Source organism: Moschus berezovskii, chromosome 24, assembly GCF_049115385.1.
Source record: "Moschus berezovskii isolate FMDL1 chromosome 24, NW_MosBer_1.0, whole genome shotgun sequence".
In the NCBI taxonomy this organism is placed as follows: Eukaryota; Metazoa; Chordata; class Mammalia; order Artiodactyla; family Moschidae; genus Moschus; species Moschus berezovskii.
Window position 1 is genome coordinate 9436331 of NC_142483.1, and position 116696 is coordinate 9553026.

General features: G+C 42.4%; 2 protein-coding genes, 2 long non-coding RNA genes and 2 pseudogenes across 4 annotated transcripts; 3 read left to right on the forward strand and 3 right to left on the reverse strand.

Moving 5' to 3' along the window:
* Positions 1–4314: 4314 nt before the first annotated feature.
* PRKAR2A (protein kinase cAMP-dependent type II regulatory subunit alpha) lies at positions 4315–71251 on the reverse strand. The gene is made up of 11 exons (XM_055413777.2): positions 70706–71251; positions 46519–46554; positions 34160–34212; positions 30761–30844; positions 25294–25400; positions 22176–22329; positions 16643–16744; positions 16390–16464; positions 9934–9999; positions 8639–8780; positions 4315–8163 (listed from the first exon to the last, which is right to left on the reverse strand). The coding sequence occupies exons 1-11, from the start codon at positions 70956–70958 to the stop codon at positions 8030–8032; spliced, it is 1206 nt and encodes a 401-aa protein (XP_055269752.1). The 5' UTR covers positions 70959–71251; the 3' UTR covers positions 4315–8029.
* Positions 68208–68363, forward strand: LOC148773984 (large ribosomal subunit protein eL39-like; annotated as a pseudogene).
* A 64-nt stretch (positions 71252–71315) lies between the features above and the next one.
* LOC129547819 (uncharacterized) lies at positions 71316–75096 on the forward strand. The gene is made up of 3 exons (XR_008684146.2): positions 71316–71511; positions 72347–72432; positions 73976–75096. It is a non-coding gene; the product is annotated as an uncharacterized LOC129547819 (long non-coding RNA).
* A 1553-nt stretch (positions 75097–76649) lies between these two features.
* SLC25A20 (solute carrier family 25 member 20) lies at positions 76650–112548 on the reverse strand. The gene is made up of 9 exons (XM_055413778.2): positions 112342–112548; positions 102368–102460; positions 99033–99160; positions 96117–96207; positions 79947–80064; positions 79110–79182; positions 78634–78743; positions 77931–78055; positions 76650–77511 (listed from the first exon to the last, which is right to left on the reverse strand). The coding sequence occupies exons 1-9, from the start codon at positions 112444–112446 to the stop codon at positions 77449–77451; spliced, it is 906 nt and encodes a 301-aa protein (XP_055269753.1). The 5' UTR covers positions 112447–112548; the 3' UTR covers positions 76650–77448.
* On the reverse strand, positions 102474–108195 carry LOC148773985 (adenosine 5'-monophosphoramidase HINT1 pseudogene; annotated as a pseudogene).
* Positions 112549–113004: 456 nt separating the features above from the next.
* LOC148773986 (uncharacterized) lies at positions 113005–115499 on the forward strand. The gene is made up of 3 exons (XR_016036233.1): positions 113005–113092; positions 114309–114491; positions 114998–115499. It is a non-coding gene; the product is annotated as an uncharacterized LOC148773986 (long non-coding RNA).
* The last annotated feature ends 1197 nt before the right edge of the window (positions 115500–116696 follow it).

Genomic DNA, 116696 nt, shown 5'->3' on the forward strand with positions numbered 1-116696 from the left:
ATGGACTGGTTGGATCTCCTTGCAGTATAAGGGACTCTCAAGAGTCTTCTCCAACACCACAGTTCAAAAGCATCGATTCTTCGGCGATCAGCTTTCTTCACAGTCCAACTCTCACATCCATACATGACCACGGGAAAAACCATTGCCTTGACTAGACGGACCTTGGTCGGCAAAGTAATGTCTCTGCTTTTTAATATACTATCAAGGTTGGTCATAACTTTCCTGCCAAGGAGCAAGAAAGCAAAATTCATATTTAACATGAATGATGTGAAACAACTCTAATCTCCTTTATCACATTATAAGTAATATTGTTTCAATTCTGTTGTTAAAAAGTTGATGCACTAAAATCACTAAAGATATATTCAGTTCATTTGATGGCACAACTTTCTAGCTTCCTATTAGAACATATATAGAAAGCAAAGTCCTCATATAATGTTCACTCTTCAAGGCGAAGGCTGTGGAAATGACATTGATCCTGTCATTTTCCTGGCACTTCTTAACTGTTCGTAGTAATACCACCACCAAAACCACAAAGGCCAAACCATATTTAATTTTTAAAGCCTTGAAACAAGGCCAGTTTGGCTTTGCGTAGTTCAACAACCAGTTTCTCAGGCCCCTGTCACATGGGTATTTTATATATTCACCTATTACTTAGCCCTTTTGTAATGTCATCTTTCAGGATTTGAAATAGCTCAATTGGAATTCCATCACCTCCATTAGCTTTGTTCGTAGTGATGCTCTCTAAGGCCCACTTGACTTCACATTCCAAGATGTCTGGCTCCAGGTGAGTAATCATGCCATTGTGATTATCTTGGTCGTGAAGATCTTTTTTGTACAGTTCTTCTGTGTATTCTTGCCACCTCTTCTTAATATCTTCTGCTTCTGTTAGGTCCATACCATTTCTGCCCTTTATCGAGCCCATCTTTGCATGAAATGTTCCCTTGATATCTCTAATTTTCTTGAAGAGATCTCGTTTTTCCTATTCTGTTGTTTTCCTCTATTTCTTTGCATTGATCGCTGAGGAAGGCTTTCTTACCTCTTCTTGCTATTCTTTGAAACTCTGCATTCAGATGCTTATATCTTTCCTTTCCTCCTTTGCTTTTCGCTTCTCTTCTTTTCACGGCTATTTGTAAGGCCTCCTCAGACAGCCATTTTGCTTTTTTGCATTTCTTTTCCATGGGGATGGTCTTGGTCCCTGTCTCCTGTACAGTGTCATGAACCTCCGTCCATAGTTCATCAGGCACTCTATCAGATCTAGTCCCTTAAATCTATTTCTTACTTCCACTGTACTGGAAAAGGTCAGTCTTCATTCCAATCCCAAAGAAAGGCAATGCCAAAGAATGCTCAAACTACCGCACAATTGCACTCATTTCACATGCTAGTAAAGTCATGCTCAAAATTCTCCAAGCCAGGCTTCAGCAGTATGTGAACTGTGAACTTCCAGATGTTCAAGCAGGTTTTAGAAAAGGCAGAGGCACCAGAGATCAAATTGCAAACATCCATTGGATCATGGAGAAAGCAAGAGACTTCCAGAAAAACATCTATTTCTGCTTCATTGACTATGCCAAAGCCTTTGACTGTGTGGATCACAATAAACTGTGGAAAATTCTGAAAGAGATGGGAATACCAGACCACCTGACCTGCCTCTTGAGAAACCTGTATGCAGGTCAGGAAGCAACAGTTAGAACTGGACATGGAATAACAGACTGGTTCCAAATAGGAAAAGGAGTACGTCAAGGTTGTATATTGTCACCCTGCTTATTTAACTTATATGCAGAGTACATCATGAGGAATGCTGGGCTGGAAGAAGCACAAGCTGGAATCAAGATTGCCGGGAGAAATATCAATAACCTCAGATATGCAGATGACACCACCCTTATGGCAGAAAGTGAAGAGGAACTAAAAAGTCTCTTGATGAAAGTGAAAGAGGAGAGTGAAAATGTTGGTTTGAAGCTCAACATTCAGAAAACAAAGATCATGGCATCTGGTCCCATCACTTCATGGGAAATAGATAGGGAAACAGTGGAAACAGTGTCAGACTTTATTTTTTTGGGCTCCAAAATCACTGCAGATGCTGATTGCAGCCATGAAATTAAAAGACGCTTACTCCTTGGAAGGAAAATCATGACCAACCTGGATAGCATATTAAAAAGCAGAGACATGACTTTGCCAACAAAGGTCCGTCTAGTCAAGGCCATGGTTTTTCCTGTGGTCACATATGGATGTGAGAGTTGGCCTGTGAAGAAAGCTGATCGCCAAAGAATTGATGCTTTTGAACTGTGGTGCTGGAGAAGACTCTTGAGAGTCCCTTGGACTGCAAGTAGATCCAACCAGTCCATTCCAAAGGAGATCAATCCTGGGTGTTCACTGGAAGGACTGATGCTAAAGCTGAAACTGCAATACTTTGGCCACCTCATGCGACGAGTTGACTCACTGGAAAAGACTCTGATGCTGGGAGGGATTGGGGGCGGGAGGAGAAGGGGACGACAGAGAATGAGATGGCTGGATGGCATCACCGACTCGATGGACATGAGTTTGAGTAAACTCCGGGAGTTGGTGATGGACAGGGAGGCCTGGCATGCTGTGATTCATGGGGTTGCAAAGAGTCGGACACGACTGAGAGACTGAACTGAACTGAACTTTGTAATGTCAGGTGAAGACAAGATCAAAGTGGAAGATGATTTTGTTATAGAATGAGCTTCCTTTGGTCACTGGGAAAGAAACTAAATACAGTGGGCTATCACAGAGGCACTGCTAGTTCTTTTATAACAATGTTGTTGTTTAGTTGCTGTGTCCAACTCTGTGTGACCCTATTGACTGTAACCTGCCAGGCTCCTCTGTCTATGGGATTTCCCCAGCAAGAATACTGGATTGGGTGCCATTTCCTTCTCTGCGGTATCTTCCTGACCCAGGGATAGAAACTGTGCCTCCTGCATTGGCAGGCAGATTCTGTATCGCTGAGCCACTAGGGAAGCCAATAACCATGCTACAGAGAAGGAAGTAACTAATATTGTCAGACAGGAAATGTTCTCTACTGGGCTAGTGAGTATATCATTCCCCAGCAAGAGACATACTGGATGCTCTTGTATACCATCCCCAAACAATTCAAATAGCATACTATGGTGGTTTATGTGCCAACTTATGGGCCATGGGATGCCCAGGTATTTGGTCCAACACTGTTCTGAAAGTTTCTGTAAAGGTGGTTTTGGATGACATTAACATTGAAATCAGGCTTCCCAGGTGGCTGCTGCTGCTAAGTCACTTCAGTCGTGTCCGACTCTGTGTGACCCCATAGACGTAAGCCCACCAGGCTCCCCCGTCCCTGGGATTCTCCAGGCAAGAACACTGGAGTGGGTTGCCATTTCCTTCTCCAATGTGTGAAAGTGAAAGTGAAGTCGCTCAGTTGTGTCCGACCCTTAGTGACCCCATGGACTACAGCCTACCAGGCTCCTCCATTCATGGGATTTTCTAGGCAATAGTACTGGAGTGGCTTGCCATTGCCTTCTCCGTCCCAGGTGGCACTAGAGGTAAAGAACCTGCCTGCCAAGGCAGAAGACAGAAGAGACTGAGATTCAATCCCTGGGTTGGGAAGATCCCCTGGAGAAGGGCACGGCAACCCACTCCAGTATTCTTGTCTGGAATATCCCACGGACAGAGGAGCCTGGTGGTCTATAATCCATAGGGCTGCAAAGAATTGGATACGACTGAAGCAACTTAACATGCATGCACACAACATTTAAATCAATGAACTCAGTATAGCAGATTGCCCTCCCTAATGTGGGCAGGCCTCATCCAATCAGTTGAAAGCCTGAATGTCACAAAAAGCCCGACTCTCCCAAGAAAGAGAGAATTATCCTGCCTGACTGCCTTCATACTAGGATGTCGTTTGTTCCTGAGTCTTTAATCTGCCAGTCTTTGGATGAGAACAATGCTATTGACTCTCAGTTCTCAGGTCTTCAGACTCAGCCTGGAATTGAACTATCAGCATTTCTAGGTCTACAGCTTGCCAAACTCGCCCTGCGTATCTAGGGACTTGCCTGTTTCCATAGCTGTGTGAGCCAATTCTCTATAATCTCTCTCTCTACCCGCCTCACTTTTAGGCTGCATGATCTTAGTTCCCTGACCAGGGATTGAACCTGTGCCCCCTGCAGTGGAAGTGCTGAGTCCTAACCACTGAACCACAAGGGAAGGCCCCACCTTTCTAATTTTCAAGAGCTCACACCCCAATCTCAATAATGTATCTGCCAGATGAATGTTATGATGGCCTAGAGTCCTGAAATGAGAGGACAAAAACAAAACAGGCTGCACCAAAGATTCAGACATGATTTGTCAGCCTTTATTAACCAAGAGCAAAGCCGAGCCCTAGAGTTTCCTTTTAAAAAACCCAACCTTCTTTATGGCAAACAATGATTTTAAGTATATGTGCAATACTACAGAGCAAGAATTGATTACTTTCTAATCACTTATTCTTCAGAGATTAAAATACAAGTGTAAAACAGGTTAAAACAAGATTCTCCCCCATGATTTAAAAATAATTCCAATTGAAAGACACTTCAAACACTATGTGTAGAACGCAGGACCAAAAAGACCTTACAACATTTTTACCTTTGAGGTAGCACAATAATGCTGAATTAGATTTCTTTTACTACAATGAGCTCAGGAAAACAACGAGGAATCTACCTTTCATTAAAGGTGGCCTAAATGGTTTTCTGCAAATCCCCCATGAGTTTGGTGACAGTTTTCTTTTTTTTTTTTCTTGAAGTATAAAGATAGCCCTGCAGTGTGTAAAAGGAAACCCACGGGAAGGCTGCTTCCCGTAAAATAGACATTAGAATCATTGAACAACGTCAGCAGTCAAGACAGGAGGAACAAGAGGTAATTGTAGTGAAAAGCCAAAACAACTTGTATCTTGGCGAGATTGGTTTACAAGTGCATGTCAAGAACAAAAATTCCAACATTGGCCAACTGAAAACAAAATATAAAAGATGACATTCATGGGTCTTTTTTCTTTTGCTCTGTGCAAAAATGCTCTTTTAATTTCCATAAATGAGAGGATTGTTTGTACACTATGACAGGACATGGAGATGCTGTGTGTCCAGGGGCTGCTGGGTGCCAGTGGCACCTCACTGACCATTGTGACTAGAGAATCTTGGCAGTAAGAGGATGAACGGTACCTCTCCTGACTGGAGAATCATCTCTTGACACTTCCCTGCTGAATTCACTCATTAAGCCGTTCAAAGAAAAGCTCCACCCTGATTTCTGAGAAGCTACTGCAATCATTCATGACACATTTATATATAAGGATGACGGATTAAGAGGACACGGAAGATGAAACCCTCCTTCAGAGAATACAACCAAAAGAAGAGGGTGGGGGTGTGAAAAAGTGGGGCCAGTGGGAAAAATAATACTGCAGGTTAGACCTCAAGGCTCTCAGGAACAACCTCCACCATGCAAAACCAACAGCAAAGCCAGAACGGAGGGCATGAAGCTCTAACCCATTCTAGAAGAGAACGATAGAAAACAACAATCAGAAAGATCTCTTCCCAATAGATGCTCCTCCCTGTGACGCTTGGCTCGCAGCACAGGGCTTGCACAGCACGGTGTGGACAGCAGAGTCCAGAGTCGAACTTGGTCTGCTGCCTTCGACTCCCTGCACCGTAAGGAGAAACTGAAACACTGTCGGGCTCCTGGTGCCTTGGTAACAGCGTGTCCTCTTCACTCACACTGGTCCCTTGACTCCCTTCCTCAAGCCAGACTCTCAAGGGGCCCTATAGGCAGTGAGGGTCTGGACTGATGATCCATATGTCAATCCGCAGTTAGAGCAGGAAGACTTAAACCTGATGAACTCTACTTTGTAAAACAGAAACCGTCAGTACGCTGGGGGTGTCACAGAGCTTCTATGAAGGGGAAGACTGAACTGGGATGTGAAAGAGGGCAGGATGAGAAGACCTACCCCTAGCAGCCTGCAGGAGTGACTGGCTCGGAATTCACAGCTGGCCCTAACGAATGCCAGCATGGGGATAGGGTGGGGGTGTAAGGGGTCGCGTGTTCACACAGAGTCCTTACACAGTCTGGGGGCGAGATCTCTGCGTCACTCCTGAAGCCCAATGTACCTGTTACCTGCGTGAGAGACAGGTATGGCTCTTGTCTGCTAAAGTGCAATGTCTGCTTTCTTAATTTATGTGATAATAAAGCAATGCCATACAAAAGAAGAACCTTGGAAAATCATGGGGAAAAACCACACAGGCTTTCCCGGTACTAGCTGCCGGTTTTGGAGTATTAGTTACAACCTTTCCCAATTCTGAGAGCTGCAACGCAGGCTACCGACTGAGAGTCCTTCTGCTTTCACTTCATGGAGAACAAGGAAAAGGGAGAACTGAGCAAGGCGATGATGAATCACCACTCTCACAATCTCTCAACTATACTGTCTGTGGCAACAGCAGACAGCCTGGTTTAAGAGGGCAACGGTGACTGTATGGGCTCCATCGCTGTCTACAACAGGGATGACTTGAGCCCCAGCATGTTAAATCTCCCAGGGATTCACTGAGATATACAAGTTTAAGAAATTCGTATCAGAAAGGGCCTCTTGATTTAATATAAACGTGGCTATGACATCCAAATTTATCTTTAGGCAAATGTCACACTGTGCTTAGGATCTCTTGTAACATCTGATTCTAGGTCATTCTGAAGAAAAAAATTTCATTCTGAAATATATCTAGTTAATTACGATAATTCATCAGAACTCTACCTGATATAATCAAAAGGTTAAAAAAAGCTAAGTTACTTTCCTGTGGGATTAACAACTGGAACCCCAAATATCCAAACATCTTAATTAGAAAGGTCTTTGCAGTAATTCTACGAAATTGTATACCAATTTTTTAAAAACTAACAAAAAGAGTTGATCTTTAGGATGAATGCTTGAGTCAGCTGACAAACTGATATAAAGGAGTATGTGCAAGGGGAATTCTCTAAATAGAGGGGAAAAAAATTGTTTTTTCCACAAAGATAGCTGCTTTTTAAAAATTGATGGTTCAACAGCAAAGCTACGTAACCACTCTGGAGTAGAAGGGAAGAGCTCTGCCAGCACACTGCCATCAGCTGGTAGAAGTGACTGGAAATGAGACAGGCAGGAGTGGCCCAGGAACATATTTAGGTCAGATAGAGCAATGGCACTCCCAGACCCTGGCTCCTTATAGATGGACAGCAATCCACTCATGCACACTGCACAGAGATTAAACAAAACGAAAAGAAAAGTACTAAAACAAAAGAAACACCCCCAACCCAGAAAACCTTCCCTGGCTCTCTGCTACCTGAAGGATGTGCCAAACCCCAGTTTTCTGCTCTAACGTGGATTCTGATGACTGATCAGTGAGCTCTGGGGTGCTGACCTACTGGGCCCTGGGCAGGACCTCTCCCTAAGCATCACTGAGAATTGGGGGACAGCTGTCATGTGCCACTGTCAGCAGACAGTACAGTGCCACAGGCCCACAGACCTCCATCACATCTGCCACCATTTTCAACAGTAAAACCAAAAAGGCTACAATTGTGAACAAATGTGGACTTTCTCCAAAGACAGACGAGGAGACGGAAGGCTACAACATGTCCCTCCTTGAGAGAGGCTGGGGGAGGGTGTCTACAGTTACACCACAGGTTTGTGCCAACCTGTGGTAACTTTCAAAAGCCAGAGTAGCAGCAAGAGAGAAAAGGAAGATGTTTACACTTTGGACTTTGTATCAGGCACTTAAATTGTTGGAGAGACATGCCATTTGGAACCAAAGATGTGAAGACTGGGTTGGAGTGATCATGATGAGTGGTCTAACAATGGGCTTTCAGAAGCAAAGTGGAGGTGTGGGTTGAACCTCTCCCATCCTTTAGTGCTGACTTTCAAGTTTTCTAAGTGCCCACGGCCATGGCGATGGCAGCAGCGGTGGCAACAGCAGGAATGGGTCTGTCATGTCTTCTGTTCGTGTTCTGTGGCTGACCGGAAGTTTCTGGTGTCACACTGAGAAGGCTCTGGGGTGTGGCACACCTACTGCCCGGGATCGATCAGATCCATGCTGGAGCCAAACATCTTCACCAGCTGTTCCTCGTAGTGCGAGATGTTCCTCTTCATGATGTCCATGCAGGGCCCCAGCAGCCTCTCGAACGCTTGCACATCCATAACTGTATTGTTAGAAAGAGATGAGGGAGAGAATGAGTTCTCTACACCAGCAAGTCAAAGTCGCTTCCCTCACGTAAACCTTTTCTTAAACATGTCCTTTCCTGTCGGAGGAATCAGACTACTGGATACTGGACACTTGAAAATGACGGGGTGTTATGTGGACATAGCAGGGCTATGTCATCTAAGTTTGAGACTTTGCAGAGCATAGCAGCACCCATTCTCTCTGTCCCCACACAGCTCTGGATACCAGTCTCCATCTCTGCTCTTTCCATACAGGCTAAGCCCGTCTTATTCACAGGCTATTGTCAGTGCTCAGGAATGTTTGCTAAAAGAACACATTCACCCATTTCTGGTTGGCCACACAAACTGTGCAAGCCTAGATGTGAGAGCTGGTGGAGTAAGTCAAGGCGTGTTGATGGGGAAAAAATACTGCATATTAGGGAAAAAAAAAATTAACGCACAAAGCATCTTCCTTACCTAAGCATTTCACATCCCCCACTGCATAAGCCGAAGCAGCTCTGGGTTTGTTGGTGACCAGTGCAAGCTCCCCAAAGTACTGCCCCTTGTGGCAGCGCGCAATCTCGACCTCCTGGTTCTCACCATCTTTGTTGACTTTAGTCTAGAACAGGTAGAGAACAAGACTGATTCCAGAATCCCAAGTAGGCACGTTCAGTTGCACACCCTTGCAGTCCCTTCTTAGTATACTTGCCACAATTACCTGCAGATTCGTGTTGCAGAGACTGACTGCACTGTGTAAACTGCATGGGCTACTCCCAGGGGCCTGGTTTAACCAAAGGAGTTGAGTTTTACCAAGAAGTGAGGTGTGTGTGTGTGTGTGTATATATATATATTATTGTAGTATATATTATATACTAATATTACATATAAGAAAATTTTGCTTAGGAATCAAGCCATCTTATAGGCAGTAATCATAGTTTCCTTTCTCCAGTGCTGCTGTTTAGTTGCCCAGTCGTATCCGACTCTTTGCCACCCCATGGACTGTAGCCTGCCAAGCTCCTCTGTCTACAGGATTTCCCAGGCAAGAATACTGGACTGGGTTGCCATTTCCTTCTCCAGGAGATCTTCCTGATCCAGGGATCCAACCCGCATCTCTTGCAGTGGCCAGCAGATTCTTTACCACTGAGTCACTGGGGAAGTCCTCTTTCTCCACACTTAACTTTTACAAAAAATATTCTGTAAAAGGTTTCATACTAAGTTGATTTAGTATTATATAGTAAGTCAGTATTTTTAAAAATTCTTTATTCTTAAAAAAAAAACTGAAACAATATCTAATGATGATGAATTTATGGTAAGAATCACTCTTTCCACATATGGGTCATTGTGTTTTCTAGGTCTCCCTATCCATCAAATGGCCACAATAATAACTGCCCTAGAGACCCCCTTTCTAGCATGCTAAAAAGGAAGCTTTTTCATAACCAACACTCACAATGTATTCTTTGTTATATATTCAATAATCTTCCCATTTTCTATTAGGGTACTTCCCCTTTTTCTTACTGATTTATAGGCCACTACTTGTCATATCCTTAATTACATAACAGAGGTAAAAGCAACAAAAAAGATAAATATAATAAATCTTTATCAATGAATGGGCTTAAACCCTGGTCTCTGTCAGTCACATATCTCACGTAACAGTGATAATTCTGGCACATGAAACACACTTCACACTATTAAAGCAAACAGTTATGTTCTGTGCATACACCTGGCATCTGGATCTCCCCTGGAACAACTCACATCATCACACATAAACTCACCTTGCTTTTGATCAAGATGCTCACTTCACCAGACTCTATAATGTAAAAGCTATCAGCCTTTTCACCCTGAAAAGGGACAGGAGGTGAGGTCAGAGCCATACATATGTACTGAGGGACACAGAAATAGACAATCTTCACATTGCCTGAGCTCCAATTTTATTTTCCAAACCTACAAACCAATCGATGGCTAACAAATTCAGAACAAAAACGGGAGGATCCTGATCACCAGGGATGTCAGTCCAACTATGACTGACAAACATCTCTCCTTCCTAACATGGAATATTCCCATCTGTCTCCGTGAATATACCCAGGCCGGCAACTGCACAGATCGTATTCTTACAGCTCATGTTGGTCAGCTAACGAGACCTATGATAAGGGGTAAGTAGACAAGTCGGCTGCAGGCAGTATCAAGGTGACTCCTGGCTAACCCTGGGTCATGAAGCCCAGCGATGATCTCCACCATCAAATACAGCCCTTCAGAGGACAGCGTGGAGCTGGAGAAAGCACCGCTTTGGTGAGGCAGGTGTCTTCATGGGGGCTGATGTCACTCTTATAAGCCTCAGGCTTTGCTTTGCTTGTTTTGATATTAAACCACTCAGCTGAACCAGTTATTCAGGTAATTCAACAAATAATTATTATGTGCCAGGCATGAGAGATAAATCAGTGGATAAACAATACCCCTACCCTTGTGGAAATTACAGTCTGGTAGAGTAAACAAACTGTAAATGACCAACATAATGAATCAGTAAATTACGCTGCTGTACTGGAAGGCAATAAGGGCCACAGGAAAGAAGCAGAGCAGGGAATGTGGGATCTGGAGTGGTGAGGGGGGAGATGTTACACAGCACACAGGAGCACCACAGTGAGAAAGTGAGACGTGAGCAAAGCCTGGAAGGAGGCGAGAGGCAGGCAAGCAGATACAGAAGAGGAGGCTCTCAGGCACACATCAGTCTCCGGCTTCTCACTTAACTTCTGAAGCAAAGACCATCTACATTGAATAATTCAACACTAATCATGTGCTCTCATTCCATGTGAGGGGTTGTACGTCTTCATAAGACTTCATGTCCTTCACGCATCACACAGGGACCACACACAGCTGAGGCTGACATTCCTGAGTTAATCTAGTCACAGGTTACCACATAATAATCACTTCTCCATAGCCTTATAGGAGGCTGTCTGTGGATTTCTGTGTTGCTATGTTGGGTAGGTATCCTGCATCCTTTGGTACATAGATCAAACAAGTCAATCCTAAAGGATATCAGTCCTGAATATTCATTGGGAGGACTGATGCTGAAGCTGAAGCTCCAATATTTTGGCCACATGATGGGAAGAACTGACTCCTTGGAAAAGACCCTAATGCTGGGAAAGATTGAAGGCAGGGGGAGAAGGGGACGACTGAGGACAAGATGGTTGGACGGCATCACTGATTCGATGGACATGAGTTTGCGCAAGCTCCAGAAGCTGGTGATGGACAGAGAAGCCTCGCATGCTGCAGGCCATAGGGTCGCAAAGTGTCAGACACGACTGAGTGACTGAATTGACCCTACATCCAGCCGAACCAAATCACCAATAAGTTCTATTCATGTAATACAAATAGCTTTAGGATATAAGTTGATGAGGGATGGAAAGCCATGAAGGAAACTAAAGAGGACCCAGACACAGGGCCACCAAGAGGGAAAATCATTTCTAGGTCCAAGAAGGGAGTTTAATAAAGGAAGAAGTGATTACCAGTGTTCAGCTCTGCCGGGAGGTCAAGAGTAATAGTCAAATGTACAGAAACACTCTGGTGACCAAGAAGAGAGTAGTGAGCGGTAGACAAGAATTGTAGAAGTGGTCAAGGGCAGTGTCTAAGCCCTTTGTTTAGAAAGATACATAACAACCATAATTTAAAGTACTCATTTCAATGCTACAGCTTGATGAATTTTTACACTTGTATACACCTGGGTAACCACCCCTAGATCAAATGAAAACTGCCTGAGTAACCCCACTTTTATATTCTTGTGCCCGAATTCCTACTCTTTTGTTTGTGTGTATGTGTTAATCGCTCAGTTGTGTCTGATTCTTTGTGACCCCATGGACTGTAGCCCGCCAGGCTCTTCTGTCCATGGGATTTTCCAGGCAAGAATACTGGAGTGGGATGTCGTTTCCTTCTCCAGAGGATGTTCCCAACCCAGGGATCAAACCCGGGTCTCCCTCATTGCAGACTCTGCAGTCTGAGCCATCAGGGAAGATACTCTTATGTTTGAGATATACCAATAAGGAGTAAACCTGCAAAACCCTGGGCACCGCAAGCACCGCCATCCCCAGTAAAGGCAATTCCAGGTCAGTACATGCGCATGCATGGACTTTCCCCTGTGAACTCACTGTGTGGCTCTCGGCCTGCCCCTCAGGACCTGTGAGTAATAAACCTTGTTTTTTCAAAGTTCCCAGATGGTTGTTGCTCAAGGTGCATCTTGCAATCATAATAAGAACCAGGAGGGCTGGTCCAGCTATGGCGTTGGCTCTGCCAGGGTAAATGTTTGTCAAGGCTCACCACAAGTATTAACAGTATGGGCACAGATGAGTGCCCGGGCATTCCTAGCCAACAGCATCACTGTCAATAGGCTGAGACTGTCACAAAAGACTCACTATTAAGATGTCAACTACTCCCCAAACTTATCTATAGATTCAACTTATGTAATCCCAATAAAAAAGCTCAGCAGGTTTTTTTGGTAGAAGTTGATAAGGTGGTTGTAAAATGTATACAGAAATGCAAAGAGCATAGCACAGACAAAACAATTAAGACAAAGAACAAAAAATTTGGAGGACTTTAAACTATCTGATTGAAAGATTTACTATAGAAAGTTACTGTAATCAAGACAACACAGCATTAACTGAGAGACAGGCATAGATCAGTGGAACAAAAGAGACCAGACACAGACCCAAACACATATGGGCGACTGATTCTCACTGTGACCCCATGGACTGTAGCCCGCCAGGGCAATGTCCAGGCCATGGAATAGGAAAATGGTGCTGAAGTAACTGGACATCCATACGAAAAGGTCTAACCGTCTCTATCTTGTAACTAATTCAAAATGGATCACAGATCTAAATGTAAGATCTAAAACTATAAGACTAGAATTGCATGGTTCAGTACAGGAGCCACTAGTCACATGTCACTACTGGGCACCTGAACTGTGGCTTGTATAAATCCATAGGTGCTGTAAGTGTAAAATATACATTCAATTTTAAAGACTGAATAGCCTCCAAATGTAAAATATATCATTATTAAATTGTTATACCACTTAGATGTTGAAATGTAATATTTTAGATATAGTAGGTTAAAATACCCTATTCAAATTAAAGTTCACCTGTTTTTTTTTAATTTGGCTACTAAAATACTTTAAATTGTACGTGGCTCACATAATATTTCTACTGAACAGTACTTGCCTATAAGTTAAATAAGAGAAAATCTTATTGATTATGCAAACTTTTTTTTTTAAGTAGGACACAAACAGGGTGAATTATAGGAGGGAAAAAATGACAAACTGGACTTGTCAAAATTTAAAACTTTTGCTTTTTAAGGTATTACTAATAAAATGAAGAGACAAGCCTCACAGCCACAATCTGGGAGAAATCTTTACAAATCATTTGCCTGGTAAAGTATTTGTTCTCAGAGTTCATAAAGAATTCTTACAACTCAGGGGATTCCCTGGTGGCTCAGTGGTAAAAAATTCACTTGCCAATGCAGGGGACACAGGTTCAATCCCTGGTCAGGGAAATCCCACAAGCTGTGACTAAGCCCATGGGCCACAACTACCGAGCCAGTGCTCTGCAACGAGAGAAACCACTGCAATGAGAAGCCAGGGCACCACAACTAGAAAGTAGCCTTCGCAACTGTAGAAGGCCTGCATGCAGCAATGAAGACCCAGCACAGCCATAAATAAATCTTTTTTTTTTTAAGAATTCTTACAACCTAATATATTTAAGAAGCCGAATGACCTAATTTAAAATAGGGCAAAAGGTGTCCTTCAACAAAGAAAACATATGGATGAAAAAGCAATCACAGGAAAAGATGCTCACCATCATTAGACATTAGGTAGATGTAAAATAAAACCAAAATGAGATATTCACACTAGGATGGCTAACATTAAAGACCTGATACTAAGTGCTGATGTGGATGCACAGCAACTGGAACTCTTGAACACTGTTGGGGGAATGCACAATGGTACAGACATCTTAAAAAACATTTTGGCAACCTGTGAAACGAATGTTTACCACGTGACTCAGCAATTCCATAAAAACATACACCCATGCAAAGACTTGTATGTGAATGCTTAATGAAGCTTTATTCATAACTGCCAAAATTTGGAAAGACCCCAAATGGCTCTCAACTGATGAGTGGAAAGACAAGTTATGGTATATCTGTATAATGGAATACTATTCTCCAACAAAACAGAATGATCCTCTGAAACATACAACATAGATAAACCTCAAAAACATTATGCTAAGAGAAATAAGTCAGACACAAAAATACTATACATTATATGGTTCCATTTGTGTGAACTTCTAGAAAAGGAATTTCTAAAGTGATAGAAAGCAGATCAGTGGTTTTCAGGAATAAGAGGGTGGGTGAGGGGATTTACTTAAAATACAAACAAGCAGCTTTTTGAGGTGATTAGAAAAGCTCCACACTATGATTACAGGGGTGGTTGTAAAACTCTCAAATTGTATACTTAAACTTGGTAATTTTACTGTAAGTCAAATACAGGGTAACAAAGCTGACCAAACAGACAAGCAGACAAACAAAACAACATAAAATATGGTTTTTGCAGTTGGTCTGGCGTGGGGCCCAGGAACCAGAATACCTAACAATATCTAACATTCTGATATGATGCTAATACTGCTAGTCCTTAGAGAAGTCTTGGTCCAGTGACACAGACAAAAGGGGTCTATAATAAGGTGGGTATCATCTTAATTTGTGTCCATTCTGCACTACCACCTAGCACTCCTAACTTCAAGAACACACATATCCCAGAAAACACTGTGGGTTTTTATACCTCTTGATATACCTCCTGAAGGCCTGGGGCTTTCAGGACAAAGTAGAGGTCCTCTGGGGGTAAATTAAAGCACTGCAGGTTCAGAAACAAATGTGGCCAGTCAACACATTCCATCTCAGCAACTCAGCTGCACGTTCTTCCCATACCAGGACACCTGGCCTGGAACACAGCTCACACCCACGGCCTTTGCTTATACTGTTCTCTTGCTCTGGAAGATCTTTCCCTGACCTCAACTGCTGAAAATGCACTTGTTCTTTCAGCTTAGTTCAAAGGTTGGTTCCTCTATGAAACCATATGGAATACTTCCTTTTCTACATTCTCATTGTCATTCTTTCCCCTCTCATTATAGCACTTAAATTTGGTCCCATTTGTCTGTCTTAACCTTTACTTACTGAATCAAACCAACTTCTAATTAAAGGAATTATTAACAGTGGGGCTATCTGGAAAACAAAGGCATTTGGAGATGCCACTTAGACACCATTTATTCGTTAGTCCTTTTCCTCAGGGGGCATCTCTCTCTCCTTCTGTGAGCAGTCTGACTAATTTCTGTGGCACTGGTTGGGTCAACTCCACCTCCAGACCCCAAGGGTGGTCTGGGGATTTAGGCTGGTCCACTCTAAGTCTTCCTTCCAGTCCCAAGCTGAGGTTCAAGGAGGGCACATTCCTCAACCAGACCAACCAGACATCTCCCCAGTGCTCCTTTTGTTTTTTTAATGAAAAAAACTTTTTTGGCTTCAGTGTGCAGCTCGTGAGATCTTAGCTCCCAGCCTGACCAGGGATTTAACTTGTGCCTCTTGCAGTCGAAGCATGGAGTCCTAACCACTGGACTGCCAGGGAAGTCCCATTCCCAGTGATCTTGCCAGAACCACTCACAGAGAAGTTTATAACATGGGAATGGAAATATAAAATGGAAAAATCTATAATACCTTTTACACATAATTTAAAAAGCAAACAGTAGATAAGGAAAATCATTACACAGCACTTATCATAATGTTCAAGTTCACTGTGGCGATCCTTACAGTACCTGAAGTAACATGACAGAAGGGTACAAAGGAAACACTAAAGCCACCTTACAAATCCGGTCAATCACTGAAGACTGCCGTGTATTGGGTTAGCTAAGAGACACTTTGGGCCAAACAGAGAGAGAAAATACACAACCCTCTGACCTCCAGCTTTTAACAGTGAGGAAGGAGGCTTACTCAGGGTTAAAAGAAAGCGATATCCAAAAGAACAAAACCAGAAGCCAAGGAAAGGTGAACAGAGGCCAGAGATGAACATCAATGGGCTTCAGAAGATTCTGCAGGAAGTGTGCCTGAGTACCTCGCAACATGAGTTCCCCAGGATGAGTGGACAAATGACACACTAGTCCTTCAGGAGGTGACTTCCGAAAAAGGAGCTGCCTGAGGTCCCCACTCACCTGAGTGATTATGCGCTCTCCATCTTTATAGACCTTTTCTCCTATTACATCCACGATCTTCATTCGTTCTGACACCTGAAACAATGAACACACAAATTCTAAGGAAAAGACCTTAAATAAAAGTCACAAATACTGACAGTATCTATACAATATTGAAATGGGCTAGAATAGTTATGAATTAAGAAACCTAACAAGAGAATTGTTTTAACAGCCTAAGTCCCCATATACAGACTCTTATTAAAATAGGCTTTACCTCTAATGATTTAAGAAGTGGCACAGATTCAATAAATGATTCAAACATCTTCCTCTTTTTTGCATTGTTTTTCACTATGATTCTTCTAAATGTCACACGGTCCTGTAAGAAAGAAAATGAAAATTCTGGTGAATGCCTGTATAACAGAGCATCTGTGATTTAGTTAAAACTATGCCACAGCAAAGATTAGAGGTCTTTGGAAGGTACTGGATCAGCTGAGTGTTTAATGGTATTTCAATTTGAGTCATCACTAGAAGAAAAAGATCTGCAGCCTGGGCAAGACAGATGTCTCCTGTTGTCACTTGCTGTCAAGTACTCAATGAGTGCCACCTATAGGTCATAAATAAAATAAAAAATTAAAAAAGACCCAAACATTTGTGAGCTCACAGTCACTGTTCAAGGTGAAAAGATACACCTTCCAAAAAAAAAAAAAAAAAAGGAGATAAAACAGTAAGATGGTTCTTGCCCTCAAGGACTTTATAATCTCAATGGGGAAGTAATACAAAATTTATAGGGCTAAAAAACCACAGTTCACGACTGCATATGAAATTTGCCAGATGAACTATAGAGACAAAGCAAGTCCTATAAGAATTCTGAGGACAGCATTCACAATAGCCTGGAGTGATCAAGGAAAATTTTGTTGCAAAAATATAAATTTGTCTGGTATCTGAAGGGGAGGTAGGTTTTATAAATAAATGGAGAGAGAAAGTAGGAAAGTCAAGATGGAAGACAGGCATGTGAAACATATCTTGACCCTAGCAAGTCAGGGATTCACACTCGAGACAGTTAACCAGAGTTATGGTCAGGTACTTCTCAAATACATGTATGCGTGTGTGGGTAGGGATATGCAGCCAGGAGAATGTTAATTGCCTAGGCTCCTACAAGGTTAGGCAGTTTTTTATACCTAAGTTAATTGCACCTTTCTGTTACCTTGGGCTCTCAGGAATAGAAATATTTTTTTTTTGAAAGTATACTAATGACATCCTAAAGGCTGCAAGAATGAAAAACAGTCAGGGGGTAAGGGCAAATGTAAGTGTAGGTTTGCTATTTTAGTGTTCTTGATGATGGGGTGGGAGCTGGGCGGAGGAATCACAGAGAAGACAACTGAGTCGAGATGTCTAAATAGATTCACTGGCTCGTGCGCCATCAGAATTCCCTGGTCCAATCCATGCCAAGTTCCATCTGCAGGAGAGGTCACCTCCTGTACCCTGTGCTCCTAGTGTAAAATGTGGCAGACTCCTACCCCCCCTTCCTAAACTGAGGTACAAATAATGTCTTCTGTCTGGCATTAAGCCAGACTCTGCCCCCATTTTCTTTCCATCTGTCTGCTTGCAAAGAGCCATGCAATCCCTGATTGCTCTAATGGGCTGCACCACTTGCCACTACTTTTTTGAAGTCCAAGGCTGGAGATGTATTAATATCATTTAAAATGTTACTGTTGTACTTTGGAATATCACTCCATTATCTTTAGACTTCAGTTTCCATGTGTTTTCTGGGCCAATCGAGGCCAAGGTTGCTGTGGAAAGAGAACACTCAAGATTGAGACAATGGGAGTTATGAAACTCCCTTCCTTATGTTTGAGTATACATTGTCAAAAAACTAGTTAATTCTAAATCCATTTATAATGTTACAAAGTGAAAGTGTTAGTCGCTCAGTGGTGTCTGACTCTTTGAGACCCCCATGGACTATAGCCTGCCAGGCTCCCCTGTTTATGGAATTTTCCAGGCAAGAATAGTGGAGTGGGTAGCCATTCCTTTCTCCAGGGGATCTTCCTGACTCAGGGATCAAACCTGGGTCTCCTGCACTGCAGGCAGATTCTTAGCCATCTGAGCCACCGATAACATAACAAAGATTACCACAGTTGCAGCAATGAATTGTATTTCCAGCTAAAGAGAAAACAACTGATATCTCTTAGAGTAACTTATCTGTGTTCCAACCTATCTATGCAAGCTTTCACATTTCCCAGAGCTCCCATGCGGAAAAGGCCAGTTCCTGTGACTGCGGAGGGTATAAAAAAGCACCACCCCAGCTTTCAGGGAGCTTCCAATGGAGCTGTGAAGAGGAAACTCCTATTTTGAAATGGTAGCTCCCTCAGCAAACAGCCCTGAAGTTCAAAAGAGAAAAAGAATGCAACCCTTTCCTTTGACTGCAGAAGTTCCCTGAGAAACATTCTACTGACTTTCATGCAAGCAAGACAAAGAGGGAGCAGAGACTAAGTGTAGCAGTTGCCCCTAGTAAAAGAAGGAATACGGAATCCAATCTGAGAAACTCAGTGGCAACATCAGGTCCTCCCTGCTTTAGCTTCAGAAGGCATTTCCAAGACCTTGGGAGGCACAAGTGAGAGTCACACTGTGGAGGACACTCTGGGGGTCACTCTCCTGAAGGAAGTACTGGAGTGCTAGAAGGGCTTGGACTGTAAAGCAAGAGAAAAAGACACCTAAAAAGATCACTTAAGGCAGCAGGGAGATGAATCTCACTTAAGATAGCAGGAACAGGAAAAAGACTGCACAGGATAAGCCAAGGAACTAGAAAGGCAGAGCAGGGATCTTAGGAGAGGGAGCTTCAGGAAGAGAAGGGTGGTGAGCAGTCCTACAAGCAAAGGAAGCGGGTGTCCCAACTCTGTAGCGCCCAACATACACCAGGCACTAAGAAAACAGCTTCTCTTGTGTCCTTCTGTTTAACTCTCATATCCCAACCAGAAGGCAAGCAGTTTTACAGTTCAGTTTTAATAAATTTCTATTGAGACTTTCAGATTACTTAGGAATGGGTTAATTTCCAAGTCTTTGGAGATTTTCCCGTTATCTTTCTGTTACTGATTTCTGGTTTCATTCCATTGTGGTTAGAGAACACACTGTCTGATTTCAATTCTTTTGAATTTGCTAACTTTTTATATCCCAGTATGTAGTTTATCTCAGTAAACATTCATGGGCTTGAAAAGAATGTGCATTCTCTGCTGTTATGTGACGTGTCCTATACATTTCAATTAGACCCTTTTGGTTGATGGTGGTGCTAAATCCTCTAACCTTCCTGATTTTCTTTCTAGTTGTTTTATCGATTGTTGAGAAAGGGGTGTTGAAGTCTGCAAATATACTTGTGGATTTATCTATTTGTTCTTTCAGTCTATCAGTTTTAGCTTTACATATTCTGAAGCTCTGTTGTTTGGCATATACAGATTTAGGGCTTCTATGTCTTCTTGGTAGATTAACTCTTTCATTATGAAAATAATAGGGTTAGAGTTTCTGTTGCTTCTGGTAATTTTCTCTGCCATGAAATCTACTTATCTGATACTAACTTAATTTCTCCTGACTTCTTCTGGTTAATGTTAGCATAGTATATCTATTACTGTCCTTTTACTTTCAACCTACCTATATTATTATATTTGAGTTTCTTATAAATAGCATATTGTTGGGTCATTTAAGATAATCCATTCTACCAGTCTCTGTCATTTAATTGGCATATTTAGATCATCTATAGTAACAAATCATTTGTTAGGGCCTACATTTACATTTTATTCAATGTTTTCTGTTCTCCACTCTCTCTTTTCTGTTCTATTTCACTTTTCTTGCCTTTCCGTAGGTTACCTGAATTACTTTTTGGAATTCCTTTTGATTTGTACAGCTTTTGGGTTTGCTCTAGGTATTATATTTACATATGTAACTTACCATGCTCTACTGGTGTCAACATTTTAGAAGTGTGAGTAAAGTGTAGAAGCTTAACTTTCATTTAGGCCCCTTTGAAATATTTCCTCTACACACAGTGAGAATCACATAAGACAATGCTATAATTTTGCTTCAAGCATCTAACCTACTTTAGAAAACTAAAGAGGAGGATAGACTTTTATGCCGATCCATATGTTTACTCTTTTGGTTGTTCTTTCTTCATTCTTGATAATTCCAAATCTCCTTTTATCACTTCCTGTTTACAGAACTTCGTTTAGTCATTCTTTCAAGGTAGGCCTGCTGGTGACAAAGTTTCTGTTTTCTTTTATCTGAGAATATCTTAATTTCTGAAAGATATTCTCACAAGGTATAGAATTCTCAGTTGACAGTTTTTTCTTTCAGTTCTTGAAAAATGCTGGGATACACGGCAATTAGTAAGAAAATCTGGGGAACTCACTGTTACATCCTTCCTTAAGTCCTGAAATCCCTAACCAGTCCACCTTCTCGTTTCCCTCTCTCAGGGTCGCCTATGTTCGTCTGTGGTATGATATCCAGAGTTTTCTAGCTTTAAGAGGGAAGACTAGGGAGGAATGAGGTTATTCTGTCTTGGCCTGGATTAGAAGTTGTCATCAACGTATTTTAAAACTGAGTTTATTTTCCCCCATTATTTCTTGATCTATGATCTATGTTGAATATTTTAAGCACTGGGTTCTCAAGTATGTGATGTATTTTTCTTAAGCCAGTGTATTACTCATCTCTCAGGACCAATCTTTTTTTTGTGTGTGTGGCTGTACCACACCACAATCAGGATCCTAGGTCACTGTGGGAACTAGGAATCAAACCTGAGTCCCCTGCTGTGGAAGCAAGGATTCTAACCGCTGGATTTCCAGGGAAGTTCTGCTCAGGAGCATTCTTAACTCTGCACTAGAAGTGAAGTCGCTCAGTCGTGTCCAACTCTTTGCAACCCCATGGACACCAGGCTCCTCTGTCCATGGGATTTTCTAGGCAAGAGTACTGGAGTAGGTTGCCATTTCCTTCTCCAGGGAATCTTCCCGACCCAGGGATCGGACCCAGGTCTCCCACATCGTAGACAGACGCTTTACCATCTGACCCACCAGGGAAGTCTAGTATAGCACAATAAAGTGCTTTAGTGTGTCTTTAAAATGTGATTTCATTTGAGGAAATATGTTGATAATTTCAAGGTATACATTTAATTCTGCTTGTAGGGTAAATGGAAACAAATTACCATAGAGGTGAACATTTTAGAAATGAAATCTGGAATTTGTACAAGAGGATGATTCTTTTAAGAAGGAAGACAGTTATACATTTTGAAGGCTTGATACTGAAGGATGCAAGGTGGGTCATATATAACAGAGGATAAGACCTTAGCAGTCTATGCCTAAGATATTCTGGGAAAGTTCTGGCCTTTCTGGTCATCTAAATCTACTGACTATTGGCATGGACCAATGAATAAACAGATGGTCAAACACCATCTGTTAGTGAAAAGTTAGTCCTAGGATAGTTAGGGATGGAAAACACTTTTGGCAGAGCTTTCCATGACACTTATTTTTCTAGACTGTTCTCTTCTGTAGTTATCCTTCCTCTCTCTGCTTGTCTGATAAAAACATAAAGAGAAAATGCAGTAAGAGCTGACACAACTGCTCGGTCACAAGACCCAGTCTTTTCCATGTAATTTGGAATAGTCTGTTGACAAATCACTTCAGGGAAATGGAAAAACACATTGGTCAAGACCTTCCACAGTGTCTTTCAGATAATCAGCTATAAAATATACCGTGAACCAACAGCCAAGGACAGAGACCCAGAAGTAAGGGGGATTAATCATGCTATGCAAGGGAACCATTTCTCTAACTCACCAGTCCCCAAAGGGAGCCTTCTGAAGTGGCGACAATGGTAGCAGCTCTCGGGGTATTGTACATCAGAGCTAGTTCTCCAAAACTTCCATGGTTGTCATACTGACCAACAGAGCGGGTTTGATTATCTTTTGTTACTAAAATATCATAGGTTCCCCTGGAAATACAATAAGAAACAATTTCATTTATAATGGGCAAGTATATATGAATAGAAGGTACGAATGATATACAATGTTGTTATTGGGGGAATTCCAACAAATTTTTTGCTAGTATATACAAATATAATAAATTTTTGCATTTTACTTAGTATTATGTGACCCTGCTAAACTCATTTATTAGTTCTAATGAGTGAACTTGGCATTTCTAGAGGATCATGTCATCCACAAACAAAGACAGTTTTATTTTTCTTCCTTTCCAACCTGTATGCCTTCCTCCCTCCCGTCAGTTCTTCTTTCCTCACTCCCTCTTTTTCTTGGCTTTATTGCATCGGCTAGGACCTACAGTGTAACACTGCATGAAGAGGTGAAGGTGGACATGCTTTTCTAGTTCTCCATCTTAAAGGGAAAACATTCAGTTTTTCACCACTAAGTATGAGGTTAGCTATAGATTTTTTAAAATAAAAGTCTTTAATCAGGTTGGATAAAAGTCAATTCTATTCCTATTTTGCTGAGTTTTTACCATGAAAAGATGCTAAACTTTGTCAAATGCTTTTCCTGCGAGTATTGAAATGACTGGTTGGGTTTTCTTTCGTAGTCTGTTAAAAATTAGGATGTAGAACGGATTGAAATTTTTTTTAAAATACAATTTTCTCTCTATTGATTGTTCATTAACAGTGGCTAAAGAAAAATATTCACAATGGATGGCATTTGGAGAAATAGGCACTCTCAATATACCACTGAATCAGCAAATGTAAACATTTCCAAATTTTTCCAAGATAATTAACAAAAGAACAAATTAGTTGAAGAGACCCTTTTACACAGTAATTCCATTTCTAGGTATTCTAAAGGAGATAATAGAAGATACTGGAAAATATTTAACTGCAAGGATGCTCACCAGGTAATATTTATAACAGCAAAAATCACAATTTAATCTGCTAACAGTAAGATAGGTCAAATATATGTCTATATTCATATTATGTAGTCAATATAAATGATGACATAGAATAATATTGTATCCTATTGCACACCACTTCAAACAGATTTTTAAAATGAAGTCAATGTATATGAAAGCAATATATATAAATTTAATAAAGAGTCAACTACATTTTACATGTTTGATTGTTATCAGCTTTGAAGCCCTACCACTCCCATATTTCTTCCTCTTCTGTCTCACATCTGGGAAAGTTGATGAGAAAACCTAGATGCTCCCTCATTTGGTGTTGATGGGAAATCCAAATCACACAAGAGCCTGCCCATATACAAGAGTACTGTACCTCAGCTCTACCTTCTAAACACCACGAAATACCAAGCCAGTCACCTCTCTGTGCTGTCTTAAGTCATTTTTGAACCTCTTGGGAACCTACCCTGTTTGCCTTTAAAACACTCATTATGAGAATGATCAATCTTTTCACATCCTCTTAGTCTCTGTGTGTGGTATGATCAGTCTTGATATCTGAACCAAATCTGGGGTAATGGATCTGACCTAACAGTAAGGCTGCTGCTACTGCTGCTAAGTCACTTCAGTCGTGTCCGACTCTGTGTGACCCCATAGACGGAAGCCCACCAGGATCCCCCATCCCTGGGATTCTCCAGGCAAGAACACTGGAGTGGGTTGCCATTTCCTTCTCCAAACAGTAAGGCAAAGGGATAAAAAAAGAAAGAATATACTCTGGTGATAAAATTAGGGCAAGATTACTTTCTTCCCTGTTTTGCTTGTTTTTTTTTTCTTAAATTTCCTACAAAGAGCCTCCACTTGTCTGATAAAAATCACTGGGTATCACATGTTACACAAGAAGCAAAGAAGTGGTGATATAACTTAAAAAATTTTTTCTGCCACTACTTATAGAATTCTATGAAGGAAGCCTAAGTATGACAGATAAAAGACTCTTTAAGACGATACTATTTGTATCATCTTTCCTCTTTAAATAAAACGTTTCCTTCCTAACTCTAATTGGACTCATTTGTCATGGTATCAAGGGCCCAAAGATTATCCAAGAAATACATTATTGAACATTTTTCTGAATGAGCAAAAGGCTTCGATAAGAAAAGGGACTAGTTGAATCTAGTACAGCTACTTGATACAAAGACCCTTAAAAAATCAGGAAAACAACTGGAAAAAATTGAATAAGGTCTGCACAGTAGATGAGAGTACTGTAAAAAATGTTAATATCTGATTTTTATAATTGGTCTCTGCTTATGTAAGAAAATGTCCTATTTTAGGAAATATATACATATATTTGGAGATAAAAGGGCTTATACCTGCAACTTACTTTCAAACACAAAGCTAACCTGGTAAAACATTAACCTGGGGAACCTAGGCTTCTAAGAATTTTTTGTATTATTTGTGTAACTTTTCTGTAACTGTGAAATTACTTGAAAGGAAAAAATGAAAAATAACTAATGGAAGATACTGGTGAAGCAACACCTTATTGATCCTAAACTCTGGTGAGTGTTCTTTTCAGGACTGTGGGAGTCAGAGGGAGTCCCCCAGATGATACCAATAGCTCAAGAGGGAAGCACACACCAGGGTGAGCAGGTTAAACCCTCATGTTTCATGTCTCCCAACAGACCTAAACCTGGAACAGAGCCAAAAGGGGCCAGAGGTATGGAGGTTGAGGAAATATACTCAAGTGTAAAATCAGGCTAGGATTGAATGATCCAGAAATAAAGTGTCATGGAAATTACTTCTCTTGGACACTTGCAGATAACACGTTTATAAAGCGCATCTTGCACAGCTCACCTAATTGTAGAGAGTGGCAACCCAAGTATGCGCTGTACTCAGGACTCAGGACAGCAGAAGATAGAGAAGGGCAGGCTGTGGACAGAGAGCGGCAAACTTTGAGGAGCTTGTTAACCTGGCCCTAAGTCCTGTCTGGGCTGAACAAGGCACAGGGTAAAGTACTTGCCCTGAACCACGAATCTTACTAAGTGCAGGTGTACAACTGCAAAACACCATCTCCTACCGTTCAATGACATAAAAGTTGTCTCCATCATCTCCTTGGTCAATGACATGCTCATCAACTTTGACCGTCCTTTCAAACATGGCATCAAGGACTTGAGATAGCTGTTCCTGCAGGGAACACACAAGGAGAAAAGATGGCCTTTATGTTTACGAGAAAAAAAATTAACTGCATTTATCTCAGGTGGTGACTACATGGGAGAAGGCCTCACATCAGACTATCCCCCACATCCAAGCAGTAAACTAAGGGTCTGAAACAAATGCCTTCCTGTGGCCATTCAGCTTTGCATGTCCACATACACAGCCCAGTTGCCAAGCTCTCTGAGGCAGTATTGTTTGTGAAAAAAAAAAAAAAAAAAACCCACAACATTCTACAATTTACGTGAAAACAGGCATCTAAACCATGGTGCCTATTCACCCAGACACACCACAAGACTGTCACCTGCCTTGATGACATGTGTACAGCCATGATGGCTCTACTGTATCATGTGTTGTTGTGGCGCCACCTTCCTACAGGTGTTGATCTTAACAGGATCATCAAATCTAACAGGCTGAGATGTTTCAGAGGGTATCTCAGGGAGCAGCACAGCTGCCCTTCCTAGTCAAGCACATCACTTAGTCTGTTTCTTCATTACAAAAAAGCGTTTAATAAATAGCTTCCAGCTCATCAACTTTCATGACTAAAGGAGAAAAATCTACGGAAAATATTTATCACATAATAGGTACTTAATAAATAAGCTCTATTATCAGACACTTAATATTGCTATAGTTATTTACATACAACACATACAATTACTTACCAATATCACCTGCAATAACCAGAAGGTAACTGTACCAACAAGTATTACAATAATCAAAACAAAACAGTGCTATTAAATTCTAACAATACAGTGGTTTCAGTCGAGGGCCAGCATCCCTCTGTCAGTGACTATTGAGTGTATGTGCGTGCTAAGTCGCTTCAGTCGTGTCCAACTCTGTGTGACCCTATGAACTGCAGCCCACCAGGCTCCTCTGTCCGTGGCACTGTCCAGGCAAGACTACTAGAGTGGGTTGCTGTGCCCTTCTCCAGGGGATCTTGCCAACCCAGGGATCAAATCTTCATCTCTTATGTCTCCTGCATTGGCCAGCAGGTTCTTTAACACTAGCACCATCTGGGAAGCCCCAGTGACTGTTCAGTTCAGTTCAGTTCAGTCGCTCAGTCGTGTCCGACTCTCCGCGACCCCATGAATCACTGCACGCCAGGCCTCCCTGTCCATCACCAACTCCCGGAGTACACTCAAACTCGGGAGCACTAAAGACCAGTTTCAACTCACAGAAAGACTTTCTCTTTGGAGGAATGTGGATTGAAGCCCTGGCAAGGAAATAATTTTATTGCTGCATAATTCCATATGATTTAGCATTCTGCTACTTAAAATAATGTATCACCAACAAGCAGCTCCTTAGTTCCATAGTTCCATGGGTGGTGAATACTGTACAAGCTGACAGATACTATAAAAGAAGGCTTGCTACTCATGTGTCCACATTCATGTGGAGTATGAGTCCAGTGTTGCCTGAAATCTCACATTTAAATACAGGTAAATAATTCAAATTTTCACATACAATACAGGCCAAACACACACATATACACCTGGTGTGTCTGGCCTGTGGGCTGTCCATTGGCAGTCTCATGTTCTGAGTAACAAATCTTCTGGCCTAGACTCTTCAAAAACATCAGTGTCATGAGATATAGAATAAGGTACGGGGGAAGCATTCTGGGTTAGAGGGGACTAAAGTCATGCCATGACAACCAAAAGCAACATGGGATTCAGGACTGAAAAAAACAAAACAAAAAAGCTATAGAAAACTTTCCTGGGAAAAGCTTAATATGGACTGTATTTAGGTAATATTATTACAGCAGTGTTAAATTTCTTGGGCTTAATAATGATAGTGTGTTAATGGAGGAGAATATCCTTGTTCTTGGAAAATATAACTTAAGGCATTTAGTGGATAAGAGTCATGATATCCTCAATATATTCATAAATGGCTCAGGACCTAAAAAAGCAGTTTATATGTACCTATACATGTGCATACATATACACATAAGAGACAGAGTAAATGTGGCAAAATGTTAACAACTAGTTAATCTAGGTCAAGAATATATGCAAGTTTTGATTTTTCCGCAAATTTGAAAATTTAAACACAAAAGTTTGAGAAGCAAATTGTTTTTAAAGTGGAAACAAATACACTCACCGGAACGACTAAAATTTTAAAAGACAGATAATATCAAAAGTTGGTAAGGATATAGAACAACTGGGAATATCATATATTGTTGGAAGGAATACAAAATAGTAAAATCACTCTGAAAAAGATCCAGCAGTTTTTATAAAATAAAAAATACATCTACCCTATGACTCAGCAGTTTTTGCCCTCAGGTGTTTTACTGAAGAGCACAAAATATCCACAGCATTATTATCAAGAGTTAAAAAACAAGAAATAGACCAGGTATCCATTGTCAGAAAAATGAATAAGCAAACTGGCGTCTTCATATACTGGAACATGACTCAGAAATAAAAGGGAATGAACTGACATCATGAATGACAACACACTGACAACATGGATCCCTCGATCTGATCCTCTGAGAAGGACACAATAATATCTCTATAGTTGTCTGGCCAAGATGTATAACCACATTTTAATCGTGAGGAAACATCAAACAAATTCAAATTGAGGTATACTCTATAATGGAACTAACCAGCACACTTCAGACTGTCAAGATCATGAAATACTAGAAAGGACTGAAAACTACCACAAACTGGAGGAGACTATGGAAAAATAACCACCAAGTGCAATATGGGATTCTGGACTGGATCATTAACTATGGAAGAAAACTGATGAAATCTGAACAAGGTTTCTAGTTTAATTAATGATATTGTAATAACGTCAATTCCCTGGTTTTGATAACTGTACTGTGGTTATGTAAGATGCGAACACTGGGGGAAGTTAGATGAGAGCCACATGGGAACTCTTTACTATGTTTACATCTTACTTGTGAGGCTAAAACTAGTTCAAAATAAAAAGTGAAAAAAGAAAATGGAATGTTGAACAACATGAAAGAATCTCAAAAATACTGTGCTGAGCAAAAGGAGTTTCTCACAACGGAAAGAAATCTTGTATGATTTATTATATGAAATCTTACATGATTTCATATCTTGTATGATTCCACTTACATGAAATTCTAGAAGGCAAAATGAATCTATGGTAGAATAAATCAAAATAGAAGTTGCTTCTGTGGGGAGGGGAATAAGAATTGATCATGAAGGGGCATGAGGGAAGTTTCTGAAGTGGTAGTAATATTCTGTATCTTTTTTCTGGCTGCATACATTGTGTGGCATGTGGAACTTTAGCCCCCTGATAAGTGCCTGCGTTGTGAGTGCAATCTTAGTCTTAGCCACTGGACCACCAGGGAAGTCCTAGGTTCTATAATCCTCTTTCTTTTTTTAAAATATTTATTTTTATGTATTTGGCTGTGCTGGGTCTTAACTGCGGCCATGAGGGATCTAATCCCCTGACCAGGGAATGAACCCAGGCCCTCTACATTGGGAGTGCAGAGTCTCAGCCACTGAACTACCAGGGAAGTCCCCAAAATTCTATATTCTTGACAGGGGCTTGGATTACTTAAGTGTATACATTTGTAAACCTAAGTGAATGTACATTTAAAACTCATGTATGCGCTTCATTACATGTAAACTTTACATTAAAAATCAACAAACAAATATTGAACTCCAGTTCATGATATGAACACCAAAATATTTAAGGGAACTATACTGAGACTATCCAAAAAAAATAAGATGGGTTAATGTAGGGCAGCAAACAGCTGACTATAAACGTTTTACTGGAACACAGCCATACACTTCCATTTATGCATTGCCTATGGCTGCTTTTCTGCTACAATAATGAAGTTGAGTAGTTGTGACAGAAATGTTTTATATTTCCTATGGGCTTCCCTGGTGGCTCAGATGGTAAAGAATTCGCTTGCAATGAGAGAGACCTGGGTTCGATTCCCAGGTTGGGAAGATACCCTGGAAGAGGGCATGGCAATCCACTCTGGTATTCTTGCCTGGAGAATCCCCATGGACAGAGAAGCCTGGTGGGCTACAGTCCATGGGGTCCCAAAGAGTCAGACATGACTGTGACTAAGCACAGCACACATCTGGTTCTTTAAGCAAAATTTTGCTAACCCCTTTGTTGAGGGTAGATAGTATATAACACAACAAGCATAGTAAAACGTTACTGTTAGAATCAAGGCAGAGGATAAATACATGTTCGGTAAAACCCTTCTCACTTCATTGTATTTGAATATTTTCATGATAAAATGTCAGAAAAATATAATTAAATCTGAAAATTTTATTTTTCAATACCAAAATGGTAAAATGATATTCTTCATCACTAAGAAAAATCTGAATACTAGATGGACATAGCAACTTCCTTTAGAACATCTGCTAGTATAACATTTACAAGGGGTTTTATTCACAGTAGATAAAGAAGTAAGTCCCTTTTCTATTGATACAGATGGGTCTTCCAGGGAAAACAACAGACGGACTAGTATTTCTTATAACCAGCCTTTTCTTGAACTCACTGTCCTTGTTTTATTCAACCTCAGACTAATAAATTTCTGATTAAAGTTCCAGCTATTCCTATAACCACAAAGCTACCAAACAGTCTGGTTTACAGACGCCAGGAATACATCATGGACTCATGTCTGACCAATCCAATTCCCAGAGGGCTGTGGGAATATCTTCATAAGACTTTATTTGCAGGAACTGGGTAGTAGGAAAATTCTATTTCCCATCCCTCCTGTCTCTGCACATTCTGGGATTCCCCAGACAGCCCAGCACTTCGGTCAGCCATGGGCCTGTAGCACATGGCCCTCAAAGTACTGAAGAAATAGGAAATTTGAAGCATCTCTGTGCTCAGGAGGCAGCCCTGTTCTCCATCTTCACCAAGAGAGGGAAGACAGTCACACACAGATCCTGTGCGGAGCCCTATAGACACATACCACTCTGTGTGTCCCAGGCCTGAGGTCTTCACTGAAAATAATCACAAGAGATGCGTCGCACCAAAGAGGTGAGAAGCAGTCACCCACTTCCAGTGTGTAACTGCTACCAGTAAGGAAGACACCACACTGGCATCTTTAGAGAAATTACTCTGCAGCATAAATAAAGACTCTCCGAACTAAGCCAGGGTCATGCAAACCCGAGCATTTCCTTTTGATATGACCCAAATGCATGGTCCGCAAATGGTACTGCCTTGGAGGAAGTACCAAAACAGTTCAGAGAAATATTAGAAGTCATCTGTGTTTAGTACAGTGCTAAACACAATGCAAAAGAAGCAGCTCAGGTTTTATTGCCTCATATGGCTGTGGCTAAGATGCTAAAAACTGTCCAAATAATGAAAAACTAAAAGACAAAAATATTTTAAAAAGTCAGTGTTACCGGATCAAGATTTTTGAAAAGAAGAATATCTTTGCAAGCTTCCTGAAGTCTGCACCGCTGTTGATCAGTTTTAGGATGAATCACCTGCCAATCCAAAGAAAACAAGGGAAATTTTAACATTCTATTTTAAAATATTACTTATCTTACAAATTAGAATATTTCTTTCTCCTCAAAATGGGAAAAATTAAGAGCACGTTTACCATAATTTTAATTTTATACAAATACCAAGCAGTACCCTGATCGCGGACAGGCAATGGGATGGGGGTATGGCTGGCAGCAAGTCAGCTATCCGCTGGGAGCCCCAGAATCCCCATCCATAAAGGAGAAGGTTCATTCATTCAACAAACATTTGCATCAACTAGGTGCCAGGCACCATCTCAGCTCTGGGGACAGAGCAGTGAACACGAGACACAAACACCTGCTCTCACCATCAATAAATACATAAAGGATGGTAGAGAGTGACAGGGCTAAGGAGAAAAATAAGGTAGGGAAGGGTGATTAAAAATGTGTGTCTACATGCAGGCATGTGTCCAGATGAGGCCTGAGAAGGTGACATTTGTGTCAAGGTCCTAAGGAACGGAGGACAACCTGAGGGAGTGAATCATGTGGACATCTCTGTGAAGATGACCTCAAAGAGAAGGAACAGCAGATGAAAACAACACGATGGGTGAACAGCATGTCTGAGAAAAACCAGGAGACAGGTGTGACTGACAAAGAGCGAGGGGAAAAGAACAGGAAGAGAGCTGGTTTGGGGGTTAGGGGGAGGGCAATGTAAATCATAGAACTGGAACTTTTCTCTAGTGACGTGGGGGCGATCTCAGGGTTCTGACTGAGGAAGGAAAGAGATCTGACTGATGATTTTAAAGGCTCAAGTTGGTTCCTAAGTGAAAAACAGCCTTGAGGGACACAGGAGCAGAAACCAGGAAGCATCTGTGATTATTCTAGTGTTAAACTGGTGATTAAGACCAAGGTGGTAGCCATGGAAGTGTCGAGAAGTACTGGAATTTTGGATATGATCTGAAGATCAAGCCCATTGGATCTGCTGAAAAATTAAATGTGGGTATAAAAAAATAAGAGGAGCTGAGGGCGACCTTAAAATTGTGGACCTGAGCAACAGGAAGGATGGAGCTGCCATTTAATGAGCTGGGGAAGACTATGGGTGAAAAAGAATGTCTCAGTGGAAATCATCAGGAGCTCACTGTAAGCTGTCTATTGAAATCTAAATGGAGGCGGCAAGTGAACAACCACCATATAAGCTGGAGTTCAAACATCAACAAACTTAGTAATACCAGTAATATTAGTGGTGCCTACAAAATCAGAGTTGCCATAGAATTAAATGAGCTGACACAGGCAGTGTTTAAAATAGAACCTGGCATTCAGTAGATGCTCAAAAATTATTTCTACTACCACTAATACTATAGTCAATACATGTTTTTTGAACTAAAAAGGCATTCTTGCCCAGCATTGTTGTTATAATTGAAAAACCTATTAAGCGCCATCCTAAGTGTTGTCTTCACCCTAAAAAATCTACATCACTTAATTTAGACCAGAAACAACAGATGTCAAAAGTGCTAAGTAATTTAAATTTATAATATTAAATAGTCAGTTGAAAAAGTTTTAACTTTTAAAAGTCTTTTCATATTTTTATAACATCAAGAATGAAAAATTTAAAAACCTACATGTCTATTATATTCACACAATGGTAGCGTTTTATTATTAGAATAGTTCAGAAATCTTTTCTTAAAGTCTGCTCATTTTAAGGCATATTTGAAAGATCATTAAAGTTTTTTTATAACATCAATCTTTTTAAAAAGATGGTTCAAATTTGCTTTTATAAAAGTAACTTGTTAACTATATAAAAGTTTAAAAATCTGAGTTTTTGAAAACTCAACCCCCAAATCAACTGTAGTCTTGCAACAACTACTATTAAAATCTGGGATGTGCAGAGTACATCATGAGGAACGCTGGGCTGGAAGAAGCACAAGCTGGAATCAAGATTGCTGGGAGAAATATCAATAACCTCAGATATGCAGATGACACTACCCTTATGGCAGAAAGTGAAGAGGAACTCAAAAGCCTCCTGATGAAAGTGAAAGAGGAGAGTGAAAAGGTTGGCTTGAAGCTCAACATTCAGAAAACAAAGATCATGGCATCTGGTCCCATCACTTCATGGGAAATAGATGGAAAAACAGTGGAAACAGTGTCAGACTTTATTTTTTTGGGCTCCAAAATCACTGTGGATGCTGACTGCAGCCATGAAATTAAAAGACGCTTGCTACTTGGAAGGAAAGTTATGACCAACCTAGACAGCATATTAAAAAGCAGAGACATTATTTTGCCAACCAAGGTCCGTCTAGTCAAGGCAATGGTTTTTCCCGTGGTCATGTATGGATGTGAGAGTTGGACTGTGAAGAAAGCTGATCGCCGAAGAATCGATGCTTTTGAACTGTGGTGTTGGAGAAGACTCTTGAGAGTCCCTTATACTGCAAGGAGAGCCAACCAGTCCATTCTAAAGGAGATCAATCCTGGATGTTCATTGGAGGGACTGATGCTAAAGCTGAAACTGCAATACTTTGGCCACCTCATGCGACGAGTTGACTCACTGGAAAAGACTCTGATGCTGGGAAAGGTTGGGGGCGGGAGGAGAAGGGGACGACGGAGAATGAGATGGCTGGATGGCATCACCGACTCTGTGGACATGAGTTTGAGTGTACTCCGGGAGTTGGTGATGGACAGGGAGGCCTGGCGTGCTGTGATTCATGGGGTCGCGGAGAGTCGGACACGACTGAGCGACTGAACTGAACTGAACTGAACTGATCCTTCCAGGCATAAATCTTTGTACAAATAACTAAACAAGGAAATAGGTATGAAGATGGACAGATATTTAAAATTTTTTTATATTATAAAATGCTGTATAAAATGTACCTCAAATTTACATCATTCCATGTCATTAAACCCAGTCCTGTACCATCATTTCCAATGGCTTCAGATTTTCTTGATTTGAATGTGCCATAATTTAGCCCCTGGAAACCCCTATTTTATTTTAGTTCATCTATGTTGCTTCCATCTTTCACTATTATAATACTTCAATAACCTCCTTAGAAAGGATCCAATTGGTGGGCATGAATTCTCCTGCAGGTAACTGCTGAGTCAGTTGGCTTGACTAAGTGTAAAGCTAACAGCTACAGCTAGGCACCCCTTCTTACCATATCCTCAACCAATCTTGCTTCCTATTCTTCTTAACAATTGTCAGTCTGTTAGATAAAAGATGGTATCTTGCTGAGATTTTAATCTGTATTTACTTTAAATATCAGCATTATTAGACTTGGTATATAGAGGAAAAGGGGAATGAGTGGGGACTGAAATTATTCCACCTAATACCTTTGCTGCAGTTCTTACCCTTGGATCAGTATCTTCCTCTTCCTCATCAGGGTTATAGGTCTCAGCACAGACTAAAGTTGGCGAGAAAAAAAGAGAAAAATGAATAAAACAGATGTGTATTTTACTGGAAAATAGGAAGTAAACATAATTTCCTTTTGTTCACTGTTTTCTAAAGCTATAATGAACTTTGCAACCCCTTCCTTCAATTAACAAACATACTAAGTACCGAGCAATGCCAGGCATTCTGTTAGTGATGAAAAGTTAGCTATCCAGGGATATGTAGACCAAATAGGAGAGAAACCATAAAAAACATCATCTACTAAATTCTATGGTAGTGGCAAGGATAAGCAAGGAAGTGCTATCTCTGCTGAGCTATGAAGCAGGAACAGAAAACCACCAAGTACAACACACGCAATATAGACATATGGATATGGAATTAGAGTACTCACAAAAAAAATCAAAATATCTCAACCTCATTATGTATTGCTGCTGCTGCTGCTGCTAAGTCACTTCAGTCGTGTCCGACTCTGTGTGACCCCATTGACGGAAGCCCACCAGGCTCCCCTGTCCCTGGGATTCTCCAGGCAAGAACACTGGAGTGGGTTGCCATTTCCTTCTCCAATGTGTGAAAGTGGAAAGTGAAAGTGAAGTCGCTCAGTCGTGTCCGACCCTTAGCGACCCCATGGACTGCAGCCTACCAGGCTCCTCCGTCCATGGGATTTTCTAGGCAAGAGTACTGGAGTGGCTTGCCATTGCCTTCTCCGCATTATGTATTAGAATGACTTAAAAGAATGAATTTTAACAAAACAAATATAATACTATTTGTCAGGCTCTGTTAATAAATACAGTATTATATAATTTAAAGCCAACTCAGTTTTCTTTGTAGGTAATCTGTGTTTGCACCACTGGGGTGCAGGACTTGTCTTTATCATAATTCAAAGATTTAAAAAATGTTAACCAAAAAAAAAAGCTAAACAAACAATTGTTTACAATACCAGAATATCATACATGATGTAAGTATGCATTTGAATAATTCAGCTATGAGAAAGATTGAGAAAGACCCCCATTGGCTAATAAACAGTCAGGTCTATGGGAAAAAAGGCAAAAAAAGGAGGTGAAGAATATACTATTAATATGTAGCAGACTGTCCTTCCATAAAGAAGGACTTCCATGAGAAAGAAGGAGAGCTAAAAATGGTGGGGAGAGGGAATAAATATGAATATATATATATACACACACAAGAGAGATATATACACACACACATACACAAAAGTGAAAGTCACTCAGTCATGTCCGACTCTTTGCAACCCCGTGGACTATACAGTCCATGGAATTCTCCAGGCCAGAATACTGGAGTAGGTAGCCTTTCCCTTCTCCAGGGGATCCTTTCCAACCCAGGGATCGAACCCAGGTCTCCCACACTGCATTCTTTACCAGCTTAGCCACCAGGAAAGCCCATACAAAAATTTTTAATGTATTTATTTTTCCAAAAGGAAACAAGAGAAGAATAAACCAAAAAGGAATAAAATTGTTTCCTAGAAGGTAGGCAGAAACAAAATGGGGACAGGGTAGAGAGAGAAATGAAACTTCTCTGAGAACAAAATTTTACATAGTTTTGACATTTAAGCCCTGTTAAAATGTTTCATGTAGTCTTAACAATAAATTTGATAAGGATGGAGGAACCGGAAAATGGAATACAAAGAAAAACAAATTAACCTAACCATGTATCAGGTTGATAACATAACCACAGAAACGAAAAGGGGAGTGATTTTAAGTAGCTTCTGAACATAATACTCTGCCCATTCACCCTCAGTGGGATGTATCCAACGACAAAAAAGAATTGATGTTGGCAGTGGTACAATAATTCCAAAACTCTTCTGTGTACCACAGTTGTGAGTAAGCAAATATATACTTAGTTTTTCACTGGAGAAAGGGGAATATTAATACAAATACAGAACACAAGATGAGTTAGAATTGCAGATGTCAATACAAGTCATGCTTTTAAAGTCTTACCCTTAGGGATGACAATAGTAGACACAATGACTTATGTAATGAATAAAAAAGCTAGTGTACTCATAAACTATTTGCCAGGAATGTCTAGATGTGATCACTGGTGTTACCCAGAAAGCAACAAACCTGTTCCTTCCTCACAACAGCTTTAGTATAGGTCATTATAGCTAAGGAAAAGTTTTTCTTCTAAAAAATCCTTAATTATTTGCAATTACTATGTGACCTGGCTTGGTTCACTTCAAGTCTCCACCTTCTCTTCTGCACACTGGAGCTAACAGTAGTGATTCCCCTCTGAGGACTGCTGTAAGGATTCAAGTAAACAAGTGCCTGGCACAGAGTAAGGAGGCAGTAAATGTCAACTCATTGAACTACTGCTATTATCACATTTCATTTGTTCTGTTTTTCTGAAACTTTAATTACCATTATCTTGGTTCTATTCTCTATCCAAGTTATTTCAACAACTGTCCTCTCTTCAAGGCCATCTTATATTACAGATTTTGCCCTTAAAAATTTTACTTCTCTTGCCCTCTTATGCAACTATGCCAAAGCCTCTGACTGTGTGGATCACAACAAACTGTGGAAAATTCTTAAAGAAATGGGAATACCAGACCACCTGACCTGCCTCCTGAGAAATCTATACGCAGGTCAAGAAGCAACAGTTAGAACCAGACATGGAACAACAGACTGGTTCCAAATTGGGAAAGGAGTATGTCAAGGCTGGATATTGCACCCTGGTTGTTTAACTTATATGCAGAGTACATCATGTGAAATGCCGGGGTGGATGAAGCAAAGCTGGAATCAAGATTGCTGGGAGAAGCAGTCCCACTTCTGGGCATATACACTGAGGAAACCAGAATTGAAAGAGACAAGTGTACCCCAATGTTCATCACAGCACTGTTTATAATAGCCAGGACTTGGAAGCAACCTAGATGCCCATCAGCAGACGAATGGATAAGAAAGCTTTGGTACATATACACAATGGGAGTATTACTCAGCCATTAAAGATAATACATTTAAATCAGTTCTAAAGAGGTGGATGAAACTGGAGCCTATTATACAGAGTGAAGCAAGCCAGAAAGAAAAACGCCAACACAGTATAATAATGCATATATATGTTATTTAGAAAGATGGTAACCTTAACCCTGTATACAAGACAGCAAAAGAGACACAGATGTATAGAACAGTCTTTTGGACTCTGTGGGAGAGGGCGAGGGTGGGATGATTTGGGAGAACGGCATTGAAACATGTATACTATCATATGTGAAACAAATTGCCAGTCCAGGTTTGATGCATGATATAGGATGTTCGGGGCTGGTGCACTGGGATGACCCACAGGAATGGTATGGGGAGGGAGGTGGAAGGGGGGTTCAGGATGGGGAACACATGTACACCCATGGCAGACTCATGTCAATGTATGGCAAAACCAATACAGTATTGTAAAGTAATTAGCCTCCAATTAAAATAAATAAATTTATATTAAAAAAAAGATTGCTGGGAGAAATACCAATAACCTCAGATATACAGATGATACCATCCTTATGGCAAGAAGTGAAGAGGAACTAAAGAGCCTCTTGATAAAAGTGAAGGAGGAGAGTGAAAAAGCTGGCTTAAAACTCAACATTCAAAAAACTAAGATTATGGCATCTGGACCCATCACTTCATGGCAAATAGATGGATAAATGATGGAAACAGTGACAGACTTTATTTTCTTGGGCTCCAAAATCACTGCAGATGGTGACTGGGGCCATGAAATTAAAAGATGCTTGCTCCTTGGAAGAAAAGCTATGACCAACCAAGACAGCATATTAAAAAGCAGAGACATTACTTTGCTGACAAACGTCCATCTAGTCAAAGCTATGGTTTTTCCAAAAGCTATGGTTTTTCCAGTAGTCATGTATGAATGTGAGAGTTGGACCATAAAGAAAGCTGAGCACCGAAGAATTGATGTTTTTGAACTGTGGTGTTGGAGAAGACTCTTGAGAGTCCCTTGGACTGCAAGATCAAACCAATCAATCCTAAAGAAAATCAACCCTGAATACTCATTGGAAGGACTGATGCTGAAGCTGAAGCTCCAATACTTTGGCCACCTGATGTGAAGAACTGACTCACTGGAGAAGATCCTGATGCTGGGAAAGACTGAAGGCAGAAGAAGGGGACAACAGAGGACAAGATGGTTGGTTAGTATCACCAACTCAATGGACATAAATCTGAACAAACTCCAGGAAACGGTGAAGGACAGGGAAGCCTGGCATGCTGCAGCCTATGGGGTTGCAAAGAGTCGGACATGACTGCTCAACTGAACAACAAATCAGCATTTGTAGTGGACCCTTCTAATCTTCATTCCTCTTATATCCTTAATCCATCAAGTTCGTTTACAAGCCTTATATTGTCTGTTAGAGCTTACGTCTTATTTGTGAGCAGGCAAGGAATACAACTGGTTCTTGACCCTACTACACTCCATTCTTCTGTATGATGGCTAAAAATCTCTATGTATCTACAGTGAAGGGATGAGATGATACATACCACTCTCAATTCCTGATTTCTCAGAGACGTTTACTCACTGCAGTGCTGCTCTAGCTGCCCTCCAGCTTCCTCTTTCTCACTGACTTTCTGAACTAATGGAATACCTGAGAAATGGTGACTTCCCACATGACCTGTAGACAGGACGCCCTTCTTTGTCCAGCCTACAGGTGTGGGCCATGCCTTCTGTGCTGTACTGCTGTCAATACTCTGCCTAACAGGAAACCAGGATCCCTAAACAGATGGAGAAAAACTCGGGAGAAGGGGGTAAGAGAACAGACATCACTCTAATCCCTAAAACAGCATCAGGTAATGTTCTGTATAGAGCGCTGCCCAACCCGTGGTAGCACAGGCTTTTGGAGCTGAGGCAGGGAAGGGATGGAATATAATGACTCCCTATCTTTCGCCAAGCCATTCCTGTTTCCACAAGGAAACAAGTTTATCTCAGGTCTGTCCTAAAGATTAAGGCAGACACTTTCCTGAGTTCTTAGATGTCACTGCTGTCACTTTTCACATTTTCATAGGTATCTGGGTAGGGGGCTGACAAAGCTGTGTTGAAGGCAGCTCATCCATCAGATACTATGTTAAACTGCAAACCTCTTAGTTCTCTGTGCTCTTGATTAACGCTGTCCCTGTCAGCCCAGTTTTCTAAACTAGAAATTTGGAACTCACCATTACTTCCTTCTTTCCACCTGTTGCCCAATGAATACTTCAAATTCTGCCTCAGAAATATTCTCATATTTGATCTTTATTCAATCTACCCTGTTACTCCTTGGTCCAGGATTTCAAAATGTCTTTTTTGAAAAACGCATTTTAAAAACCCTCATTTTGGAGATAGGTGGGTACACGGGGATTATTATACTTTTTCTACTTTTGCATATGTATGGAAATTTTTCATTTAGAAAGTTGAAAATAATAAGTCTTTTAATGATGAGACTGACAGGATTTTACTGATAATGACACTTAGTCTTGAGCTCGCTTATTTTGGCTTGCTCTTCCTCTGATTTTGGAGGAACGTACTGTAGCACCTTAGCTCATTTTTGTATTTTTAGATATTAATGTAACTGAGGCAACAAATGTTACATCTTGAAGTCTTAAGACATGGCACTATGATTTAAACAAAATCAATTATCTTCATTAAAATTATTAATATGTTTCCTATTTGTGAAAAACGGAGAAGGAAGTAGCAACCCACTCCAGTATTCTTGCCCGGGAAATCCCATGGACAGAGAAGCTGGTGGGCTGCAGTCCATGGGGTCACAAAGAGTTGGCCACGACTGAGCACACACAGACATTAGTGGAAAAACAGTGCATCTTTATTTTTTTTAACAGGTTTGGATGCTTTCTCTTTTCTTTTTGAACATCAGACTCAGCTCCTTTTTCTTCTTCCTCTGTTTATCGCAACCTCTCTGCTTCTTCCTGGTCCTGATCCCAAATTACTTTTCTCATTTTCTATATAAAAGTCTATTTTTAGGTCTCTGTGATTGCTGTCCCTTATGGTTCTAAATGTCAGGAAGCTTATCTCAGTGTACAAGTTACCTGGGGAGTCCCAGGAAAAGGATGATCCCCTCTGCAGCCTCAAGAACTACATTGAACGTCATGAGATGCTCAAGACCTACTGAAGACAAAGGCTAAAAGAGCAGCACAGCCCCTCACTTGAGGGAATTAATTTTGCCACCACTGTCCAGCAGATGTCACTAGTTAGTAATAAGGAACTGTACAAATTAACAATAGATTATCCAGCGTAACTTTTAACTGCTGCTTTCTTCATCCAGAAATGTGAATCACTAAAATGTATTTGTGAGAGAAAACCCCTTCATTTCTACCAGGCCTGGTCACTGGCTTCAGGTCCTATGCTGTCCTGCTGGTTCCCGTGAAGAGTTTGATATACTAGAGAGCTAGGGTTGCCATAACAAAACACCACAGACTGGGTGCCTTTTTAAACAGCAGAAATCTATAAAATGAAAGGTTTTTGGTTTTCCTTTTTTAAGTTTTTAAATTAATAGAATCACACTAACGTTTCAAACTCAAGGACAGTCAACGCTAATCTAGGACGAATTCAAGAAATCTGCCTTTAAAGAATTTATGGACTGTCTTCAATTGATGTATTTATCACGATGTAGAAGGGCTGTTCTGCTCGAACATAGAACGTGGAAGCTGCATCAATCCCAGTACTTTGCAGGGGAGAGGCAGCATCAAACAGGGGAAGGCCTCATCTCTGAAGCTACACACACTATAGTCTGAGAGTGGATCCATTATTCCACACTCACTATTCCTCTACGTCCCTAGTCCTTGGTCTCTTCAGTGGAATGAGGGTGTAACAATACTACAACCATGTTAAAGGGTTAATAACAGGAGGAGACATTTAAATACAAGGCCTGGCTCACAGGAGGCACTCAAGAACTGCGAGCTCTCCTCTGCTGCTCTACCTTCCAGGTTATTACTCAGTCAGACATCCTGAGTCACTGAATTCTCTTCTGCAGTGTCTGACAAAGCACATGTATTCACACAAATAGTTTAGCTGAGATCCTTGGATCATATCAGGAGCCCATTCCTTAACTCTCTTTCCAATTTATTTTATTAAAAAATTTTTTTTTCCTTTGGCTGCACCTCATGGCACATGCAGATCTTCCCTGACCAGGGATTGAACCCATGTCCTCTGCAGTGGAAGCAGAATCTTAACCACTGGGCCACCAGAGAAGTTCCTCCAATTTTATCTCCTCTCCTATGGCCAGAGCAGCTGAGTCCCGTTAATCTTCCTTCAACTCTTTTTTTTTTTTCCACCCGCCCCCATCCTTCTTCAACTTTTAAGACATTCTTCTCCCTAGAATGCATCCTTCTTGGTACTAGTCCAAGAGTAACCATATTTTTTGACTTCCAGTGCAACTTCTTCCTCCCTCCAAGAAGCACTTCTTGATGTTTTTTCTGCCTACAATAATTTCTCTTCCTGATTCCTGATCCAGCCATATTTACCGATACTGTTCCAAATGTTAACTATGCACCAGTGAACAAAACAGATGAAATTCCCTGCCTGATTGGTGTTTGCCGCTGCTGCTAAGTCGTTTCAGTCGTGACCGACTCTGTGTGACCCCATGGATGGCAGCCCACCAGGCTCCCCCGTCCCTGGGATTCTCCAGGCAAGAATACTGGAGTGGGTTGCCATTTCCTTCTCCAATGCATGAAAGTGAAAAGTGAAAGTGAAGTCACCCAGTCGTGTCCGACTCTTAGCGACCTTGCATAGTGAACTAGATGGTAAATGGGATAAGCAAGGTCAAAGAGGAAGGGCACTAAGGAGAAAATAAAGTAGGGAGATAGGTTGTGTTTGTGTGCTGGGGAGGGGTGAGGATTTTAGATAGGCCTTCTTAGAGGCCTGAGAAGGTATCCTTCAAATGAGGGTCTGAAGAATATGAGTGAGCAGTCCACAAAGGTAGCTTTGGTGAGATATGGGAACAAAAGTCTGACAAGAATGGGCTCAGAGAGAGCAGAAGAGAGACTGGAAGCATGCGTGGACCGCTCTTTCAAGACGTTCTGCTACAGAGACAGGCAGAGGGAAGAGTGGCAGCCGCAGAGGGAAGAGTGGATTGCAAAAGAGTGGTTTATTTTAAGATGGGAGCACCAATGATATGCTGCTGAGAAAGACCAGTTGAAGGATGAAGATTATGCAGGATAAAGAAGAGGTAACTGCTGGAAGGATGAAGGGTTGGGATCTAGTGTACAGGTGGACAGCTGCACTCACAGGCAGGTGGGGAAGGACAGATATGGGAGTCTATGGAAATTCTCTTCTATTATTTCTGCTTCTTTAGTTAAACTGAGAAGATTATCTGCTAGGAACAGGAGCGGGAGGAGGTGTTATAGGTCTGGAGAGAAGGAAGGTATGAAAGACTTACCTAGGAGAACGAGAGTGAAAGAAGTTCAGAAACAGTATGACTGTGGTCACCAAGAGTATTCCAGAGGTTAATGATCACGAACTGAGGGTGAGATCAGTCAGCAGGGCTGCGTGTTTTCCCTCCACCAAGTACAGATGCGGTGCAGACCCAGAATATGTGGAGAAAGGGTTTAACCAGAGTGTGGCTTAGCCAAGCAAATATAAAAGGAAAAGAGAACTGAGGGAAGTGGTTATAATCACTGATCAAGAAATTTAAGGTTAGTACCCTTATGGCAGAAAGGGAAGAGGAACTCAAAAGCCTCTTGATGAAAGTGAAAGAGGAGAGTGAAAAGGTTGGCTTGAAGCTCAACATTCAGAAAACAAAGATCATGGCATCTGGTCCCATCACTTCATGGGAAATAGATGGAAAAACAGTGGAAACAGTGTCAGACTTTATTTTTGGGGGCTCCAAAATCACTGCAGATGCTGATTGCAGCCAGGAAATTAAAAGACGCTTACTCCTTGGAAGGAAAGTTAAGACCAACCTTGATAGTATATTAAAAAGCAGAGACATTACTTTGCCAACAAAGGTCCATCTAGTCAAGGCTATGGTTTTTCCCGTGGTCATGTATGAATGTGAGAGTTGGACTGTGAAGAAAGCTGATCGCCGAAGAATTGATGCTTTTGAACTGTGGTGCTGGAGAAGACTCTTGAGAGTCCCTTGTACTGAAAGGAGATCCAACCAGTCCATTCTAGAGGAGATCGATCCTGGGTGTTCATTGGAAGGACTGATGCTAAAGCTGAAACTGTAATACTTTGGCCACCTCATGCGACGAGTTGACTCACTGGAAAAGACTCTGATGCTGGGAAAGGTTGGGGGCGGGAGGAGAAGGGGACAACCGAGAATGAGATGGCTGGATGGCATCACCGACTCTGTGGACATGAGTTTGAGTGAGCTCCGGGAGTTGGTGATGGACAGGGAGGCCTGGCGTGCTGTGATTCATGGGGTTGCGGAGAGTCAGACACGACTGAGCGACTGAACTGAACTGAACTGAAAGAGGAATTGAGAAAGAATGAAAAGGAGACAGAATCAGTGAGTTGTGGGAGCTGGAGGAGGACAGCAAAGGAGCTGTCAGAAGACAGTGGGCAGTGGTGGGAGACCTGGATCCCTGATTGAGAATATGAAGAGTTGTGATGCTGGTCCCACAGTACAACCACAGCAGTGAGTGGCTGAAGGAGGTGGAAGACCACAACCCTGGAGGAGAAGAGGTCAAGGAATGGAAGGACCAGACGCTGAAAAGATTATTTATGCGGAAATAAGAAGGAACCTGGTGGTTATTCGAGGACGAAAACAAGCAGGGGCGGTGGCTGGGAGAATATAATGTGAGGTTTGAGGCTGAGGGCTTTAGGGAGGAGAGAGAGAGAGGCCTAGAAGCAACAGTGAGGAACAAGAGAGACACGCACACATCTGCTCAGTGTTACAAGGACAGTGAAAGAGAAGTGAGGCTTCAGGGCAAGCCACGCTTTAGCGAGATCATGAAGATGAAGACCGAACTAAGAAATTTAGGGGATTTAGCTGAAGACTGAGCAAGAGATTTAGACGGTACAAGAATGGGAACTTCGGGATGGGAAGGTTACAGCACTTAGGCATTAAGCTATCTTTGGGCATTTTATCACCTTGACTGTTTCAAGTTATGTAACCTTTGCTTTGCCCCAGTTTCCCCAGCCGTATAATGGGGTAATCACTGCATGTAACTCATAGTGTTAGTGTGAGGATTATATTCAACAACACAATGCAGGCATTTAGGAAGACCTTAAAAATGTGTACTGAGTACGCAGCTGGCACCCAAAAAACCATTAGCTCTTGCTAACAAGCTATTTTCTCTGCTGCATAATCATTTTTGGTTCTGTTAAGAATTATTTTCATTTAACATTTGAGTTAACAAGTTTTAACTTTTCAATAAGACTGTAAGAGCTAAGGGTGAGGGATAATACCAAGCACTTGTCTGCGTTTTGCAGAGTTCAAGGACTGAACCACACTGACAAAGAGCCTACGCAGCAATTCATCTGTGACCCTCTGTGACCTCTGGAGGAGGTGTCACTGCACTCTCCATTTCCCAGGCCTGTCCCACAGATATCAACAGCTATTATACGAAACTTTGGGTAAAACGAGGTGCAGGAAAGAACAGAAATGGAAGATAGCAGCTCATAAGTCTCATACTAGCCTTAATTCCTACTTTATTTCCTCTCCATAACTGACTTTTTTCTTTTTCAGCTGCACCTCGAGGCATAAGGGATTTTAGCCCCTTTTCACCCCCAACCAGGGATCAAACCCGTGCCCCCAGCAGTGAAAACTCAGTCCTAACCACTGGACTACCAGGGAATTCCTATCTCTGTAAATGACTTGATATAAAAGAAACAACACATTCTGCCATCTCCTTTCAACAGACTTTGGTGTACAGCCTTAGCAAAAAATTTCTGAAAACATAAATGAGCAGATTCTCTCAAAGAAAAGGACTGAGGAGTGGAAAAGGGATTTGGAGCCTTACTAGATATTAGGTCACATGACAATTTAAAATCAAGAAACTTTCCCAAACAAGGGGATATGAAAGAATGACAGGACACATATAGCTCCCTTAGCAATTTTGAAACACATTAACATCCCAACTGTACGACCAAATAAAAAATAAACTAGATATATCCAGAAGCTTAGCATTTTAATTATAAGAAAAACTTTCAGAAAACATAATTTATCAGCTCTGTGAAAAAATGGGGACCTTCTCAGCTTAAGAACAATCATGAAATAGAGAGATGTATATAGTCAATACATATTTACTGAGTACTTGCTGTGTGTCAGGAAGTATTCAAGGTACCAGTCACAGATCAAAATTTTTGAGTCAATAAAAAAGAGCAAAATTAAATTATCTAGATCATAACAGTTAAGTGGGAAATGTATTATTAAACTGGTCACATATAAAAAAATAAAAATAGACTTCCTGTATTTGGAAAATATTCATTTTTTGTTAATAATCAAAGGAATTCCAAATAAAACAATCTGAGGCACTATTTTACTTCTAAATTAAAGGAGTGCATTTGTAAGTCAAGAATATAAAAATATATTTAAAAAATAAATGAAAGGAGTCAGCACCGCCTATATTATATTAGTGAGATGGAGGTGAAGAACAGGTTTTGGCAGGGCATCTTTCTCCCTGTAGCCTATTTTCTAGACTGTCTCTTGAAAGTAGTACAAAGAAGAAGCCAAGGCAGTGCTCAGTCTCTGACCAGAGACTGCTACTCCCAGCGCTGCAACTGAGGAAGTAATTTAAGGGGCTCAATAACATGAGCAAGAAGTGAATGGCTGATTTCCCTGGTGGTTCAGTGGTTAAGAATCCGCCTGCCAAGGCAGGAGACATGGATTCAGCCTCTGCTCTGGGAAGCTCGCACACGCCAAGCCCATGCTCCACAACAATTGAGCCCAGGCTCCAGAGCCTGCAAACTGCTACTACTGAAGGCCTCACACCCCGGAGCCTGTGCCTCACAAGAGAAACCACCACAGGGAGAGGCCCATGCACCACAACAGAGTAGCCCCCTCGCCTCAACTAGAGAAAGCCCATGAGCAGCAACGAAGACCCACCACAGCCAAAAAATAAAAATAAATAAACCTTAAAAAAAAAAAGTAATGGCAAGCATAATCTAGAATGCCAGAAATAGTAATATGAAAAGTTGTTTTTAGAAGCCATAATTATGAACATGGAAAAATATCAATGACGTAAATGAGACAAACTTACTATAGTAATCTAAAAATAAGTGCATATATATTTAAAACAAAATGAAACACAACAAAGGCATCACAGGTAATTCTGATAATGTTCTATAATGGTATCAACTTACCTTTTTATTAAAAAGATGAACTTATTTTTATTTAAGATAATCCCATCTTAAAATAGCATTTTAGTAGTATGTTATGAAAAAGAATACATACCTGACACTCGCCGATCAAATCTGCCAGGAACTGGAACTGCAAAACAGAAAAACAACATTTAGTCATCATTATGTCACATGACCCACCTTTATTGCCCCTTTTTGTAAAGGTCTTTCACAGCAGAACCAGGAAACTCAGTACCAAGTGGTTGGTCAATTCATAGTCTTCCATCATCAACCACAGACAATGGTTCAACATGATCACATAAAGACAACATAAAGAATATATATATGTCTTTGAAAACAAACTCTTTATAACTTTAACATGAGTGGCAATTTTATTTCTGCTCACATTCAAGTTCCATCTAATTTGTATCACACCAGATAAGTAAGAAGTATACTAAATTTACTGGTAATGTCACGATAGCAAACATTTAAATTTTCTTCTTTTAAAAATAATTACAGACCTGCTAACTAATAGTATTTACACTTCCTTTTAAAATAATTTAATGAGTATTACACTAAAATAAAAAAATGAACCATTAAATTATACTCTTCTTCAATATGGATGGGTTTTCTCTACCCATGGTCAGTGTATTAATTAGAAAAATGTATCACATGTCTTTAAGTTAAAATTTTTTTTTCTTTTTTTCTAATTTTTCCTGCTTCTCACCTATATCATTCCTTGTGTTTGATGGTTATCTGAATTCTTACTACTGAACTATATCATTTGAACAAGATGGGTTTTTCTATCTTTGAAAATTAATCTGATTAATTTTATTTTAAGAAACATACACAATATGAACTAAAAATCACTACTTCCATCTACCATGCAAAAAAGAGACAAAATTATTTTTTAAAATTCCTAAAGCATTCCCACTAACTGACAGTTCAAAAGTGTTAAAAAAAATTAAAAAGTTGACTTGCAGTGTAAAATGTAATTAAAAACAAGACACTTTAGGCATTTAGCTTGAATGGATGACTGTGTGGATGAAAAGGTAAACAAAATGGGCACAGCCATGCTGCCTGACAAATCTGTGTGCTATTTCATTTTAAATTAGTACACACTTTAAAAACTCTTATAGGGTCAGAGGAAACAGCTGCAGTTGGAAGAAGATAACAATGCCAAGGCACACAGAGGATGCAGTCAATAACTACAGCAGTCAGAGACCACCCATTTTAATTTCACCACGGCTTAGAGAGCTCAAAGCACAGCAGATGACTTTATGTGAATCCAAGTATTCAACCAGTGTAAATCTGAGAAAATCTTCCAGCAGAAAACAATGCCTAAAACGCTCTCCTTTTCTATCATAAACAAATACTGATAGGGAGTAGGAAAACTTAAAATTTAGGTTATCTGATCTAAAAATCATTATTACTGATTAAATGAACTCCTAAACACAGACATACTCTGAAAACTAAAACATGGTTCTTTGAGCACGTAAAATATTTTATGTGGCAAATATTAAGAACATTTGGAGAATTTGAAAACATTTCCCAAAGTTTCTCTTAAATTGAAACATGACAGACAAGGTAATAGCATTTTCCCATGGCAGAAAATGGCACAAAAGCCTGGAGAACAAAACCCAAGCATGATTAGGGCAGGGCAGAGCCCTGTAGCTCAGATGGTAAAGAATCTACGTGTAACGCAGGAGAGCTGCGTTCAATCCCTGGGTCGGGAAGATCCTCTGGAGAAGGGAAAGGCAACCCACCCCAGTATTCTTGCCTGGAGAATCCCATGGACAGGGGACCCTGGCAGGCTACAGTCCGTGGGGTCCCAAAGAGTCGGACACGACTAGCGACTAACACTACTAGAGCTCAGGATGAAAGATTCCGTGACTCCTGGGAAGGCAAATAGGCACACTCAAAGCCAGGCTGGTAGGATGTTAGCAGCACCAGCTGTGTACAGAGGCAAAGAACAGAAGCAGGACATTAACCAGGGCCTTGTGTCTGGGGGACCTCAGCCTAGTATAACATAGCACAGCATAGCAAATCTCAAAAGTGGAATACAGAGAGCTGTCAGGGCAGGCCCTTCAGCACAGTTAATCACAACATGGAGACTGCCAGGAAGGGCTGCCACCAAAGGGTGACATGTGCTGGGCCCTCATAGGCCAGGGGGTGAAAATGCATCTCTGGGCAAAGCTTGAGGAAAGCCCCAAAGGCAAGAAGGTTTTTGGATTGGATAAATATCCCAGGGTGCTTGGAAACAGATGAGGGAGAAGTAGGGTGTCAGGGGAGGACCACTCAGTGAAAGAAGAGAAGCCCAAGAAAAAGTGCTGGGTAATGGCTCAGTGGTAAAGAATCCATCTGCGGTGCAGGAGACACAGGAGACTCAGGTTTGATCCCTGAGTTATGAAGATCCCTGGAGAAGGAAATGGCAACCCCCTCCAGTATTCTTGCCAGTAAACTCCCATGGACAGAGGAGCCTGGCAGGCTACGGTCAGTGGGGTTGCAAAGAGTCAGACACGACTGAAACAACTGAGCACAACCCAATTCAGGTTCTGAGACCCAATCATTAAACTATAGGACTCACTGCTGGTTCACAATTAAGAAAAAAGAGAAGAGAAGAGAAGGAAAAGAGAAAAGATAAAGTATCTTCCATGAGTTCACACACAAATTAATTCTACTTTTTCTGAGAGTCAGAAGAGGGAAAGAAAGCAAGCTGCTATCCTTTCTTCACTTTTTCTTTCTGTAGAATCTTGTGCTGGCTGAACAAGGTACATTGGTCATTGAAGTTTAGAGCAAAAACTCCAATAGTACATTTGCCCTGGTATGGTAGTTTCTGCCAGTACCTGTGACTATATGATGATACCGAAGTTCATCCCATTGAGCTATTTCTCTAGTCTGTCCAACATCTGATATCCATCTTCCCACAATCTACCCAGAGAGAACTCCTAGCAGACCCTGCTAGGGCCTCTAGCTTTATAATGCACGTAAATACTTCCCTCCAACATCAAACTTCCCAAATGAGCTGTTTTGTAAGCTGACCACTTTTTTTTTTTTTTCCGAGGCTTTTGCAACCTGGCTTCCAACTATTAAAGTAGCCTCTTCCAAAATCACAATTTTCCTCTATATTATTCTTCTCTATTGATTATTTCCTCTATCCTTGAGCTAAATAAAAATCATTCAATATTGGTTGGTGCCAAATACATATTCATTCATTCAACAAATAATTACTGAGCCCTTCTACGACAGGCACTGTGTGATCTAGTGGGGAAATATGAATAAAAGTGATTCAGATATGGCCCCTGCCCACAAAGATCTTGAAAGTGAAAATCACTTAATTGTGTCCGACTCTTTGCAATCCCATGGACTATACAGTCCATGGAATTCTCCACGTCAGAATACTGGAGTGGGTAGCCTTTCCCTTCTCCAGGGGATCTTCCCAACCCAGGATTGAACCCTGTGATCGAACCCAGGTCTCCTGCATTGCAGGCGGATCCTTTACCAGCTGAGCACAAGGGAGGCCCAACGAACATCTTAGGAGCTATCTAAAAATGACCAATAATTATCATCATCATGATGTGACAGCCACTGATACTACAACAAAGGCAAGTACAGAGTGCTCTGTGAGAACACAGGAAGAGTGCCTATAGAAAGCCCAGGAAGGTCTGAGTCTATAGTCAGGTCTAGGTGTGGTTGGGATGGAAGCTGAGTGAACTCAGGATTTTGGGAAATGAAAGACATATGATATGGCATAAGCAATGTGGGAAAGGAACACAATGATGAGGGAGAAGAGGTGAGCAAGGGTCATTTTGGAAGCCAACCTGTGACAGAGCCATATTCAGAAGTAATAGACTATAGTTATTTCTATGTCTTTTCTTTTTTGTTCAGCTGGGCGAGAAGAGCAGGAACAAAGATTTAACCTAATAAAGATTCCCTTGGATGTGACTGCAAAACCAGAAGGGAATATATGGAGAAGAGTGACCAAGGCTTAATGAGAGATGAAGTACCAGTTGAGAGAAGAAAGGAAAGAAAGGATTCCCTATTCCAATACTAGGGAGTGGCAGGAAAGTCTTCTAGTATAGAATATCCGTCCCTTTGCTCCATTGACTCCCCAACTGAGGGCTCTCTACTTCCCCCAGTCTTGAACACCTATAAGACCAACAGAAAGAGGATGGGGGCTCAGACACCCCCAGACAAGGTGGAATTGGAGAGAACCACTTGGAAATGATCCCTGTGAGAGGATCAGCTGTGGACACAGCCTTTTTGTTCAATATGAAGAAACTGGAGCAAAGGGAGTCATCATAGACTGGATTTTATAAAGATCACTCTTGACTGCAGCTGGTGGAAGGAGGTAGTACACTGGTCAGATGTGTCGCTACAGACAGAAGGAAAATAAAAGGAGTCTAAAGATTTACTGAAGATTAAAATCTATAATGTTTAGTGATAAACTCGATGTTTGCTCCATAACAACATCAACTGAAGTTATACACCTACAATTAAAAAAAAAAAGTATTCAATATGTGCTTCATTCAATCTATAAATAATGGTGCTGTCATGGATCCCCAAGTTATAAAATGTCAGAATGGCAAAGTATTTATGAATTCATCTAATCTGGTCATGGCGAGCAAGTTTCATCTCACATGACAACCCTAATTGATGTCACGGGCCCACCTGAATCATCCTGACTCCTTTCTTTCTTTCATTACTCACATCTGCTTCATTAATCATTCCATCTCTTCTCCCACCCACTTTGTTTCTTCAATCAGTCTACCTTTCTCCATATCCACCCTCGTCTGAAGGGCATCATTTCTTGTCAGGATGATTGCAACAGCCTCCAAACCTGTCTTCCCACAGCCCATTTTGCTCTACATCAATCTATTCCCCACACAGTCATCAGAGTGATCTCAAAATTTTGGAAGAAAATCTGGCAGTTTCTGTCAAAATTTTTTACTGTGAACTGCCTTTGACCTAGCAATAATTCCACTTTTAGGAATATGTTTTATATACATATATAAAATACTATATTTAATACTATAATCACTATAGTATTTTAGGTAATAGAAAAAGTGAAAATAAAAGTTGTCTAGAAAAAGAAGTTAAGGAAATACTGGTATAGCAAGAGTATGAACTTCTATGCACACATTAAAATTTAGGATGCTACAGACCTACATGAACTTCCAGGGAGACCTTCAAGATAGACATACTGTTAAGTAAAAAAAGTTTGACAATCATTATATGAAATAACCCTAATTTTCTAAAAATGTTGTCATTAAACTTTAACATGTCACAAATTTAAAAGCCAATTAGTACTGTAAGGCTATAACGAAGAAAACAACATCAATAAAACAAGAGCCCTCTTCTAATCCATCTCTCCCTACTTGCAATTCCTGCTCCCCAGGGGCGACTGCATCAACTCTTTTGGTTATTTCTCATGAGATTTATTTTACCTTATCACACTTACACTACAAATTCTATGCGTTTTAATTACCCTTTGTCTTTCAACTCTGGAAAAGAACAGGAAAAGGCTTGCAAAGTAGCAGGACATGGATCCCTAACCTCATGAAGCTCCCTGTTCTACTGGTCCTGAACTTCAGGCTGCCAATCTTTTGCCACTTACAGACAAACCTAATTTTTTTCAAACTGAAGTATAGTTGCTTTACAATATTACATTAGTTTCAGCTGTATAATGGGCTTCCCTTGTGGCTCAGCTGGTAAAGAATCCACCTGCAATGAGGGAGACCTGGGTTTGATCCCTGGGTTGGGAAGATCCCCTGGAGAAGGGAAAGGCTACCCAATACAGTATTCTGGCCTGGAGAATTCCATGGACGCGCAAAGAATTGGACACGACTGAGCGACTTTCACTTTCAACTGTATAACACAATGATTCAATAAATTGTATAGACTATATCCATTTAAAGTTGCTGCAAACATTGGCTATATTCCTTGTGCCACACATTACATCCTCATATCTTATTTACTTTATACCTAGTAGTCTGTACGTCTTAATTCCCTTCCCCTATCTTGCCCCTCTTCCCTCAGCCCTCTCTCCCACTGCTGCTGCTAAGTTGCTTCAGTCGTGTCCGACTCTGTGCGACCTCAGAGATGGCAGCCCACCAGGCTCCCCTGTCCCTGGGATTCTCCAGGCAAGAACACTGGAGTGGGTTGCCATTTCCTTCTCCAATGCATGAAAGTGAAAAGTGAAAGTGAAGTCGCTCAGTCGTGTCCGACTCTTAGCGACCCCATGGACTGCAGCCTACCAGGCTCCTCCGTCCATGGGATTTTTCCAGGCAAGAGTACTGGAGTGGGGTGCCATTGCCTTCTCCACTGGTAACCACCAATTCTCTGTATCTGTGAGTCTGTTTCTGTTTTGTTATATTTATTCATTTGCTTTATTTTTTAGATTTCACATATAAGTTAAAACATACAGTATTTGCCTCTCAGTCTGACTTATTTCACTGAGCATAATACCTTCCAGGTCCATCCACGCTACTGCAAATGGCAAGATTTCATCCATTTTTATGGCTAATATTCCACTGGGGGTGTGTGTGTATGTATGCATCACATCTTTTGGTTTTGGTCCATGATTCATGCGGGATCTTAGTTCCCCAACCAAAAATGGAACCTGTGTCCGCTACACGAGAGAACGCAGTCTTAACCATTCAACCACCAGGGAAGTCCCTGCACCACATCTTTATCTACATTCACTGGCTGATGGACACTTTGGCTGCTTCTGTATCTTGGCTAATGTAAAGAATGCTGCTGTGAACACAGAGGCGTATGTATCTTTAGAAATTAATGTTTCCGTTTTCTTCAGATATATATCCAAAAAACCTAATCTTAGTCAATACAAAGCCAAAAGGAAATTCTGCTGATCCAGATAACAAACAATGCTGGAAATTATGGAGATGAAATAAATAAAAACATTATAACATTTACGTGCCAGGATAGGACTTCCCTGGAGGTTCAGTGGTTAAGACTCTGCACTCCCAATCTGATCCCTGGTCAGGGAACTAAGATCCCACATGTGTCGTGGTCAAAAAAAAAAGAAAAGAAAAAAGTTATGTGCCAAGATCTGCCCTGAATACTTCATGGTTATTAAGTCACTTAATTCTGATACAAATTTTATGAGGTACTATCATACTTATGAAGTCATTAAGTACATAAACTTATGAGGTACTATTGCACTTAGATAAAGAATCTCAGGAAAGAAAAGTTAAATAACTCATTCTACTAACAAAGGTGGAACCAGACTGAGTGCAGGCACTCAGCCATGGAAGGACACGCTCTCAGCCATGGAAGGACAACATCCAAAAATAGCCCAGGGATGCCAGCGGGGTAGCCAGGTAACACTCACATCAGTGTAACTGTGTGAATGCACCTTCTTTCTTGAAATGTCTAAAATGTCTTTTTAAATGATGTTTAAAGCCACTGGTAGAAATCTGCATTTGGAATCTTGACATGAGACTAATTCAGTTTATCAAATATTAGTACTTACCAACTCATCAAAATTTACTGATGAACCTGGTCCCAAACTGAGTACTTTTCTAAGATCAGCATTAACAGTTCTTTTAAATACTTTCCCCCCCCCACTTAAGTTCACTTGAAATACAAAGACTGAGTCAACATAAAGAAAAACAGAAGTAACCATAACTGTACTTGGCCAGAGATTAACCTCTCAGCGGGGGCCTGGGATTGCAATAACTAGAGATAAGATGGGAAGAAAAAAAAAAAGCTTTATTTTTCTTAATGTGATAGCCTTATTGAGATATAATTCACATATCACATAGTTAACCATTTATAGCATACAGTGGTTGTTAGTATATTCAAAGAATTGTGTCTCCATTACTATAATCAATTTTAGATCTTTTTCAACACCTCAAAAAGAAACCCTATATCCATCAGCACTCCTTGCCCATTCCCCCCAATCCCCTTGGCCCGAGGCAACCAGTAATTTACTGTCTCTATAGATTTGCCTTTTCTGGACACTTTGTATAAGTAGAATACAATATGTAGCCTTTCATACCACCTTTTAGTACTTCATTTCTTTTTGTTGTCAGATAGTTTCATTGTATGGATATACCACGTTCATTTATCCATTCATCAGCTGATGAACATCTGGGTTTTTTCCACTTTTTGGCTATTAAGAATAACATTACTATGAACCTTCATGTATACACATGTTACACATGTTTTCATTTCTCTTGGGTATACATCAAGGAATGAAATTGGTGGATTGTATGGTAACTCCACTGTTTCCCCATCTATTTCCCATGAAGTGATGGGACCAGATGCCATGATCTTTGTTTTCTGAATGTTGAGGATGGACAGGGAGGCCTGGCGTGCTGTGATTCATGGGGTCGCAAAGAGTTGGACACGACTGAGCAACTGAACTGAACTGAACTGATGGTAACTCCATACTTAAGTTTTTGAGGAACTGCCAGACTGTTTTCCATTTTCTGCTTCTACTAGCAGGATGAGAGGGTTCCAGTTCTTCCATATCCTGGTCAACACTTGTTAATATTTTTTTGTTATAACTGGGTATAAAGTAGTATCTCATCATGGTTTTGATTTGCATTTCTAATGACTGATATAAACAGTTTTATTTATTACTGCTAAAAATCCTTATTTCTGAAGAGCTAACAAGATTTTAGTCACTATCATCTTTAAAAAAAAAAAATCCTCTCTCCTCTCCTGTTACTTGATGCTGAAAAACAGTTCTCAAGTCCATGATCAGTAAGCCAGTCTGGACTTCACAATAATTGCTTTCTTGCTGGCCTTGGATCTTTGTTCTTCAAAGGATTATCTGTTACAATTACTGATAATAAGCAGAAGTTACTTTGATCATTTTTCTTTAGAAACACTAAAGTTAAAATGTTTATCTAAATATTTGTGAAAACATCTGCAGGGGCATTTTCATTATCACTGATTAAATAATGGCTTATCCTGAACATCCTCATTTGCTTTGAAAAATGCATCACATATCCAGTAGGAGGAGATGTGACAGAAACCACCATCAGACAAGAAAATATAACTCACTGTTTAACTGTTTCATTAGCTTGAACTCTGCTAGGAATTTCTTTCCATTCCTTCAAGGCCAGAATTAGTGTGCATGCTACTTAGAACCTCAGAGCAAAATCTGAGATACAGGAAGTTGTTAAGACCTGGCTTATAAAACTGTAGCCCAACAGAATCAAATTTGATTCCCCACGCCATTCTTAGTATAATGATGATGTACCTCTGCTTCTATTTCCTTCTCTTCCCGCATCACCAAATACTTTTCTGGAAGACAAATGTTTAGGGAAACAGTTAAGGAGGAGGAGGAACCCTTAAGAAGTTTTAATTAGATAAAAAGTTCTTTATTATATGAAACTGGGCAGTTGAAGATTATGTGAAAGCAGAAAGGCACCTCAGTATTCTCAATCTATCCTGTTCAATTTGTTCAAATACCCTATTAAGTAGAATTTCTATATAAGATCAACAAACACTCCTCCATAAACACTAAAATCTAACTGAGTTGATTCCCAAGCCTACTTGGTGAAGAAATGAAAAACTGCAGTGAGGGCTCGGGACATCCAACTCTGGCCTGGATACCACTGAGATGGACAATGAAGCAAGTGCTGAGGCTAGTGATGCTGACCAAAACTGGAGCCGGACCAGAGCGGATGTGCTCTACCTTTTTACAGACATGCTCTGTTTAATCTTTTTTCTTGAAGACTCTCATCCCCAACGACCAGCTTCACTTCTCTTTCATTTAATAGAAAAAAAAAATTTACATGGAATGAGCTTTATAAAAAGTATTAACTACTTTATAACTGTTTCTACCACTTTGCCACTTCTGTGATTGAACTCATCTTGATTTTGTGGTCCCATCACTTCATGGGAAATAGATGGAAAAAAAGTGGAAACAGTGTCAGACTTTGTTTTTTTGGGCTCCAAAATCACTGCAGATGCTGATTGCAGCCATGAAATTAAAAGACGCTTGCTCCTTGGAAGGAAAGTTATGACCAACCTTGATAGTATATTAAAAAGCAGAGACATTACTTTGCCGACCAAGGTCCGTCTAGTCAAGGCAATGGTTTTTCCCGTGGTCATGTATGGATGTGAGAGTTGGACTGTGAAGAAAGCTGATCGCCGAAGAATCAATGCTTTTGAACTGTGGTGTTGGAGAAGACTCTTGAGAGTCCCTTATACTGCAAGGAGATCCAACCAGTCCATTCTAAAGGAGATCAATCCTGGATGTTCATTGCAGGGACTGATGCTAAAGCTGAAACTCCAATACTTTGGCCACCTCATGAGACGAGTTGACTCACTGGAAAAGACTCTGATGCTGGGAAAGGTTGGGGGCGGGAGGAGAAGGGGACGACGGAGAATGAGATGGCTGGATGGCATCACCGACTCTGTGGACATGAGTTTGAGTGTACTCCGGGAGTTGGTGATGGACAGGGAGGCCTGGCGTGCTGTGATTCATGGGGTCGCGGAGAGTCGGACACGACTGAGCGACTGAACTGAACTGAACTGATTTTGTGGGGTGAAATTATAATACATTTAATGAACTAAAACTAAAGGAAGTCAACTGGAAAGAAAGCAGGCAAAGTTGGAACATTTGTATTTTTCTACAGCAAGAGAGAAGTCTAAAAAGGATTCATGGCGCGCGCAGGTCCTGCGGCCGGGTTGACACTTCCGGGTGGGACCCGAGTGCGGCCGCGGGGCCGGGGCTGGCGCTTCCCGCAGCAACCATGGCATACACCGGCCTCACCGGCCCTCTCATCGTGATGAGCGTGTTCTGGGGCATCGTCAGCTTCCTGGTGCCCTGGTTCATCCCTAAGGGTCCCAACCGGGGAGTTACCATCACGATGTTGGTGACCTGTTCAGTTTGCTGCTATCTCTTGTCACGGAGAGAACTTCTCTAGATGCAAAATCACCTCCATACCAGACCACCTCCTTGATGTGCCCTCTGTGGCCATCAGCTGCCTTAAACGTTCACCCACATTTGAATCTTTTTCTACAATGCAGTATTTTTTTCCTGTCACCTTTTTTACACTTTGAATGATGTGCCTCTTTAAGCTAAACTGTGCTGCCTCTGTAAAATCTTTATGTACTCTTCCGAGATGGAAAGTGCTGGCCTTCTGAGAAATAATGTTACTTTCTCCTTGGAACAGATGGATTTGAAGATGGCTCCTGCCTGCTCATAACAGGAGAATCAGCGGAGTGTTTAAAAACTGTTACATGACAATAAGTCTCCAATGGGGCAGTCAGTCGGAGAACACATTTTCCAGGGAAAATTTGACCCACAGAATTATACCGAAGTATTTTCGGGTTGAATTTCTTATTTCTGTCATCTGTTGGAATAAATTATTTTTCTGCTTTCTATGGAAAAAAACAAAATAAAAAAATAAAAAGGATTCATGCTGACCACGCGTAGAAACTAAGTAACGTGAAGATGGTAACTTTCTGCATAGTGAGACTTCATAAGATACAAAATAGAGGTTTCTAAGCATTTGAGGTCAGCAAATTCAGAAATAAATGTTCTTCATGATCAAGGCAGTTTGTCTGATAAAGCACTGTGGAGGTATCCACTGGAGAGTAAATTTTTCTCGGGAGTAGAACTGATACCAGACGCAGCGGGGCCGTGCTCCTCACTCCCTGGGAGGCTGGCAGCTCACCTTTCCTGTCTGTCCCTTCCTCATTCTACTGCATCTCCCTGACACCTACCATTGTTGGTGAGGATAAGGCAGTGAGATGGGCGCGGGACAAACCTGAATCTGATCAAGCTGACGGAGCAATGGTTCTCAACCTTTAGGATACATCACAATCATTGAGAAGACTGAAGGCCTCTTCTTCAGAATTTCTGATTCAACAGGCCTGGAGTGAAGCTAAGAATCTGTATTTCTAATAAGTTTCCCAGAAGATGCTGATATTACTGATCCTGGAACCTCATTTGAAAACCACTGCTCTAGTGCCAATTATGAAATGAAAGGAAAAACAGGGGATGGGGAGCTTTGATGCAAACATCATGGGGATTCAATCAGCAAAACTCTATAAACTTTATTCTACAAATAATCTTCAAAGGAAACAAGAGAAAGATCAAGAAAGATCCTACAGACTAAAAGAGGCTTAAGAGATAAGGCAGACAAATGTAATTCTTGACCTTATCTGAAGATGTGTGGAGAAGTGTGAACATAGATTGAATATTTGACACTAAGGAATTATTGTTTATTTTAGAGATGATAAAAGTTTTGTGGATATATTTTTAAAACTAGTCCTGAGGAACATAAACTTAAATACTTACAGATAAAATTATTTTTGATATTTAAAAAAAGTAATCAAAGAGGAAGGTGGTCTGAGTCACGAGCTGGGATCAGGAAAACTGATTCTGAAAATCTTTACCTAACTTCTTATTCAGTGAAATTGTGTGGTAGCTTGATACTGGTATAGTAAATACACGGGTAAAGACTCCCCAAGAGAAATTAGCAAACACTATAAATCAAGTCAGTGCCCAAGAGTTAACAGAGTTGGGGATAAATAGATGAGGGGGGTTATTACACTATTCGTTTTACTATCGTCCATCAACATTTTCCATCATTAAAAAAAGGTGGAAAAGAAAACCAGCATTCCTGGGAGGAGATGGGGGAAGCAAGGGACAGAGAAATTCTGATACAGTGGTCCATTTAACCTCTCTCCAAAAACACTGCCCTAATACACACATCCAGCCAGTAAACAGTCATTTATTCCGAAACAACTATTGGCACCCACAACCCCCTGTCCCCATCCACTGGACATCTCTCTGGTCCTAAAGTACCCACTGCCTAGAAAACCCATCTCTAATCCAGCCCCAATGTCCTGCCAAAGAATGAAAATGCCATTCCAAGAGCTGAGATTCCTTCTCTACCACAGAATGCAAAAATTCCATATGTCTACTGCTGCTGCTGCTGCTGCTAAGTCACTTCAGTCGTGTCCGACTCTGTGTGACCCCATAGACGGAAGCCCAACAGGCTCCCCCGTCTCTGGGATTCTCCAGGCAAGAACACTGGAGTGGGTTGCCATTTCCTTCTCCAATGTGTGAAAGTGAAAAGTGAAAGTGAGGTCAGTCAGTCACGTCTGACCCTTAGCGACCCCACAGACTGCAGCCGACCAGGCTCCTCCATCCATGGGATTTTCTAGGCAAGAGTACTGGAGTGGCTTGCCATTGCCTTCTCCGATATGTCTACTACATTACATTAAAAACCCCTAAGGAATAAGTATGGGGACTTTCCTACCACCTTTTGTCTGGCACAGACCTTGTCATACACAGACAGTAAATGTAGATGGACTGAATGAATGAGGCCCTAATAAGTGGGCCGGAAAGGACTAAAAGCCATGCCCCTCTTCCTGGGTATATCACCTCATCAACTCACATCTGGCCACTAATTTAAGTTGAATTATAAGAGGAATATAAAACTATTCGGACACCAACTGGTAAGCTTCAATACAGTTCTGATGCTAACCACTCAGAGTAGCACCAGAGTCCACAGTTCAGGGACACGGTCCCCAACAAGACTGCCCTTACTCCAGCTGCTAGCTGCACTTCAGTGGTCCTGGGCCACCAACATGTCTGACCAACTGGCTAAAAATTCACAGGTTCCCACAACTCTCAGGTTTGACTTGCTAAAACAACTCACAGAGCTTTAGGAAATGGCAACCCACTCCAGTATTCTTGCCTGAAAAACTCCATGGACAGGGGGGCCTGGCAGGCCACAGTCCACGGGGTCGCAAAGAATCAGATACGACTGAGCATGCACTCACACATACCTATTCCTGGGGGTTTCCCTGATAGTTCAGTGGGTAAAGAATCCACCTGAGAATGCAGGAGACACAGGAGATGCGGGTTCGATCCCTGGGTTGGGATGATCCCCTGGAGAAGGAAATGGCAACCCACTCCAGTATTCTTGCCTGGAAAATTCCATGAACAGAGGAGCCTGGTGGGCTACAGTCCACAGGGTCGTAAAGAGTTAGATGACTGAACACACACAAGCAAGCACATACCTATTATTATAGTTTTATTATAAAGGATACAAATCAGTATTAGCTAAATGAACATACACACAGAGCACAGTCTGGGAGGGCCCTGAACACAGTTTCCCTGTCTCTTCTCACAGAATCAGGGTGCTTCACCTTCCCAGCATATCATCAACCAGGAAGTTCCGCCAAGTTTTGATGTTCAGAGCTTTAATGGTGTTTCATTCCATAGATACAATTGACTGAATCATGGGCTACAACATTAAATTCAATCTCCAGTCCATCAACTTTCCCCAGAGGTCAGACTGGCTCAAAGCTCCAACGTTCTAATTACATGGTTGGTTTTCCTGGTGACCAGGCCCCATCTTGAATCATCTCATTAACATAAACTCAAGTCTGATCCAGGGGGGCTTATGTTAACAAAAATATTCCTATTACTTGGGAAATTCTGAGATTTAGAAGTTCTGTGCCAGGAATCTGGGACAAAGGCCAGACATGTTCTTTATTATTCAACAAAAACAAACTGTGAAAACTCCCTAGCCAACTTACAAAAATAAAGAAAGCATGAAAAAAGCTATACAAAACCACTCATTTAAGGGTGTTAAATACCTCTCTAACTTGTTGGCATTTCAGATACCAATCATCTGCTAGACCTACACAACACTTAAAAATCTGGTATGCATTAAATTGAACCATACTCTGAGAATTATCTATGGATCACTATCAATAGAAAAAAAAAAAAAAAAACCCAGAGCATCACCAATCAGACATGGCTTCTCTGTGAGTTGAGAAACCAACCCATTAGTTGAACATTGGACTCTTGGTTTGGTAACAGTAAGACAGAGCAGTTGCCCTGTTAATGATCACGGAGTCACCAAACAAAAAGCTTTAATAATCTTTCTGAAGAGAGTCATCAAGCATTTACAGCATGAAGCAAATTCTCCTCTAATCATCATTTTACTTTTATTTAAAAATAATGGATGTCTAAAAAAAAAGGTTTAATAATAACATTGCAGAAAAAAAATAATAACATTGCAAACTGAACAATAATTCTCCAGCCACTGGTTTACCAAAAAAATCTTCATCCAAATCTTGACATCTTTAGTCACTGTCTTAAATACATACATGAGAAAAACTTATTGTGATGATACAAAATGCCAGAACAGCCCTAGCAGATCATGTTCTCTTTTTTTATTTGAAATATAATTGACTTTCAATATTATGTTAGTTCCAGATGTATAACACAGTAATTTAATATTTTTATATGCTACAAAATGATCACCATAGTAACCTGCTACCAACTGTCACCATAAAAAATGATTCTCCTCTTATTACCTACATTCCCTATGCTGTACGTTACATCCTTGTGACTTACTTGTTTTATTACTGGAAGTGTGACCCTCTTGATCTCCCTCATCAATTTCACTCTTCCCCTGACGTCACTCCCCTACGGTAACTACTAGTTTGTTCTCTGTATCTGTTAGTCTGTTTCTGTTTTAATACATTTGTAAATTTGTTTTATTTTTTAAGTTCTACATACAAGTGAAACCACACAGTATTTGTCTTTCTCTGTCTGACCTATTTCATTCAGCATAATACCCTCTAGGTCCATCCATGTTGTCATAAATGGCAAGATGTCATTCTCTTTTTTAGATGAGTAACATTCCACCTGTAAATATATACCACATCTTTATCCACTCATCTAACAATGGGCACTCAGGTTGCAATCTCATCTTGCTTCTGTAAATAATGCTGCCTTGAGCACAGCAGTGTGTTTATTTTTTTGAATTAAGTGTTTTTGTTTTCTTTTGGAAAAAACCCAGGACTGGGATTGCTCAGTCATTCAATAGTTCTCTTTAAATTTTTTTCGAAAACCTCCCTACTGTTTCCCCTTAGCTTAGATGTTCACCTCTGAGATTCAAGTAAGTAAAAGACAAGGCCTTGAATTAAGAGCACAAAGAAGAAAAACCTTAAATTATCCTTTAAATTAAATAGCAGCTAAAGCAAATAACATTCCTCTCCCATTTCTGAATATGAGATGTCCCCACTTTCTCCCTCCATTCTAATCCACCTCCCCACCCCCGACTCTAGGACCTTGCTCCATCAGACACTCCCTCTCCATGGGCTCCTTTCCCTCTGCATGTGAACATGCTTATGGTGACTCTAACTTAACAAAACAAAATCAGAGACCTGCCCTCATATCTGTACTTCTTCAAGCTACCACCCAAGTCCTTTCTTCTTCAAAACATACTCAGCATTTTTTATCTGAATCTTCTGCAGGCTCTGTCTTCTTTCCTTCTTTATTCCCTCCCGTGTTCCCTCTCTCTCTCTCACACACACACACACTCCCTGACCCACTGGCACCTGACCTCTTCCATCACAACCCCACTAGAGCCTCTATTCCCAAGAATCACAGCTGAGTCAATCATTTCAACACTGGCTTTATCCAATTTGACCTCTTCACTGCTTCCAACACCACTGATGCCTGTTTCTGTCACCTTTATTCAGCATAGTACTGAAAGTCCTACCAGAGCAATCAGGCGAGATAAATAAATAAAAGGGCATTCAAATCAAAAAGGAACAATAAAACTATTCACAAATTACATGATCGTATATACAGAAAATCCTAAAGAATCCACAAGTTGCAGGGTACAAGATCAACATACAAAAATCAGTTGCAGCTGCATATATTCACAATCAACAAACTGAATATGAAGTTTAACAAAACAAGTTTTGTGTTTTTGTCTTGCAGAAATGGAAAACTGGATCCTAAAATTCATATAGAATTGCAAGGAGTCCTGAAAACTCAAAAGAATCTTGAAAAAGAAGAGCAAAATAGTGGTGACAGTTACACAAAATAATGAATGTACTGAATGCCCCTGAACTGTATACTTTAAAATGGTAACACAGTAAATTTTATGTATATTCTACCAAAATAAAAATGCATTATGACAGCTACGTACAGAAATTTTTAAATGCTTATAGCCTTTTCTGTAAAAAAATAAATAAGGCAAGAAAAAAAATGAGAGGCAGTTCAGGCATGAAATAAAATGAACAGTATAATGGCATTAAATCCAGCCTAAAGTCAAATCCTGCTTATTATATGGTCTTGGATAGTTTCTAGGTCTCAATTTCCTTATCTGTAAAATGGAAATAATTATAGTCCCCACCTTTTTCAAAAGATCAGGAGGATTCAATGAGATGATGCATAATAAATAACTGAGCACTGAGACTAATAAAGAATAAAGGCTTAATAAATTCAAGCTGTCCTAACCACAGAACAGTATTTATGGATAAATTATGTAAAATGTAGAAAAAGAGTAAAAAAAAAAAAAAAAGTCTCCTCCAGCTGATTTTTCCAGAGCAAGCTGAAGGAATACATAGTGTGTATACTTTATGAACAATCATGCTGCACATCTGTGATTTGTGCACCTTTTTGCACATATGTTTTACTTCAAAAAAAGTTTACCTGACTGAAAAAGAAAGGTGACTGCACAATATTGTGAATGTACTGTACTGATGGCACTGAATTGTACACTTCAAATGGTTAAAATGGCAAATTTTACATTACATACAGTTTACCACAATTCTTTACAGGGAGGTAAAAGGTAAGAAAGGTGATTTTGGTGACAGTGTAGAGTACAGATGGGTGGAAGACAGATGAGTGGGAGACCTACAGGATGCATCAAGTTAAGAAGCAATATAAGGATTTCCCTGGTGGTCCACTGGCTAAGATGCCATGCTCCCAACGCACAACTAAGACCTGGTGCAGTCAAACAATTTTTCTCTTTTAAGAAGTAATAAAAAGCAAACCCAAGGCAGGGAAGGGACAGTAGGGAAGGAGAAGATGGGGGAACCCAGAGATCAAAATAAATGAAAGTGAAAGTGTGCAAAAGAGAGAAGAAGAAGGTGACAGATTTCTGGGTTTCTTGCTGAAGAAATCAGAAAAAGATGACTGCAGAGAAAACAGAGCTTTGTGACAGGTAAGTTGACACCATTAGTTTTAGGCATCATGAGTCTGAGAGATGAATGAGAGGTGAACTGTTGCCAAGACGATCATAAATAGGGTGTGTGTCTAACGGAGCAAGTTTTGATTCTGAAGGTTCATGTTCAAGGCAGGTTCAATGCTTAGGAAGAGAAATGTCACTGAGGGTGAAACGGTAAAACAAACCAAATTCAGGGAATCATTGACAGACATTTAAAGGACAGAGGTGAGAGTCAAGACACAGGGGAATAAAGACACCAATGCCAAGGAGGGAGAACGTTTCGGTTGGGTCAACTATGTCAAAATCCTCCTGAGAGACCCAGATATGTGAACTGTAGAAATATTATTATTATTAAGCAAGTCTCAAAAAAGTTCCAATAAGGCAATTTAAACCAACTCCGATTGTTATGTGGTATATATTGTGCAATAAAAAATGCTGGGGAAATATCCTAAGGAATCCATTAAAAAACAAGAGAATAAACAAGTTCAGCAAGACTGCAAGATACAAGGTCAATAGCTTAAAAATTAACTGTATTTCTATACATCTGTAATGATCAATCTGAAAATAAAATTAAGAAAACAATTTCATTTATAATCACTTCACGAGAAATAAATTACTTAGGAATAAATTTAATAAAAGAAGTGAAAACTCTGTATTCTAAAAACTACAAGACACTTGTGGTTCTTTAATTTAGAAATTATAGATCTAAATAAGTGAAAAGACGTTCTATATTCACAGATCTGAAGACTTAACATTGTTAAAAGGCAATACTTGCCAAATTAATCTACAAATTCAAAGCAATTTCTGTCAAAATCCCAGTTGGCCTTGTTGCAGAAATTGACAAGTTAATCCTACAATTCATATGGAAATGCAAATAGGAAAAACAACTCTGAAAAAGAACAAAGTTGGAAAATTCACATTTCCTGATTCCAAAACTACTACAAATCTACAGTAGTCAAAGAATGCAGGAGTGGCACACAGTCAGATATACAGATCAATGGAATAGAACTGAGAGTTCAAAACAGACTCTCGCATTTACAGTCAACTGATTTTCAACAAGAGTACCAAGACAATTAAATGGGGAAAGAATAGTCTTTTTAATAAGTGGTTCTGGGGACTTTCCTGGTGGTGCAGTGACTAAGACTGTGCTCCTAACGCAGTGGGCCTAGGTTCAATCCCTGAACAGGGTACTGGACCCCACATGCCTCAACTAAGTTGCAACATGGTGCCACCAAAACCTGGTGTTGCCAAATAAATAAATACTAAAAAAAAAAAAAAAGTGGTGCTGGAAAAACCACATATAAAAGAATGAAGTACCTTACTTCTTAAACAAAAAAATAACAAAAATGTACTACAACCTAGCGACATCCCTGGCAGTCCAGTGTTTAAGATTCCACACTTCCACTGCACGGGGCACAGGTTCGATCCCTGCTTGGGGAACTAAGATCTCCTACGTTGCGAGGCCAAAAAAAAAACAACCCAAAGTAGTACAACCTAAATGTAAAGCTAAAACTGTAAAACTCATACAAGAAAACAGAGAGGTTAATCTTCATGATCTTGGGTCTCACAATGGCTTCTTAAATAAGATACCTAAGGCACAAACAACAAAAGAAGATGATACACCGGACTTAGTAAAAATTAAAATCTTGTGCTTCAAAAGACAATATCAAAAAAGTAAAACAACAACCTGCTAAATGCAGAACATATATTTTAGTCATATATCTGATAAAGGACTTGTTTAAAATATACAAAGAACTCTTAGAACTTAACAATAAAAAGACAAACCAATTTTTTTTTTTTCAATTTTAAAAACTGGACTAAGGACCTGAATAGACATTTCTTCAAAGATATATAAATGACCAACATATACATGGAAAGGATGCTCAATATCATTAGGAAACTGCAAAGCAAAGCTACAATGAGGTAACTACTACTTCCTACCCACTAGGTTGGCTATAATAAAAAAGATAAAAAGTGTTGACAAGGATGGGGAGGAATCAGAACCCTCAATACACTGCTGGTTAGAAAACGTAAAATGGCACAGCCACTTTTGGAAAACAATTAGTTCCTCAAAATATGAAGTATAAGAGTTACCATATGGTGCAATAATTCTGCTACTGTGTATAACACAACAGCATTATTTGTAATAATAAAAAAGTGGAAACAACCTAAGTGCCCATCGACTGCTGAACGGATAAATAAAATGTGGTAGATTCATACAATGGAACAGAATTCAGCAATAAAAAGGAATGAAGCACTAATATATGCTATAATATTGATGAATTTTGAAAACATTATGCTAAGTGAAAGAAGCCAGAAACACAAAGACCATATATTTTATGATTCCATTTAAATTAATTGGCCAGGATAGGCGCATTCATAGAGACAGAAAGGAAATCAGTAATTGCCTAAAACTGAGGCGAATAGGGATATGGGCAGGTGATGGCTAAAGTGTACGGGGTGTCTTTTGGAGGGTGATAAAAATGTTCTAAAACTGACTGTGGTAACAGTTGTACATATCTGTAGATACAGTAAACCAATGAACTATACACTTTAAATGGATTAATTATGTGGTATATGGATTGTCTCCATAAACCAAAACAGAAAAAAATGCTGAGACCCACAAATATTAATGTTTTACTGTAATTATAGAAGTGAATCAAGTCTAGATGCCAAGTTATTGTTCTTATGAGGATGCAGTCAGAGTAACTTATTAATAAGTCAATACAGTGAACTCTTCAGGCTTTTCCAAGAATGAAATACTCATTCTAATACTTCATATTTGATGTGTTGTTTGATATCAAACTGTTGTTAAACTAAACCAGCAACAATTAATGAAGCTTTTGGAGTGTTTCTAGTGGCATACAGTTTTATAAACTGAATTGGTGGTTAGCCATTCAGGACCTTACTAAGTAAAGTGAAAGTGAAAGTCACTCAATCGTGTCCGACTCTTTGCAGCCCCATGGACTATACAGTCCATGGAATTTTCTAGGCCAGAATACTGGACTGGGTAGCCTTCCCCTTGTCCAGGGGGATCTTCCCAACCCAGGGATCGAATCCAGGTCTCCAGCACTGCAGGTGGATTCTTCACCAGCTGAGCCACTAGGGAAGCCCAGGAACACTGGAGTGGGTAGCCTATCCCTTCTCCAGCGAATCATCCCGACCCAGGAATCAAACAGGGGTCTCCTGCATTGCAGGCGGATTCCTTACCAACTGACATTGCAAGGAGATTCTTTACCAACTGAGCTATCAAGGAAGCCCTACTAAGTAAAGTCTCTCTGATATATTATGGTTCTAATACTATATACCCTGTTTCTAATTTTAAGTACTGTGGCCTTATTATCCTAATGTTCTTAATCACTGGATATGCAATGTGTTCTGTATGATGTTACAGAAAAGCCTGAATGAACTTTTTGGTCATCCTAGTAATTCTCTTATCTTTTCGAAAACATATGTTTTCTGCATAACACAAAATTAACCATTTCAACCATTTAAGTGTACAATTCATGGCATTAAGTACGTTCGCAAAGTTGTGCAACCATCACCCCATCCAATCTCAGAACTTTGTCATCATTCCAAACAGAAACTCTGCCCTCATTAAACATTAACTCCCCACTGTCCACTCTCCCCGGCTCCTAGTAACCTCTATTCTGCTGTCTCCATGAATGTGCCTATTCCAGGTACCTCATATAAATGGACTTATACAATATTTGTCCTTTTGTGTCTAGCATATCACACTAGCATAATGTCATCAAGAATCATCCATGCTCCTCCTCTTTTCTCTTCTCCGCCGTCTTAAGTGTGGCTGAGTTCTCTCCTCACCATGACGTATCACAAGACTTTCAGGATCAAGCGATTCCTGGCCAAGAAACAAAAGCAGAATCGTTCCATTCTTCAATGGATTTGAATGAAAACTGGCAATAAGATCAGGTACAATTCCCAGAGAAGACACTGGAGAAGAACCAAGCTGGGTCTATAAGAAGCCTCACATAAAAAGTGGCACACATGTTAAGACCACCTTTTTAACCAGCCAAATCACAGCGAGAACATCACTACTGTAATACTTGGCTCCTGATGTTCCTTGTTTCCTATCAGTCTATGAAACTCAGTAATAAATATGAAATGTTGTTGAAAAAAAAAATCATCCATGCTGTAGTATACATCAGAATTTCATTCCTTTTTAAGGATGAATAGTGTGCCATTGTACATATATACCACATTTTGTATATATACCACATTTATCCATTCGTCTGTCTATAGAACCCTTGGGCTATCTTTTGGCTATTGTGAATAATGAAGCAATGAACACCAGCATACAAGTATCTTTTTGACTCCGTGCTTTCAGTTTTTTGCGGGTATATACATAGTGGGATTGCTTGATCACACAGTAATTCTACATTTAACTTTTTGAGGAAAAGTCAAACAGTTTTCCACAGCAGCCAGGACATTTTACATTGCCACCTGCAGTAAGCAAGAGTTCCAAATTCACTACATCCTTACCAACACTTGCTCTTCTGTTGTCTTTTTTTTTTTTTTTTCCGTAATAGCCAACCGCATGGGTATGAAGTGGTATCTCACTGTGTGCAGTGTATTTTTAGTCTATTATCTGTAAATAGAAGTTCACCTTGTGTTGACTTCTATAATTATACTTAGCACAGCCACTGAAGAGATATAAACAAAAAAATTAAATACCAGTAAAATAAAGCACAGGGTTACAAAGATTTAAGTCAATTCAACTTTGAAAAAGATATTTAAAAATGAACAAAAAATGAAGACATGACACAAAACTTGGAAATTCTGTTTTACTCACTTGGGACTAATAGCTAAAATAATAACGTTTTGGGTAAATAAAGATTGTTGCAAAGCAAGTTACAACTTTGTGATTTATTGTTCAGTTCAGTCGCTCAGTCGTGTCCGACTCTCCGTGACCCCATGAATCACAGCACGCCAGGCCTCCCTGTCCATGTTATGACAGTGAAATAAATGCAGAAGTCACTTCTGAAATAAATCTTTTAAAAACACATTTATTCCTGGGACATTGTGGTCACTAGCCCTATTTTAAAGATAAGCAAATCTGAAATGAGACAAGTTCCATGGCTTGTCTTAGACCACAAAGCAATTCTGTGGCAGGGATTTCTGAAATAATTTCTGATTTCCAGGTTTAAGGTGAAAACCCCATAATTTAATGTGTATTAAAGCCAGCGTAACACCGACAAACAATTTCCATTCTTACCGTGAATAAACTAAGGGAAGTTGTCCATAGCACTGAAACTTAAAACCTCCAATAGCAATGACCAATAATTAATTCCCTGCCAGCCTAACTTAAATGTGGATTCAACTCAAAACTAGGTTGTTGGGGTTTTTTTCAGTGTGAGCTAGTAAACACTAAGTCTCTAACTTTGTCTCTCAAATGTTTTCACTGTTTTGTTAAATTCTGGCTGTTCAAAACTAGGGTAATTCTATCATTAAACTGACAAAGCCTATGTTGAAGCCATCAAGGAAAACTGAATTCCTTTTTGACAATCTTGCTTAAATCAGATACAGAGGTGTTACTAGTCTTCTTTCCTGCACCACATATGAGAAAAAAATGTATTGTTGACCCTCACCACATTTGATCCAATCATTTTAGGCAAATTATATATATCTTTATACAAATATCCCCCCTGGGTCCACATGAAGAAATGCATACTGAAGTACCCAAGACTGAAAGAAGGTGACATGCTGGGACTTGCTTTAAAATACTTCAGCAAAGGAGAAAAAAAAAAGTATAGATGAAACATTTGTGACATATTTCAACTGTGTAACGTGGGTGACGGCATATAAGGAGTTCAGGTCACCTTTTCTATTTCTGTCTACGCTTAAAGTTTTGCACGATAACTTTTCACAATATGAGTTCTTTCCCAAGTTACCGTCCTGGTTAGGAAACCCGAGTCGGTGTAGGCGAACGTTCTTGTCTTCGCAACGAAACCGGGCGAAGCTTCACCAGCCGAGGTGAGGCGGCCGTGGGCTCCACGCCCCTCCGGCCCCGCGCCAGCACGCGGGCCGAAAGCGCGCACGTTTCCCTCGAGCTGAATCTGACAACTCGCTCGCTGCTTTCCGGGGCTGGCAGGATCGCCGAGCTCAATTTGGAAGTGGCGCGCGCGGGGCTCACGCCGGCGGCTCGGGGAACCGGGACGAACTCCCCTCGCGGACTACAAGGTCCCGGCCCAGGGTGGCGGGCCTGGCCCCTCGCAACCCGTCTCGGATCTCGAGAGACCCCCGCCCCCCGGCACCGCTCCCTCGGTCCCCGCACCGCGAACCCCCGCCCAGCCCGCCGCCTACCGTCCAAGTCCTCTTCGTCCTCCGACTCGCTGTCCGCCACCGCGTCGGCGACCAGGCCAGCGCCGGGATCCAAATCCTGGGAGCCGGAAGGAGGGGCGGCGGGCGGGGTGGAGGCTCTGGAGCGGGCCTCGCGCAGGCGGGTGAAGTAGTCCACCGCGAAGTCGACGAGGTCTGGTGGCCGCTGCCGCAGCACCTCCACGGTGTAGCCCTGCAGCAGCTCCGTGAGCCCAGGCGGGATCTGAATGTGGCTCATGCCGGCGGCGGCAGGCGGGACCGGGCCGCCGGCGGCCACCGCTTAGGCGGGCGCTCCCTCACGCCGGCCTCTCGCCCGGCGCCCGCGAGGTCTCCTTCCTCGCGGTGGGGTCTTCCTCGCGCCACGCCGCCCTTCGGCCGGGTGTGTTTCTCCGGGCCCCACCACCCTACGCTACTCCGGCCGGCCTGGTGCCGCCGCCGCTGTCACTGGGCAGCCGCCGCCGCCGCCGCGGGCACCGACGAGCGGGCGAGCGGGACGGGCGGGGCGGGAGCCCAGGTTGTGACGCACGCGGCCGCGGGCGTGCGCGCTCCCACCGAGCGCCGGCCCTCAGTGCGCTTGCGCCAAGGGGCCGTCTGCTCGCCCCGCTACCCGGGAGATCTTCAGTCCAGGCGCGAGGGTGAGAGGTCTACCTGCTAAGCGGAGTGTTAGTGCCTCTTATCTTTCATTTCTTCTTTCAGCACACGCTAAGATCCAACCATCTGCCCACCCTTACTGGGTACCACGGACCTAGCTGAGAGCCAGAGGCAAGAATGCCACCTTACCATCTCAAATGGTATCCGTCCAGATATGGTGGAGAACAGGGGACCCTCTTTAGGGGGTGACATTCAAGCTGACTCCGAGGCCTGGGCAGGATCTAACCACAGGAAGAGCCAGAGGAAAGCCATGTGGGCATAGAGGACAACAAGATTAAAGACCTGGGAAAGTCACAACCACCCTGACTGTTGGGTGGCATGGTGGCATGACCATAGGACCCTCCGAAGTCTGGCAGGAGGGTCTGCGAGATGTCAAAGAAAGAAGGCCTTGTAGGCAGTAGGAGTTTCGATGATATAATAATTTGGGAGCCACAGGTAGATAAATCTGGAAGAATGAGTCTGAAATATGTTCCTTGAGAAAAGGGAATAACGCCTAGGGCAGGAACAACCACTGTGCCTGTTTCTCTGCTTGAGGATTCCCATCAGGATTCCCAGGACTAGGTCTGCACACCCGTTCTCTCTATATACTCTGCCCTGGACCCTGGGCCAGCATTGCTTGATGGTGTTTGAGCAGATGGCAAGGCACTGTATCCTTTGTCCCTAGGAAGGGGCCTAGGCAAACTGGAGAGGCCATGCTATTTCCCAAGCTGCACCTTCACCTACAGCAGATTGGAAAGGAAGATAAAAAAGTGGAAACCTTCCCAATGTGTCCATAACGCAGCCCAGGTGCTGACCAAAGTCCCAGTAAGCATGGGACAGTATCCTCTGTCTCTCTGCTGGGTCAAGTCAGAAAGTGACTAGATATAGCCTTGGGAATCTGAAAGGTATTTGGGATGGTTAAGCTCTGCCTGGTAATTACCCAGTATTAATTAAATCCTCACGAGGACCTCTCATTTTGTCTTGGCACACATCCAGGAGCTCAGTGCTGCTGGGAACTGAGCATCTAGAAGCAGGAATACCTGATCCCCACTGGTGCAGAAGCCACCCAGGCCCCAGGCCAGGTAAGTCTGTGATTCCAAAGAGCAATGTCTCCCTGGACAAGTTTCTTGACTCCTGGGAGAAGTCCTGAACCATCAACTTTGTTAGGCGAGGGGTAGTGTCCAGCTCATTCCCTGTTGGGGTCCGTATCGCACAGTCTTGCAAAAGATTTACTAAATAAATGAATAATTTTCACACAGCAAGAAGAGCCAGTGAGACTGCTCTCCTGACCTCAGTCTCAGAACTAGGATCCTTTGATTCAAAGCAATGTGTCTGATCTCAGAATATAAAGACTTCAGTAAGGACGGGGCAATGAGAAGCTGGAGAAGCAGGGTTCCTTAACTCTTCTCTGCTCTTGTGTAGACTGACCCTTCCAAGTTTTCCAGGAGTCAGCCCATACTCAGGAAACCAGGGTGGGACTCCCACTGCCCTGCCACACCTGGGGATCTGACCCACTTCAAGAAATCCTACCACTAACCTTTTAGAAAGGCAAATGCACAACTCCACTCTCTAGTTTGTCCACTTGTCAGGTTTTATACATTTGAAAGGGGGAAAGGCAGCTGTACAATTAGGACTCCAACTTCAGTTGCAAACAGGGTAGGAGGAAGCTACTCCAGGACTGATGACAGAACTGTGGGCAGGTTCTCCTAGTCATTCCAATGACCCCCTCTCAGCCTCTGCTTGAAGGAGGTTGGTCCTCCTGGCTTAGTCTCAGATACCCTAGCTTGGCCAGCCAGCCAGCCAGCCAGCAAACATGGCATTCAAAGGTATCCTCAGACCTGGAGGAAATGAGGACCACAGAAATTGGGAACTGCATAGCTGCTCCTCACCTGTCTCCAAAGACCAGTTTCAGAGGAAGGATGGAGAGCCAGCCTCCAGGTCCAGCTTGACTCTTTTCCCCTTGCACCTGGTCTTCAGAGCAAGGATCCATCTCTGCCCCTTTGGGGAAACCCTTCAATAGCAAAGGGAGTTCCCAGGGCCTTCATGAGGGCCCAGCTGAGCTGGCAAAAGAACAGGGCCTTGGAACAAGAGAGAATATGAGAGGCCCAAGCCCCACATCTTCAATCTTCACCCTTCTAGGACTGTCTTCATTCAAGCCTGTCCACCGGCACCACTGGGGGTTACCATGGCAACTGAACCCACAGGCAGCCAGTAACTGGAAAACAGCTGCCAACAGCCAGTAATGGTGGGTGGGAAAGGTCAAAAGCAGAGACCCTCAAAAGCAAGAGAAATACAGAGACCATGGTAGATAGAAGAGGAGGCCCCCAGAGTCCTGCGAGATGCTCTACTCAACCCAGATAGACTCACCACCCAGAAGGTAGTCATCATTTTGCACAGGCTGCCACACCACCAACCTCAGAATAGACATGGACACCATGGGGCCAGTTCTCAGAATTGTTTACAACTATGCTCACTCAAGTGGGGCACCTGTCTAGTCTAAGAGCAGTGAGTCTGGTGATAATGAACATGGGTAGGGTACCAACTGCTATTTCCAATGGAACAGTTATTTCCTGTGCTCTTGACAGGTTCATGATTTAAAAGGCTTTTTTTTCCGACTCTTTCCAGGAAGAAGGGAGATGCTCATAGTCCCCTAGACTTTTCTGGAGGACACCCTGCTCTTGGCCCAGACCTCCTGGTTAACTCACTGTCTGCCCTCTGATGCCCTCCACCTGCTCTGGGGGACTCACCCCCAGCAGGAACACCTCCCTCTCCTCTGCCCCAAGGGGCTGCTTCTCTAAGCCTAGCCCAACCCCCACCCATCTCCTGGGACTTGTTGTTCATCTGACCCACTCTACATGCCAGTCCCCTGGCCCAGTCTCCCTGCATAGTTAGTAGCTACCACCACCTGTTTCTGTTTTGCATCAGAAGTGTCCATGAGCCTCCAGTGGCCAGAGGGGAGTGAGGAAGTGCACTGTTTCTTCTGCCCTCACCCAGGCATCCATAGTGCCTCCCCCATGAAGCCACTGCCTTTGGTCCAGTTATTTTAATAAGCATCCATGCTCAAGGGAGCAGTTAATTCTTGGGCTGCGTATTTCTGCACTTGTGAGCCATTTATGACCACCACTCCCCCGCTCCGCCCCGGACACTGTCCCAAGAAAGTGTCAGTCTGTACAGTGGACCTAGGGTCTGCCTCTGAGACATCTCAGAGCAAGGACAGAACCTGGGAAACAAAGGAGAGCCCTGGCTGGAGAGCCACAGGCCTGCATGCCAACTAGAGCAAAGAAGGTAGAAAAAAGGAGCCTCGGGGAGCCCTTGACCTTCCTTGCGTCTGCTGGGACTCTGTGTGCCATCCCTGGCCTGACTCAGGCCAGCTGCCCAGGCTTTGATCCTGCAGTACAGGCAGGCTCTTGGAGTTTGGGTCAAGGAATCCCAGGACTGCTGATAATGTCACAAGCCTTTCTTCAGGCCTGTGGACACTGAGACACCACTCTGTCAGCCACACTCTGATATCCATTTGGCAATGATCTTGGTAGATCAGTTTACCCTATCTGAGCTTTGGCTTCCACATCTGAAAGTGGAGGTATAAATCCCTACCCATTAAACACTGAGTTTGTTGCTGTTGTTGAGTGGTTGTGTCTGACTCTTTGCGACCCCATGGACTGTAGCCCGCCAGGCTCCTCTGTTCATGGGATTTCCCAGGCAAGAATACTGGAGTGGGTTGCCATTTCCTTCTCCAGGGGATCTTCCCAACCCAGAGATCAAATGTGCATCTCCTGCATTGGCAAGCGGATTCTCTACCACTGAGCTACTACGGAAGCCCAAACACTGAGTTACATGGCGTAAAAAGATGAGAATGAATCCCTGAAGAGGTTAGAAAGGAATAGGGGGCTCTAGCCTAAAAGAACTGTGGTGAAAGCACTGTGGGTAGAGATGCTATGACCTTACAGCAGAAATGGTGCTGCTATTGCTTCAGACAGGCTGAGGTTGGAACAACCTCCCCTCTGTCCTTTACCTTTGACCCAGTTATACTCCTCTTTGTGCTTGGATAAGGCTGTTCTCACTGGATGGTTGTTTTAACCGTTAACTGGCTTCTACTTAACGCTGTCTGTAGCAGTCTAAGAAATTCCTTAAGGTGGCCCCAATCTCTCCCCCACCCTTACCCCCCCATCAAGGAAAGAAGAGATATATCAGGAACACATGGCATTTCAAAGTGCATCATAAACAGGAAGTGCCAGCCAGAAGGGGGTTACTCACCATCTGCTCTGCTCCCTTCACACATATGCCTCCAGGGGCTTCCCTTTTTTGACTTCATATCTCTTGAATCCCCAGAGGAGTAAAAGAATCCACCAGCACTAGCATCAAAGAATCAAAATATTCCACTTTCAAATGGAAGCTGTTTCAAAGGGCAAATTATTCAGAAGCAGGGGACTGTAAAAGTGATCCTGAGCCATGGGAATGGCTGGCATTTAGCTAGAATGCAAACACACTCCCACGGCTCCTAGGAAAAGGTTGAGGTCTCAGGACTGTCTCAGGACTGAGCAGTGCCGAGAAAAGCTCCAAGAGACACCTTGGAAGCCATCTCCCCATCAGTGAGAGATTAAACAAAGTTATCCTGCAGCATGAGACAGGAAAGCGAAGAGAGCAAACAATTTTCATCCTTGAAGCAGTTATTTTTTTTTAACTTTACCATCATCTAGAAATATCTTCCCAGGAATAAAGGTTTCTTCCTTAAACCCCCAAATCTTCCGCTTCTGGGCAAATTGGCCACACCCACGCCCAGATGGGGGTGGGTCCCTTCCCCTCTCACCCATTTACTGAGTGATAGCTCTGAAGCCAAAGTCCAAGGATCTCTGTGCAACTGCAGTGAGGCGGGAAGTGCCAGCGGAAGTACGACTGCCAGATGGGACAAAGCCAGAGAAGCCCAGCTCTGGTAGCCTCTCCCTCCCCCAGCTAAGGATGGACTAGTGTGTCACTCTCCACTCTGACTCCCTCATCTCCCCTGGCTGCACCCGGTCATCATCATCTAGACATCAGATCATACAGTGACTCCCAAGTGCTATGGGAACAGTTACCAGTCAGGTTGCCTTATCCCACCCCACCAATCTGACCCTCTGGGAGCTGGGGCCGGGGCAGTCAGGGAAGGCTGGGTGGGCCAAGACTTCTTCCTCTTTCTCTTGCTGAAATTGCTGCCTGAATCCCATCCAGGGAAGGCTGCTGGATGCCTAACAGCCTCCACCGAGGCCCCTGGCTGCTTGCTGAAATGACCCAGAATCGAAAGAAAAAAATCTCACACAATGCGAAAATTAGAAACAATATTTATTATTTCCTGTTCAAACCGGGTGCTCTCATGAGAAAAGAGTATGCAAAAAGAGTCTTCCTACACCCTGGACTTTCTCATTTTCTCACTTATCCTAGCAGGCTGGGATGGTCTATTCAAAACTCTCCTCACTGTGTAGGAGGGAAAGCTTTCCACCGACTCCTGGGAAATTAGGCTACTCTAGTTTTAATTCTGGTTACTTGCATGCATTAAAAAAACAAAACAAAACCCGAGTGTTAACAGGCTCTCTACCCCTAGGCACATTTGCTCAGTCTGCTTGGACAGACAGATGCGGGCCTCAGGTCCACATTCCCATGTGGACCTGGAGCTGTGAAGGCCAGGATTAGAGGATACCCTGGTGGGTGTTCCTGGCTGGGGATCGAGGAAGGCCCCAGATCCTAGTCAGCTGGCTGAAAACATGCAGAGTGTCTCCAGTGAGAGGCTGACAGTCCCTCTTTCTCGATGAGTATTCTGAGTGTAGGAGGGCCAGTAGTCAACTGGCAGACAGCACCCTGGCCACAGGTGGTATGTGGTCTAGAAGCTATTTACTCCACCTCCAAGTCCTCATGAGATCCCTTAAATTGACAAGAGAGGATTCAAGTTGCAAAATGGCAAATTACACCAGGTAGAGGGTGTGATTAAGACAATGGTCTCAACAGGTCCATGCACAGAGCTCCCATCCCACCATCCCCCTCTCCTCACACCTCAGGACCTCCCAGTCCTGCCCACTGTTCCTCCTGGATGACAGCTGGCATCCTGAAGCCTGGAGCAGCCTTCAGCCTCACAAGTTGGGCACGACCCAGTTAAGGAACTTCATGGCAACTTCAAAGCCCAGGAAACAGGCCTGAGAAGGGGTTGGAAGGAAGAGAAAAGTCAATAGGAGTTGTGACTACTCACAAAGACCCCCAGCATTGTGCTCAGCTGGCCCTGTCAGGACCAAAACCCCTTCCTAATCTTACTCCCCCCGAAGTCATGGAATCAAGCTGTGCCTTCTCATTCCTAATAGGGAAAGAAAATGAATGTCCCACAACTGGCCACTTCTGATGGCCAGGCCAGGAAGTCAAAGCTCCTCGCCTTGGAGAATCACAAGGTAATTCATCTTACAGGTTTAGGAAAGGGGGCAAATAAGGAGGCTCTGGCTAAGGGTGGGACTCCAGAAAAACTGAGCCCCCAGGTCAATCTCAGAAGCAAGCAAAAGTCGGACCACCTTCACTCTGCTCTGAGCCCCAGATGGAAAAAGCATAGCCCCCGCCAGTCACTCACCGCGTTGGCTGGGAAGGCTCGGATCATCACTGCATTGAAGCCCTTGTACAAGGATGTGATGCCTTCATCCCGGATCAGCTCCCTCAGCACATCTCTGAAACCATTAGGATATTTCCCAGGAGGCGCTGTGGGCAGAACCCAACCGTTAAGGTTTCAGGAAGCTTCCTGACCTAACCATGGTGACCTACATGGGGACAATTTTGTAGTCAAGTCTTCCTGCAGGGCCACAGCACCAGGAAGAGGCTACTGTAGGGGTCACCCAGGACCGGTCCACAGACAACACAGTTCACCTTGGGACAAACCAATGTCTGGATTATACTAGTGCCGAGGGAACGGGGAAAAGAATGAACAATGAAACAGTCCTTCCGCTCATGTGGGGGAAGGAAGGCTGATGTGACTTCTTCTCTTACTTTTTTTTGGTCGCATTGCGTAGCATGTGGATCTTCATTCCCTCACCAGGGATTGAACCTGTGTCCCATCTAGTGGAGTCCTTCCTCTCAGTTACTTTATGTTTAGGCTGACAAGAAAATGAGTCTCACATTCTCAGGACACAAATGACTACATGGGAGAATGCTGGCCAGACACTCGCTGAGAGCTACTGTCGAGAGGGAGAGTGCCTAAGACCTTAAGAGTTCCATACCCCAGGGGCAGCCAGTTTTGGGGCCCACTCCAACCCCATCCACCCCTCTTCTCCCCTACTAACCAGTCTGGAAGCGGGACTTGAGCACGTCTGGGGGGATTGCCACAGCCCAGTTGAAGATCCCTGCAAAACCCCCAGCCACGAGGATCCGAGGCACGCTGAGCTCATTGACGCTGCAGAACACCAAACACAACGCTGGTCACACAAAGGCTGTGAGAGTGGCATTCAGATCATCCCCTCTGTGCAGACCTGGCGGCCACAGAGGGAGGAACTGGCTGGAGAGAGGTGGTCCAAGACTCCTGTGACAAGGTAGCTGCCACTCTGTGGAGGAGGTTTCTGTACTTGTTTCAAACCCTTGCTCCACTGGGTGAGGCACAGAGTAAGAGGTATTGGTATTAGCTGGGGCTCAGCAGGCTCAAGAGGAAAGCAGACATGGACACAGAAGCAGGTCCCATTTCTGCCTTCAGACCCACTAATGGGAAAGGGCAACCTACCGGTAATGAGGGAAAGTGGCTTCTAAGCTCTTCTGTTCTCCTCACCTCTTTCCCTCTGGAGTGAAGATATTTTTCAGCCACTCATATGTCATGAAATACATGCCACTGGCTGGAACATCTGTTAGTGGCAAGAAAGATGTAAAATAAATGACAGAAAATCCTCACAGATTTCTTGATCTTAGGAGAGCCAACCTTGGCAGTGGACCCTTGAAGTTTCCTGAGAAGTTCCTCAGCAGCACTTCCTATCTGCAGTGATCAGAGGTGGCTCTGGGGCCAGGACTGGTGTCAGTGAGCACAAACAAGCATGACATTATTTCACTTTCAGAGGCCCTCTGAGTGGTCCCCACTAACATGCCCACTCCAAGCAGTCTGAACTGGAGCTAACATCCGGCCTTCCTCCAAGCTGCCATCTCAGGGCTCTCTCTGCCACCTCTGTCACCACCCCAGTAGGACATGCTTCTCAAGCCAAATAGAGCTCTGCTGTTACTAAGTCATTTTTTTTTTCCCCTGGCTGCACCACATGGTACCAGGGATCAAACCTATGCCCCCTACATTGGAAGCTTGGAGTCTTAACCACTAGACCACCAAGGAAGCCTCCTATATTATTCTTTTTTCCCACTCATCCCTCCAGCCATGATTTCCATCTACTTGCTACTGCCACTGTCATGATTCCCACCCTTGAGGGCCAGCCTACCAGAAGGATGGAAGGTCCCCCCATTGTCATGCGTGTCCATGCTGGCCAGAGGTGAAATGGCCTAAAACCAGGACACACTGTGCCAGCCCTGTCAGGGCTGTGGCATGTATGGTGCCAAGGCTAATCCAGAGATCCAGGCAAGACCTCCCTGTGGCAAATCCACCACAGGCGGGGGGCTCAAAGGTTACCTCTCATGAGCGTGAGTACAGTTCCCTTGTAGATCCCTCGGATCCCAGCCTCCTTGTATAGCTTCTTCGCACAGTCCAAAGGACCAGTGTACTTGGTCTCCCCTGAAGAAGCCTGAATCTGAGACGGAGGAAAGAATCATCAAGTCAACAAGAGCAACATCCAAGTCAACAGACTCAGCAGGCTACAGAAGATTCCATAGTGAGTGTGCCAGTGGTCATTATGCATTAGATCAATGAAAGACTTCACTATCAAATTTCACCTCTGGCTGTTTAGAACGTATAATATTGGTGGAAGTCACTATGAAATAAGACTAGGTGAAAATATGACAAAATAAATACACATTGATTAGGAAAAAATAAAAAAACAGCAGAAGAATTGAAAAGTAAGTTGAAAAATAAATCCCCAAATACTTTTATCCCCAATAAAGGTAGTGGGAAGTTCCAGAAAGGACTAGACAAATATTTCAGTCATTTACTTATTCCTTCAACAAATATCCATGGAATACTAAATCCATTCCAAGCTCTAAATGATCATGAAGCTTGGTTGAGAGAAGGTGAACTGGAAATTGTATGCAGAGCTCTAAGTGCTTGGACAGAGGTCCTGTGCAGAGCCAGGGGAGGGCCAAGGAGAGGCCCTCTGTCCCAGTCTCTTAATTAATTAAGAAAATTAAATGTGCACTAATTTTTTAAAACACCATCCTTGTAGAGAAGGGGGACAAAAAGAAGCAAATGTAGAAAAATATGGGAAACCTATTGAAAATGTGTTCATTGTCCCCAAGAGCCAAGAGCCTGAGGGCAAGCAGGAGGTATTCCAGAAAAGATCTGAGAGAAAAAGAGCCTGTACAGGATCCAAAGCAAGTACAGAGTCAAGAGGAATCCAAACATATGAGGGCATCAACCAAAGAGTAATTAAAGTTGGAAAGGGAGATCAGATTTAAGAATTCCCAAGGAGAAATGCTTACAAAATAAATATATAAATCCGACAATTTTTGTACATACCAAGAACAACCAGTTGAAGAATAATGGAAAAGAATCTCATTCAAAATAACAAAATATATGTGCATCAAGCCATAGGATTGGCGTAAATAAAACTCTAAAACCTTTCCAAGGGATATAAAAGAGGTGAATAAAAAGAGAGTAAGCGTTTTGTTGGGCTTCCATGGTGGCGGACTAGTAAAGAATCCAGCTGCCAATGCAGGAGACGCAGTGTGACCCCTGGGTCAGGAAGATCCCCTGGAGAAGAAAAGAGCAACCCACTCGAGTATTCTTGCCTGGAAAACTCCACGGACAGAGGAGCCTTGAAGGCTACAGTCCATGGGGTCTCAAAAGAGTAAGATATGACTTAGCAACTGAAGAACAACAACAACAGTTCTGGTTAGGAAAAGTTTTCAATCAGGAAGATGTCAGCTTCTCTAAAAGTAATAAATGTAAGACAATGTCAGTCGAGTATCAATGGCTTTTAAAACAAAATATAACTTCCACAGATGATCCTGCCACAGGTGAACCTGGTATGTCTGAGGAACGGCAGGGAGGCCCATGTTATCAGAGGATACTAGAGTTGACTCACGGTGACCTGTACGGACAAAGGGGACGGAGCATGGAATTGACACAGAAACAGAATCCTCTCACTGTTACGTACGGTATAGACTATAAACAGGGAAACAAGTGAGGAGAACCTTATATCATCCAGCACAGTGATGAAGGTGACCTGGAGCCATGCGGTTTACAATGGAGGTGGTGGGAAGGAGTAGATTTGGGATACAGAGTCAAGGCTATGGTTTTTCCTGTGGTCATGTATGGATATGAGAGTTGGACTGTGAAGAAGGCTGATCGCCGAAGAATTGATGCTTTTGAACTGTGGTGCTGGAGAAGACTCTTGAGAGTCCCTTGGACTGCACAGAGATCCAACCAGTCCATTCTAAAGGAGATCAATCCTGGGTGTTCATTGGAAGGACTGATGCTGAAGCTGAAACTCCAATACTTTGGCCACCTCATGCGACGAGCTGACTCACTGGAAAAGACTCTGATGCTGGGAGGGATTAGGGGCAGGAGGAGACGGGGATGACAGAGAATGAGATGGCTGGATGGCATCACCGACTAGATGGACATGAGTTTGAACGCCAGGGAGGCCTGGCGTGCTGTGATTCATGGGGTCTCAAAGAGTCGAACACGACTGAGCGACTGAACTGAACTGAAAAGCCAGCTTAACTGTTCAACAAACGGGATATGTACAGTGAGACAAAAAGGAATCTAGGAGGACTCTGGGGGTTTAGGACTGAACAACTAGAGAGTGGCATTGCCCCCAACAGAGCTGTAGAAGGCTGTAAGTGAAGCAAGTACTGAGGAAAACCAGGGATTCAGCTTTGCACATGGTAACTTTGAGGTGCCTATTAGTGTCCAGTGGGAATGTTGGATGAACTAGTCCAGAGTGCAGGAAAAATTTGAGCTGGTGATACAAATTGGAAAATCATCATCATACAGGTTGTGTCTAAAAGTCATGAGACAAGAAGAAATCATCAGTGAGATGAGTATAATAACACTGAGTCTCATGCACATGGACATCAAGAGATTGAGAAGATGATGAATCAACAAAGGACATAGAGAAGCAGCTGCCAAGTAGGTAGAAAATCAGGAGAGAAGCCAAGTGAAGATAGCTCTTCAAGGAAGAGTAGGGGACCAGTTGAGTCCAATTCTGTTGATGAATCAAGATGGGTCAATGTCCAGGTCCAAGAACTGAACACTGGACTTAGTGTAAAAGTCACTAGTGACCTTGATAAAAGTAGTTTTGTTAGCATTGTGAGGCAAAAGCCAGTCTGATGTATGTTTAACTATTAGAGAAGAGGTACTGGACACAAATGAGTAGGGAAAAAAACAACAAAAATGAAAAACTTTTCCAAAGAGTTTTAATGTAAGAGGGCATAAAGATGGAGCTTCCCAGATGAAAGGTAAAGAATCTGCCTGCAATGCAGGAGACACAGAGATTCAGGTTTGATCCCTGGGTCAGGAAGGTGCCCTGGAGGAGGAAATGGCAATCCACTCCAGTATTCTTGCCTGAAGAATCCCATGCAGATAAGCCTGGCGGGCTACAGTCCATGGGGTCACAAAGAGTCAGACATGACTGAGTGACTAAGCACCTGTGCACGAACATGCACAGAGCAAAGATAGGAAGCCCAGAAATGGAAGTGGAAGGTAAAAGAGAGAAGTCTGTATTTTTAAGGTGAACATAGAAGCAGGTTCATGCTTTTATTGCCAAAGAGAACAATCTACTGGAAAGCAAAAACTGATGCTGAAGGAGAGAAAGAAGAACTGCTGAAACAAGGTCTCTGAATGGGCAGGAGGGGTTAGGAGGTGGGATCAAACAGGAGCAGGAGCACGGGCCATTCTTGGTGGAAACAGGCCAGACAGCCACAGATGTAGTCAGGTGCCAGTGCAGGAGTGGAGGGCATCTGGAAAAGTTCTCTTCTGGTGGTTTCAGTTTTCTCTGTGAAGTAGAAAGTCAGGTCATCTGCTGAGAGGGTGGGGGTCTTAGAAGAGAAGAGAGGTACAAAGTAGCCACCCAGCAGAGTGGAGGAGTGCACACAGACTGTCTCATCTAGGAGCAGAAATCAGGGGGACTTCCCTGGTGGTCCAATGGTTGAGAGTGCACCTGCCAATGTGGGAGATACACGTTCAATCCCCGGTCTGGGAACTAAAACCCCACGTGCCACGGAGCAACTGGGCCCATGGGCCAAAATTACTGAAGCCCAGGTGCCTAGAGCCTGTGATCTGCAGCAAGAGAAACCATACAACTAGAGAAAGCCCTTGAGCAGCAATGAAGACTAGCACAGCCAAAACTAACTAAATTAATTAATCAAAAAAATAAAAGAAAAGGACTTCAGGCATAAAAGAAAAGGAAGAAGCCATGATGGAAGAGGCTAATGGACAAGGCTACTGAAAATAAACATTCACTAACTCAAAATCAATATACAGACTTCTAGCAAGTCTTTATTCTTCCTGCTAAATACCAAAGAAAAATAAAAGCGCTAACAAGCAGACTCACTAAGGACTTTCCGCCTTGAGCAATGACATCATGGTGAGTTCCCTGTATATTCTCATTTGACATATCTCAGATTTGAGGCAGAAGATATTGGTGATCCAGGAATGCCAACAGGCACAGACCAAAAAGAAGGCCCAATGAAAGCCTGCATTCCCTAGACAAAGGATCAGAAAAGGAATAGCCTAAAAAGACAGTATATCTTTAGACAAAAAACACTCTACTCCAGCCATACATCATAGAAAAAACTGTAGCCTCACCCTCACCCACACGAGCAAAGACCATGTGGGGAGCCCGCACTTCCTCCTTTGCAGGGTTGTAACGAGGTACCCTGCCTGGGTGGAGTCAGAGAAGACCAAGGAGGGAATGAGGACTTTCATCCCTGACAGCTGTAACCAGGGCTCTCCTGTCCTGTGTTGTCAGTGGAGTCACTACAACTCCCACACCCACCCAACAGTAAAAAGAAGTGCCCCACCCGCAAGTGTCAACAGAGGGCAAGTGGGGCCCCTGCACTTGTACTCACTTGGCAGTAACAAAGCAGCAGCCCTCGCTTCCTACTGGTGTGGTGTCAGAGAAAGCCAACAGAAACAGGAAGTTTATATAGGATCCAAAATCTCAATAAAATATGCAAATATCCGGGTTCCAACTGGAAATCGCGCATCATATCCTAAACCAGGAAGATCTCAAACTGAAAGAAAAAAGAAGCAGTAGAGGCCAACACCAAGATGACAGAGATGTACGAATTCTTTGACAAACATTTTAGAGCAGGCATTGTAAAAATCCTTCAATGATGAATCATGAATATGCTTGAAATAGATTCAAAACATTAGAAAGCCACAGCAAAGAAAGAAAATCTTAGCACAGAAATAGAAGATATGAGGAAGAACCAAATGGAAGTTTAGAACTGAAAAGCAGCCAAAATAAAAAACTCAGTGGATGGCTCGCTCAACAGCAGAATATAGGGGAGAGATAGGAAAAAAAAAAACAACCACCCAGCATTAGAAGACAAAACACTGGAAAATATCCAATCTGAACAAGACACAAAACAAACTGAAACAAAGTAAACAGAATCTCAGGGACTATAACCCCATGGGGCTATATCAGAAAATCTTAATATTTGTGTCCTCACAGTCCCAGAAGAGGAGAAAAGAGGGTAAGACTGAAAAAGTACTCAAAGAAGGAACTGTTGAAAACTCCCCAAATTTGGCAAAACATAAACATAGCTTCCCTGACAGCTCAGCTGGTAAAGAATCCACCTTCAGTTCAGTTCAGTCGCTCAGTTGTGTCTGACTGTTTGCAACCCCATGAACTGCAGCACGCCAAGCCTCCCTGTCCATCACCAACTCCCAGAGTTCATTCTAACTCACCTCCATCAAGTCGGTGAAGCCATCAGCCATCTCATCCTCTGTTGTCCCCTTCTCCTCCTGCCCTCAATCCCTCCCAGCATCAGAGTCTTTTCCAATGAGTCAACTCTTTGCATGAGGTGACCAAAGTATTGGAGTTTCAGCTTTAGCATCAGTCCTTCCAATAAACACCCAGGACTGATCTCCTTTAGAATGGACTGGTTGGATCTCCGTGCAGTCCAAGGGACTCTCAAGAGACTTCAACACCACAGTTCAAAAGCATCAATTCTTCGGAGTTCAAGAATCTGCCAAATAGCAGGGAGGGAACATAGCTCCATCCATCAACAGAAAATTGGATTAAAGATTTACTGAGCATGGCCCCACCCATCAGAACAAGACCCAGTTTCCCCTTTAGTCAGTCTCTCCCATCAGGAAGCTTCCATAAGCCTCTTATCCTTCTCCATCAGAGGGCAGACAGACTGAAAACCACAATCACAAGAAAACTAACATGTGATCACATGGACCACAGCCTTGTCTAACTCAATGAAACTATGAGCCATGCCGTGTAGGGCCACCAAAGACGGACGGGTCATGGTGGAGAGTTCTGACAAAATGTGGTCCACTGGAGAAGGGAATGGCAAACCACTTCAGTGTTCTTGCCTTGAGAACCCCATGAACAGCATGAAAAGGCAAAATGACAGGACACTGAAAGATGAACTCCCCAGGTCGGTAGGTGCCCAATATGCTACTGGAGATCAGTGGAGAAATAACTCCAGAAACAATGAAGAGACGGAGCCAAAGCAAAAACAACACCCAATTGTGGATGTGACTGGTGATGGAAGCAAGGTTCGATGCTGTAAAGAGCAATATTGCATAGGAATCTGGAATGTTAGGTCCAAGAATCAAGGCAAATCGGAAGTGGTCAAACAGGAGATGGCAAGAGTGAACGTTAACATTTTAGGAAATCAGCGAACTAAAATGGACTGGAATGGGTTAATTTAACTCAAATGACCATTATACCTACTACTGTGGGCAGGAATCCCTTAGAAGAAATGGAGTAGCCCTCATAGTCAGCAAAAGAGTCCGAAATGCAGTACTTGGATGCAACCTCAAAAACAACAGAATGATCTCTGTTTGTTTCCAAGGCAAACCATTCAATATCATGGTAATCCAAGCCTATGCCCCGACCAGTAATGATGAAGAAGCTGAAGTTGAATGGTTCTATGAAGACCTACAAGACCTTCTAGAACTAACACCCCCCAAAAAATGTCCTTTTCATTATAGGGGGCTGGAATGCAAAAGTAGGAAGTCAAGAAACACCTGGAGTAACAGGCAAGTTTGGCATTGGAGTATGGAATGAAGCAGGGCAAAGGCTAATAGAGTTCTGCCAAGAGAACGCACTGGTCATAGCAAACACCCTCTTCCAACAACACAAGAGCAGACTCTACACGTGGACATCACTAGGTGATCAACACCGAAATCAGATTGATTATATTCTTTGTGGCCAAAGATGGAGAAGCTCTATACAGTCAGCAAAAACAAGACCAGGAGCTGACTATGGCTCAGATCATGACCTCCTTATTGCCAAATTCAGACTTAAATTGAAGAAACCACTAGACTACTCAGGTATGACCTAAATCAAATCCCTAACAATTATACAGTGGAAGTGACAAATAGATTCAAGGGACTAGATCTGATAGAGTGCCTGATGAACTACGGATGGAGGTTCGTGACATTGTACAGGAGACAGGGATCAAGACCATCCCCAAGAAAAAGAAATGCAAAAGAGCAAAATGGCTGTCTGAGGAGACCTTACAAATAGCTGTGAAAAGAAGAGAACTGAAAAGGAAAGGAGAAAAGGAAAGATATAAGCATCTGAATGCAGAGTTCCAAAGAATAGCAAGGAGAGATAAGAAAGCCTTCCTCAGCGATCAATGCAAAGAAATAGAGGAAAACAGAATGGGTAAGACTAGAGATCTCTTCAAGAAAATTAGAGATACCAAGGGAACATTTCATGCAAAGATGGACACAATAAAGGACAGAAATTGTATTAACCTAACAGAGGCAGAAGATATTAAGAAGAGGTGGCAAGAATACACAGAAGAACTATACAAAAAGATCTTCATGACCCAGATAATCAAGATGGTGTGATCACTCACCTAGAGCCAGACATCCTGGTATGTGAAGTCAAGTGGACCTTAGGAAGCATCACTACAAACAAAGCTAGTGGAGGTGATGGAATTCCAGTTGAGCTATTTCAAGTCCTAAAAGATGATGGTGTGAAAGTGCTGCACTCAGTATGCCAGTAAATTTGGAAAACTCAGCAGTGGCCACAGGACTGGAAAAGGTCAGTTTTCATGCCAATCCCAAAGAAAGGCAATGCCAAAGAATGCTCAAACTACCGCACAATTGCACTCATCTCACATGCTAGTAGAGTCATGCTCAAAATTCTCCACACCAGGCTTCAATAATACATGAACCATGAACTTCCAGATGTTCAAGCTGGTTTTAGAAAAGGCAGAGAAACCAGAGATCAAATTGCCAACATCCGCTGGATCATCAAAAAAGCACGAGAATTCCAGAAAAAATGTCTACTTCTGCTTTACTGACTATGCCAAAGCCTTTGGCTGTGTGGATCACAATAAACTGAGGAAAATTCTAGATATGGCAATACCAGACCACCTGACCTGCCTCTTGAGAAACCTGTATGCAGGTCAAGAAGCAACAGTTAGAATTGGACACGGAACAACAGGCCAGGAAAAGGAGTGCGTCAAGGCTGTATATTGTCACCCTACTTATTTAACTTATATGCAGAGTACATCATGAGAAACACTGGGCTGGAAGAAGTACAAGCTGGAATCAAGATTGCCAAATATCAAAAACCTCAGAAATGCAGATGACACCACCCTTATGACAGAAAGTGAAGAGGAACTAAAGAGCCACTTGATGAAAGTGAAAGAGGAGAGTGAAAAAGTTGGCTTAAAGCTCAACATTCAGAAAACTAAGATCATGGCATCCAGTCCCAAAATTTCATGGGAAATAGATGGAGAAAGAGTGGAAACAGTGTCAGACTTTATTTTTTTTGGCTCCAAAATCACTGCGGATGCTGATTGCAGCTATAAAATTAAAAGACACTTACTCCTTGGAAGGTTATGACCAACCTAGACAGCATATTAAAAAAGCGGAGACATTACTTTGCCAACAAAGGTTGGTCTAGTCAAGGCTATGGTTTATCCAGTGGTCATGTATGGATGTGAGAGTTGGACTATAAAGAAGACTGAGCACTGACGAACTGATGCTTTTGAATTGCGGTGTTGGAGAAAACTCTTGAGAGCCCCTTGGACTGCAAGAATATCAAACCAGTCAATCCTAAAGGAAAGCAGTCCTGAATATTCACTGGAAGGACTGACGCTGAAGCTCCAATACTTTGGCCACCTGATGTGGAGAGCCAACTCACTGAAAAAAGACCCTGATGCTGGGAAAGATTGAAGATAGGGGCAGAAGGGGGCGACAGAGGAGGAGATGTTTGGATAGCATCACTGACTCAGTGGACATGAGTTTGAACAAACTCTGGGGGATGGTGAAGGACAGGGAAGCCTTGTAGTCCATGGGGTCACAAAGAGTTGGACATGACTTAGCAACTAAAGAAAAACAACACTGAAATATTTAGAATGACAGGAGAAACCGGAGAGGGTAAAAAGGAGTGACACAGTATTTTTCAGGAGCTGAACGAAAAGAACTGTCATCCCAGAATCCTGTCAAGTGAAAATATTCTTCAGGAATAAAGGGAAAATCAGGCATTCTTAGATGAGAGAAAACTAAAAGACTCTGTCATTCACAGATATATCCCAAAAGAATGGCTAAAGGAAGTTCTTTAAACAGAAAAGAAACTATAAAAGAAGGAACTCTGGAACATCAGGAAGAACACAGTAAGCAAAAATATGGAATATTATATAATGGTAATATGAAGAACATTTACACAGTGATTAAAGGGCCAATCCACCAAGAAGACATAGCAATTCTAAGTGTGTATGCTGCTACTGCTGCTGCATCGCTTCAGTCATGTCCGACTCTGTGTGACCCCATAGACGGCAGCCCACCAGTCAATCAAACTGGGATTCTCCAGGCAAGAACACTGGAGTGGGTTGCCATTTCCTTCTTCAATGCATGAAAGTGAAAAGTGAAAGTGAAGTCGCTCAGTCGTGTCTGACCCTTAGCGACCCCATGGACCGCAGCCTACCAGGCTCTCCCATCCATGGGATTTTCCAGGCAAGAGTACTGGAGTGGGTTGCCATTGCCTTCTACACTAAGTGTGTATACATACATTAAACAAAAAAACTGCAAACTGTGAAGGGACACTAATAGAATTGAAAGAAGAAGCAAACTCACAGTAACAGCTGGAGATTTCGAATTCCTCTATCAACAAACAGAACAATTAGACAGAAAATCATCAAGGATAAAGAACTCAACACTATCAACCAACAGGATATAATCGACATTTATAGATTATGCCACCAAACAACAGCAGCACACACATTATTTTTAAATGCCCGTGGCACACAGACCAAGATAAACCATATCCAAGGCCATAAAACAAACCTCAAGAAATTTAAAAGAATGTAAATAATACAGAATATGTTCTTCAATCACAATGGACTCAAACTGGAAATCAATAATCTCCAACACTTGGAAACTGAACACTCTTCAAAGCAATTCAAAAAGGAAGTCCCAAAGGAAACTAGAAAACACACTCAACTGACTGAAAATTGAAATATATTGGAGTTTGTGGGACATAGCTAAAGCAGTGCTGAGAGACAAGTTTATAGCACCGACTGCACACTTCAGAAGAGAGGAAAGACTTCAAACCAATATTCTAAGCTTGAACTTCAAAAGCTTAAAAGAGAGAGAGAAAAGAAAAGCAAACTAAACCCAAAAACAAGCAAAAGGAAGGAGATCATAAAAACAGAAGCAGAAACCGATGGAACTTAAAACAGAAAAATAATAAAGAGAATCAGAGGGGAGTTCCCTGTTGGCCTAGTGGTTAGGATTATGGGCTTTCACTGCCATGGCCTGGTTTCAATCCCTGGTCGAGGAACTGAGATCCTACAAGCTGCGCTACACAGCTGAAAAAAAAAAGAAAGAAAAATCTTTTTTTAAAAGATCAATAAAAACTGACAAACCTCTAGTGAGTCTGACAAAGAAAAAAGAAAGAGAAGTCACAGATTACTAATACCAGGAATAAAACAAGATAATACCACAGACCCTGTAGACATAAAAAAGACAATAAAGGAGTACTACAAACAACTTTACACACACATATTTGACAACTTAGATAAAAAAACAAAAGCTATCACAATTTTCCCAATATGAAATAAGTAATTTGAATAGGCCTGTAACTTTAAGAAAGCTGAATTCATAATTTAAAAATTTCTTCCCCCAAATCTCAAGCCTATATGATTTCACCATAAAATTCTACCAATTCTACCAAATGTTTACAGAAAAATCAACACATATTTTATACAGTAGAAGAGGGAACAATTCCTAATTCATTTTATGAAGCTAGTTTTACTCCGGTATCAAAACCAGACAAAGACAATACAGAAAAAAAATGACAGACTAATATCTCTCATGACTATACATGAAAATAGAACTCAGCAATATATAAAGAGAATCATATACCAGGTTGGGGGGTGTATTCCAGTAATGAAGAATTGGTTCAGTGTTCAAAAATCAATGAAGTAATTCACTATATTAAGAGTTTAGGAGAAAAATCACACGATCACATTAATAAAGGAAGAAAAAACATTTGACAAAAGTCAATATCCATAAAACTCTCAGAAAAAGAGGAAGAGATGGTAACCTTCTCAAATTGACAAAGAGCATCTAACAATGCGGGAGACCTGGGTTTGATCCCTGGGCTGGAAGATGCTCTGGAGGAGGGCACGGCAACCCACTCCAAAACTACATCTGCATGTCTTGTACTGGCAGGAGGATTCTTTCCCACTGAGCCACCTGGGCTTTCCTGAGATTATATTTAATGGTGAGATACTGAATACTTCCCCATAAGATTGGGAACAAGGCAAAAATACCCATTCTCATCAGTCTTATTCAACATGGTACTAGAAGTTCTAGCCAGTGAAATAAGGATATAAAAGGTAAACAGTTCAGAAATGAAGAAATAAAACTGTTCCTGTTTGCAAATAACAAGATTATCTACATAGGAAAGCCCAAAGAATCTACAAAAAAAAAAAAATCTAGAATTAATAAAAGTGTTCAGGAAAGTTCACAAGATACAAAATTAACATACAAAAATCAATTGGATTTCAGACTTCCCTGGTGGTCCAGTGTTTAAGAATCTGCTTGCCAATGCAAGAGACACTGGTTCTATCCCTGATCTGGAAAGATCCCACATGCCACAAGGCAACTAAGCCCATGCGCCACAACTACTGAGCTCATGTGCTGCAACTACTAAAGTCCAAGTGCCCTTGAGCCTGTACTCCACGAGAGAAGTCATTGCAATGAGAAGCCCACGCACTGCAACTAGAGACTAGACCTCACTCACCATGACTAGAAAAAGCCTTTGAGCAGCAACAAAGACCCAGCACAGCCAAAAATAAAAATAAATAAATATTTTTAAAAATCAAGTGTATTTCTGCAAACTAGCAATGAACATGCAGACACAAAATTAAAATTATAATGCCATTTACAACGCCACTTTACAAAGGACTCAGGTGTGTAAGAAAACACATTAAGAGCTTATATGCTGAAAACTACACAATGCTGATGAAAGAAATTAAAATTCTAAATAAATGGAGAGGTGTAACAAGTCTGGGTATTGGAAGACTCAAAATAATGTATTAGTTCTACCCAAGTTGATCTATAGATTCAATGTACTCTCAGCAAGAACTTTCTCAGTTTTCTAAATTATCCTAAAATTAACATGGAAATAACAAAGAAATTAGAACAGTGAGAACAGTTTTTTTGCTATGTTGAGTCTTAGTTAGAGCATTGGGTCTCAGTTGCAGTGCGTGGGTTCCAGGGCGTGTGGGCTCAGTAGCTGTGGTCTTCAGACTTAGCTGCCCCATGGCATGTGGGATCTTAGTTCCTGGACCAGGGATCGAACCCACATCCCCTGCCTTGGAAGGCAGGTTTCTAACCACTAGACCACCAGGGACGTCCCAAACAATTTTTTTTTTAAAGAATAAAGTGGGAGGGATCATTCTAGACAGTTTCAAGACTTAGCCTATGGCTATACTCATCAAGATTGTGTAATATTAGTGAAAGGAAAGATATATAAATCAATGAAAGAAAACAGAGTACACAGAAGTAGACCCACACAAATATGCTCAACTGATTTTTAACAGAGATGCAAACGTAATTCAGTAGAATAAAGGTAAGTCTCCAGGAAATGGTATGGTGCAACTGGACAGCCCCGGGGGTAAAAACAACCCCTCTGACCTAGTTCTCATACACGACACAAAACTTAACTCAAAATGGACTCACAAACCTACATGGAAAAGGTAAACTATAAATAAAACTTTCAGAAAAAAGCATATAAGAAAATCTTTGGGATTTCAGGCTAGGTAAAGATTCTTTAAGATCTGATGTCCTAAATATCCAAAACCCTACCTATAAAAGAGAAACGAACAAACTGGACTTCATCAAAATTTAAATGTTTGCTCTAAAGACTCTGTTGAAAGAAGGAAAAGACAAACTATACACTGGGAGAAATAATATGCAAACCGGATATCTGACAAAGCAATAGTATCTAGAATAAAGGACTCTCAAAACTCAGTAATAATAATTTAAAAAATCCCAAATAATCCAATTAGAAAATGGGCAAAACACATGAACAAACATTTCACCAAATAGGATATACTGATAGCAAATGAGCACATGAAAAGATATTCAACACCTTCAGCTATTAGAGGAATACAAATTAAAATGAGGTATCACTACACATCTATCAGAATGGCTAAAATTAAGAATAGTGACAACACCAAATGTTGGTTAGGATGCACAGAAACTGGATCATTCATACCCTGCTCATGGGAATGTAAAATGATACAGTTACTCTAGAAAAAGATTAGTAGTTTCTTAAAACATGCATGGAATTTCCTTGGAGGTCCAGTGGTTAAGACTTTGAACATCCACTGCAGGGTACATGGGTTCGATCCCTGGTCAGGGAGCTAAAATTACACATGCCATGTGGCATGGCCATAAGAAACAAAAAAAGAAAACTAAACATGTAACTACCATATGACTCAGCAATTATACCTCTGGGCACTTATCCCAGAGAAATGAAGATTGATTTTCCCAGAAAAATCTCTGTACATGAATGTTTATAGCAACTTTATTTATAACAGCCCTAAACTGGAAACAACCCAGATGTCCTTCAATGGATAAAAAATTAAACAGATCTGTGGGACTACTAAAAAGGAATGAAATATTCATACATTCCACAATCTGTACAACTCTCCAGAAAATTTACGCCAAGTTGAAAAAGCCATTCTGAAAAGGTTACATATTGTATGATTATAATTTATACATGTTTTGAAATTACAAATTTATAGAAATGGAGTTCAGATTAGTTCTTGCTGGGGTGGTTAAGAATTAGAGTGGAGGGACTCCCCTGGCATTTCAGTGGTTAAGACTCCTAACTTCCAATGTAGGGAGTGTGGATTCCATCCCTGGTCAGGGAACAAAGATCCCACATGTTGCACAGGCAGCCGAAAGAAAAAAGGACTGGTGTGGGGAAAGGAAAATGAAAGTGGCCAATCAAGGGCTACATGAGGCACCGGAGGCAAGATGGAATTGTTCTGCATCTTGACTGTATCAATGTCAGTATTCCGGTTGTGATATTGTACTACAGTTTTACAATTTGTTACCTCTGTGGAAGAAAGAGGTAGACAGCATGTGGGATCTCTTTGTATATTTATTTCTTTTCTTCCCTTTGTATTATTTCTTACAACTGAGAACCTTTAATTATCTCAAAATAAAACATTTAATTTAAACAATGCACAAAATTAAATGGCTAATGAAAAGCATAAAAAAGACTTGCCACATATGATAAGAAATTAATAACTTTAATATGTCCAAAGTGTTTAGGGGTGGAGGAGTGGGAGGTATAAACTATTGGGTGTAGACAGGCCGCAAGAATGTATTGCACAACATGGGGAATAGAACCAATATTTTGCAATAACTGTAAAGGAGCACAACATCTAAAGACTGTATAAAGATTATTTTTAATCAGGGACTTTCCTGGTGGTCCAGTGGTTGACTCCACACTCACAATGGAGGGGGCACAAGGTTCCATTCCTAGTCGGAGAACTAAGATCCCATGTGTCGCATTTAATATTATTACAATAATATTAAATCAAAACATGTCTAAAGCTTTTATAAATCAAACTGAAAAATGAGCAAAGAATACAAACAGGCGTTTCATGAAGGATAGCTATAAACAGCTAATATGAATCAAAGTAGTTAAGCTCACCGAAAATAAAAAGCAAGAAAAACTAAAACAATGCAAATTTTTCACACAACACACTAGCAGAGACTGTAAATTAGATGCTGGAGAATCTGTCAGAAAGTGAGAGCTCTTCTACTGATGGGAATAGAAAGTGGCAGACCTTTCTAGGTGGGCCACTTAGTAACATACATTACTGTATGTGCGTGTGCTCAGTCACCCAGTCGTGTCTGACTCTGCGACCCCACACGCTCCTGTCCAGGGGATTTCCCCAGCAAGAACACTGGAGTGGATTGCCATTTTTTCCTCCAGGGGATCTTCCTGACCCAGGGTTCGAACCCAAGTCTCTTGCATTGGCAGGCAGATTCTTTACCACTAAACCACCAGGAAACCCCAACATGCATTGAAAATTCTTTTAAAAGTACAGATCTTTAAATATCAAGTCTAGACATTTATCCTAAGAAAATAATCAGGAACACATGCAGAGACTTATTCATAAGATCTTCACTATGATATATAATTTGGATTATCCCCAGATAAAGGATTATTGGGTAAACTACAGCCATTTACAGTATTGAAATAAAGCACAGAAAATGATGTCTGAGAAAAATAAACACAAAAATATTGTGACACAGCAAATGAAAAAAGCTGGTTACAAAACTACGGCAGTATGTGACCCCAATTTTATTTGAAATGATAAATTTTTAAAAATATACATGTTTACTAAAAAGATGAAGAATTCACACAGAAAGTGTAACCGTGGTTACCGCATGGGTGTTAAATACATTGTTTTCTTTCTGCTTCTCTGCATTACCAAAAATTTTCTAGCAAAGGCTATGTATTAAATTGCTTTGGGCATTAGAGGAAAAAAGCAGTACTGATTGTTTTTAAAGGGAGCCTTGTGTGGTAAAGAGGGCAGCCAGCTTACAGCCTTAGCCTGGGAACAAGCACAGACACTGTAAGGGCACTGAGCCTTTGGGCAGTGGGTGGACACAGACGATGTTGGGCAAGAGCAGCCTCCCTTCCACCTCTGAAGGCACACAACTCACCTTCTGGAGTTCCTGAAGTAGCTGCTAACAAGGGTGGAGAAGTCTGAGTTGACCCATCACAGCAATGACATTTGGTTCATTTGTTACACTGTCCTGGTTCTTGACTTTAGTACAACTGCTTCCATGTTCCTGAAAACCTTGAAACTGTTTGCACACCTGATCTGAAGCCTTTATAAAGGGTAAAAGGACATACACATCCACACAAAATTGTATACCCAGTAGAAAAGCTAGCCGCCTGCCTCCACACAGTATCTCCCCCAACCCTGATCACATCCTCACCTGTAACAAGCACTTGATCCGCTCTCCAGGGGTCATAATTCCTGTGGTGAATACTCCGGATAACATCCCAGCTGCAAATATCTGGGGGTAGCTGTATTGAAAACAAAAACAAGAGGCAAGAACCTGTGACTAACCACCCAGAAAAGAGGCAGCTCCAGCAAAGAAAAAAAATCAAATAAGTACTCAGACTGGGAGAAGTCCAGCACAAATAGATTATGTAGATTATGTTTCACACCAAAGCCAAGTTCTATGTAATATTCTGAAGTCAAATTTCCCAGGGCAGGGGTCTCAGTGCCGAGAACAATATGAGCTTGGTCACAAGGCCCACGGGCACACTTAGATGGCCTGAGTCATGGGAGAAGTTCTCCCCTGGCTGGCCAAGCAGTGACTACAGATGAGTTTCCAGGCCTCTCTGAGCCTTGATCTGCGAAGCTCAGGATTGTTGTGGGAAACAGCCTATAATCCAGGATTCAGACCTTGGTTAACCCCAGATCTCCTCCAATCTCCCCTCCTCTGTATCACCAAGAGCCTGATAACATTTTAAGCCAAGACTCACACAGGACAGCGTCAAGGCCAGGGGAATGACTGTGGCCATATCCACAGGCCAAGTTGTGAGGTATGTGCTGTAAGCTGCTGGGAAATGCCCCGTCAGGGATGGTACCCAGTCAACTGTGATGGATCCTTAGGCTTCTGTGCAGGGAATAGTCCTCCAGTGGCCAGAGATCTGGATCCTCACAGTGGCCCTCACAGAATGAACCACACTGAGTATGTGGAGGATCTGGAAGTTCCTAGCATCACTGCCTGTGCCGCTTCTGGCATCTCCTTTCCTTTCTGAAATTAGATTACCAGACTTGTCTCAAACGAATGGAGCCCAGAGTTAATTAGCGTTTCAAGAAAGTCCCCACAATTGAGCACATGTTGCTGAAAAACTTCACCTGCTTGCCTAAGCCTCAGGCCCCTCCCAAACCCAGGCCTCTCCCAAACCCAGGCCTCTGGAAGGCGAGCCTTCAGGATTGTCCCACGCCGCAAGGAGCCCAAAACCTGGAGAAGAGATGTCAGATGGGGATAGGGAGACATCCACTTCCAGTCCTGATGTCAAGTTTCCCAGGGCAGGGGTCTCAGTGCCAAGAGCGATATAAGCTTGGTCACGAGGCAGGGCACTGGTCTCAATGGCTATTTTTCCCGTGCACGCACCCCAGGCAGGCCTCACACAACTACTTCAGGCATGCAAGCCCAGCACACAGGCTGTCTGCTCAACCATCGAGAGACCTGCTTTCATGCCTGGCCTCCTTCACAGTTTCGTTCACACTGCTGTCCCCGAGAGGCACCCTTTCAGCAACAAAACTTCCCCTCGTGAGACCAACATCTGTTCTTCCATGGATGCCCAGACCTTAGGCTGCACAAACCGCCATCTCCTGGGACTGGGGACTCTCCTCTGAACAGGGTCTCTGTGTGTACACAGGGTACCATGTAGACAGCCTGCATGGGTGGCCCATTCTGCCACCCCTCACTCCACCCCAGGGAAGCATCTGTGAGGCCTGGACCCTCGAGTTTCCATCCAAGGTCCTGGTAATGTTCCTTTCTGTACTATGCCCAAATACTACAGTGGGGAGGGGAAGGTGGAGGGCTGACATTCAGGATTTTGAATATGGCAGGATGATGGGATGGGGATCGGAGTGTCTGAACCTTTGCTCAGGCAGGAAGGGTACTGTACTTCCCTGTGACGGTACAGGGAATACAACCCACAGGCTGAGGCAGTAGCCATCACCCCATGAAAGTTCTTGGGCATGGCCCTGGTTCATGATACTGCTGTGAGCTAGCATATGAGCTGAAAGTCCAGATGCTCAGAGAGGACATGTGTCCATAGGCTATTTGGACTATCATAGTCAAGCACATGGCTTTCCCTAGTGGCCCAGGGGCTAAGACGCCACACTCCCAAGGCAGGGAGTATGATCCTTGGTCAGGGAACTAGACTCGTTGCAGCCAAATAAATAAAAATATATATTAAAAAAAATAGTCAAACACAGCTTCCAAAGGACCCCGCTCCCTACATCACACTTGGGGCCACCTGTGGCTTTTTATAGAAGCTGGCCACATTTAGAGTCATGGGGACTCCAGAAATAGTTTCATGTGACGAGCATTTCTATTTACGCCTCGCCCCTTACTCAGCCTGCTGCGGCCTGAAGTAGTGATCGAAATCAACCACAGGGCACCCTGGGCTTCCTCCCTTGAGCGCTAGAATCCAAGCCTAGCCAGCTGCTGTGGGTCCTGTGCTGTATGCAGCCCCACCCAGGAGGTGTCATCCCAGACCGAGTGTGCCCTGTCATCCTGGGTGTCAACTCAGAATGCCCCTACATCCCAAGAAGCCCATTTCATTCACTGCTTTGTCAGTTCTGAGCCCTAATTCTACCTCATTTGCCTCTCCATACCCAAATCCAACTTCTGAAAGTCTACTGGAAGGAAATATACTGATTTTTTTCACTGAAACAGATACACCAATACTTGGAAATAATTATAGTCATGTTACAAAAATGAAGGCAGACAGAAGCTGAAACTGTCCCCTCTCCCATCCAGGGGACGAGAAACAAGGCTGCTGCTGTCATTACTGTCGCACCAGGTATCTTCGTGGTATCTGACACACATTTCAGCGTTCGGACCTCCCAGTGCTGTGGGGCTGGTGTTACTAATATCCCCAGTAAGCAAGACTCCTTCACGTAAGAAACGACGACAATCTAGTAAGGGGGTTGGGGGAGGGCTTTGGGTTTTATCTTTTCCCCTATTGGTCCACAGGACAAAGGAAACCCAAGGACCTCCCTGCTGTGGAGAAGAGGACAGCCATTGCCGGTCTGACAGCTGTTTCCTGTAACCACCGGTGGAACAGCATCGAGTACTCCGGGCTGGTAAGAAAGGACTCACCTGAGCACATCCTCTGGGTGTTTCTGTTGCAGTTTCTTCCCCAAACCAAACCCAAAGAAGCAGACGGCAAACATGGGGGTGACCCCGATGATGGGGGCAGCCATGCCCCGATATAGACCCCTGATGCCCTGCAAGGAAGCAGAGGAGGGGAAGCTGTTAACAGACATTACCAACGTCTACATCACTGAAGCAGGGGAGCAGCGTGTCCTCTGACCTGTGGCCTCCTTTCCCCAAGCAAGGAGAGCTTTAAAAGGAAGAACCTTCTCATACTTATCAGAAATGGTTGTCTTCTTATATACTGCTGGAGAAACTGAAAACAGCTTCCGTTCTGGAAGGCAAACTGGCAACATGTAGCTTACACCTCCATCAGAAAACTACCTATCTAGAAACATATTCTAAGGGAACATGCAAAGATATAAAAAAGAATGACACCAGGCATTTATTAAACACCACATTTTGGAACATCTCCAAATAGATTAAATCCGTATTGGACTATCACACAGTCATACAATCACATTGTAATACGAGAACAGATTACTAAATTGGGGGGGATAAAAAAGCAGGCTACAAAACAGAATGTACAATGTGACTTGCTTGGGGGTGAGATACAGGTGCTTAAGAAATTTTTGTATTTCCCAAGTATTAGGATCTGAGGGGAGTTCCCTAGTGGCCTAGTGGTTAGCATTCTGGGCTTTCACGGTGGTGGCCTGGGTTCAGTCCTAGGTTGGGGAACTGAGATCACTCAAGCCACCCAGTATGCCCCCTCCCAAAAAAGACATAAGATTCTTATTGTTAAAAACAATAGCAAGACTGAACATCAATTTTCGCTAGCACATTTACATAATGAAACCAGCTATGTAGTAGCCAATAAACAGACAGACAAATAGACAATCCAACAAGTTAGTACAACAAGGACAAGGAAGATCTGGGACCCAGAGACCAAGGGTTTGGCCCAGGAGAGGGGAGGGGTGTTCCCAGGAAGGTGTTGGGTACAGCGGGCCTGGGAAGAAGCCAGTCAACATGGGAGTATGAGACCCAGGACTCCAGGAGAGGTTTATTTGTTTTCTAAGAAAAACAAAGCAAACAACAAACATTGGAACAACAGATGATAACAGTCAGGCAGTGTGAAAAACCAAACAAAAAGGTATTCTACAGCACATTTAGGACACAGGATGACAGAGGCAGAGATTCAAAGAGACATAAGCAAAAGAAACTGACAATTGTTCACCCAACCTCAAGAAAAACAAAAAGCTGTACAAGTAATGAAATGGGCCCTGAAGGATGTTACTTTGTTAACAGAGAAATAAAATACATAAAGTTGTAATCATGAAAACAGTGAACTGTATTAAAATACAAAGGATGATGAAAATTATTGGGCAGAGCAGAAAGAGGAGCTAAGGAATGCAAGAGTTAAAACCATCTACCACAAACAGATAGCTAAAACAGTTTTAAACAAATAAAATACGTGCATGCAGCTCGGTAGAAAACAGCATTAATAACTGAGAGAGCTGAGGGACTTCCTTGATGGTTCAGTGGTTAAGACTCTCAACTTTCACTGTAGGGGGCAGGGGTGCAATCCTTGGTGGGAGAAGTTCCCATAAAGGGAGGAGGAAAAACAGCAATTGAGAAAGTAGAAAGTAGCAACTTCTAGAGGATTGGGTGGGTGTCTACTTTGTTACAAGTCCTTCAGTAACAAACTAAGTGCTTGTATCATTTGAATACAAAATAAAGGCTAATTTTTAAGAACATGTTACAGTTGCTCCCTACAGGAAGTAGCAGGAGAAATGGGCAGGGGAGGGGGAAGCTACACACAGGGGAGGGTCCACAGACCTAGGCTGGAGAACCTGCCTCACTGCAGACTCTGGGCACTCACAACCCATCTTCTTTCCAGAACTAAAGGGCACAACTGTACTTGCCAGCACTCCTCCCAGATCCTGCAAAGGTCTAACATTGCTACAGACTATAAGCAGACTCTCCAAGGGCAGTGTGCAGAGAAGGTAAAGAGGGAAGGGTGAATAGGAAGAGAAGGTTCTGAGAAGGATCTGCAAAAGCCACTCGGGACAAAACCCTCCCAAAGGCCCTCCCATAGCTTCCCACCTGGCTGAGAAGGATGCCCAAGGCCGGAGGACCAACAACTCCTCCAGCCTTCCTTCCATGGTCTGGCCCACCCAGTTCCATGCAGTACAACCAAGACCCGTCCAGTTAGTACCAGAAAGTGAGCTCAATCTGGCACAGCAAAACCTAGAGACAAGCACAAATATGGACTGAGGAAGCCTCTTCGACACTGCAGGGAGTTGGGTTTATACAAGCCATTCTCACCAAGCCTCCAGCACCCAGCACAATGCAGAGGCACTAAACAGGTGCTCAATAATATTTGCTGACCAAGGGGCATATAATCCTGTCTTTCTGTAAGGGCAGAGAACTCTTGGCAGACTGGAAGCTCAAAACCTCCACTGGACACTGATCAGACTCCATTTGGGTCGATGAGAGAAACACAGCCTTACAGAAGAAAAGACGGCACCATCTCCAGCATGGATGATTGGGTAGACTCCACTTCAAAATCTTCCTCCCATACCTGGGTCCTGCAGGAGCCCTGAGAACAGCTTCTCCTCCTAGACTGAGTCCATCACTTACCAGCATCCCCTCTTTGTCTGGGTGATACCTGCTTCTTACTTCTGTATATTTAATAAAGACTATATATTTAATATTTATTTACATTAGAGTTATATTTTACGCAATGAAGGAAAAGTTCTTAACAAGGTGTTGTTACCTATGTGCTAATGAAGTCAGTAATAAGCATCGCTAGTCATTAAAACTTTTTTAAAATCCCATGTTTTCACTCTAAGAAATACCTGAAAAATGACTATACAATTCAATAACCTCACACCAATTTAGTTTCCTTGTCTATGGGTTTGAAGACTCTGTCTTTCACTCTCTTTTTTCCTCAGACAGGCTGATCTTTCCTCCAAATTTTACGTGAATGTCTGATACTGATCCCTGTCAAACAGACTGAACCAGCTTTGCATTTTCTTTTATTTCATGTCCCCAATTATTCCTCGTGAATTCCCTGTGGTCTAAATTCTGCCTTCCAAGAGAGAAGCAACCATTTTATTAGCTTCATTCATCCACATAAAACAGTAACTGGAACTCTCAAACATTCCAGAGCAATGATGACAGAAGGACATAGGATGACATGTGGGTGAGAGAGCCAGGCATGCAGGCGGGATCGCCTGCAGAACCATGCGGTCCCCCAGTCCCCCAGAGAAGTAACACGCCAACCCTCTGAAAATGTGTTCTTCTGAATGAGAGAAATGCCCAGCACCACGATTCCATACCTCTCTCATCAGAGTCTTCCGGAAACAGTCAAAGGTGCCAGAATACATAGGAGGCTGTCCAGGCAAACTTGGGGGCTGCGTCTGCAGTCGGACCTAAAACCAGAAGTTAAAACACAGTCATTTCCCAGAAGCAGAACTGCCTGTCGGAGGCAACGGCCTGACCATCTGCCAAAATCTCAACAGAGAAAGCAGCACCTGTGTGCACGTCTTCAGCATTCCCCTATCTGCTGCATTCAGACTTCTCTTTCCTCCAGTTTATTCCAGCCTTGTACTCACAAGTCATCAGTAGCATGCTTTTGAAGAGCGAGACAGTTCCTCTGATTTCCTCAGCCACTTACTTTTGCTATTTATTTCTTATCTAACAGATCCCATGGTGACCAAATGGAATAGGTATGGCCAGTTTGCAAATGAGGAGACTGGGTTCACTGAGGTCCAGTGATGTGCCAGTAACTAGACCTGGCTGATGCAAAGCTCAGCTCAATTCTAGGCACTCTCCACACTCACCTGAAGTGCTTTGTTGGGGGTTAGGTTACGTGCTCGACAAAGATATTTTGGAATGTGGTGGATTTAATATCCTGCTTTCCTTGGTCCTCATCCTTCTCCACCTTTCGGTGGATCCAATGCTTCCACCTGTCTCTCTTTAAACATCCCCCCTTAGCACTCCCTCCTTTGTCTCCTTTTCTACTGCAGGTGCCCTCCAAGGCTAAGTAGCCTACCCAGGTGTTCCACTGTCCCTTTCAGAAAACACGTTCCAGGGCTTCAGCTTATGTTCAGTGATGACTTTTACTCAGCCATCTTCAGACCTTCTCACCTCACCTTTTGGGCAATATTTCACTGCCTGGGGAAGCTCTCCCTACTCAAATCACCTCCAAAATCTCATCCTTTCAATGAATGTCCCATTTGTCCCAGAGCCACCAGTCTACCCTGTTTCTCGGGATTTGAAATTCTAGCATCCAACTACTTCCTGTGTTTCTTCTCTTATTCATGTGGGCACCAAGGCTAATGGAAAGTTCTTTCAAGATGCTTCCAGGATCCTAATTTCTTCCTCTCGCCATCTGAAGTCTTCCTCCAGGCAAAGTGCTTGCCCATTCTTAGCCAGTGTGGTAGTTTTCAAAAAATGCCCACTAACTCTTTGATACTCTTGCCCTTCAGAAGTTAAACCCTAAATCCCCTCCCCTTGGATGTGATCCAGACTGAGTCACTCACTTCTATCTAACGGAATGTGATAATATTGATACTATGTGACTTCCAAGGCTAGGTGACAGAAAGGTCAGCTTCTGCCTGTATCCATATCAGGTTATTTGCTTTGGGGAGTCTGTCACTATGCTATGAGGATACTTACACAGCCTGAAGAGGCCATGTGTAGAGAAAACAAGGCCTCCTGACAACAGCCAGAACTAACTGCCAGCATGTGAATGAACCACATGGAAGTCAATTCTTTAGATCAGTACAGTCCTGCCCAACATCTTTTTGTTGTTTTTGACTGGAAGGGAGGGTTTTTGATTCACTATTGGGTTTTTTTTTTCCTTAAAAAACAAACAAACAAACAGCTTTATTATGATATAACTCATATATCATAAAATTCACCCATTTTATACAGTTAGAGGGTTTTTAGCAGTTGCAGAGTTGTGCAGCCTTCATTATAATCAATTTGAGAACATTTTCATCACCCCCAAAAGAAACACCACACCCACTAGTAGTCATTCTTCTCTTCTCTCGGCCACTGGCAAATACTAAGCTACCTTCTGCCTCCATGAATTTTCCTATTCTCTACATTTCATATAAATGAAATCATGCAGTATGTGGTTTTCCATACCTGGTTTCTTTTACTTAGCATAAAGTGTTCAAAGTTCACCTATGTTGCAGAATGTATCAGTTAATTCTTTTTATTGGTAAATAATATTCTACTATACAAATAAACTATGTTCTGTTTGTCTGCTCATCAGATAATGACAAATTGCATTTTTTCCACTTTTATTATGAATGATGGTGCTTCAAACTTTTGTGTATAGGTTTTTGCGTGGACATATGTGTTTAGTTCTCTCGGGTGTTGTATGGGTCAAGAGTCTCCAGAGAAACAGAACCAATAGGCTATGGAGAGTTATTTATTTGTTTGTTATAAAGAATTGACTCATACAATTATGGAGACAGACAAACTGCAAGACCTGCAGTCAGCAAGCTGGAGACCCAGGAAAGTCAATGAGATAGTTCTATTTCAAGTGTTAAGACCAGAGAACCAGGAGAGCTTAGTCTAAGTCAAAGTTCAAAAGTTGGCTGGCTCAAGACCCAAGAAGAGCCAACATTTCAGTTAGAGTTCAAAGGCAGGGAAAGAGCAACATCCCAGCTCAATCAGTCAAGAGGGAGGAGTTTTGGCCTTTTATTCTATTAAGGCCTTCAACTGACTAGATGAGGGCCACCCACATTAGGGAGGGCAATCTGCTTTACTTCAGTTCAGTTCAGTCGCTCAGTCATGTCCGACTCTTTGCGACCCCATGAATCACAGCACACCAGGCCTCCCTGTCCATCACCAACTCCCGGAGTTCACTCAAACTCATGTCCATCGAGTCGGTGATGTCATCCAGCCATCTCATTCTCTGTCGTCCCCGTCTCCTCCCACCCCCAATTCTTCCTAGCATCAGACTCTTTTCCAGTGAGTCAACTCGACGCATACCTTAAATGCTGCTGGTGCTGCTAAGTCACTTCAGTTGTGTCCGACTCTGTGTGACCCCATAGACAGCAGCCCACCAGGCTCTCCTGTCCCTGGGATTCTCCAGGGAAGAACACTGGAGTGGGTTGCCATTTCCTTCTCCAATGCATGAAAGTGAAAAGTGAAAGTGAAGTCGCTCAGTCATGTCCGACTCTTAGCGACCCCATGGACTGCAGCCCACCTCCAAAAACATCATCACAGATATACCCAGAATAATGTTTTGACCAATATCTGGACACCCATGGCTCAGCTGACACTTAAAATTAACCACAACAGGAGAACTGCTAGGTCATATGTTAACTCTATGTTTATTCAACCTTTTGAGGAACTGCCAGACTGTTTCCCAAAGAGGTTGCACCATTTACATTCCCACCAGCAGTTTATGAGTATTCCAGCTTCTCCACATCCTTGCCAACACTGACTGTCATCTACCTTCTTTTTTTTTAATTACAGCAGGTGTTAAGTGGATATTAGGTGGTATCTCACTGGGATTTTGATTTATGTTTTCATGATGGATAATGATGTTGAACATTTTTCATGAGTTTATTGGGCATTTGTGTATCTTCTTTGGAAAAATATCTATTCAGATTCTTTGCCCATGTTTTCCTTCCCAATTTTTTTTCTGTCATAAAATACACATAAAACTTACCATCTCGATCATTTTTAAGTACATAGTTCAATGATATTGGGTTTCCCTGGTGACTCAGCTGGTAAAGAATCTGCCTGCAATGCGGGAGACCTGGGTTGGGAAGATTCCCTGGAGAAGGAAAAGGCCACCCACTCCAGTATTCTGGCCTGGAGAATTCCATGGACTGTATAGTCCATGGGGTCACAAAGAGTCAGACACAACTGAGCGACTTTAACTTTCACTTTTCAGTGATGTTAAATACATTCAAAATGTTGTACAACCATCACCATCATCCACAATTCTTTTATCTTCTCCCACTAAACAATAACTTCCCATTCACCCTACATCCAGACCCTGGCAACCAGTCTACTTTCTGTCTCTAAGATATTCTGTACTCGAAATACCTCTTATAAGTAGGATCATAAAGTACATGTCTTTTTATGAATTACTTAGTTCACTGAGCCTAATGGTTTCAACATTTATCCATGTGGTTGCAAGTATCAGAATTTCCTTCTTTTTAAGGCTGAATAATATTCTATTATATGTATAGGCCACATTTTGCTTATTCGTTCTTCCATTTGTGTGGACATTTGGGTTGCTCCCATGTTTCAGCTATTGTGAATAATGCTGCTAGGAACAGGGTGTAACAGAGTCTCTTCAAGATCTGCTTTCAATTCTTTGGGGTAAATATCCAGATAGAATTGCTGCATCATATGGCAATTCTATTTTTACTTTTTTGAGATACTGGTATACTGTTTTCCACAGTGGCTGTACAATTTAACATTCCCAACAATAGAGCACAAGGGTTCCAGAGTCTCTGCATCCTCCCTGACCCTTGTTATTTTGTTTTATTGATAGTAGCCATTCTATTGGGTATGAAGTGGTAACTCATTATATTTTTTATTTGCATTTTCCTAATGATTAGTGACACTGAACATTTTTTTCATGGTTTTTTTCCAATTATATATCTTCTTTGGAGAAATATATATTTAAGTACTTTTTTTTCAGAGCATGCAACAATGTCTTTTATTATATATGGGTTTTTTACATTATTTTTGCAATATCTCCATACACAGGCAAAAAAAAAAAAAATTGTTTAGCATATTGGAACTTGCAAACCTGATCACTGCAGACGGTAGGCAAAGTTATCCCTACAGCATGCTTAACCAGGAAGCCAGTTCATCTGCTGACCTTCAAGAACATGGAGATGAACATGATACAGACTGGCCCCCATCTGAACCTTCATTCACCACCATTTGATAACACTTCTTCAGGCCCAGATCAGCAGCACATTTCTTGCCAACAATCATCAAATGCCCAAGAAGAATTTCATCATCTACTGCTGCTGCAGAAATCTGGGATATATGTTTCTTGAGTATCACCAGAAAATGTGTTGGTTTTTGAGGGGAAATGTCATGGAAAGCAAAACACTGGTCATCCTCATAAATGATTTTGGCTGGGATTTCCTTGTGAATCATTTTCCTGAAGACTGTATCGCTTCCAGGCCAGGTGACCTGAGCCTTGGTGATCTCATCTGCCATCTCTGCCTCCCTCCCGAGTGGCCAGCTGGGGAGAAGGGTAGAAGGAGGCTTTGCTTATTCTTAAATTGGGCTGTCTTTTGTGTTATTGACTTGTAAGAGTTCTTTTATATATTCTGGATCCCAGATATCATCTGCAACTTCACAAGAAATCCTTGAGCCAGACTACTCACCTAAGCTGCTCCCCAAATCCTGTCTCACAAAGATCAAGAGAGTTAATGAGTGTTGTTGTTGTTGTTTTGGCTGCACTGTGTGGCATGCAGGATCCTAGTTAACCAACTATGGATCGAGCTCAAACCCATGCCCCCTTGAAACATGGAGTTGCAACCACTGGACTGCCAGAGAAGCCCCTATTGTTGTTGTTTTCAGCCACTAAGTTTTGGGGTGAGTTGCTGCATTGCGAGATAACTGATGCAGCCAGTCATTACATTTCTGCAGTCTTTTTTCTGCTCTGCGCTCCACTTCCTGATCCTTCTCAGTCTGCTATCATACTAACCTTTCCAATTTTCATCATGCTGTTCCTCTACTTATTTAGGTTGGTTCAAAAGTAATTCTGGTTTTACACTGTTGAACTTTGCCATTTGATATTGAAATACATTAATCTTTTTAAATTTTTTTGTTTTGGAATACATCCTTAAATGTGATTATGTTACACATATTTAATGTACATTTGTTGCTTTATGTTTTTTGCTAACGAAGTGTTCCTTGCTGTTTCAGTTCAGTTCAGTCGCTCAGTCGTGTCCGACTCTCCGTGACCCCATGAATCACAGCACGCCAGGCCTCCCTGTCCATCACCAACTCCCGGAGTTCACTCAAACTCATGTCCACAGAGTCAGTGATGCCATCCAGCCATCTCATTCTCGGTCGTCCCCTTCTCCTCCCTCCCCCAACCTTTCCCAGCATCAGAGTCTTTTCCAGTGAGTCAACTCGTCGCATGAGGTGGCCAAAGTATTGCAGTTTCAGCTTTAGCATCAATCCTTTCAATGAACACCCAGGATCGATCTCCCTTAGAATGGACTGGTTGGATCTCCGTGCGGTACAAGGGACTCTCAAGAGTCTTCTCCAACACCACAGTTCAAAAGCATCAATTCTTCGGCGATCAGCTTTCTTCACAGTCCAACTCTCACATCCATACATGACCACGGGAAAAACGATAGCCTTGACTAGACGGACCTTTGTTGGCAAAGTAATGTCTCTGCTTTTTAATATATTATCAAGGTTGGTCATAACTTTATATGTAATCCTAGACTATGCAAAAGATGTTAGACAAAAAGCAAATTCGAGTGATTTTCTTATACTAGTTCAATATGGGTCATAAAGCAGCTAAGACAAATCACAACACCAACACTGCATTTGGTCCAGGAACTGCTAACGAACACACAGTGCAGTGGTGGTTCAAGAAGCTCTGCAAAGAAGACGAGAGCCTTGAAGATGAGGAGCACAGTGGCCAACCATCGGAAATTGACAACAACCAACTGAGAGGATTTGAGCGCTCAAGAATTGATGCTTCCGATCTGTGGTGTTGGAGAAGGTTCTTGAGAGTCTCTTGGACAGCAAGGAGATCAAGCCAGTCAATCCTCAAGGAAATCAGTCCTGAATATTCACTGGAAGGACTGATGGTGAAGCTGAAGTTACAATACCTTGGCCACTGGATGCGAAGAACCAACTTATTGGAAAAGACCCTGATGCTGGGAAAGATTGAAGGCAGAAGGAGAAGGGGACGACAGAGGATGAGATGGTTGGATGGCATCACCAACTCAACAGACATGAGTTTGAACAAGCTCTGGGAATTGGTGTTGGACAGGAAAGCTTGCCATGCTGCAGTCCATGGGGTCACAAAGAGTCGTACACAACTGACCAACTGAACTGTACTGAACTGAATTGAGAGGGTCATCAAAGCTGATCCTCTTACAACAACATGAGGAGTTTCTCAAGAACGCAAGGTCAACCGTCCTACAGTTGTTCAGCAACTGAAGCAAATTGAAAAGTTGAAAAAGCTCAATAAGTGGGTGGCTCATGAGCTGATCTCAAATTAAAAAAAAATCATCATTTTGAAGTGCTGTCTTTACTTATCCTATGCAACAACAACAAACCATTTCTCGATTGGATTGTGACATGCGACAAAAAGTGGATAGCATACAACTGGTGATGACCAGCTCAGTGGCTGGACTGAGAAGTTCTAAAGCATTTCCCAAAGCCAAACTTACACCAAAGAAAGGGTGATGGTCACTGTTTGGTGGTCTGCTGCTGGTCTGATCCACTACAGCTTTCTGAATCCTGGTGAAATCATTATATATGAGAAGTATTCTCAGCAAATCAATGAAATGCACTGAAAACTGCAATACCAGCAGCCTACATTGGTCAAAAGAAAGGGACCAATTCTCTGCGACAACGCCTGACTGCACATTGCACAAACAAAACTTCAAAAATTGAATGAATAGGGCTACAAAATTTTGCCTCATTGGCCATATTCACGTGACCTCTTGCCAACCGACTACCACTTCTTCAAGCAACTCAACAACTTTATGCAGGGAAAATGCTTTCACAATCAGCAGGATGCAGAAAATGCTTTTCAAGAGTTCATCGAATCCTGAAGCATAGCTTTTTATGCTACAGAAATCAACAAACTGATTTCTCATTGGCAAAAATGTGTTGCTTGTAATGGTTCTTATTTTGATTAATAAAGATGTGTTTGAACCTAGATATAATGATTTAAAATTCAGGGTCCGAAACCACAATTACTCTTGCACCAACCTAACAAATTTTTCATTCTTGATTTTGTTAGGGCTTTTGTTAGTCCTGCGCTCTAAGCCAATGGAGGTGACATGCAAAGCTGAGGAGTTTATGGAACATAACAGTAGACATGTCCAGAGGTTTCCACTGCTTTACATGCAATATCCCTTACTTGGCCTTCAGATTCGCCATGGTCAGGCACAAACTCCTCAAGTTAGCAGAAAGAGAGAGAGATGGACCAAAACTTCTGACTGATACCTTTCTTGTGATTTTGTATAAACCCATACCTGTCTCATCATGACATCCATCATTTAGGCCCAGCAAGAACATTAAAGTCTTCCATGGCTGGTCTTCTTTTACAGCCTGGTTCCCACTGCCAAGCCTATATCCACCTTCACTCCTTCCTTCCCTCTGCCTGGAATATCTGGGTCTCCCTAATTCTCCAGTTAGAACTCAGCCAGCCCTTCACCACCTGCCGTAAAATCTTTCCAAGCTGAAGAGCTGCAGCTCCTGGCTTTCCAGACCACTGTTAGTTGTCTTGGGTCTCTGAAAGTGTCTCGTGGCCAAGCTTTGACCAGAGCCCACCTTGCTCCCTGAGGTCAAAAGGACAGTAGTCAGCAATTTGTGGTTTTGGTTTAAATCAAAAGGAGACTTTCTGATTATTAAAAATGCAGTGAGGGCTTCCCTGGTGGTCCAGTGGTTAAGAATCCACTTTGCAATGCAACAGATGACAGTTCGATCCCTGGTAAAGGAAGTTCCCACATGCCATGGAGCAACTAAGCCCAAGTGCCACAGCTACTGAGCCTGGGTGCTGCAACTAGTGAAGCCTGCATGCCCGAGAGTCTGTGCTCTGCAACAAGAGGAGCCTCTGCTATAAGAAGCCTGTGCACTGCAACCAGGGAGTAGCCCCCACTCGCTGCACCTAGAGAAACCCACACAAAGCAACAGACTCAGCACAGTCAAAAGTAAAATTAATTAATTGATTTTTAAAAGATAAAGGCTTAAAAAAAGTTAGTGAGCATTTTCAGTCATTTACATTTCAGTACACAGATCATCCTTCTCTTCCTGGGAGTGACATCTGACGGGGAGGAAGGGCAAAAGGATACGGAGGTAGGAGCAACACTTGTATTAGGGAGCAACAGGATTTTTAAAGAGAGGCCCCAGATAACTAGAACTAACAAGATCAAGAGTAGAAAGAGAGGCCAGACAATTCTCCCCTACACCAGTGTTGCTTAGAATGACTACTGTTGGTGAAGCCCTAACACACATGGCATTTACCAACTACTGAATAAACATCTGATTTCATGTTTCACAGTGCCCAAACCAGCCCGATGGCTTTAATCTTAGTCTTGTGATAAAATGACCCCAGATCTTCTTCTAGATGAAAGGTAGCAAAGAGCCTGCTGCCCAAACTTCCTCAGAGAACATCACCAAAGCAATTTTCTTTGCTTTGGTGGAGGAAACCCAATTCAACAATCCAAGAATTCCTATACACAGGCTTCCCACTCTGCTAGACTCACGTCTGCTCCCCACAGGCTCACCCTGGTCATGAACTGTCAATTTTCTCCAAATGTGTGCAGAGAGAGATAAGGTTAGAAAACTAGGATGAAGTTTTGAATGCTAAGTCATAGGGTATGGACTTTGGTCTCCAGTAAGGCCTTGCTGTAAGTGCTGCAGGGCAAAGAGTTGATGTGCAATGTGAGAATAACCAGGGAACAAGCCTTGATGAGTTTCCACCTTCCCAGAGTCTCAAAATGACCATGGCTTCCACACCAAGTTGTTGGGAGGATCAGCCTGGCCCTGGGCAAAGCTGATCACTTGATTTCCTTGGAAGGGACTCAGTCACTGAGGGCACTGTCGCTTCCCACAGGAGACCGCTGAGGTTAACATGGGGCAACAGACTGAAGATGGTTAAGAAAGGTGCAAAAGAGACAGTCCCAGAGCACTTTGGCCCCAGAGAAATGTGTCAAAAAGACATATCTAGAGTAACCTGCTTTTAGCCCTCTTCCAGAAGAGGGATTTACAGATGATCTGTTTCAACCTTGTTGATGTTATGGTTTGCATAAGTTAGAACTTTGAGCAGGCGCTTTTTCTTCACCATCCCCAAAGTAGGGGCGGCAGATCAGAAAAGGTTGCCGGACAGAGAACTTTTTTAAAATCAAGAGTCTTCGGTGGGCGATTAGATTTTCACTCTGCGCCGTCTAGCTCCTTGGGGCGCAGGAACAGTTTCCGCCACAACCTAAAGGGTCGAGAGTGAGATTCCCTAGATTCTCACGGAAGCTCCCCGGGGCTCCACTTCAGTCCCTGACCTCCACACAAGGAGGTCTGGCCTCCTCCCTCCAGCCCGCGCGCCCCAGCCTCCTCGCACCTTGACAGTGTCCAGCGGGTGTCCCACGAACACCAGGCACATGCCTCCAAAGCCGCCGGCGAGCAGGTTCTTGAGCGGGCTAATGGGCTTCACCTCGTCTGCCATGGTCAGTCCGTCCGTCACAGTGCCTGTGGTTTCCCGGCCGGCTCCACTCCACTGCTCCAGCAGCCGCGCCGGCGCCGCCGACCTTTCACCCACTTTCGGGCGGGCGGGGCCTGAGCCCGGGGCAGGTCGGGAGGAGGGCCTAGACCGCCCACCCGGCCCCGGCTTCCGCCGGCGGCGCTGCTTCCGGCCATAGCTCCTCCTCGATGGGCGTGGCTTGCGGGAGAGGGGCTGGCCCCGACGCCTTCTGGGCGGTATTTTGAAGTGGCGGTTGGTGGCGCGGGGGATTTACTCCTCCAGAAACTTCGTGGACTCACCTGTTTCCTCCCTTAAATTCCCGTTCCTCTACCCACTCCGCTGAAGGCGACTGCTCTCTGCTGTGTGACAAAGCACCCTTTCAGGCGCTGGAGGCACAGCACACGAGTCCTTGTTCCTGTGGAACTTCCAGACCGTAGCAAAGTTAGTGAAAAATGCTTAGTGTATCAAGTGGTGAGAACCACTATGAATAAAATTAAATCTGGAAAGAGGATAAAGATTAGTATTGGGGGCGGGGGGATGGGGGAGCAAGTAACCTGCAGTTTTAATTAGGTGAGTGAAGGACGGTTTCACGGAGAAAGTGACTGGATTCAAGACCTGAGAAATTGAAGAGGTGAGTTCTGTCCATAGATATAGGGGGGACCAGGGTGGGGGTGGGGGGAGGGAGGGGTCTTCCAGGCAGAAGACTGCAAAGTCCCTGAGATGGGCTGTGTCTGGACTGTTTGAGCGACTACTGAGGCCGACATGATGCCAATGGTGACATATCAAGCGGGGCTTTGTGTGCCACTGTAAGGACATCAGCCCCTCCTTTGAAGACGATGGGAGCCATTCTGAGGTTCTGAGCAGAGGAGTGACATAGTCTGACTTGTGAACTAACAGAATCCCTCTTACTGCCAGTTGAGAATAGACTAAGAAGCAGGGAGACTTGAGGAGGCTAAAGGTCAAAGTCAGAGATGCTGGATTGGATTGGATCAGAGAACAGCAGAGGAGGTGGTGAGATGTGTTTGGATTCTGAATATATTCTGAAGGAAGAACCTAAAGGAATTGTTAATGAATATAACAATTAGGAGTTAAGTGAATTCACTCAGTCCTGTCCAACTCTTTGAGACCCCATGGACTGTAACCTACCACGCTCCTCCGTCCATGGGATTTTCCAGGCAAGGGTACTGGAGTGGGTTGCCTTAAAGGCGATGCTTATGTTTTTGACCTATTCACTCTTGGTGGACGGTATTCAGGTATCCACTATATAACTTGTCATTTCTGTATGTTTGAAATTTGTCAAATTAAAAATTTGTAAACAATAAGCATACCCCTACTCTGTCGCAGGAACCTCACTGCCCAGCTAACCTGATAGCAATCCTCCTCTGCAGGCACTCCCAAGCTAGGAGGAAGCCTAGAATGGGGAGGATGGACCATGTACACGATAGGTGGAAAGATTAGTGACAGGAACAAAATTGGGATCAGGATGATGGGGCCTAACTGGGGCAGAAGACCTGTAAAAGGAGTAGGGAAGGAGGCTGGGGCAAGGCTCAAAAGTCTGTTTACTCTATGCTATAGGCTTTTTCTAGATGGGGATGGGGAACCATGGAACAATTTTACGCTCGGCAGTGACATGATCAGATTTGTTTTAGAAAATCTATTTGGGATGGATGAATTTGTGTTGGGAGAGAATGGAAGCAAGGAGAACAGGAGAAAATTACAGTGGTCTAGGCAAGAGGCAGTGAAGGCATTAATTGAACAGGGTGCTCATCACTGCACTGGCCTTATTGGAATGTCCAAGATTCAGGGTTTGGTAATGGGACCATGTTTATTTCACTTGTGACTTCTAGCACTCTGGCTGCAGAAGAGGAGCTAACTTAGAGTCAATCTGCATCAAAGCAGCTTCAGGAAGAGGTGGTTTGTTATAGAACAGCGCTCCTGATAAACTCTCCTGGTAGACCCTCTTGGTAAACCTTGACAGACCTGAACATGGACTCCACTCAAGCCCACCAAGTTCTATTAAATTTCTTAAGGTAACTGATAATCCCCCAAACAAATGGTCTTTCTGTTTCCTCATCTGATAAGCTTTTACACGCTGTTAGAAAACTTACCTGAAGTTTACCCTGTCATTCCCTGGCCAAAAAACCTCCTCAGCTCCTCACTGCATCAGAACAGAAGTGGTTCAGGGCAGACAAGGCTTTTCATATTTCATGCTAGCTTACTGCTTCAACTGTGTTTTTCCCTAGACTGTATCTTCCTCTCTGAGCAAACTTAGCTTCTACTGGTTTACCACACAGCCCTATTACTTAACTAATCCCAATCTCCACCCCCCAGTAGCCAGGCCTTTACATTTCCTGTCCCCTTCAGCACGAGGTACCCTTCCCCTCCCCACTCCAGGTAACATACTGATGCAGGAGATCGATGCCAAGTTGCCCATATGCCAGACATTGTCCACCCAGTGGTTCTTCGCCATCTGGGAGGTGGAGAATTCCTGGCACCCTCTCCCCAGAAAAATGTACACATGCATATGCACCTCCAGGTTTGCTGTCAGTTCTACAAGCTTCATGTCGGATGGCATCACTGACTCGATGGACATGAGTCTGAGCAAGCTCCGGGAATTGGTGATGGCCAGGGAAGCCTGGTGTGCTGCAGTCCATGGGGTCGCAAAGAGTCGGACACGACTGAGCGACTGAACAGAACTGAACCACAAGCTTCACAAGGAATGTGAAGCTATCTTTGTGAGGCAAGAGGGCCCAACCCAGGGTAGATACTGCAAGATGAAAATAGGAGAACGATTGAGGGAGGAGTCTGGGCTCTGCCCAAAGAGAAGAGACCATTTATTTCTCACTTTTGAAGGTGACCTCCCTGACTACACATGCACAGAAAGGCTCCTTGGAGGTCAAAAGGGATGATGCTAACTACCTCTACACCTCAAGTAGACTCTGCCCCGCCTCAGAGACGTGTGTGAACACATAAGAGGATCCTAAGATACACCAATGATGGACTCTGAGCCAGGGAAATCAAAATGATTGGCCAAAGGAAACCCAGAAAAAAATGCTTCATATAAGTGATCATACTACCACGAGGGCGTGACTCTGGGACTCTGAGTCCATGTGTCTGTACATATGTACTCTTTTTTTCCTCCTAATAAACACTTGTTTCACTACTTTCTGTCTTTATGGAAGTTCTTTTTCTGCAAAGCCAAAGAGCCAGGGCCTTGTCACTGACCACTGGTCTGGCAGCTAGGATTTGGTGCTCTCACTGCCTCTCCCCAACCTCAATGTCCAGCCAGGGAACAAGGCCCAACTTCAAGCTGCTGCAGGCCGAGGTCATCTGAGATCACTTGGACCTCACTTGAGAAGACTTATTCCTAGACTTTGGGAATCAAACGTGAATGAGGGGGACATTCCCTTAGGTAATAACCTTCCCAAGACTGTCCACACCCTGTGACTGAGCAAGGGAGAGATTTAATGCCTCACCACTCTGGCGTGGTATCAGATACTCTGACAGGTAGTATTCACACTCCAGTGCTCTCTGCTGCGTTGGCTTCATTGGGCCTGCATCACAGTTTAACTGCCGCCTCTGCCTAATTCTGCTTCCTGCCCCGTCCCTTTACATACACTGGCCCCTATCTTGCTCCCCAAGCTCCATCTCAGTACTTGCTTCCAAAGAGTCCAACTTGCAACAGTAGTATTCAACATCATTCATTACCAAAAATAAGATGAAACCAAAAGGAAAAGAACATAAAACTGTAAATTTAAGATTTGAAGCAAACTCCCTTGTGATAAAGAGTAACTACTTTTTTTTTAAAGCAAACTAGTAACTACCATATTTTTTCTCAGCAAAACAATTTAATGGTGAACTATTAGAAGTTATCCTATTAATGATAGGAAAACAAGTACAGATTTTTAAAATCATGATTACTGCTTAACGTTTTACTGGACTTAGTAGCTAATACAAAAATATCAATAGGGAGGGAGGGAGGGAAAGAAATAGCAAACTAAGGAAGAAGAGAAAGAAAGTGAAAGTTGCTCAGTTGTGTCTGACTCTTTGTGACCCCATGGACTATACAGTTCAGGGAATTCCTCAGCCCAGAATACTGGAGTGAGTAGCCTTTCCCTTCTCCAGGGGATCTTCCCAACCCAGGGATCAAACCCAGGTCTCCTGCATTGCAGGCGTTTTCTTTATCAGCTGAGCCACCAGGGAAGCCCATAAGGAAGAAAGAAGAGTGTGGGGGA

Excerpts from the sequence above, each read along its gene's own strand:
- PRKAR2A (XM_055413777.2), bottom strand. The coding sequence starts at position 70,958 with ATGAGCCACATTCAGATCCCGCCTGGGCTCACGGAGCTGCTGCAGGGC. Across the intron at positions 22,330-25,293 it reads AACTTTTATGTCATTGAACG|GGGAACCTATGATATTTTAG; the intron begins GTAGGAGATGGT and ends TTGTATTTCCAG. Across the intron at positions 16,745-22,175 it reads AAGGCTCCCTTTGGGGACTG|GACCGTGTGACATTTAGAAG; the intron begins GTGAGTTAGAGA and ends TCTTTCTTACAG.
- SLC25A20 (XM_055413778.2), bottom strand. The coding sequence starts at position 112,446 with ATGGCAGACGAGGTGAAGCCCATTAGCCCGCTCAAGAACCTGCTCGCC. Across the intron at positions 102,461-112,341 it reads ACCCGCTGGACACTGTCAAG|GTCCGACTGCAGACGCAGCC; the intron begins GTGCGAGGAGGC and ends TTCTGGTTTTAG. Across the intron at positions 80,065-96,116 it reads GGATCAAGTGCTTGTTACAG|ATTCAGGCTTCTTCAGGGGA; the intron begins GTGAGGATGTGA and ends CCTCCGTCTCAG.